Raw genomic sequence first — 139,344 nt, forward strand, 5'->3', positions numbered from 1 at the left:
GTTGAGGAGGGCGAGGTGGATTCTGCTGGCAGAGGATATGGAGGAGCCGAAAGTGTGCCAGTGCCTCCTTGAGAACCTACGAGAACACTTTGTCGGTGTAGGGGGGAGGGGAGGTCAGGCACAGGGCACCCCGCTCAGGTCTGGGGGAGCCTGTTGGAACCGCTGCAGATTTTGGAGCAGACGCTTATCTGAGCAAGGGGCTGGGACCTTGGGGGTTTCCCAGCCTCTTCCTGAGTGGGGTCAGTCTGGGCTCCGGGGGAGGGCAGCTCCTTTGGTGGGGGAGAGGGTGGTGACACAGCCCTGTAGGGAAGCAGGTGGCCTGAGGGGACCTGCCTGCAGAGACAAGGCTGCGGGTTCCCAGGGGGCCCGGTGTGAGGAGGGAGGTGGGGGAGTCACAGCTGAATCTGGCTCAACACCAGCCTTGTCCCCAACTCTGACCTTGACCCTTCTTTGCCCGTAACTTGTCCTCAACTCCGGCCATCTCCCCAGACTGCCGGCTCCCCTATCTTCCCAATGAACCCCCAGGACTGTCTCCACCCCCACTACCTCTCCCAGGGAAAGGCTCCTCAGCCAGGTCATCCACACGCGGGCTCCGCCTGCTGTCCACTCTTCTCAGAACGCCAACACTTCCTGCCCCATCCTATGGGGTACAGTTGGGGCAGGGAGTCACAGGGTACCCCCTCTTTCCCTACAGCCCCTCCTCCCTGGCCTAGCAGCTCCAGTCTGGCCCACTGCTGTCCACTCCACGCTGGCTACTAGATGAATTTCCCAATACCTGAATCTCTCTCGGACTCTAACACCCTCCAAGGCTCCCCACTGCCCTCAGGATGAAGTCCGGGATTTTATCCCAGACTTTGATGTCCCGAGGGTCCCTGTGGTCTGATCAGGACACACATACTTTGCCTCCAAAACTTCCCAACCCCAGTCCCCTTGCTCAGGAGACTTCCCTTTCTGGGAAGCCTTCCGTCCATCAACACGTCTCCATCCATTCCACAATGTCTTTACGCCTCCTCCCGGCAGCCTGGCCGCTCTGGGCCAGAGCTAAACCCCTCCCCCAAACAATAATTGCTGTCCTGACGCTGGGCGCGCCCTACAGGTTAAACACTTTCCTGCAACCTCTCTGCCAACCTCTGCAACTGCCCCCAGAAGACGGATATCGTGGGTCTGACTTACAGACGAGGAAACAGAGGCTCAGAGAGGACCTGCGATTCGCCCGCAGTCTGCAAGGCAAGACTAAAACGGGCCTTCCTTCCCACCTCTCCCCCGTGGCGAACTCCCGCTCTTAAAAGTCTCAGCCTCCCCCGATCCCCAGTGGCGTCAGGTGACCAGTATGGGCTCCCCCAGCTGCCTGTGTGCTCCCCGTCACAGCCGTGTCGCTGCTGCCTGGCCTGTGGCGGAGGCGCCTGGGGTGTGCACGCGTGGTGGGGGGCTCCGCGGAGCGGCCACGCGGTGTCCCCTGAGTTTTACCAACGTCTGAACCTGACGCTGCGACCGCACCCATCTTCCAGATGAAGCCCCCGAGGCCCCGAGGGCTGAAGGTTCCCCCCGCCGGGAATGACGGAGGGGCTCTCGACCCGCAGAGGCAGCGGCGGCTCAGGCCGCCCGCTTCGGGACCGCACGCACCTGCCGGCAGCCGCCGTGGGTCTCCGCACCCGCGCGCCTCCCACGCGCCGGCGGCTGCCACTTGCAGATCTGGCGGCCCAGGCGCTCCTCCGCTCGGCTGCCGGCGAGGGGGCGACGCAGGCAGAGGGCTGGGATTCCTGCGGCAGCCTCCAGCCCCGCCTTCCTTCTGCCTCGGGGGAGCGGGCGCCGTGACCCCGCGCCTAGGCTGAGCCCGAGACCCGGGAGGAAGGCAGCCCCCGCCCCCGCCGCTAAGTGCCCTCGGGAAGGGTCCCAGAGACCCCCAGGCTTGGGCCGCGGTGGGGGAACAGCCCACTCTGTGGGAGGGGGTCTTGCCAGGCTGGGGGCACGGATGGATCGCGGCAGGTGGGGGTAGCCTGGGCTTGGGGCGTGGGGGGCGGGGCTCCTGGTCCCCGGGTCCGGTCTCCCAAGGCACCTGGAGTTGGTGCAGAAGCCGCCAGGGGGGCGAGGAAGGCCTCCAGGAGGTTCCAGGAGCGCGGGCTCCCCCCACTCATCTCCCACGCCCCGCCACCGCGGTCCCATTGCGCAGACGCGAGACCGAGGCCCAGAGAAGCGCTTCGCTTGTTCTGGGTCACACAGCCCAGCGGGGCGTGAGTCCTGGTCTCGGGGTGCAGGTGATTCTGGTTGCGTCTAGGGAGACTTGGACCTGAGGACCCTGCCCCTGCACGCGGATGTCGCGCGCTCCGGCCACCCGTTCCCGGGAAAGGGACGGTTCGGCGGCCCGAACTGCGCGCAGAACACGCCCCCTGGCGGGCAAGGCCGGAATCTGCGCAGCCGAGACCCCGCTCCGGGACCGGCGACCGAGCGCCTCATCCCCGCTGAGCCCCCCTCCCTCCGGAGCCCGCAGCTCCGGGCGGAGCTCCGACACCCGCTGAGCGCCCGCGATCCCGGCTGAGGCCCCAGCCCCGGATGTAGCCCTTTATCCCCGGTGGAGCCTCAATTCCGAGTGGAGTCCCTGACTCCAGATAGAGCCCTTGGTTTAGTCTCTACTGGCACAGCCGCTGCTGGGGAGACCTCAGGGCTGTTGGGGCCACCCAGAGGAGCTGTACATATTACAGAAAGTTCAGACTGCCCCCGGTTCTGATCCCACTTCTGCCACGACCTGGGACAGGTCACTTGCTTCCTCTGAGCCTCAGTTTCATCATCTGTGAAATGGGATTCTTGTATCACCGGCTGGATTTGAGGTTTTGGTGAAGTGATCTATGAAGAGTGCTCAACAGGGGCGCCTGGGTGGCTCAGTCGTTAAGCATCTGCCTTGGGCTCAGGTCATGATCCAAGGGTCCTGGGATCCAGCCCCACATTGGTCTTCTGGCTCAGCGGGGAGCCTGTTTCTCCCCCTCCTACTCCCCCTGCTTGTGTTTCCTCTCTTGCTGTCTCTCTCTCTCTGTGTCAAATAAATAAATAAATAAAATCTTTTTTTTTTTTTTTTCAAGTGATCAGGGCTCCTGGGTGGCTCAGTGGGTTAAGCCTCTGCCTTCAGCTCAGGTCATGATCCCAGGGTCCTGGGACCGAGCCTTGCATCAGGCTCTCTGCTCAGCAGGGAGCCTGCTTCCCCCCCTCTCTCTGCCTGCCTCTCTGCCTTCTAGTGATCTTTCTCTCTGTCAAATAAATAAATAAAATCTTTTTTAAAAAAGTGATCAATAAAACCCAGCTCTAATAATGTTATTACCAGGTGTGCTGTGAGGCACTTGGGGAAAAAAAAAAAAGTTTTAGGGGCCCCTGGCTGGCTCAGCAGGTAGAGTGTGCAACTCTTGATCTCAGGGTTGTGAGTTTGAGTCCCACTTGGGATATAGAGATTACTTAAAAATAAAATCTTTTTAAAAAATTTAAAGGGGCACATGGGTGGCTCAGTTGGTTAAGCATTGGACTCGGTCTCAGCTCAGGTCTTGATCTCAGGGTCCTGAGTTTGCCCACATTGGGCTCTGCACTGGGCATGGAGCCTACTTTTTAAAAAATGAAAAATAAAATAAAATAAACCCAGATTTATGAAAAACACGTGTAATTCATATACCACACAATTCACCCATTTAAAACATACAATTCAGGGCACCTGGGGGGCTCAGTGGGTTAAGCTTCTGCCTTCGGCTCAGGATATGCTCTCAGGATCCTGGGATCGAGTCCCGCATCAGGCTCTCTGCTCAGCAGGGAGCCTGCTTCCCCCCACCTCTCTGTCTGCCTCTTTGCCTACTTGTGATCTCTCTGTCAAATAAATAAAATCTTTAAAAAAAAATAAAACATACAATTTGGCGACTTGGGTATATTACATTATTCATTTTCTCAAACTGTGATAAACATATACCATAATGTTTACCATTATAATAATTTTTTAAAAGATTTTATTTATTTATTTGAGAGAGAAAGTGAGAGAGAGCATGAGAGGGTAGAAGGTCAGAGGGAGAAGCCGACTCCCTGAGGAGCTGGAAGCCGGATGCAGGACTTGATCCTGGGACTCTGGGATCATGACCCCAGCCAAAGACAGTGGCTTAATCAACTGAGCCACTCAGGTGTACCATTATAATCACTTCTGCTGAGTTTACAACTCAGGGGGCGTTAAGCACGCTAACATTGTCGCAAACATCCTCACCACCAACCTCAACACAACTCTGTCTGCATGAAACACTGACTAACGACTCTCCTTTCCCCAGGCCCCTGGTCACCTCTTTTCCACATTCTGTCTACAGAGTCCCCTTTTCTAGGTCCCTCAAGAAAGTGGAATCAGACAGCACTTGTCCTCTTATGACTGGTGACTTAAGCTCATGTTTGCAAGGTTCATCCAGGTGGTTTGAATCAGGACTTCCCTCCTTTGGCGGCTGAATTATATTCAGTGTGTGGATGGACCACGTTTTGTTCATCTGTTTCTCTGTTGATGGACATTCGCATTGTCCCACCCCCCTTCGGCTGCTGTGGGCAATGCTGTTATAGACATTGTGCAAATATCCGTCCAAGTCCCTGCTTTCAACCTCTCCGGGTCGGTACCTAGGAGGGGAATTGCAGGGTCACATGGTAAATTTTCCTTTCGGAGGACCCACCAAACTTCTCCACAGTGGCTGCACCTTCTTATGATCCCACGGACAATGTACAACTGGTCCAATGTCTTCGCATCCCTGTGGGCACTTTTTGTCCTCTCTGCGGACCCGTAGGCCTTCCTGTTCCCATGTCAAAGATTCGGACGACTGATGCTCAGAGAGGTGAACACTGGCGGGGAGATCAGGAAAAAGCTGGTTTTGAACCCAGCTTGGGTCACTGTCCACCCATGCCCACCCTGCACTCACGGAAACAGTCTGCTGTGGTTTGATGAGATGCTAGAAACAGTTCCCCCTGCCTCTTTGGCCTCATTAGCTACCCTGACCCAAAGAAGGGTTCCTCACAGTTTGGGGCGGAGGCATGAAGAGATGGATCTCTAACAGTGGGTCTCAAAGGGCTAATTCTGCCCCCTAGGGGACACTTGGCAATGATTAGAGACTTTTTTTTTTTTTTTTTTTTAAGATTTTATTCATCTATCAGCAGAGGGAGAGGGAGACATTGTTGGGACCAGGAGGGGGGTGGGGGGCTGCTGGCATCCAGTAGGTGGGGGGCCAGATATACTGCTCAACACCCCGCAGGGCCCAGGATGTGCCCCACAGCCAGAATGCAGGATCTGGATGGCAATCGCACAGAGGATAGCAGCCCTGGACTAAGAAGAGGGCAGGACTTGGCTGAAGGCGAGTACTGGGACCAGTACTCCGGGGTTTGAATCCTGGTCCTGCCACCCATGTTTGTGTGTCCTCAGCCAAGTCACTGCCCCTCTCTGGGCCTCAGTTTCCCTCTCCGAAATGAGATAAAGGGACATTTCATTTCTCTTTGCCTCAGGAGCAGAACTCTGTGCTGGGGCTGTGGGTGTCCCAAGTGCACACAGGAGGAATGCCACAAACACTTGTCTGGTCTGCTCTGGCCTCCCTGGGCCCCAGCTAAAACTGGGACCTAGAGCTGGGTTGCAGGGAGGAAACCGAGCAGCAGGGGAGCTGGGAGCCGCTCCTGGGCCCAGTTCCCAGGACTCACAGCTGCATCCTCCTGGGGGGGCCCCAGCTGGCCCAGCCACCTCACCCGCTGGCGGCCAGGAGGCTCCTGCGTGTTCTGCCGGCTCATTCCCACGGAAATCGAGGCTGGATCTGCGCGTCGCCCGGGGGGGGGGGGGAGAGTTGTCCAGGGTCTGTCCACCCAGCGACCGCCCCAAACCTCACCTGAGGATTTACCTGAGCTCAGGGAGATTTATCTTCAACCTGGCGTCAGCTCAGCCCATCGAGGGCTGCAGGACTCTGCATTTTTTAAGGGGCTCTCAGGTGATTCTGATATAAAGGGTTCCTAGGGGCTGTGCTTTAGGAAACGTGCTTCGGCCCCAGTTTCTAACACGCAGGTGGGTAAAGTGAGTCCCCGAGGGAGGAAGGGGCTTGCCGGGGCGAGTTGGTCTGTTTTCCTTTCGGGCTCTCCGTCTTTCTCCCTGCCCCCCTCCCCACCGGGTCTCTCTCTGTTTTTGATTCTGGATCTCCTTCCTCCCCTTTCTTTGGCAAACCACCCCCCTCGCCAGCCGCTCAACTCTGCATCCGGCCCGTTTCACGATTCCGGAGGAATCCCCCGGAGCCGTTCGGCCCCGCCCCAGACACCGCCCCCTTCCTGATAACTTGCTTTCATTGGGCTCTTCGTACACCGCCCGCACTGCCATTGGCTGATTCCACACCCTCGGCCCGCCCCTCCGTCGCGGGCCTTTCCGCGAGGGCGGGGGAGGGGCGGGGCCGCCGTGGTGGGCGGGGCTATTGGAGGGCGTGACCGAGCTTCCCCGCCCGCCCCGTCCAGTCCCTTCTCAGTCCTCCCGCGCGAGTCCCGCGGCAGCCCCAACGGCCCCTCAGAGGCGGCTGTACGGAGCCCCAACGGTCGGACCGACGGACAGGCCCCGGAGAGCAGGTGAGGGAGCGATGCCGGGGCGCCTCCCCATCTCGGCGCACCTCGGGGGCCACCTGGACGCCCCGTCTCTCTCGCCCCCACGCCCTTGCACTCCCTGCCTACCCCCTGCCTATCGGTATCCCTGCCTGAGTTTCCCCCTGTTTCTCCCTTTCGCTCTGGGTCCCGTCACTCTCCTGCTGTATGGGAGAAGGGGAAGACAGATCGGGTCTGAACTGCCCTCCCAAGCGTGGGGCTGTGCTCTGGGACCAGCGTCCCCGCACCCCCATGGGGACTCTGATGGACTCTGCCCCTTTCGCTGTGCAGGGTGCCAGGTGCTAGGGCCGGATTCCCAGATTCCAAAGTCGGGAGGGCATTTCAGGTAGTGGGCAGCCTGGCCAAACAAAGGTGCGGTGATGGGAATGTGTGTGGCTTCTGGCTAGTCCAGGCAGCCGGAAGAGCCATGGCCAGGCCCACCCAGACTGGCCACCTGGGAGCTTCCCAGTGGCCTGAAGCCTTGGCCTCAGTTTTGTCAGCTGTGAACTGGGACTGTAGTAGCTGCCGAGGTAATTGGCAGGTGGCCTGACCTAGATCTGCGAGCATCACCGCCTCCTCTATCCTGGGGGGCTCTCCTGGAGGAGGGACAGCCCCAGCTGTAAATGGGCCTCCAAGGTTGCTTCCGGAGCATATCTGCGGCCAGCTGCCGGAGCTGGATGCCCTGGGGAGGCCCACGGAGAAGTGCGGGCAGTTCAGCCTAGTGGTCGTGGAGTTCAGACCCTGGAATCAGACCGATAGGCTCCTGTTCTGCCACTCACCATGCTACCCAGCACAAGCGATTGGATTCTCTGAGCCTCAGTTTCCCGTCTGTAGAATGGGAAGGGACCAAAATCCCTGGGGAAGAGGGCTGCTTCCAGGGTCAGTGCAGGAATGTGGGCCCTGCATGTCTCCTTCTGGTCCTCTCTCTCTCCCCTTCACTTACTCTGCTCCAACCAGACCAACCTCCACGTTCCTCCAAACTCCAGACGCGGTCCTGCCCCGGGGCCTCTGCGTGGGCTGTTCCTTCAACTGCCCTGCCAGGTCCATGGGCACCGACTTTAAAACATAACAAGTTGCCTAGATGGGCTGGGCCAAGAGACTGCCAGGCGAGGGCTGGGCAGCTGGGAGGAGCAGAGCGGGGCGGCCCTGGGACGCGGTACCTATGGAAACCAGAACAAAGACTTGTCGCCCCAGCCACACAAACACCTGGGCTGTGCTTCTCCCACTTGGCAGGCCTGGTGGCCTGGGATGCTGGTAGTAGGTGAGTGCCCAGACCACTTGGGGGCTGCTAGTGGGGGGCTTGAACCCCTCTCTGATGAGGGTGGGAGGTCCCTAACTGAATAGACGAGTCAGACAGGTGCAGATTGGGAGCCCTATGGGGTCCCCTGCTGCTGCATGGCCTTGGGCAGCTCAGATGCTCTCTGAACCTGTTTCCTCATCTGAGGCCTGGGTAGGACAGGGGCCTTTTGGTTGCTTGGTGATCTGATATGGTGGGTTTAAGAGGCTTCAGTGTCCCTGTCTGTCGAATGGGGCCAGGAGACAGTGCCTGAGGACAAAGCTCCAGCTGTTGTGGCCGAAATGTCCCCGCCCAGAGTCAGAGGTTGAATAATGGCTGAGGCTCATCCAGGTACAGCCCCAGGTGTTAGAGACTTAGGGGAAGGGGTCCACAATCCCAGGTGTTAGAGACGAAGGTGGTTGTCCACGGCCCCCTGTGTTAGAGACAGGGGGTTGTCCATAGCGCCAGGTGTTAGAGATTGGGGGCTGTCCACTACCCCTGGTATTAGAGATGTAGAGGCGGGGGTCCACAGCTCCAGGTGTTAGAGACATAGAGGGGGCCGGGTCCATGGCCCCAGGTGTTAGAGACTGGGGGAGTGGGCTGTCGACGGCCCCCGGTGTAAGAGACTTAGATGTGGGGGTCCACAGCCCCAGGTGTTAGAGATGTAGGGGGGGCAGGATTGGGCCACTTACACAGCATGTGCACCTCCCCTGGGCAGCCCTTACCCCCACCCCTCCCCCACCAGATAACTCTCTGGGATCCCCCACCTGAGCTTTCCCGGAAGTTCCTCTGTCCCAGTCCTTGGGATCATCTAACACTGTTCTCCAGACCTCGACTTCCACTTCTGTCCAATGGGGTAGTGGAAGTTGGGGAGCATTTACCTGGGAGAGCCCCCACTCCACAGGAGGTTACGCAGCACTCCTATGTGACCTTGGGTTATCTCTGTCTCTCTCTGGGCCTCAGTTTCCCTGGCCGGACTGTGGGGCCTTTGGAGGAGCTCTCAGATCCTAGACCCCTCTAGAGCTGGGAGGTCATTTATTCACTCAACAGATTCTGAGCCCCTCTGTGAGCCGAAGCCTGGTACAGGGCACCCACGGACATGGCACTGACCAAGGCCGAGTCGGTGTCGTCCCTCACTTGGCTCACAGATGGGACTTGGGAAACACAGGTGATCATCCAGAAATCTCATTTCGCTTCCCCGTAACTGCATGAACTCAATGGAGAGACAGAGGGATGTGGAAGTTAGTTTAAATGGGGCATCTGAGAGGGACCCCTGAGAAGGGGACATCTGAGCTGAGGCCTGAATCCTAAGAAAAAAACAGCCACGTGGAGACCTGAGAGCCTTCCAGTTAGAGGACGCGGCCCGTGCAAAGGCCCTAGGGCAGGCCTGGACCGGGAGTGTTGGAGGGACAGTGAGGAGACCCATGGGACTGGAACAGAGCGAGTGAGGGGAAGAGAGGGGGGGAAGGGGGTGAGGTCATGGTCCTGTGGACTACGGGAAGAACTGGGGCTTTTACCTCCAAAAGGGGAGCTGTGGAGGGCTGTGGGCAGAGGAAGTGGGTCCCGATTCTGGCGATCACCGGCGCCCTCTGGTGGCCTCTTTGGGGAGGACGGATGGGGAGGCGAGAGAGTTTGAGCCCGAAGGAGGGCCCAGGGTTCAGGGAACTAGGATTCAGGCAGCAGAGAGGGGAGAGGTGGGTGGAGCTGGGACTCCCCTAGGGGCTGCAGACACACTGGTGCCCCATGCGGGCCTCCTCCACTTGCTGTGAAACATCTTTTGCTGGGCCTGAGCCGTGGCCTGGCCTGGTCTTTTCTGTAGGGGGTGGGCTGTGCTCTCCTGTCATTCCTGCTCGGTGCCCAAGCTCTGCTTCCGTGGAAGTCTGACCATCACTGGCAGTGTCCTGGCTCCCCCGGCCACCCGGCAGGTGGCCAGACCCGGCTCATCCTTGGGGGGGCCCTGCCAGGGCTCTAGAGAACCCGTTTGAGAACCACTGAGGCCCCCAAGCCCCTCAGACGAGCAGATTTCTCTCTTCCTTTTGCCATATCCAAATTGGGCATCAACTGTGAGTTCTGAGCGGTGATTGGTAACAGCCCGACACCGCGGGGCCCTGGTGTCTCATGCGGCACAAAGACAGTGGGGGCATTTGCTGCTGTGGATGGAGGCCCTCCCGGGCCACCGCAGCCAGGGCTCGGAGAGGTGAGATGGAGAGGCCGGCCCGGCCCTGCTGAGCTGGTCCATCAATTATTGATGCCCTTTGTGTGGGACATGAAGAATTCATGCGGCAGGGATGGGCTCCCCGTGGCCCCGGGGCCTGCTGTCCTGGCCCAGCCCGGCTCACAAGAGCCCCTGCTGTCTCATCTTGCGGATTTTTTATGGCTGGGTTGTTAAACACAACCATTATTAAAAATGACAGACTATGAGCTTACATTGTATTTAAAATGAGGGTATAGAATAGTATTTGGCAATAAAAAGGAGGGAAGCGTTGACATGCGCAGCCCCGCGGACGGACCCCGAGCCCACAACACGCAGGGAGGGAACCAGACAGGAGGCCACACAGGGAGTGAGTCCACGCGTGTGACATGTCCAGACCAGGCTCCTCCACGGACGGGAAGGGGGTTCGTGGGGGCCAGGGGCTGGGGAGTGACCGCTGATGGGGGCAGGATTGATTTTTGGGGTGGCGGAATGTTCTGGAGCTAGATAATGGCAATAGTTGCACAACTCTGTGTATATATGTAAAAACCACTGAGTTGTACACTTGAAAGGACGTGTTTTATGGTGTGTGAATCATAGGTTGATAAAAGTCATAAAAAAGCAAATGTTATAGTCAAAAATCATAACTTCCTACTTATTCTACCGTATTTTACTACGATCTGTACTCTTGAGGTCGTTTTTGTCTCTCGGATGTGGCTGGTGGAAATGGTGAGCAGCTCTTCCCAGTTCCACCTTTGCTGACATCAAGTTGGAAGCTTGAAATTGGCCCCTGCGGGGGGAGCACGTACACCGTGGAAATTGGCAACTACTACACATCGGGGTTTGCTTTATTGTCCTGTTGATGGTCTAGACCAGGGGCTGGCATACTTTTTCTATGAAGGCCCGAGAATAAATGTTTTCAGCTCTGTTAAGCCACACAGTCTCTGTTCCGTCTACCCAAGGCTGCCCTTATGGTACGGAAACGGCCCTAGATGGTATAGAAGGATTGGCTGCGGCCATGTGCCAATAAAACTTTATTTACAAAAACGAGCAGTGGGCCATGGTTTGCCAGCTCCTGGCAGAACTCAAGAAAGTGATGAAGAGAATGCCAGGGATGAGAATTAAACTCAACAGTGTGTCGGGTCCACAGTGGTTTCCTTGTGAAAAGCACAAGAGACTTGAGGAGACGCTCTCTGGCCCCGGGGTCGCCTGCCATCTGGCTCGGCACGGACTGTTGCTCTCGTTGCTGATGAATGCAGTTTTCATTCCCCTTGTTTCACGTTTGTCTGGATTGTTCCCATAAAGGAGAATGTCAGGTGACACCCCATGCCCAGAACTGCACATGTTTGTCAACCGCATCTGAAAGCCCAACGATCGATCCCAGTTTGGCGAAACTTACGGAGAGCGTTTTGCGAGAATCGATTTGGCTGTGGGACTCAACCCGGGGTTGCAGTGTGCTCAGTCCCAGTAGGATGGGGGAGGGCCAGGAGGAGTCTCCCCACTCCCAACCTCCAGGGCCTCCCAGCAAGCAGGGCCCGGGCAGCTTTCCAACCTCATTTCCCGCCCGTATTACCTGGGCTTCGGTTTGCATTCATTCATCAGTTAGTCATTCAACAATCCTCTGATGACGATCCACTGCCTGCCCAGGGCTCGGTACTGGGGACCCTGCCAGGACTAAGACAGACCCATTACCCACCCTCATGGCCTCGAGCCTAGCATAGGAACCCTGAGTCATGAATCCAGTACAATGAACTGTCACAAATAAGCAGGGTGAGGTAGAGACCGGGGGTGAATGATTCAGGAAAGCCTCTCTGAGCAGCGGGACCCTTATGCTGAGAACGCCCCCCGCTCCCCAGCCCTGGGAGAGGCACAGCGTGTGCACGGAGGGGATGGATGAGGCTGGAGCCCACTGAGCAATGGAGAGACAGAGGGGGTTGTGGCTGTAACGGGATAGACACTGGCCTGGGTTTGGAAACTGAAGGGACTGGAGGGAACAGGGTCCACTGGGAGGACGCCATTCCCCGGTGTGTGCCCCTCACCTCTCGGGAGGCTCAGGGACAGTCCTGCCTCCTGTCTTTGCCTCTGCAGGTAAGCGATGTTAGAGCAGCCCAGAGGTTCAAGATCAGGGTCCATGGCCAGTTTGCAGGGTGTTTGGGAGCTGGAGTGCCCAAACTGGGGAACAGGACAAAGTTCCGAGTCCAGAAGGCCTTTGCCTGGGGTTGGCAGGAGAGGTATGGGCTGGACTCCACAGCTCTGGGGAAGAATGTGGACCAAGGACTCTAAACATGGACACCCATTTCATAGATGGGAAAGCTGCCCCCAAGGCCATGGGGCCTGTCTGGGGTCCCTGTGGGGAGATATCAGGGCTGTGGGAGGACCCAGACAGCGGCCTTCACTATCGTCACCGCTCCTCTAATCCACCAGGCACAGTCCTGCCCCAGGGCCTTTGCAACAGCTGTTTCCTCTGCCGGGCTCACCTTTCCGCCAGACCTTGTCTTTCCATTCCCAGCTTTGGCAGCTCCACCGCAGAGAGGCCTTCCTGACCGTCCTGGCCAAGGTCACCTGCGGTCCCCGGCCACTGCTTCCCTGTCCTCCTCGCCTCTTATCTCTCCCTGAGATGTCCCTGTTTGTATTTGTGTTCACTGGTTACTGGTGTCTCCTCCTTTCAGCAAGGTTCTCCTCTTAGGGGACTATTTTGGAAATTTGGAGGGCTTTCTTTTTGCTTGCGGGGCTAACAGGACATTCTGGCTTTGGGGGGCAGGGAGCCGTGTGCCTTGAGTAGCCCCCTGACGCTCACAGCTTCCTCATGTTCTGCTGGAACCAGACCGGTAAGTGGGCTTTTGCAAGGTTTTAGTCCTCAGTGACTGTCCCCGAATTGCAGCTCCTGGGTAAATTTAGGGTAGGGTGGAGCTCGTTTCGAGAGGAATCTGTAGCTACAAGTTCACTGCCGTGCCCCGTAGGCAGATCTCCGAGAGATATGCTCTATCCTCAAGCGTGGAGGGCCTGAGTTTCAAAGGTGGGGAATTCTTGTTGGGCAGCCCTGCGGTGCTAGCTGCCTACTGTGTGCCCGGCAAGGCAGAGCGACTTACAAACCTTAACTCGTGTGACCCTTTTATTTCTCTTTGTACTACACTATGGGCCAAATACTGATTTTTCTTTTCTTTTTAATTATGGCTTTTTATTTTTAATTTTTTTTTTATTTTTTAAGATTTGATTTATTGATTTGACAGAGAGAGAGAGACAGCGAGAGAGAGAACACAAGCAGATGGATGGGAGAGGGAGAGGCAGGCTTTCCGCAGAGCAGAGAGCCCGATGTGGGATTCGATCCCAGGACCCCAGGATCGTGACCTGAACCGGAGGCAGGTGCCCAATGACTGAACCACCCAGGCACCCCCAAACCCTGATTTGTCAAATGTTCAATTTATTTAACATTTTAAATATGAGGCATAAAACATACATAGTAAGGGGCAGAGAGCTATAAAATATATATACTTGGTTTTTGTGGGTTGTTTTTTTTTTTAAGATTTTATTTATTTATTTGTCAGAGAGACCATAGGCAGAGTGGCAGGCAGAGGCAGAGGGAGATGCAGGCTTCCCACCAAGGAAGGAGCCCAATGTGAGACTCGATCCCAGGATGTTGGGATCATGACCTGAGCCAAAGGCAGCTGCTTAACTGACTGAGCCACCCAGGTGTCCCTAAAATATATATGCTTAATATATATAGTAAGTGTTCAGTTTGATGAGGTATAACCCACATACCATAAAATTCGCCACTTTAAAGTGCTCAACTTCCAGAACATTCCCTCTCCCCAAAAAGAAACCCCATCCCCATCAATAGTCACACATACCCCTGCCCCACTGACCATTGTCTGCCTTCAGCTCCTGTCCCCACAAGCCCCCTTCCGGTCCATGGAGGAGCCTGTTCTGGGCGTGTCACATGCGTGGACTCACACCCCATGTGGCCCTCTATGTCTGGTTGCCTCCCTATGGGTTGTGAGTTTGCGATCCATCCCCGGGGCTGCACATGGGGGCGTCTTGCTCCTTCTCGTGGCTGTGGGACATGCATGTAGGGGGTGCACATGCTGTGTGTGTCCCTTCACCCATTGAGGGACACGTGATTGGCCCCACTGTTTGGCTGTATGAATCATGCTGCTGTGCACGGGCGCGTGCAAGCTTGCGTGTTTCATATGTTCTCATTGCTTTTGGGGAGCTACCTAGGAGCGGAATTGCTGGGTCGCTTGGTAAGGCTGTGTTTGTTTGAGGAGCAGCCAAAACGTGGGTTTTCACAGCAGCCGCCCCATTTCTCACTGCCCCCAGCCTCAGTTTCTCATGACGGCCTGTTGCTGTAGTCACAGCCCCCCCACCGGCGGGGGGGTGGGAGGCGGTGACAATTTTGACAGGCATCTCCCTAGCAGCCAGTGAGGTTGAGCAACTTTCCAGCTGCTGGTTGGCCATTGATGTTTCTTCTTTAGAGTAAGACTAGATTTTTTTTTTTTATTGAGATATAAATTCACATGCCATAACCCATCCCTGGAAAGTGTACACTTAGATGCGTGTTAACAAAATCACAGAGTTTTATGACCATCAAGTTTGATGGCTTTTTAAAGACCATCTGTAAAGACCCAGATGGAGGTCCTAGACCCTTCCCCAATCAGTCTGACTCAGAATACCACCTTTAGGGGCACCCGGGTGGCTCAGTAGGCTAAGCCTCTGCCTTCAGCTCGGGTCATGATCTCAGGGTCCTGGAATGGAGCCCCACATCGGGCTCTCTGCTCAGCAGGGAGCCTGCTGACCCCTGCCCCCTCCTGCCTCTCTGCCTACTTGTGATCTCTGTCTGTCAAATAAATAAATAAATCTTAAAAAAAAAAGAATACCACCTTTATACCATCAGTTTATGTTTTTAAAAAGATTTAATTTTTTAAAGATTTTATTTATTTTTGAGAGAGAGAGAGAGAAAGGGTATGCATGAGTTTCGGGGAGGGGCAGAGGGAGAAGGAGAAGCAGGCTCCCGCTGAGAAAGGAGCCCAATGCAGGGCTTGATCCCAGGACCCTGAACTGAAGGTAGATGCTTAACTGACTGAGCCAGCCAGGCGCCCCCTATTTTGTTTTTAAGCTGGCAGGTACAGGTAGGCAGTGGTGTCTGCAGACTCCATTCCAGGGAAACGGGGGACCTGAATTATTTTGTAATAAGGTGGCCAGCATCTTAAAAGCTGGAGTCCCCCAGAAGGCAGGGACGAGATCTCATTTGGTCGTCCCGATATCCCCAGTGCCTGGCACACAGTTGGTGCTCCCTAAATGCTCGCTGGCGACTGAATGAGTGTTCAGCCGAGCCCTCCATCCTCTAGCAGGCTTATTTAGCTTTAACAAAAATGGAATGCTCGGGCCCTTGGTGGCCAGACCAGGCACACTGACCATCTGGCCCTGGAGCCCCTCGGTAGTTCCTGGGAAGGCATTGCCCCAGAAGGGCCGAAATGGCTCAGCCTGGCTGCCTCCTGGCTTGCCCGCCTGCGGACCTGGGGGAGTGTGCAGGAAGGAAGGAAGGCCGGGGTTTATTTTCGTCCGTGGCCTGCTCCCCTGGGATTGTAGTCATCTCCTTGTCTGCCTGCTTGGATCGTGGGTTTCTAGCAGAACAATAGGTCAGGGAGAAGGGGTCACGCAGCTGGGCTGGCCCAGGTGTGAGCAGGTCTGGGGGCTGGCTGGAGGGGTTAGGAGTGTGGAGGCCCGGATGGAGACTGCAGCTGCCTCCGCCCACCCCCTTTTCCTTCTTAGCTTAGAAGGAAGGTCCTGCTCGGGGCCCAACTCCCTTCCAGAACCAACACGCTCAACCAGCACGTGCAGATTGGACCAGAGAGGGACAGAGCCCCTCCACACAGCAACCGATAGGCAGCAAGGCCTGGGCTCCAGAGCCCTTGGGCTCCAGGTGCCTGGGCCTCCTCCCTGGACTCAGGGAAAGTCCTTTCCCTCTCTGAGCCTGTTTGTCCATCAGTAAGCTGGGGAGACTGAACCCAAGGCCTTAGGGGTCCCTTCTCATTTCTGATGTTTGCGGATGTCCTTTCCTTCATGCATTCAGTAAACACGTATGGGGTACCTGCTGTGTACCAGGCCCTGGGCTGAGCACGGGAGGCACTGTGTGAAAAAGGGAGCGCTGGCCCCTGGCTGCACTGTCAGGCCAGGGAGACGAACTGTGAAATCAAGGTGTGCAAGGCCAAAATGGGAGCATGCCTGGGGTGCTATGGGAGGCTTCCAGGAGGAGGTGACTCTGACACTGAGACTTAGCTGAGCAGTTTATAGGATGAGTAACAGGGAGAGGAGTGGTCCCGGTACAGGGAACAGAATAGAACATTCTAGAGAAACCAGTGGGAGGGCATCTGGGAGGCACAGGTACTCCTTTGGCAGCCTGAAGCTGCTGGGGTCCTTTTCCCAGAGAATGTCACAGATAAGTGGGGCTACGCCTTCAGGGAGCTGAATGGCAGAATTCTAGCCAGTGGCATCCAGCCCCTGGCCCAGGGGAAGCTCACAGCCTGGGGTGGGCATTGGGGTTGGCCACAATCTTCTGCCCTAGGACAGAGTTAGTTCAGTCTTTCCCATTTTACAGATGGGAAACTGAGGCACAAGGCAGTTATGTTGCTTGACTACACAGTCAGATCTGGGAGCAGGTCCTAAATAGTGGGGCTAGATTTGTCAGTAAAACAGCTCCTGGCCCTTGAAAACTCGAGGTGATCTGCAGGCACCAAGTGGGGAAGGTGGAAAAGAGTAGGCCTGCAGAGGCGGTCATTTGCTGTATTGCTGTGTGGCCTCGAGGAAGTGGCTAAGCCTCTCTGAGCCTGTGTAATTTCTTCAGCAAACTGGCAACCAGCCTACTGCCTGGTGGAAATGATGAAACGGGCACATGCTGTGGGCTCAGGGCCCACCACGTGGTGCTGAGTCTGCAGCGCCCCCCCCACCCCCGCTCTGGCCCAGGCCTGCGTAACCCCACATGCTGGGGACGCTGTGGGGGGCAGGGAAGGCAGTCCTGCCATTCCCTGTGCCCACCCTGACCTCTGAGGGCAGGCGAGGGGGCAGCCCAGGGGGTGGGACTTCTCTCGGGGTGTGAGCTCACACAAAGACGGGCTTTGTGGGGGCTCTGGGGGCTGAGCAAGCACCCCCGCAGCCTTCCTGGTCTGGCCGCCTGGGGCCAGGGTGGAAGTGCATTTCTATCAGGGTCTGGGACACTGGGTGAGGGCTGGGGGTGGGTCTCCGGCTCGCCTCATTCATTTTTCTGGAGTCTCCAAAGACACAGCGGGTAAGGAAGCAAGCCCCTCGCCTCCCCTGTTGGTTGGGGTGAGGCTGGCCAGCTGGGGAGTGAAGGCAGGCGGGGTGGGGCAGGGCAGTGTTGGAGGAGTCCCTGGGGCACTGCGTGGCCCAGAGGAGGTGCCTCACCATCAGTGTGGTTGTTCGGGGATGGCTTCCAAGCTGAGCTGAGGGATGAAACTTCAAGAAGGCGGGGGCCTGGGAGCCAGGGCTCCAGGGGCATGAATAGGAGTTCACTGGGGAGGGTACAGCACCTGAGGCGTGGGGCCGGGTCTCGGGAGCCATGGGAGCTGCTGGCTGGTCCTCGGAAGGGAAGGGTCATGCCCAGATATTCAGGTTGGGAAGAACTCTGGCCCCCAGAGCTTCAGAGCTCAGGGCATCTGGAAGTCAGCCATGGGAACAGGTGTGAGGAACAGACAGAGATTGTAGTCAGAGGCCTGGTCACTGTGCCCTAAGCGCTGGCCTGCCATTCTTCTTGGCCATTGTCCCGGCCCTTTCCTGAGTGGAAGTGGTCTCAAGTCAGTGTGTCTAGATCAGAGGTGTCACTAGAACAATGTGTTTCTAGAAACCTCACACATGGCCCTCACCCCTGGTCCCAGAGCCCAGGCTGCTGTCCACCTGACTCATTCCTCGCTGGAGGAGGGCCTCAGGGCTGTCTGCTGTAAACATGCCAGGACAGTAAGGCTGGGGAATTGGTAGTAACTGGGCTCCTCCACCCTAAACAGCCCAGGGCTTGGGACCTGGGGCCCCCATCCTACTGAACTGCAGGATAGGGTGGGGAATGACAAGCTGGACTGGGGGAGAGGGGATGGAATCGGCCTGTGATAACTCACCTTGAGCCTCTCCTCAGCCCACAGGGAGGATATGTTGAGTCTGTGGACTGGAGAACATCCTGTCCAGATTTCACCATTATGCATTCACTCTTTTGACTTTACCCTTCCTTCCTCCTCCTCCCTCCCTCTTGTCCTTCCTTCCTTTATTTTTATTTATTTTTAGATTTTATTTATTTGAGAGAGAGAGCACAAGCAGGGGGAGTGGCAGAGGAAGAAGCAGACTCCCCAAAGAGTAGGGAGCCCTATGTGGGGGCTCGATCCCAGGACTCTGTGATCATGACCCAAGCCAAAGGCAGACACCTAACCAACAGAGCCACCCAGGTGCCCCTCTTTCTCTTTTTAGAAACGAATTCCCTTAGATCCCTTAGTGTCCTCTGGGTCCCCATCTTTTCAGTGTGACTGCTTGTTTTCAAGGGCTTTTCTGTGTAGGTATCCTGCCTGTTCTTGTGCTCTCTGGGCTGCAGAGTGTGAGGTCTGCCGTCCCTCTGCCCACCTTCTCACCTGTCCCTCCCTCCTCCAGGAGGCCTGCCTGCATCCCTGCCTCTCAGGGGAGCCCCCACAATGGCATCTTGTAGCTCCTGAGGGTGGGAAGGGCCACGTGTCCCTGACTTGCCTCCACCCCGCACCCAGCCCTGGCGCCCAGCAGGTGCTTCTGGCTGATGTGCCAAACCGCAGGCTCCCGTGGGTGGGGCTCCCTGGGGCTGGGCCGCCCGCATGCGCCCATTTCACAGACCAGCACACCGTGGCAGCAAACACAAGGGGCCTGCCGGGAAGGTCCTGGAAGGGCTGGGGGCCATGGGGACTGACATCCGTGTGCCTCTTCTCCCAGCAGGGCCGATGGACGCCTTCAGCACCAAGAGCCTGGCCCTGCAGGCCCAGAAGAAGCTCCTGAGCAAGATGGCGTCCAAGGCCACGGTGGCCGTGTTCATCGACGACACGAGCAGCGAGGTGCTGGACGAGCTGTACCGCGCCACCAAGGAGTTCACCCGCAGCCGCAAGGAGGCCCAGAAGGTGCTCAAGAACCTGGTCAAGGTGGCGGTGAAGCTGGGCGTGTTGCTGCGCGGCGGCCGGCTGGGCGGCGAGGAGCTGGCGCTGCTGCAGCGCTTCCGCCAGAGGGCGCGCTGCGCGGCCATGACCGCCGTCAGCTTCCGCCAGGTGGAGTTCACCTTTGACCGGCGCGTGCTGGCCGCCGCCCTGCACGAGTGCCGGGACCTGCTGCACCAGGCCGTGGGCGCGCACCTGACCGCCAAGTCCCACGGCCGCATCAACCACGTCTTCGGCCACTTGGCCGACTGCGACTTCCTGGCGGCGCTCTACGGCCCCGCCGAGCCCTACCGCTCGCACCTGCGCCGCATCTGCGAGGGCCTCACCAGGATGCTGGACGAGGGCAGCATATGACCTATGACCTCAGCGCTGGGTTTCCTGCGGGGCGACGCCAGAACCTCCTTTCTCCCATCCAGTTCTGGCCAAACCGCCCCTTTGGAGAGGATGCTAATCTGTGGGAGGCAGTGGCTTTAAGGACTCTTGTCGCCTCCCCATCCACCCCGTCTCCGTCTCCAGGGGAGAAAAGCTCAGCCGGCCAGCCTGCGGCCTCCCCGGGCACCCCAAGACTGCTGCCTGCCGTAACCCACCTGACCTGACCTGACCGGCACCACCCCTCCAGCAATCAAAGGCCCCAGAAGTTGGCACTTGTCACTTAATGACATGAAGGGTCGTGGGGAACCAGAAGGGAGTGTTACAGGGTGAGTGGCATCTCCCCACATTCTTTGAAGTTGTAGCCCCCAGGACCTTTGAATGGGACCTTCCTGAGGAATAGGGTCATTGCAGATATCATTAGTCAAGATGAGGTCACACTGGTATATGGCTGGGCCCCCGGTCCTTGTAGGAAGGGGAACTTTTGAAACTGGGGGGGGGCCGCCTGGAACGGCCCAGCTGACACCCAGATCACAGGCTTCTGGCCTCCAGAACAAGAGGGAACACCTTTCCGTTGCTGCCACAGCTGGGCCGGGGGGCCCTCAGTTCCAGCAGCCCCAGGAGCCCCAGGAGCCCAGGAGACTGTTGAGGGGGGTCTGCTGTCAGCAAGGATGCCTTGATGGGGCTGGAATCGCAGCCCAGACTCCCACGTGGGAGGGGACAGTGCATGTCCCTGACTCGGGGCTCCAGGGTAAAGCCATCTGTGACGCATGCCCATTTGAAGACGATTATCTCACATGTTTGGCAGACCAGCGGCAGCTGTGACCAGACCTCATAGGCAACGCTCAACGGATTTGGGCTTTGGCGACACCGAGAGGATGCAGTGATGCTCCGCTCAGGGTGCAGATGGACGGGGGGCTGGGGGGTGAGGGGGCGTGGGAGTGTAGCGGCGTCCTAGCGGGCAGCAGGTGCGCCCTGGCAGGCCTGGGGAGGGGGACGAGGCCTGCACACCTGAGAAGACCGGTGTGGTGGGCCCCATCCGTTGTTCGAGACACCAGGCATTAAGGAAAGTGCACGTAACCATCTAGACGTGCGATTTTTCCCCGACACTTGCCTGAGCCCGCATTGGCCGTGGGTGCGCTGCGTCAACCTCGCCCCTCCGCCCGCCAGTCCCCACCACGCCCTTCCACCTCCCCCTGGCCCCCTGCCCGGGCTAACAGAGCACCATTGCTCCAGGTGTGCCACAGCCTTTCTCTGGTTGGGTGTCTGCTTCCCTGAGAAAGCCAAGGTTCTCCCGCCGGGACCCAGCTGTTCCCACCCCTACCCCACCCCCTAAGGCAAACTGGTACTCCCATCTTCCGTTCGAGACCAAACGTGTGTCCTGAGCACCCGAGAAGCCCCAGCAGAAGGCAAGCCTTTGTCCTGGGCTTTGCACCCTGAATGCATCCACGTGCACACCGCTTTGTGACTGGTGCCCCGCGGGGCTGTCCGGCCTGTCCTGACTCTTTGTAAAATTTTGAGGTTTAATTTAGAAAAACCAAAGAGCACTACAGAACTGTTTCAATAAAAGCACGCAACTGTTTGCATTATGTGGGACTAGCGAGTAAATTGCTGTTGCTAACAGCTTGCTTTTGCCCTCCAAGGGCTCCTGCTTTTCAAACCGCGCACGTGTGTAACGTCACACGCGTCACAGGCCGGAGGTCCTTGCTGAGAGGTTCAAGGTCCACTCCCCCGGGGCCTGGGAGGGAGGAAGTGTGGGCCTGCAGAGCTTGGCACGCAAACGAGGGAGGGTTTGGCTTAGCTCAGTGAACAAACACCCCAAGGCCAGGGTGGGTTCCCTTTTGAGTCCAGCGGAAAGATCTAGAAAGATGCCTGCAAATGGCTGGTGGGGGCGAGGATGACTAGTTTGCATCCGGATGTCCTGCCGTGTCCCAGGACCCAGGAGCCACCGCTATGCAACCTCGATGAGTCCCCGGGATTCAGAAGCGGTCAGTGATTCCAGGCTGACCGTGGTGGACATATCCGTCTCTCCTGCCGGGGTCAGGCCCACAGGACTTGCAGGGATCCCAGGGGCCATGTCACTCCTGCCAGTTTCCTGCTGCCTTGTTTCTGCAGGTGGCCCTGGGCAGCCCGCCATCTACGGTGTGCTGTGGTGACATACCCTTCGGTTTTCCGTCCACTGAACCCCAAAACCGGAGTGACAAAGGCTTCAGACCCTCCCTGAGGTCCCCATACCTGCCAGACCTCAAAGTACATCCGTTCTTGAGTGGGGCGAACCCCCTGTGGACGCATGTGTCCTTGAGCTGGACAGTGAGTGATGGGGGGGGTCTTCCTCCCGAGTATCTCCGGGGCTGCGGGGGCCCCTGCCGCTGCCACACGCTGTGATCACCGCTGTCCTTCACGCTCCCGTGCACGTCTACGGGACACAGTTCCACTCTGCTCCCCACAGGTGTGCGAACTGGGGCAGGAACCCTCACACCTGCTTCTCTGGCAAGTGGGGTCATGCCGCGCCCAGGTCCTCGTGCTGGCATGAAGGAGGTGGCCAGGCGAGTGAAAGGGGAGGGGCCCCTCCGTCGATCCCAAGTTGTGATTCCGATGAGCCAGGATTCCGATTCGCAGCCCACGGCTTCTTTTCCGTCCGTTTGCTTGCGAGAAGGCTTGGTCGGAGGGCAGGCGGAGGGGCAAGCTGGGGTCAGGCTCCCAGGCCCCGCTGCTGGGGGGGCAGGACCTTCTGAGCAGCTGGGGCATCTCGGGGTTTTATCTGTTTGCCCGTGGGTGTTTGTGGTTGCTGCTGTTTTAAGTTGCAACCTGCAATCCGACTTCAGAAAGAGAAAACCAAGCAGCCGGGTGCAGGAGAGGTCTGTCCCCCGCACTCCCCGCCCCCCATGGGGGGTGACCTGCGGGGTGGGGCTAGGGCTGCCCCATGAGCTTGGGGAGATCCAGGTTCACAGCCAACCGCCTTGGGACCCCGTGCATTTGCGCCTTCAGAGGCATCGTGCCTGGAGATTCCAGGGGCCTGTGGCCACATCCGTCACCGTCCCCAGCAGGGCACGCGGCTGCGGATGGCCAGACCCTGCTGCTGCCTCCGGGCCCCAGCCCCAAGCACGCAGACAGGCTGGCACCAGTGCCAGTTGCCACGGTGGCTGCTTTTCAACCATCTGATTTATTTAAATACGAAGAACATTTCATTTCTCCCCAGTTAGCCTGGAAGAAGGTCCCCTGGGAAAACTGTAAGAAAACAGCTGGTTTGGGCTCAGGGCAGCAGGATCGCTGTCCCTGGGAGTGATCCAGAGCCCGGCCTGACCCATGGAGAGACCCGCACCGGCTTCAGGAAAGCCACGATTCCCCGGGGGACCCCTTCACGTTCCCCAGTGCCTTTTTTGATAAGAAAGACGGGCAGAGGGTCTCAGACCCCCCGCTCCATGTTCAGAGGACATCACCCAACAGCCCCCCTAGAGAACCAGTAATGCACCAGCTCTCCCAGAGCCCAGCTCCTTCAGCAGAAACGAGGGAAAGCCGCCCCCACGATGGGGCTCCTGGTCACAGCTCACTGCGGGATGCCTTGGCCACAATCACCAGCTTGGACAGCTCGGCCTTGAACGCCCCGGGCCTGTGGGACACTGCAAGAGAAGCACGTGGTTGGGCCCCACCACTCCAGACACTTTGCATCCTGGGCGGGGTAGGAGCACAGCCCCCGTAAGTGAACTCGACACGGAAAGGCCCCCAGCCCTGAAAGTGTTATGGGTAAGGAACCAAAGAAAGGAGAGAGAGGCTGGTGGGCTAGTCCTGAGGGCAGCAGGAGGCCTCAGGAACATTCAGGGTGGGAAGAGCCATGGTCATTTCTGCCACAGCCAGGATGGATGGGGGTCGGGGGTGGGCTGCGTCACCTCCCGCTGGCACTGGTGAACTTGTCTAAGGCCCAATGGTACCTTTCAAGCAGGACCTGGGACTGTGGCCTCCACCGGCTCGTCCCCAGTGGCTCAGCCCTGCCCTTCTGCTGTGTACCCAGAGGTCAACGTTCTGCTGGCCGCCCCGTCTCCTGTCCTGGACCTCTACCTGGAACTGGCCCACACCCTCCAGGACCTGCAGGTGGGGCAGGGCTCCTTCCAGACCCAAGGCCCCTCCTCTGAAAGCCCCACTCTCCACGCCCCCCGCCACTCCCATGCCTGGTGATCCCCACAACCGTAAGGATCCTTCTCCTCACCTCTGGTGTCCCTTGGGACATTCAGGGCTCCCTACGACACGGTTCTACTCCCGCGTCCTTTGTCATCATTGCTCACCCCCGTGTTCTCACACACAGAGCCCCAACTCCGGAGCTTCCCTCCCCTCTTTCTGCTCAGCATCTGCCCCTGAGGGCTGAACACAGCTCAGGACACCCAGGGGCCCCCCTGCCAGACCTTAGGGGTTCCTAACCCCACTGCCCAGGCATCGAAGCTGTTTCTAGTCACAGAACCCAGGACAGGTTGTGGGGATGTCGCAGGGGTCCCCTTCTGCGCAGCAATCTCACTGAACGTCCTCAAAGGCCCCAGTAGATTTTCAGGCCCCAAGTATGGCTCGGCCTGTCCCATGAGCTAAGGCTGGTTTTTACGTTTACGTAGCGTCAGCCGAAATCAAAGGAAAATGGTGTTTTGTGATCTGTAATTCACATTTCCGTGTTCTTAAGTCGAGTTTTATTAGGACGCAGCCGTGCCCGTTCGGTGCCCCTGTGGCTCATGGCTCCGCTCACCCGGGTTGAGTGGTCTCCGCAGAGCCCTTTATAGAAACGGGGTGCAGACACTGGGCCGTCACCTGTTCCTCTGATGGGGGTGCTGCCCCCCCTTCTGTGCCTGAACCCGGGCTCCATCTCCACAAACCACCTTACGTACCTGCCGTCTTGGTCACTTCAAATTCCTCGCTTTTCAGGGGGACGTCGCTTTCTCGCTCAAATGCAGCCTTCGACTGAAAGAGCAAATGGAAGCGTCCCCACCAGGAAGGCAGGCCGCTCCTCCGGCTCCTCCCGCTCCCGAGGGCAGTGCGGGCTAAAGCACTAGCGCCGGGCTCTGACGCTCTGACTGCAGGGCGGCGGGCACCGCTCTCTGAAGCACGTGAGAGAAGCCCCAGGGGCGGCAGTTAATCCGCTTAAGAGATGGTCAAGCGGCTTCAAACTTGTGCCTTTGCTGCCGATCGGAGGAAGGTACTTTCCCCTTTGGTGAACAGAGGCAAACCCGGAAGTGGCACAGCCTCCCGACTGCAACTGCACAAATCAGACTCTTTCTCTCTTTCTCTGGGCTCAGTGAGTTTCCCGGCCCGGCGGGAGCTCGGGGGCGCAGCGAGCAGTGCTCCGCGGTGGGACAGCTGAGAGCGGCCCGCTCCGTGCGCCCCGTGTGCCACCAACCACAAGGCACCAGAGCCGCGGCGCACCAGGCCCTCCCCACACGGGCAAGCAGGCTGCCCCTGCCTCGGGTGCTCCTCACCTTGCTGTCCCCTCAAGGGTCTGGGCCCCTCCCTGCTGGCTTCCCTGGGCCACGCCAGCAGGGGCACTGGCGGGAGATGGCGGGGGAGGGGTGCTAGGAGAGGGAGGCCCGGCGGCCGGTTCCCGCGGAGGGTCTCTAGGGGTCAGCAGGGTCCCACTCTGGGCCCCGCGCCCCGTCCCTGGCACGTCCGGGCCCGGGGGTCTGCGTGGTGTCCCACACCTCATGGCCCGTGCCTGTCCCCGCACTGCCCCGCAGCCCCGGTGGGACGCCCCGGGACGCGGCCCCGCGCGGTACTCACGTAGGCCATGCCGTACTCGATCTCCGCGCCCCGCACCTCTGCCCTGAACTGTGTGAAGTATAAGTAGGACTTGCCCTGGGGCCTGCAAAGGAAGGGCAGGCAAGGGGGTCAGCCCCGGCCTCCTCAACGTCATCTCTTCCTTCCTGTTTACTAGAACATTCTTTTGGCTCATTTACTGACAAGTCTGGTTCTCCTTCTGGGTCCGAGCTGTTTTACGACAGAACGAGCGCTTTTTCATCGAGTGCCAGGAACCAGGGCATGGCGACATCCCGGGCAACAAGCAGCACAGGAGTTAACTGGGCAGAGGAGGGAGCGAGCAGAGGGCAGGGGTCCCGGTGGGTGCAAACGGGGGCATTTCTAGAACGACCAGGTCAGCATGGCCAGAGCAGAGAGGAGCTGCAAGGGGGGATGCGGGCAGCGAGGGGGCCACAGGGTAGAGCCCCGCGTCGCCGCGGACAGGGATGGGGTGAGGGGCAGTGGTGGGGGGGCCAGGAGAGTCCTGCTGGGGGCGCGTCAGCAGGGAGGCGGGGGAGGTCCAGGGAGCCTCCCGCACCCTCCACGCCCCAGCAGCTGCGCCAGGCCTGCTCCGCTGCCGTGTGAAGCTGGAACAACAGCCCGTTCAGCAGGTCCTCTCGCCAAGCGGGCGGCCCCCCAGTCAGGGGGGCCCAGTTAACTCCCAGTTAACTTCTGGGGCCGAGCGTATCCACAGGCCTCTGGCTCGGCGCCGGTACCCACACGCCATCATCAGGATGGCCCCGGGGGGCTCCTCTGCCTGCTGCCAACAGGGGCCGGTCCACAGAGTGGGTGAGACTGTCTCCAGCACTGCCTAGAAGCTCCTGCTTCAGACAGCAGCAGGCAGGGGACTGTGGGGTGCTACCGGCAAGCAGAACTCGAACACAGGTGTTCTGCCACGGCCTTCCATGTGATCTGCGCCCCTCTGCCGACCCCCAGGGGGCAGGACTAGGGCTTGGACGTCTGTGAGTCTCCCGGAATTCATGCACTACACCAGCCCTACAAGCATCGCTGGCAGAACCGGATCCAGGCCACAGAGACCCGGGGAGCAGGGCCAGGATGTTATGCCTCTCCAGCACCCGCCCCCACAGGGCTGAGCACCCCGTTCCCTCTGTCCCTCCTCAGGGCCACCGCTCACTCATGTTGTAGTACAGGGCAGGGAGACAGAGGGGGACGGTGTGGGGAAGCCTGGCCCCAGCCTCCCCACCCCCTCTGGGCCCCGTGTCCACGAGCTTCCCTGGGGGGCCGTCCCCAGCAGTGTCACCACGCCTCTCCTGCCTGCACGTGGATGACCACTGCCCCCAGTCCACGCCCCGCAGGGGTGACAGCTCCTGCACCTAGAGTCACCGCAGGCACCCACCCTCTGCAGCCCCAGAGAGGCGCCTCCTGCAGGGGAGACACACATACACCCCCCACAGGGGCCCGGGCTCACCTCCAGATGGTGCAGGTGAAGTGCTGGTGGTCCTCGCTGGTCCCCAGGCTCATCTGCCACTTCTGGGGAGAGAGGAAAGACACAGGTCAGTCCAGGACGCCCTCCAGTTCTGCAAAGGCAGCCAACCTTCCCTGGGCCTCCCGGCTGCCGCCTGGCTCGGGGGCAGGCAGACACCTCCGGGCGAGACCATAGGGGTGGGCACGTGTCCTCAGGCGCCTGTCCACACCCACAGGAGATGCAGCACTGAGCCTGAGCCGGACTGTCAGCTACCGGCCAGGGTGGGCTCAGCAACAGTCACAAGCGTCCCATTCTCAGTGGCAGCCATCAATGACCGGGGAGGCCATCGGTGGGGGGGAGCCGGAGGCACAAATCTGTGCCTTGGGCTCACTTTTGCTATGAACCTAAAACGGCTCTAAAAAATAAAGCCTATCAAAAAAAAAACCCTAAAGTAAAAGGAGACCCTATATCCATGCTTGCTGGATCGGGACCAAGTCCTCGGAGCAGACACGAGACTGCAGTGCTCACGGGGTGGGACCCGGTGACTTGAGGCACCAGGAAGCTTTCTATGTGATCTTCTTTTGGAAGGGTGTGAAAGTGTTAGCTTTTTTAAAAAAAATCAAGAAAGATTAAGAGTCAGACACTCAGCTGACTGAGCAACCCCAGAGTCCCTGAAAATTCGAATTTTTAAATGACTCTCAAACACACCACTACCAGCTTTTTCTGATTTTCATGGCGCCTGCAAACCTGGCGGGTGGACACGGGCAGTCCCTGTGGGCTCTGGGGTGCCAAAGGCGCCTGTATGTTTTGCTAGTAAAATGGGACTTTGCGGTCCCCTGCCTGGAGTACTAAGATACTGGTACTCCTGGTTCAACATCAGAGTTTCTTCACAAACAAAACAGACCATTTTTAGGTTCATCATGACTGGAATAAACAGTCCCCCAGATGCCGTCTGCCCACAGCAGGGAAACGGGAACCAGGGACTCTGGCTCGGCAAAGGGACGGCTGCCGGCCACACCTACGGACGTGGCGATTTTTCTCCCTCCTATCTAAAAACACCTGTCTGTGGCTCGAAGGCCTGTGAGCACCTGCAAACGGTTTTTAAAGATTTTATTTATTTATTTATTTATTTATTTGAGAGACAGAGATCACAACTAGGCAGAGAGGCAGGCAGAGAGAGAGAGAGAGAGAGAGGAGAAAGCAGGCTCCCCAGGAGCGGAGAGCCCGATGTCGGGCTCGATCCCAGGACCCTGGGATCCTGACCTGAGTCAAAGGCAGAGGCTTTAACCCATTGAGCCACCCAGGTGCCCCTGGAAACGGTTTTATGCAATGAAATAGATCCGAGAGGTTTTCCACGGCTCTGAAAAAGCTCTTGAAGAAGAGACAAATGTTGAAACACTGGTTAAAAAATTACAAATGCAAACAAATTTAAAACCCAGAGTTTCTTAGCAAGAGGGTTGACATCCCTCTGAGCGGCCTCCCGGTTCCATGAGCCTCACCGCCGTCTCGGGGTTGCAGGGCGCGGTGCGCAGATGGTGAGGCTCGGGTTTGGGCGTGGAGTCATTCCTGCGAGTGTGTGTTCCGGGGACAGCCTGAGCCCCTGGGGAAGTCAGCCCAGGAGTGGCCGGGGATGACAGATGACACTTAATTGGCGGTTGTGATTAGTTTTTATTAAGATATAAACGACATATGGAGAAATGCACCCCTTTTGGTGACAGTTCTAGAAGCTCCGACAAATGCTTCCAGCTCTGTATCCACCATTAATGAAGATACAGACCAGATCTGTGTCCCTGGGTCCCCGCTCCTTCCCTCTGCAGTTAACTCACTCCCACAAATCCTTGGTAACTGCTGGCCCCATCTCAGAGTTGTGCCTCTGCAAGACCGTCCCCAGCCGAACTGGGCAGTGCGCAGTCTGACGTGGTTTCACTTAGCGTGGGACAGTGGAGAACCTTCCACACCACCGGCCGTGTCCACAGGTCCTTTATTCAATAGCTCGACTGAGAAATATGGACACGCTACACAATTCACCCTCGTATGGTGAACGATTCTGCGTGTTCTAGCATGTGCAGAGATCTGCAACCATCCCCATGATCTAGAACATTCCATCACCCCAGAAAGAAGCTCTATCCCTTCCCCGCCCACCTGAGTCCCCTTCCCATTCGTGGATGGGCCTGTTCTGGACATGTCACACACGTGGGCTCAGGGTCTGTCCCCAGGGCAGTGTGTGGGTGCCACGCCCCTGTATACAGCAGTGACACTCCCATGCGTGGTAGACAGACGGTGTGCCTCCGTTCACCCACGGACGGACACCACGGTTGTTTCCACCTGTGGGCCACCGTGAACCCTGCTGCTGTGAAGGGTCGTGTACAGGGTTTTGCGTGGGTGAGTTTTCATTCCTGGAGGGCAGAGAGCTCACAGTGGGAGTGTGGGGTTCTATAGTGAGCGCACGTTGAACTCTGTAAGAGATGGCCTGTTTGTGTCCCCACCAAACACAGCCAAGCTCCCTGGCTAGACATCCTGTGCCTGCTGTCACCTGCCAGCACAGCCCTGGCCTCCCAGGTGACCCCCTGCCGAAGTCAACCATCACCGAAGGAGCAGGCGCGGGCTGTGCTCCCTCAGAGGCCCTAGCTCCACGCTCCGTGCACCCGGCGCCCCTGCACACCCCCAGCCCGGCCACGGGTCCTCCCGGGCACCAACCAGACGCTGGGGCTTCCTCTCTCTGATGAGGCCTCTGCAGGAATGCCCCCGGGGCCCTCTGCGGTGTCCCGCGAAAGCTACAGAACATCTAACCATGCCTGCACCTTTGCTGAGAATCTGGCCGCCATTCACTTGGGAGGCGGCCGCAGGACAGCCACCAAAGAGCCACCCCTCCGGCTCATGCAGCACCACCTGCCCAGGCGCTCGGCTCCCTGTGGTCCTGTCACCGCTCTAGATGGCCTGCAGCTGGGACAAGTCTGAGCCACGACACGTCTGCTCTGCGTAGAGCTGATTTCCTGCGGGATGTACCCTGTCTTCTAAAACGAATTCCAGGCGACTGCTGAAGTATAGTTTGTGAGCCAACCGCTACTCCAGGACAGGGCTCCGGTCTGCGGCGGCCCCGGCCAGTGTGTGTGAACTTGGCTCGCTCACCCAACGCGGCAGCGGGCTGTCCACATCTGAGAGTTTAAGTTCAGTCGGAGGAGGCAGGGCAGGGGTCCACGCACTTGATCTCTTCCAAGCTGCTGGTGACCCTGGGTCAGGAGCACAGAGCAGTGGATGGGGTCTGTGCCCCAGGGACCTCGGTCACTTCCCAGCTGGGGGAGCCTGGGTCTCTGTGTCCTCGAGTGTGAAACGGGGTAACGCCAGAGCACTGCGGCCTCCTGGAGCAGTGGAGAGGGAGAAACGGGATGTGCGTGTGGCTTAGCACCGCACAGACGCCACGGGAGAGCCACTGCTTTGGGTCTGATGGGTTTTGGCTCATGATGAGGAGGAACATTCTACCACTTGGCTTCATCCCACAGTGGAGAAGACCATCTGGAGAAGCAGTGAGGCCTGGAGGTGAGGTGGGAAGGGGCGGACGATTGCAGGAAGCCTGGTGGCCGGGGGGTCACCGCTTGTTTGCTGCATTTTGTTAAAATAATGTCACCGGGAATCATTTACTTACAAACAAGACCTATCCGGAGCACCAGAAGTCGCTCTTGCCCAATGGGTTCCAACGAGGGGGAATTCTGTCCTTCACGGAACACTGGGCAATGTCTGGACATGTTTCTGGAAGTCAGGGCTGGGGGCTGGGGTGCTCCTGGCCCTGACTGGGTGGGGCTGGGGAGGCTGCTCGGGGCCCCCGGTGCCTGGGAAAGCTCCCTCAGAGAGCGACCTGGCCCTGAATCCCAGATGTTAGCGGTGCTGTGGGGGGACAGAGCCGCCCCTGCCCATTTCAACGTGCTGTCCCGAGGGGAAGGAGAGAGGGGCTGCGAACCGGCCTGCCGCGAGTGACGCGCACAAGAGCGGCTCCCAAGCAGCCCCCATCTCTCCAACTCTGCGCTGTCAGGTGACCCAGCGCCACACACTGTTCCAGAACGACAGTACTTCCTAAAATCTGGTTGCCGGGGAGGAAAGCACAATTAGGGACAGAACGATGGAGGGGCGCCTGGGTGGCTCAGTCAGTTAAGCATCTGCCTTCAGATCAGGTCCTGATCCCAGGGTCCTGGGACTGAGCCCCGCATAGGGCTCCCTGCTCAAGGGGGAACCTGCTTCTCCCTCTGCCTCTTAACCCCGCTTGTGCTGTCTCTCTAAGAAATGGACAAAATCTCCAAAAAAAAGAGAAGATAGTTTTTACTGATTTTTATAGTGATGCTGAATTCTTCCTTTTCATTTTTCTTTTATTCTTTCCAACGACATTGAGCAGAAAGTCTGTGTCTTCCTGAACACCTGCGGCTCTCCGGCCCGACAAGACCAAGCAGCGGCATGCAGACAGCACTCCAGGCCAACACTTTATTCTCGGGGTGCCTTCTGACAGCACGTCACTGCTAGTCTGTGGCTGCGGCCACTGCTGCACGCCAACCTCACCACCTTACAACCACTACCATTTCTTCTCTGCCGGTTCTGGAGGCCGGAAGTTCAAATCAAGGTGTCCCCAGGCTAGGCTCCCTCTGAGGGCCCTGGGGCAGGAACCTTCCTGTCTCTTCCGGTTTTTGGTGGCTCCAGGTGTCCCCTGGCTTGTGGCTGCACCTCCGTCTTCACACGGCCTTTTCCTGTGTGTCTTCTCTTCTATCAAATCTCCCCTGAGTGTCTCTTGTCAGAGGAGCTGCCGCTGGATCTAGGCCCCCCTGTATAAACCAGGATGATCTCTTCATTGCAAAATCCTGAATTTACTGTGCAAATATTTTTTTCTAATTAAAGTTACATCCATAGGTTCCAGGAATTAGGATGTGAATGTATATTTGGGGTGGGGGGTTATTCAAGTCACTACCCTGGGTGATAAATGACCACAAATTTAACAGCTTGACTGCACTCCCCACTGCTCAGCTCTCCGTCCCTGAGGCAAAGGGTGGCCACGGCGGGCCCTCTGCTCAGAGCCTCCCCGGACTGGACTCACGGTACTAGCAGACTGTACCCCTGACTGAGGCTCAGAGTCCTCTTCAAACTCATGTGCTTATGGTGGAATTGAGTTCCTGCAGAGGTAAAACTGCTGTCATGCCGCCTGCCAGGGGCTGCCCTCAGCTCCTAAGGGCTACCTGTCCTCCCGGTCCTGCGCTCCCCTCACAGCCAGCAATGGTGAGTCACTTTCTTCTTACGCTTCAGATCTCTTATTATTTCTCGGCTGCCAGCTGCTGGAGAAAACAGCCACCAAGAAATGGGGACCTCAGTCCTACATGGCAAGGAACTAAATTCTACCAACAGCTTGAACGAGCCTGTAGATAAGACCCCGCCAGCTGACAACTTGATTTGGGCTTTATGAAGCACCCAGCTGAGCTGACCGTGGCTTCTGACCTCCAGAATTATGAGATAATAAATGGGTGTTGTTTTAAGTTGCTAAGTCTGTCATGATTTGTCACGCAGCACAGAAGGCAAATAAAATACTCCTAAGAGAGGCTCATGGGCACGGCATGTCCATATCTCCCAGGCCTATTTCTACCCTGACACTTGTTCACTCTGGAATTACAGGGGCAATCTGCCATCACTTGTTACCTTGAGCATTATCTTTTATTGGTGAGACAAGCATAGTTCAATGAGTGTAAGTTAATTAAGGTATGACCCAATCCCACTGCTTCTTGGAGAGCATCTCTCCGTGACAGTGGATACTGCCGTTCAAAAGCACGTGGAATTTTGAACAACTCACCTCATTGGTCCCTCCTTGAGAAGCGTAGGTGAACGCACAAGTGTATTTGTCCTGGAAAATGGAAGGTGTAGAAAAGCTTGTTAGGAGGTGATCCTTAGTGCTTATGATGCAGGATGCCCTTCTGAGATCCAAAGTCAAGACAATCCGTCTTTTAAGCATCTGCACTAAGCGAAAGGAGGCAGCGCAAGATTCCTGGCTGATGTCCCAGGAGGCCCGCCCCGCAAGTCCTCCCAGTGTCTACCGACATAGAACTCCCCTACCTGCCCCCCTGTTCGCGCGCTCCTGAGTCAGGACAAACAACTCAGGTGGCTTCTGGGGGATGAAGAACAGGAAAAGGGGTAGGGGGAGGTCCTACACCCTCCAAGCACCCACCCATCTAGACACATGGACTTTGGAAGCAGGTTGTGGACACCAGAAAACCCATCTCTGCCCTGTTGTGGGCCTCAGACAAGGGAAAGCTTTTCTGAGCCTGTTTCCCTCAACCGTGAAATGGTCCTAGCAAATCAAACAATCAAACACTTGGCACAGTATCTGGCTATAAGGAAGTACTCAATGAACAGCATCAGTGGGCATCCCTTACAGACAGGGAACGCGGAGGTGGGAGGGGAAGGACTTCTCCAACAAGCTAGGGGGAGGGCGGGGCTAGACCCAGGCCTGCAGACCTCCAGATGAGGTCTTGCCTCACCCCTCACTGAAAGAGAGGGAGGGCCTCGTGCAATGGAGAAAAAGAGCAACGTCCGTCAACTTCCTCCCTCGTCAGAGCTGCAGCGGGGCTGACCTTCGGCAGAGCCTGGAGGCGAACTACCCCTCGGCCTCCTCTCTCCCCACCTCGGGGAGCGGCTCAGCCCTCCAGTGGCCGGGGGATCGCCTGGTCTGGGAGCGAGGGCTGCCTGGGCACGCTGGGCATGGGAGAGGAAACAGGCACAGAGGCTGGGGACCCACCCCCTCCGAGTCCCCGCACACCAGGACTCCCGGCTCCCCTAAGCTCAGACGCGCCACAGTGGTGACCGCGCCCTCCAGACCCCCTTCTCAAGTCAGTCTCCGCCCCCCGAACGTCCGGGTCCCCTTCTCAGGACCCGCCCCCACGGGCGCCACCGCTCAAGCCCCCGGGGCGGCAGCGCTACGTACCCCCGGGCCGACGTTCTGGGAAAAGGAGTGCACGACGCCGCCGGGCCGCACGTCAAACGCTACCGTCGTGGGCTCGGACACCGCCTCCGCCGGCCTCAACGCAGCGGCCGCCAGCAGCAACGCAGCCCACAAGCTCGCGCCTCCGCCGTTCCTCCTTTCGCTGGGCGCCGCCATCTTGGGATCGGGTCCGCAGGGCTGGGGCGACGACGGGACGCCGCGAGGGACACGTGGGGCATCCGCTCGAGGCCACGTCGGCGGCGTCGCAGCCACGTGACCTGGCGCGCCCCGCCTCCCCCCTCCCCCCGGACCGGGCCTGCCATGTTGGGGCGGGGCTTGGACTTCTGGGAGGAGACCCTGGGGTGAGTGAGCCTGGAGACCAACCGTGCTGCAGACTGAGCCCACAGCTCTTCCACTTAGTAAATGTAGTAAGTTCCATCTGGAATGAGGGAAATGGACGATGACCTCAGTTGTTGCCCCTAAGATCCCTGGGTGGATCTGAAAATTAGAGGAACCCTCGTTTAGGATGGAGTGGAGAGGCCGGCAGGGAAAGCTCTGCACCCTGTGAGTCAGTTACAGATCCAACAGGAAGGCCAGCCCCTTGCAAGTCCATAGTATGTTAACCACTACCTTACGGCCCTTGCAGGAGGAAGGGAATTTTCCCCTGCCCTGGCAACAACCCAGCCAATGAGAGACAGCCACAGCCCAGCCAATTAGAGGCAGCCAATGAGAGAGAATCACAGCACTGCTAATGAAACACAACCAGAGCCCAGCCAATGAAAGACAGCCACAGCCTAGCCAATGAGAGATAGTGACAGTACAGCCAATAAGAGACGGCCACAGCACAGCCAATGATAGGCAGCCACAGCCCAGCCCCGCCCAGCCCAGCCAATGAGAAGTCACCACTCCTGGCACTGAGGGCAGGGGACTTTTTGATTATAATAGCCCCTCCCCACTTGCTCTTTCTTCCGTTTAAGAGTAGTCGTTTCTTTTGTTCTGCAGATTTGTCTCCTGTTTTCGCTGTAGCTCGCTGGTCGTGGGTTGCAATTCCTTACTATTCCTGAATAAACCTATTTTTACTGGTAAACTAACTGGCAGTTTTATTTTTTTAAGGTTAACAGATCTAACAGCTGGTGGGAGAAAGGATGATGAAAAACAGGATTTTTCTATAGGCTCAAAGTATTTCTCCCCAAGGTGCTTATTAGTTATAAATGGAAAAATAAGTCATTTTATAATGAAGACACCATCTTTAACCCAGTGTCACCAATGAGACTTCAACAACTGAAAAGACATTTTCAGCTGCAGCTCTAGACTTCCTGCCCCAAGTGCATGAATGACTTCAATCTAATTATAAGCAAATATCCTACAGGATCCCAAGCTGAGGGACATCCCGCAAGATAACAGGGCAGTACTCTTTGAAAACATCATGAAAGACGCTTGAGGCACCATCACAGAGTGAAGAGACCAAGACAAGAAAACACAGTATGGGATCCTGGATAGGGTCCTTGTCTGAGTTCAGTCTGTTGTAACAAAAGTACAGCAGACCGGGACAAACAAACACAGGTCTAATTTCTCATAGTTCTGGAAGCTGGGAGTTCAAGATCAAGGCGAGTATCTAGCAGGCATGGTGTTTATAGGCATCCCTATGCTCCTCTTCCCACTGTCCTCACGGGGTGGAAGGGATGGGAAGCCCTCTAGGGCCTCTCTCGCGAAGGCACTCATCCCATTCGTGGGGGTCCACCCTCATGAGCTAACCCCTCCCAAAGGCCCCACCTCTCCATGCCATCACATTGGGTGTTAGCTTTCAACATACGTATTTTGGATGGACGTGTTCAGTCCGCAACAATCCTGGACCAGAAAAATGGCCTCTATGTAGTAGAAAATAGGATTGTATTGATGCTAATTTTCTAGCCAGAAAATTAGCATCAATACAATCCTATTATCTATTATCCTTAACCTGATTGCACCATGGTTATGTGGTGATGTGACCATTAGGGGAGGCTGGGTGAAGGGTCTCCAGGAGCTCCGCACTATTTCTGCAGCTTTTCTGTGAGCCTAAAATTGTTTCAAAATAAACTAAAAAGAAAATAATCCGTACATTGGGGGTTGTCAGGAAAATTAGCTGAGGAAATGCAGGTGAAATTTCTAAAAATAAGAATTCTTAATACAAGCTCCCTCCTGCCCAGACACATAACTTTTTTGTCACAAATTGCTTAAATTTTCAAGAATACAAGAATGATGAGGTCTGTAGTGTCTGGAATTAAGCTTGTTTTCTTAGTCCTTCGTTTTTTGTTTTTTGTGTTTTTTTAAGATTTATTTATTTATTTGACACACAGAGAGAGATCACAAGTAGGCAGAGAGGCAGGCAGAGAGAGAGGCAAAAGCAAGCTCCCTGCTGAGCAGAGAGCCCGATGCGGGGCTCAATCCCAGGACCCTGAGATCATGACCTGAGCTGAAGGCAGAGGTTTAACCCACTGGGCCACCCAGGCGCCCCTTTCCTCGTCCTTCTTGACTTGAAAAGATAGAATCCAGAAAGAAATTAGCAGAGGTAACCCCTAAGCATGGCTCTATCAAAAAACCTTTCAGGTTCTCAAATCCCTTTAACTCCCTCAGACACAGAATGAAGGTCAGTTTCAGGGAGGTCTGGAGGGTCTTCCAGCAGGCTAACGGCTCCGCAGCTAACACTAATTCCAATACTGATGTCCTTCTGGTATGGGCAGCCTGTCCTAAATTGGCCTATCTGCTCACATTAAGGAATTTCTTTCTCCTTGCAACTGCCTGCTCTGGACCCATTAGAAAATGGCTCCATAAACTGGATGATGACAGTCTTATTCTGTGTTTCACACAGCATGGTCCTGTTGGATGTCTTTCCCATTACCTCACCTGCTGTGTTTGACCTTCAGTCCATCACTCTGAAGGATTCAGTTAGTGGCCAAGAGCTGTTACTAACAAGATACTTCAGTTGTGAGCTGTTTGAGTCTCCCACTGAAGATAGGGAGGGCTGTGTGTGCATGTTTTCTTTTCAGAAAGACTGAGCCCAAACCTCTTTTGTTTTTCCTTTTTTGCCTCAAAGGGAAAAAAAAATCACAATGGAGAGATTAAAAGTAAAAAAAAATACAACTGCAACAACAAACAAAAACCACAAACCATTATTCCAAAGACCCTGCTTTTTAATCATGACATGAAAACTAGCAGTCCTTAAGGAAACCATTCAGGGACACAAATATCCATGGACATCTCTCTCTGTGTTCAGGGCACCATAAGCGGGATAGGTGTGGATATAACGGGATTGCACGGAGGAACTCCTTTCTTGAGAATAAATGGTTCTATATTATGACTGTGGTGTTGGTTACAGGAATCTATACAGGTGACAAAAAGGAACAGACACACAGTCACCAGTGAGCACATGCAAATGCTGGTAAAATCCATATAAGGTATAGAGTCTAGTTAATTGCACTGCACTCGTGTTGGTTTCCTGATATTGACAACGTACTGTGCTTAGGTAAGATGTAAGATGTAAGATGTAAGCTGCGTGAAGGGTCCGTGGGACTCTTTACTATTCTGCAACCTCCTACATGTCCACAGTTTTTGTTTGTTTGTGCTGAAATACCATAAACATGTTGGCAGACAAAGGCCAAACTGGGAAGTCTCTGCATCCAATATGACACAGGCTTCGATGTCCATCACATATGGGTTCTTGCCAATTATGGAAGAGATGAGCTTTTCCAATAGGAAAGCATATGCACAGGCAGCCTCAAACAGTGCCGGGGACCCCCCCACCACTGACGAATCAGATTCCCCCACCAGTGGAGGAGAAAAGTGGCCCACAAAATAGTCTGGAAGAATCAAATGTCTCTACCTGCCACCTCTGAGACCTTGACCTTCTGCCAAAGGACACTTGTCCTTTTGTAGCTGCCCATTATCCATCCTCCTTCCTGTTTGCGCCCCACTTCCTTTTCCAGACCTCTTGTCAGGTAGGAAGGTGAATGACTGAAGCTATGCCAACAGGTGCTGTTTCATGGCAATCTGAATACCGACTGAGTGAGGCAGAAGTAGAAGGTTCTCAGGAAGAGTTCCTGCTTGGAAACAAATGCAGGTTTCCAGCTGCCAAGGCTCCTGAAGCAAGCCCAGTGCCCTTTGCCACAGGTTTCTGTCCTTCTGTGATTTGTGACCAGTCCCCTCCTCCACTTTGTTGCACAGAGGTTTAAGCGAAAGGCATCTTATTCTCAAGACTGGGATTTTAGGCACGCCTGAGTGGCTCAATTGGTTAAGCAGTTGCCTTTGGCTCAGGTCATGATCCCTGCGTCCTGGGATCGAGTCCCACATCGGGCTCCTTGCTCAGCAGGAAGCCTGCTTCTCCCTCTGCCTCTGCCTGCCACTCTGTCTGCCTGTGCTCACTCTCTCTGACCAAAAAAAAAAAGTTTAAAAGACTGGGATTTTAAACATTTCATTGGCTGAGCTCCCTACCCATAAAACACATTGAGATTGACAACATTGTTGTTTCCAATATGGATGACAAGGGACTGATTTCCTTCATATGTAAAGAGAGTCCACAAATCAATGAATCCAATAGATCAAACGATCTATTGATCTATAGCAATGATTGCTAGTCAACAAGTGTCTTAAAACATGAAAACATCCCCACACATAAAAGAAAGGTGAGTTCAGATTACAGCGAGATACCACGTTTCACTCCTAAGATCAGTGAAGATAAAAATATCTGATAGCAGGTACTACTGGCGAAGGAGTGGGGAAGAGGCACACTTCACCCTTCTTGGAGCGGTTTACATTGAGGTGTTCTCTTTGGAAGGCAGCCTGGCAGTACTCTGTCAAACTAAAGAGTATGCCTTTTGATAATTCTAGGAATTTACCCTATGAACTCAAACATATGCCCAAAATATGTGCAAGACTATCTGTTACAGTATCACCTATACTGGGGGTTGATCAATAACAGCCTGTGGGTTAGATCTGGTCTGCTGCCTGGTTTTGTAAATAGTTTTATTGGCACCAGCCAAACACTCCTTTACAGATCATTGGAGGCTGCTTTTGAACTAGGAGGGCAGAGTTGAGTAGTTGTACCCCAGGCTGTCTGGCCCACAAGGCCTAAAATATTTACTCTCTGGCCTTTTGCAGAGTAAGTCCACTGACCCCTGATTTAAACAGAAAAGCCCAGAATAACTGATTATCCCTTAACATGTGCCTGGTAAAATAAATTCTGGCACATTCAGAGGGAGGAAGAGAATTCGGGTGTTAATAATAGAGACCTGGAGGTGATCGCCTCTCTGGAGGGAAGGCGTCTTTTCTCTGTGTATCCTTTTGTGCTACGGTTTAACTTGTTAAGCCATTAAAAATAAAAGCAGGACTTCTCCAAGTCCGGGGAGGGTGAAGGTGCCAGGAGAGGCCATCCTGCTTTTGGGAACTCAGGTTACCAGTGTGCAGCCGGCCTCAGCTCTCCCTAGGTCTTGGCTGCTGGGACAGACGGGAAGAGGGGAATGGCCTGCCCTCCTGAGCCCAGAACCATGCAGTCGAGCCTCTGGTCAGATACTAGGTAAGTGAAGGCATCCAGGGCTGGGTAACGGGCCAGAAGGCTGTGCACCATGGCTGGAGCTGTTAGGAGGAAGCCTGTGGGCTGGACCGCCGCCCAGGACATCCCGGGCTGGGTCCCTAGGGGGACAGAGTGGGGCTGCATCCCAGAACGGCCCTCCCTGGCACCCTCTGATGAGGGGCAGGCCCTCTCCGGGACCTGGCACCTCCCAGGACCCCGCGGGTGGGAGGAACCCCCAGTCCCAGCCCCAGGCTTGGAAGGAACCTCAGGCAGGCCTCGGCGTGTCCATCTGGAATCGTTTACTGAGTCCACTTCTTACACGCATAATTATAAAAGAATAAGAATCGACAAAAATATTTTCTTTCCATAATATGTAGAGGTGGTTCGTTTCAGGTGGGGTTTTTTTGTTTTTGCTTCTTTTCTGTTTTTCTTTTCGCCCGCCCCGCAGAACGCTTGGCAGGGAGGAAGAGGCAGGAGTAAGGATAACCCTGAGGCGGGGAAGGGTCCACTGCCAAGGCCGAGCCCCGGGATCGGGCGGGACCCGCGCTTCAAAGCCCGCTGAACGCTCAGGGGCAGGCGGGCGGCTCGCGGCCCGCTGCGCACCGCCCCGGCCGCACTTGGAAGAAGGGTCGTCCCCGCTCCCACAGGTGCCGGCGTCTGGCTGGGACTCTGGGCCGGCGGCGGACCCCACGGCAGGTTTAGGCCCCCTTTGCTTTGTCTTTTAAATAATCATCAAAAACGCCCCCCCCCCCCCAACAAAACACACTCGGACGGGGCGGGTCTGGAAGGAAAGGCGAACGCATGCTTCTGTGCGGGCCTCTGTGGGGCCGCTGCCCGCGGGGAGAGGGCCCGGCCCCGCCCAGTGTCCTCGGGGTCCCCGCCCCCCCGGGGTTCGCGGTGGAGTTGAGGCTCCAGCTCCCGGACGACGTGGAGGGGAGGAAGATGGCCTGAGGAAGTGCCTCTTGGATGCGGGGCTCGTCTCTCCGTCCGGGCAGCTGAGAAGCAGCAGGCGAAAAACCCAGGAGCGTTACAAAAAGGAGAAGAGGCGTGGGGGCAGCGAAGGCAGAGGCTGGGTTTGGGGGGCGGTCCAGCGGGGGCGGTGGGAGGGGGCGCCGCGCCGGGGGGCGGGGCTTCGGCGGCCACTGGGGCCCTCCCGCTGGCTCCCGGGTGGCGGCAGCGGCAAAGCCATTGTGCTCTGAATGTGCGGCCGGCGGCGAGGGCTCAGAGGTGTTCCTGTAGAAAGTGCAGCAGTGTGACTTCGTAGTGCTCGCCGGACTCAGGGCAGCGAATGCTGTGTCTCTCGTTGGGGTAGATCTGGGTGGACAGAGAAGGCAGGGCTGGTGACACAGAGGGACCCTGCCCCAGGCGATCGCTGCGGGGCATCCTGCCCCTGCCCCCCACCAGTCCCCAGCTCAGGGCGGCTCCTGGGGGGGCTGTGGAAAGAGCAGGCACCCTGGACTGATGGACCTGGGTTCCATACTCCCTCTGCCCCCGCTTCCCCCAACTCGCTTGCTGTGTACTCTGGGCAAGTGACGACCTCCCCGACCACAGCCACCAGCCTGGAAAACCGGATGAAGACTGTGGACCTCTCCAGGGCTTTTCCAGGGCTGGCCAAGCTAGTCCCCGGAACACAGAGCCCGGGCATATTAGGAATGGCGCATCCGGGAGCCCACCTCTCTGCCCCAGGCTAGGAGCTGTCCCCGGACCTGGGGAGGTACAGTGAACCCATCTCAGCGGGGAGTGTGGGGGGGGCATCAAGTCTTTGAGACCCTTGGTGCTGTTCTTTGGAGCCACCTGCATTGGACCCAAAGGCCGAGGGAGGACCGCACCTGCCGTGCCCCACCTCCCACAGCAGGCCCTCCGCCCCAGGCTCTGCCAAGTGTTTCCTGGGTCCTCCCTCACCTGAGGGGGCACCGTCCCCAGAGGGGAGCCCAGGACTTGATGCCAAGGGCCACCCCCAAGGAATCACCCAGTCCCCGAGACCTGGCTGAGCAAATGTCCAGGCTCAGTGACGGTGGGTGACAGTGACAGGAACTTTTTAGATCTTGCCTCTGACCCTCGTCTCAAGCTGGGTGGGACTAGCTGGTACCAGGGCCAGGGAGCCCGTTCCTCACCTCTCCCTGCCAGCAAGATGGGTTTGTGAACCAAACCATTCCTTCCCCTCCAGGCCCACAGCCACTGTTCCAGTTCGCTACTCTGGAATACAGCCAAGGGCCCAGAGGTCTCTCTTCCTCCTCCCTTGCCTCCTTTAATCCATCCCTAGATGAAGTACAAGTCTGATCATACTGCCCCCAGCTCAGACCTCTGCAAGGACTTGCCAGTCTGGCATCAAGACCCAGTCTCCTGGGTCCTGCTGGGTCCTGGCTGCCCTGCAACCTCCCGAGCTTCACGCCTCCCGAACTCGGGCACCAGCACTGTCTGGGACAGAGACCCTTCACACCACCCTGGGTCTGGCTGCCTGGTTACTTCTTCCTCCTTTTGGCTGTGAGGAAAGGGAGAGGCTCTGTGTGGTTTCCTGCTGTGCTCTCAACCCTCAGGCCAGGGCCTGGTCTACAACAAATGTGATGTGGGAACCAGGAGGACCCGGGACCATCAGCCTCCCAGACGTCTGTTCCAGGGTACCTGGAACCAAAGGGGGTTGGTTTGGGGTCTGCCCCACCTCCCTCACCCGCTGCCCTGTTCCGGCCCCAGCGGAGTGTCTCATGTCACCTCCAGCTCCTCACAGGGAGGCAGAGGCACAGGACTCCTGTTCCACCCTGCGTGCTAAATGCTCTCCCAAGAGAACCCACAGTTTCTCCATCCGTCAAACCGAGATATCGCACTCCCCTGAGGGCAGTGTGGGAGGCTTCTGAGAGGCAGACACACTGGCCCTGGCGCAAGTGATAAAATCTGCCCCTCTCACCTCTCCTGCTTGGCCAGCCCCTTTCCTGCCAGGGCGACTGAATATGGCTCACATCCCAGTGGGTCTCATGGGCCTCTGTCTGGAGAGGGCTACAAGGAAGCTGGGCTCATCACCAAGGTCCCGCGTCTCACGGACCAGCCCCACCTGGCTACTGCAGAAGCCCCGCCCCTCACTCCAACCTCAGCCCTCTCCCAAGGTCCCAGGTCTCATGGACAAGACCGGCCCCTATGGTGGAAGCCCCGCCCCTTGCCCACCCCACCCTCACGCTGTGTCCTGGCCATCCCCTTGCCTTGGCCCCCAACTCCGTTCTGCTTACTCCATCCACCCTGGTCTCCAGCCCCAGGGGAGGCCTCCGACACTTTGCCGTGCCAGGTGTTGAACCCCCGGCCTCCCTTCCCAGGGCTGAGCTGGGTACCCCCTACTCTCCAGCGTCCTTCAAGGTCGCCTCCTTGGGGAGCTCCTCTCTGATCCCAGTGACCCTGAGATGCTCTCAGTGCCCTGTACCGTTCCTTCAGGCAAATTTCTCAGGTTAAGGTAAAATGGTGTCGGCTAATTTCTGTAACACTGACCTTCCTCCACCAGACTGAGCTGGGAGGGGGGCAGGCGCTGGCCTGTCCCCTCAGTGTGCCCGGCGTTGAGGCACCACCAGTGACCAGTACATGATTGCTGACTACATGTGGGGACATGGGGGGGGGACCCTGCCTTGGGGGGCGGCGCAGCGGCAGGTGACACCGCCCCTCCCCACCTGCGGGCTCCTGGAGAGGCGCCACCTACCTGGAGCTGGTAAGGTTTTCCCGCCCGGATCAGCTGGGAGACGAGGAAGTTTGTGTGGAAAAAGTGCACGTTCTCATCCAGGAAGCCGTGCAGGATGAGCAGGCGGTTGGGCCTGGAAGACAAGGCTGGGTGAGGGTCTGAGGCAGGGCCCTTTGCTCGCGCCCAGCCCTAGTGGCAGGCGGGACCGCAGCTCTGCAGCTCGCGGTGGGCAGAACTGAAAGCCTCAAAGCTGGGGGTGTGGCAAGCAGGGCTGAAGACCCCCCCACTTCCTTCCAGGCAAGGAGCAGAGCGGCGTGGGAAGGTTTCTAGAACAGTGCCGCCCCACAGCACTGCAGGGCGATGGAATGTTCTAGACCTGCCCTACCCATTGCATTCACCACCATCATCACCACATGCAGCTACTGAGCACTGAAAATGTGGCAGGTGTGGCCAAGAGCCTGTCATTTAAAAAAATTAGATTTTTTTTTTCCCCCAGCGAGGAGGGGGAGGGGCGGAGGGAGAGGGAGAGCGAGCCCCGAGTGGGCTCTCCGAGACCTCCCGAGCCTGGGGATCATGACCTGAGCTGAAATCAAGAGTCGGACACTTAACCGACTGAGCCAGCCAGGCGCCCGTACAAGTTTGATTTTTAAACATAATTTATTGAGGGGAAATCTACAAAACTTCAAACTCCCTCATGTCCAACTGAATGATTCCGGGGCATTTGGTGGATTCACAATGTTGGGGAGCAGCAGGTCTATTCAGCTCCAGCAGAGACCCCCGACCTTAGCGGTCTCCCCCGACCCCCTGCCAATCAGACAGTCCGCGTCTGTCCCATTGAGAGTTACTCTGTCAGTGGCTGTGAACCCACGTGAACTGACATTCCGGGGGAACATGGGGGCTCCTGGCTCCCGGACTGGATGGCACAGGCTCAGAGCTCTGGGTTTTCGAGCTCAGCTGTCCCCAGGCGTCTCCGGAGAGCCTGGGCCGCACTCCAGCCCACGGAGAGCGGCCTCACTGGGAGAGGGGGAGAGGGGCCCAGGCGGCGCCGGCCTGCACGGAGAGCCCAGCACGGAGGGCAGGGGCCCAGGGAAGTGGTTCACCAGACGGAGCCACACCAGACGGCGGCAATACCATGCTTCCCTTCAGAGAAAGAGGCCGATGGTGAAGCATGACATGGTATATGCCTCAGCCAGTCCCATGGCCCCAGATGACCGTGGGGACCCGTGTCCCGAGCCACTGCATGTCAAAGTCCACAAAACAGGCCGATCTGGTTCAAGACCAGGCAACAGCCCCACAGCTCGCCCCGTGCTTGGGGAGTGAGGGAGGCCTGCGTGTGCAAAGCAGCACGACTCTAGACCCTTCTTTCCATCATTCTGAGGGCAGGCCCGAGCCTCCTCCCTCCCAGGGCACCCTGGGCGCCGGCCTGCTTCCGTGAGCAGCAGTGACACGGGGAAGGCTCACGGGGGTGTGAGGCGGCCGCAGAGAGGGAGGCCTAGGGCCCGCCAGAGAACGGCTCGGATGTGGGAGACGCCGCGGCCGGTCTGCCCCAGCAAGGGCAGGGGCCAGGGAGGGGCGGCAGGAGGAATGGGGGGCCTTGGCGCCCGCCAGGCTGGGGCGGTGGGGGCCTTACTCGTTGGGCAGCTTCTCCACGTGCAGAGCTACAGAACCCGCCTCGTAGCCCAGCTGGTTGTTCTCCGGGACGTCCATGTAGCGCTCGGTGTAGCCTGTGTCGTAGGCCATCCACACCGTGACCGGGGCGCCCGCGATGGCCACCTGAGGGCCACAGTGGACAGAGCGGGGTCAGGGAGCCAGAGACAGAGAGAGAAGCAGAGGGAGAGGACAAGAGAGAGAGAGAGACACACACACACGGGTCAGGTCTCAGGAGCCCTCGCTCGCCTGCCGGCGGTCCCGGGGCCTCCCCCGAAGGACGTGAGGAGTGGGCATGCACACGGGGGGCTGGCGGGGAGGGGCCCTCAGACTGTGCGTCCCCCGCGGATCGTGCGTTGCCGAGGGAGGGCGGGTGAGCTGAACGAGTGCGCTCAGGCCGGGATCGGCCCCTCCCTGGTCCCACTGCCTTCCTGCCTCCTCCTCCTCATCGCCGCCCCGCGGTGCCCGGACAGTGCTGCCGGCCTGGGCCCCTCCCCCGACGCTCTTCACACCGTGCCCCACCTCTGCCCATCCGAGGCCGGGGTCCCGGGCTCAGCCTCCCACAGAGAGCTGCTGGCGGGGTTTTGTGCAGCCGGACGCCATCCTGGGGTCAGCAGTGGCGGGCAATGAGGAGGGGGGCTCGGCCCCATGGGGCTGCTGCGGGGAGAAACAGCCACGTGGCAAGGCCCCTGCCGAGACGCCTCTCCGGGGGGGCGGGCTCCGAGGGGGCACAGGCGGGTGCCCGCAACCAGGAGGGGGACGGGGCGAGACCCACCTTGAACACTTGGGGCTTATGGATCAGCCCCATGAGCGAGAGGAAGCCTCCGTACGACCACCCGTGGATGGCAACTCGGCTCAGGTCGATGAAGCCGTACTTCTCGGCCACAAACTGCAAGCCCTCCACCTGGTCCTCGATCTCCACCTGGCCCTGGGGGACGAGGCCGGGCACCTCTCAGAGGCCTCCTTCCGGGTGTGTGCCCTGCTGTCCCACCTCTGTCCCGTGTGGACCAGCAGCAGCTCCAGAAGCTACTCCTTTCTCCAGACCCTGTTCCAGCCTGCTCTCGGGGGTGGGGCGGGGCGGGGGTCAGAGGGGCCCGGCTTCAGTCCTGCCCTGTCACCTCCTGGCTGACCCGGAGAGGGTCCCATCTCCCCTTCTGGGCCTCAGTTTCCTCATCCCAAAGCTAGGACGTCAACGCGAATAGGACCACTTTGCAGTGGGCACGAGGAGGAAACGAGGTGGTGAGCGTCCTGCGCTCGGAGGCCTTAGACATGCTAAGGCTCGACGGGACAGCGGCTGTCATCACCGTCGTCATCCTCATCACCATGACCGCCATCCTCACCGCTGTCACCACCCTGCACCATTGTCTCCATCCTCACCACCCCCACCACCGTCGTTCCCACCATCACCAGTATTCCCACCCACCAGTATTCCCACCGTGAGCACCGGCGGTTCCACCCTCCTCGCCTCCGCCACCGACACCACCATCGTCTCCATCATCATCACCATCACCACCATTCCCCTCAATGCTACTGTCTCCATTTTCCTCACCACCATCATTCCCATCATGCCCACCGTCTTCTCATCACCCCCACCACCATCTCCATCCTCACCACCACCATCATCATCACCACCATCACCATATCATCATCATCACCACCATCATCACCAGAACCACCATGACCATCACTGCCACCACCATCACCATATCATCACCATCACCATAACCACCATCACCACCATCACCACCGCCATCACCGCCACCACCACCATCACCACCATCACCACCACTTCTATATCCACCAGTCCCCGGCTGGTCCAGCCACTGGGACTTCCTGCTGACGGGGCCTACACTGCTATGTTTGGCTCATCTGGGCCTCGGGCACCGGGACGGGGGCGTCTGTCTCCCCATGGGGTGCGGCTCAAAGCACAGCATCAGAGTGGACATTCTCCTTGGTTCCAAAAGGCTTCCCAACTAATCCTGGCATCCTGGCTGGGACTGCCCCGAGGAGGTGTTCCAGAGCTGCCCCCAGGCCCCAGGGCTCCCCTCACCACACAGGGAAGGCCCCGAGAAACTGTGAAGACATGTTACCATTTGGTTTTTCAGGGCCCCTTCGAACCGAAGCCCTCGCTGACACGAGCCCCTGCCATCGATCACAACCACGGCGTAGCCCAGGGACGCCAGCGTGTTGAGCCGCAAATACTTGATTCCTTTGAAGGAGTTATTCACCAGCTGCACCTGGGAGGGGAGAGCGGGCAGGGGCCATGGAGCTTTAGGGTGAGTGGCAAGGACTCCAGGGTGACAAGCCAGGCAGGAAGGGCTGCATGGGCCAGAGGGCACGGGGCCGGGGCTGGGGTCACACAGCCTCATCAGGGCTGCCACGCTTTGCTGTGAAGGCTGTGGACGGCCCCAGAAAGCTTCTAGCCACGGGGGAGTAGAAGCCCAGGTGGGGGCCCCTCCACCGAGCCTGCGCTCGAGACGGACCCCCTCCCCAGCCCTTCCCTGGGCTCAGTCCCTGATTTTTTCAGCCCCGTTCTGCCTCCCCTCTATCTGCAGTTTTCTCCAAAAACAGACAAACCCCGATGCTGTTCTCAGGCAAACTTGACGTAAAACAGTCTCTCACTTTGGCACTACTGATGTTGGCTGCCTTATCAGCCCCTGGCCTGGGGGGGGCCGCGTCGCCTCCTGCGGGGCATGGACCGTCCCAGGCCCCCACCATAGCTCTGATGACTACACCTGTCCCTGGGGATCCCCAAATGTTCCCTGGGGGACAGAACCCCCCCAGCTGAGGAACCGCCATCTCACACAGACCCAAATGCCAGTCTGCCTGCCTGGACCTGTCTCGTCCCCTTCTCAGAGAACAGGGCCCAGGGTCCATGGTCACCTCTGTCCCCAAGTATGTGACCAGGGGTGACAGTGGGTCACTGCTGGGCAGGTAGGCCAGACAGACACCTGGGGACTGGGGGGGGGGGGGGGGTTCCCAGAGGGACAAGGGAGCACCAGCAGGTGAAAAGGGAAGGGAGCTACGGGAGAAGGTGGGGCGCACAGACGTCCAGAGGCAGGGGAGCGAGGGCCCCCAAGGACCCTGTGTGCTCAGTGGGGCTGCGGCCCCTCACACGAACCCTCCTTCTGGCCTGGCTGGCACCTGAGTCCTGGCACGAAGGAGGGGGGGTGTGGGCGGCAGGGCTGACACCAACCTGGGGGCCTCCGTACACAAAGAGGACCGTGGGGTGCTTCTTCCCAGGCTGCACAGCGTGGGGCTTGTAGATCATGCCGTAGAGCCGCACGTCTGACCGCGTGTGGAAATGGAAGATTTCTGGGGGCACGTAATCCGGGGGGCAGCCTGCGGAGACAGAGCGGCTGTGGCTTCGCGGGCCGGAGGGCACCAGGGAGACACAGGTGGCAGAAACCCACACTCTGCGGCCCCCCGGCCCTTGGCTGTGGTGGGGGATGGGGGGCACCCCGTCTTCTGTGCTTCGTGATGGTTTAAATCAGAATCTGAGGGCCCCAAAGGACTCTGGGCAGGCTGTGGTCCCCCACGACACTTGCTGATCTGATCTCCAATGGGGGTGGCCACGCCTCTGGGGTCTGAGTGACAGCCAGTGCTATTGTCTGCTTCTGACTGTCCACTTCAGTGCTGCTAAGCGACCCTGGTTTTCCGATCACGACAGTGAGGCCATTGTCCTTCATGATTACCTTGACAGTTTATTTCGGTAAACAGAGAAAGTCAACTAAACAGAAATACGTCAACGGTCATGGAGGCTGAAGACAGCAAGTGCTTTCTGTAAAGGCTCAGACGATGAGTACTTCTGTCTCTGTGTCTTAACTACGCGGCTTGGCTGTCACAGCCCTAGCGTGGTTATGGACAGTCCCTAAATGCCCGGGAGTGGATGGGCTTGGGGCGCAGGCCATGTTTGCCCACTTCTCATGGAGGTGAGCTACACGCATGGCAAGACCGGCAATTTCTGGACGTGGGACCTCATTCCCCCTGCCCAGAAGCCCAGGGCTGGGCACCAGGACGCAGGACTTCCCACTGTTGTCCCCCTTGCCGGGCTGGGCGTCCTGGTAATAAGACTCACCCTTCCCTCAGTGTCCTCTCTAACCCCCGGCCCAACACCCGGCCCGGGGTTCCTGTGTGGTCCCATTCTGCGGTAACATGGGGAGAGTCAGACTGAGTGAGCTACTGGCTGGAGCCTTCTCACCGGGTCCCGGAGGGTGACGACCTAACAAGACGCCTCCCAGCCCACAAAACATCCCACAAACGCCAGGGATCCTTACTTCCTATAATGTTCTAGTAATCTAACAAGTGGCCAATCTGGGGTCAGGGAAGGGTGTCCCTTTTAGTGTGTGATCCCCGTGGGCTAGGCGCTGTCCAGAGTGTCTGGTTTTCATCCTACAGACTGCCTGCCGTGGGACCGTTTCAAAGAGAAGGGCCACATTTGAGGGAGACTGACTACAGTTCTGCAGCCAGCAAACAATCTGGGGTCACCTAAACAGAGTCTGGGCCACCCCTTAAGCTCCTGGGCAAATGGGTAAGTTGCCTCCTGTCCCCCAAGGCCGAAGGCTGCGCTCTTGCCCAACCCCCAGCTCCTTGCAAAGGCATCGGGACGTGTGCCCTGCGCAGACACCCTTGGAGACAGCAGCCCGAGGAGATGAGGACGCCCCACACGGGGACCCCCAGGTCTGGCAGCTGGTCGCTCTGTGCCATGTTAACCACAGTGCACAAACTAGAGACTGGCCCAAGTGGCAGGGCGCACAGGACAGGTGGGGTCACTGGTAATGGTCAGTGATGAGCTCTCAGGGCCCCTGGGCCCCTTGCTGCCTCGAAGCTGCCGGAACAGCCCTCCCTCGCCAGGGTCACTTCACAGGGCTGCATCCCATTTTACAGACAGGCAAGCGGAGGCTCCCGGGGATGGCAGGTACAGGGAGACTTGGCCAGGGTCCCCAGGGATGTGGGGGCTACTCACTGGCCGCCTCCATCATGCTGGCCCAGAAGTGGGGCTGCTTGTGCAGAGGGTCGTCGTCGGGGCCGCTGAGCTTATAGACGTGCACGCAGGGCGGGGTGCCCACGCTGCTGTAGTGGCTGATGAACATGTCGAAGTTCTGCAGGCAGGACGGGGCGCTGAGCACCGCAACACGCGCGTCCTTCCCGACCCCCTGGCCGCTTTGGCTCCCCCTGCCCCCATCAGCTGCCAACCTATTTACTGTCTTTGCCCTGTGCGCTCACTCCTTTAAACTTCGAAACTTCTCCTCACATGAGGTGGGCGCTAGTACCATCGCCCCCATTTCACAGATATGCCAACTGAGGAATCTGTCCCCTGGCCGGGGACCCCCAACACCCAGACCCCAGTGGTAACTGACAGACCCAGGCTCATACCCAGACCCTTCTGACGCCAGAGCCTGCTCATGGTGCTGGTTCTACAACACCTGGACCGGAAGCAGCCCTGGGCACGGTCACTGCCTGATAATCTAGAACGTTCTGACAGGCTAAGGATGGGTGCCAGAGTGGTGCCCTCAGGCACATCGAGGGAGGGCCCACCTGGCTCATGGAGCAGCTGTGGGAGAAGCCGGGAGTGGTGAGGCGCACGATCTCGCCCGCGGTCTCGTAGCTGACCACGTAGAGGTGGTGCTCCAGGGGCGTGTCCTTCGTACCTTGGAAGTACACCAGCTTCGTCTGCTCGTTGACCCAGATCTGTGGGGGCACAGGGGCTCCTCGTGAAGCAGCCCCAGTCCGGGCCTCGGACTTCCCGGGCCTCTGCCGCTGCGGGGGCTGAGGCAGGGACGCAGGCCCTTCTCCTGCCCCCACAGAGAGGGCCCCGAGCTCTGTGGCGGGCACATGTGTTCTCTCCCCAGTGGGCTGTAGCGCACCGGCCGGAGAGGAGCTCGCTGGGAGAGAAGCGCCTCTCGGACCTGGAGGGGAAGGGGCGGACTGTGCGTCCCCAGGGAGACTTGAAATTGGAACCGCGACCCCAGGCAGCCCCTTCTGGGCTCGCCCAGAGCTGCAAGGGCGGAGCCGAGGGCACAGCGACTAGGACAGAGGCCGAGGGACGGGCTGGCCTGTGCCCTCGGGCCCATCTGTCCCCGGAGCCCTGGTCCCCAAGGGGTCAGCCCACCCCTCTGACCCAGGCGCTCGGGGCTAAGAAGCGGCACCTGCCTCCTGGGTGAACCCGCCTCAGACCCCGGTGTGATGTGTAGGTGCAGAGGCCTCGGGGAGAGCGGGAAGGAATCCTGCTCTGGGGATCGGAAGAGCCACTTACGGCCTCTCTGGGGCTAACCTGGCAACACGGGGGTCAAACACTTAATGGTGTGTTCTCCGAGGCACAAACTCTGCTCTGGGGACCTGCCCCCGAGGGCTCCGCCTGGGGATGACTTCAAGGGGGAGGACGGACGCGCTGTGTTCTTAACGTTAAAAAAGGAAGATGACTTGAATGTCCAAAATGACAGATGGGTTTCAAAATGATGGCACACTTCTCTGCAGCCACATAAAATCATATTTTCTTAAAGAAAACAAAAACACCCCAACTCCTCCAGATCCTCTAAAACGCTGTCCTGTGGAGGGGCGTGCGGCTGTCGGAGCAATGTGCCACTCGCGATCTTGGGGTTGTGCGTTCGAGTCCATGCCGGGAACAGAGATGGCTTAAGTAAGTCTTTAAAGAACAAAACAGGGACGCCTGGGTGGCTCAGTTGGTTGAGCGGCTGCCTTCAGCTCAGGTCGTGATCCCAGCGTCCTGGGATCGAGTCCCACATCGGGCTCCTCGCTCGGCAGGGAGCCTGCTTCTCCCTCTGCCTCTAGCCTGCCACTCTGTCTGCCTGTGCTTGCACTCTGTATCTTTTTTTTTCTTCTAACAAATAAATAAAAATCTTTAAAAATAAATAAATAAATAAATAAAAAGAACAAAACAAAAAACCCTAGTGTCTCGTGGACATGTGCGCACACACAAACGCTCCGCTGGGGTTTTCGCCCTGGTCGGCCACCTCCGAGGGGACAAAGCTTCAGGAGCCTGGGTGGGGCGGGGAGTGAGAGGATCCCTAATGTTGGGTTATTTAGAACGGTTCAGTTTGTGCAACAGACACTGATGTATGCTTTGTTGCCGTCCCTTTCAAATGAACGCAGGTTTTCTAGAAACAGAGCATGTCTCTGGAAAACCCCCAGCCATGCGCAGTCACTGGCCAGTTTTGTCCCCAGGACGAGGGGAGAAGATGCACATAGGGAAGGGGGCGCTCCCCGGGCGCCTGGATCTCCCCCACCCCTGAGGCCCCCAAATAGTGCAGACGGCTCAGACCCACGCCCTGCCGGTGCGCACAGCCTCTGGAGGGGATGTGAGTGGCCCGTCTTTCCCTCTGTAACCTTGAACATGCTGCTGTGGTGTCAGCGAGATGTCCGTTAACAATAAAAATTAAAAAAAAAAAAGCTGCCATAGCTTTTTTTTTTTTAAACCATCTGGGTAAAAACCCAGGCATGCCAGGCCCGCAAGGCCTACGGGGTGGCAAAAGGGGAAAGTTCCAGCTGGCAGGTCTGCCAGACGCTATGCTGGGGGCTTTGGGTTACTTTAAAGCAGGGTCCTCATCAGAGCGGTCCTGCCCCCTCCTCCCGGGGACATGTAGCAACATCCGGGGACATCTGTGGCTGTCACAGCTGGGATGAATGGGGCCAGGGAGGCTCTTGCCGCCCCACGGTGCCCAGGACGCCTCAATGTGAGCAGTCCCGAGCAGGAGGGACTGGGGGTGCAGGGGCGCCTCTTAGCAAGAATCCACTAGAGCAGAGCGAACGAGGAGGCAACCTTCAACCCTCTGGTACCCTAACCTCCAACTCGCCTCACATACGGGAGGTGAGTGTGAGATCGGACCCCTGCTTCTGGTCTGAGTCAGGCGTGCCACCTGGACCTACCGCTGTCCCTCCTCATGGGCTCACTCAAGTGTGTACTGACCACTACTTCCCCTGCACGAGCAGCTCTGGGACGCACGCATGACTGGACGCATGCTAACGTCTCTCATGTCTGTCTTTGGTCCAGGAGGCATTTATGCTGGGGTGAGGTAGGGATCCGGGAAGTCTGATTAAGAGCTCACGCCATAAAATTTGGAATTTTGTAGAATTGGACCCTGGTGAAGAAGCTCTCATCAGAGGCAAGTCTTGCCGTGTTTTTATGCTCGTTCACTTGGGCGAGTGGAAGGTACACCACTTGTCTCTGCAGCTGTGTCTTTGTCCCCAAACCTCCCAAGGACAGACACTGGGGCAGGGCCCGCTGGATGCCACAGGACAATCCCACGGTAGGCAAAGTGTCTCATCAACTGCTCTCCCAGGGAGAGGTGATTTCATGGAGCAGGAGAAGGCTACAGGAATGCAGCAGGTGCACAGAGGAGCCCCCACGTCCTGGACTGGGCTTGTCTCCAGCTGGCCAGAACCCTGTGGCCCTGGGCGTGCTGGAGCAGTGGACGGAGCTGAGTGGAGCAGAGCAGGAGGCAGGCGCAGCCAGGAGGGAAGAGAGAAGCCACAGGCACACGGGTCTGCAGGGAAGCTGGAGCGAGCGTACGCAAGTGTCTATGCATGTGTGCATACAAGCGTGCGTGCGGGGCAGGTGGGGAGGGTTGCAAAGAGATTCTGGTACCTTGGAGCCGTGCCTTGCCAAAACCTCCCATTCACCGCTAGTCAGCGCGATCTCCTCCTTGATGGGGCATTTAAATTCATCTGGAAGTAAGGAAAGGAAGAGATGAAGGGGGCCCCAGGCAGGCGTGAAGGGGACTCAAAGGCCCTGAGGCTAAATTCCACTTGAGCGAACTTGTCCCAGAGCCCCGTGCAAGCCGGGCCAGGTGGGAGACGAGAGTGAGCTGCCTGAGCCCCAGCCACGGGACAGAGCAGGGACCCGCCACGGAGGCTGTGTGCAGGTTCCGGCCTCTCCCAGAGAAAACCAGACAGCTGTGTTCATATTGGAAGCACAGGTATTAGAACCCTGCAGAGGCCAAACCATCAACTTCAGGGCTTGCGACCTGTGACCTCTCAGCACAAGTCTGAACTGTGGAAAACCAGATCCTGGTTAAAACCACTATGGCTAAGGGGTGCCTGGGTGGCTCAGTGGGTTAAGCGTCTGCCTTCGGCTCAGGTCATGATCTCAGGGTCCTGGGATTGGGTCCCGCATCCGGCTCCCTGCTTCTCCCTCTGCTGCTCCCCGCTTGTGCACACGCACTTTCTCTAACAAATTTTAAAAATCTTTAAAAACAAACAAAAAAAACCCACTTTGGCTAATCAAAGTCTCGGCTGAGTTCTTACAACATACTTTTTGGATTTTTGGGGGTAGATCTGTTTTGAATTTCTACCAGGTAAATAATTACGGGAAGCCTCCTGGCACACATTCCACATTTATTGAGACAGTTTACGAGTGATGGCTGTTTCATTCTGGACAGCTGGGTCTGGGAGGGAGAAAAGGCTCCACCTGTGTCCCTCACTCCCATGGAGGCCGGACACGGCCGACTGGTCACTCGTCCAGATCTTTTGTTTTAACCTGGAAAGCTCCGCCAGTTTGCATGTCACCCTCGCACAGAGGCCACGCTCCTCTTCTCTGTATCCGTCCAGCTCTAGCGCGCGCTGCTGCGGAGGGCGCGCATGCAAATCCTATCGGTGGTGCCTACAGAAGGGGCAGGGGCAGCAGAGCCGCAGGGCACTACCGTTAAGAGCCCTGCTTCTGCTCCGTCCTCCTGCCCTACTGGGAGGACCCGGGGCGCTCCCCGCTTGCGGCCACCGTCCCTCAGTCCTCCGGGTACAAGCCGGCACCTTTCTGTGGAGGGGCTGCCGACCATGCCCACTCGGCACCCCCCACCCCCCCCTTCTCTCTCTCTCAAGGGGCCCTCCGCTGCAAAGGACACCCCGTGTGGCCCGGACACACCACTCCTGCCAGTGCTGTTCCCGCGTCTTGCCGGTCCTCCAGGCTCCTGACCCTCCTCCTCCCCCAGGCCCGCCCATGGCACCTCTAACGAACTCGTGCCTTTTGGTCCAAAGTGACCAAGGTCTCGCCTACTCGGCCGTCCAGTTGGCACCTGGCAGGCCTGAGCCACATGCCAGGAAGTGCAAGCGGGGAGGGCAGGTGGGAAACCTGGGGCGCCCACCACAGAGGCCGGAGGGGCACCTGCCACGAGCCCCAGCCCGCGGCCACAGAGGCTGTGACGAGGCTGTGCCCAGTGAGGTCTCCCGAAGTAAGATCAGGTGGTCCGGCCAAGTCAGACAGACAAATGGGAAAGCACAATACCGGAGAGCCACAGAGAAAGCCGCCTTGGAGATGGCCTAGCCAGCCTGTGCTGACTGCAGTACACCCCAGGTGATGGCAGTGGCAACACCCAGAGAGGGCAGTCGCTCTTCTGTCCCTGTCTTACTCGACCCCGATCAGCTTGTGGCTTTGCCTGTTCCTGCCCCTGGCTCGGCTCCCCTGATACCTCGCGCGCTCCGTGCCCTGGGCGGCACTGCCTCAGGCTTGTCGGCGGGGCTGCCTCTGAACTGGGGGGCTCCCCTGGGGAGATCTGGCCCCAGGGGACACAGGGCGATGTCTGGGGACATCTGGGGCTGTCACGATCCTGGGTGCTCCTGGCACTGAGTGGGTGGGGGTCAGGGAGTACTGCTCAGAGCCCGGGACGCCCCCACTGAGGACAAGCTGGCCCGGGGTCCGTAGCACTCGTGGGGGAGAGCCTGAGGGGCCCTGGGCTGGCTCGCAGCCCACACTGCTTCCCCCCCAGACCTGGCCTTTTGCTGCTCCATCCTGTCCCAAGGCCGAGACGCCGTCTGTGTGAGGATGCCCACATGCCCACTGCACATGCATCTGCTCCCCAGAACTTCAGGCATGTGGACCCGCCCGCGCAGCACAGCCACTTCTGGGCACTGCCACGTGAACATGTCCAAACCCCAACTAGACGTTTCTCTCCGAAAACTGTCCCCCCCAGGTCTCCCTGTCTTACACGGACCCTCCCAAATCCCTCCAGGCACCTGCGTCTTTCCCCCTTCTCTCTCTCCGTCGGATCCACCACCGCACCACAGGGACTCGGAGGTCGAAGTTCATCCAGCATCAAAGCCACCTGCGTCAGTCCAGCCTGCTGCCATGACCCATCCCTGTCACCTCCCCTTGCCCCTCAGCTGTACCCCACACGGCAACCCCAGCGATGGCTTTAAATTGATATAAGATCAATGGTAAAAGCCCAAGTCCTCCCTGAGGACCCGACCCCACACCAGCTGCCCCGTCTCCTCTCTGCCCTCCCCTCCTCCGTCTCTGCCCCTCACTCACTCTGCTCCAGCCACAACAGTCTCCTCTCAGCTCTTCCAACACGTCAGGCAGCTACTGCCCCAGGACCTTTGCACAGGCTGTGCCCTCAACCTGGAATGATCTGTGGGGCTGCCTCTGCCACCTGTTCTAGGTCTCTGCTTCATAACACTATCCACAGATGTCCCCTGACCTCCTATCCTAGAAAGAAGGCCCCTCACTCTCCAGCCTCTTGTCCTGGGGCATCTGCCACCACGCTCATTACTCTCAATTGTTTTTGGATTCTTGCCCATGTCTTCCACTAGAGAGCTCTGTAAGAGCAGGGATTTTCCTTTCTCTCTGAGTAATCACACCCCTGGCACCTAGAGCAGGGGTTGGCCACATTCCCTATAAAGGGCCAGACAGCCAACATTTTCAGCTTTGCAAGCTAGATGTCACACTGCTGTCACACTACTCAACTCTGTCATTGTGGCATGAAATCAGCCACAGACACTCTGTAAAAGAATGAGCGTGACCATGTGCCAATAAAACTTTATTTACAAAAGTAAATGGGGGGCCGGATTTGATCCGTGGCAGTGGTGGGCTAACCCCTGGTGCGTAGCAGGTGCTACACAGATAACACTGACTGAATGAACGGTTGCCTCTAGTAACCTCGCCAGGCAGTGAGGGATGTTCGGGAAAGGCGGGCTTTTTCCTCATCCTGCCCCTCCCTCATGGAACTGGTCACAGGGTGGGGTCAGTGAGTAAGCAGTGCCCTGAGCCCCAGACAGCTGCCTGGGTGATCGGTGGTGTTAGTCAGGCTTTGCTCACCTTCCCCAGGGCTGAGAGGCTCACTCCAGTCGTAGCCACTGGGCTTTAAGATGGCGGTGACCTTGTACAAGTGGCAGAAGCCAGTCTTGCACTCGTTGGCACGAATGAAGCACAGCTCATCCTCTCCCTCGGACTGGGGGAAGGGATAGAAGATGTCATGAACCTGTCCGGGAAGGAGAGAGAAGAGGCATGAGAAGGTGAGGCTCTGAGGGTTGGCTGGTCTCGTGTAGAGGACAAGCCTGGTCCCCCAGAGACCCCCGCCTGCCCCAGCCCTGCCCCACTGGGGATCTGGGGGCCCGGGCGGGGTGCACACCCGGCAGCTCCCCACCCTTACGTTGATCCACACATCGGTGACCTCCTCATACACGACGTGAGGCTGGACGTTCCTGGGCACTGCTCTGGCGAAGGCCAACCGCTCCTCCGCGTTCTCGGTAACGGGGATGAACAGGGCCGGGGGCAGCAGGACGAGCTGAAGCCGCTGCTGGGGCCGGTCCAGGAACATAGCCCAGGCGCTGAGAGAGCAAGAGGGAGAGACGGTGAAGGCCTCAGGGCCCAGCAGGGGGAAGCTGGGTGACAGACGCCTCCCCCCCCCAAACTTATGTGGGCCCAGAGCCGTTCCTCCTTTGCTAACATATTGTGCCCTTGATCTAGTGAGCCCGCAGCACACAAAGGTTTCCTGGCCAGCACATGCCCTCAGGGGAGCCTGGGGGGTGACAGGGCCCTATAACCCGAGTATTCTGGAAACATGCCGTGTCATCAGACCTTAGAGCAGCATTTCAAAAACGTGTGCCCATTTCTGCCACATACATGGTTCTTTACTGCCCGTTTTGCTCCGAACGAACAATGTTCTTTCGTTCTTTCTCTTTGGGAGAAATAAATTGTTTATTCTGTTGAATAACATGAATCTTTAAGGACCTGAGATGGAAGCGAATGGCAACTTAAAAAAAATCCTGTTGGTTGGGGTTCGGGCAGCTGGCTGGCTCGGCCAGTGGAGAGGGCAGCTCTTCATCTCGGGGTCAGGACTTCGAGCCCGTGCTGGTGTAGACTGCTTAAAAAAATCTGGTTTGGGAGCTCCTTTGTCATTATGTTCTATCCTCAGAACAGCTGCTTTGCTGGGGCAGGGCGCCTGGGTGGCCCAGTGGGTTAAGCCTCTGCCTTCGGCTCAGGTCATGGTTTCAGGGTCCTGGGATCGAGCCCCGCAACGGGCTCTCTGCTCAGCGGGGAGCCTGCTTTCCCTCTCTCTCTGCCTGCCTCTCTGCCTACTTGTGATCTCTCTGTCAAATAAATAAATAAAATCTTTAAAAAAGAAAAAAAAAAGCGGCTTTGGAAGAGACTTTGAAAAACCGTTTTCTGTGCTCTTTCCAACTGTAAATGGACAGGTCTGCAACGGCGGCTTGTTAGTCCCACAGGTGGGAAACCTGGACCCCGGTGTGGAAAATCAGCAACAGAGACCACGCCGGCGAAGGACGCCACGGGCACGTGCGTGGCCACGGGCACGTGCACGCCCACGAGAGCCTGCAGCCTGCCACGGGCGCGGAGCCTCCGTCCAGGCTCTGAGCCGCACGTGCGGCCGGAGAAGCGCGCTCTGTCTGGCAAAGGGCCACCGGGCGGACGGCTCCGCTGGGCCACGCGCTTCCTCGGGCACCGGCCAGCCTCGCCGACCGAGCGTGAAAGCCGCAGCAGACAATCCGTACACAAAGGAGTGTGGCCACGTGCCCAGAAAACCTGATTTATGGGCACTGAAACGTGCCGTTCGTATCCCCTTCATGTGCAATGAAATGCTCTCTGCCTTCGGATTTTTTTTTAACCCTGTTCATTCAGAAGCATGAAAGCTGTTCTCGACTCATGCGCCGAAAACCAGGCGCGGGGCAGATGGGGCCGCGGGCAGCGGTCTGCGGCCCTGTTTAGAGAGGCGTGTCCTCGCCATGGCAGGACAGTCACCACGTGGCGGCAGGGAGAGCCCTCTGTGCCCTGCTGGCGACACTCACTACTTGCCGTCCCGGGTCCACCCGGCCCTGGCGATGTACTCCACCCTGGGGAAGAGCGTGCTGAACGGCTGCACCAGCTCCTTCTCCTGCGTGGCCACGATCTAAAGGGCAAGCAGAGTCGGGTCACACTCTGACCTGCCCACACGCTGCCCAGATGGACGCGGGCGCTTCTGGAGCGGACACGGTGTCCCCCGAGCCCCTGTGCTGGAGTCCTGACTCCTGGCACCTCCGAATGGGGCCGGCTTCCAAAAGAGGGTGGTTGCCGCGGTCATCGGTCTAAGTGGTACCGGAATAGGGTGGCCCCAATCCCCAAAAAGGGGTGGTCTTTGTTTTAAGTGGGAGGTATGGGCTCCGGGCCGCACAGGATGGCTCCTGCAGGGAGAAGGCGGCCGTCTACAAGGCAAGGAGGGAGGCTGGGAACAGCCTCTCCCTCATCGCCTCGGGAGGAGCCAGCCCTGCCCACATCACCCTATCAGACTTTCAGCCTCCAGAGCTGGGAGACCATGCACTTTTGTTAAGCCCCCAGGACGCGGTACTCGGTTAACCACAGCCAGTGGGCTGGAACCAAAGGGGCTCTGGTCTGGACTGTGACCGCAGAGCCGGGCAGCCCTGGGTGACAGGGACCTGCAGATGTTGCAGCTTCCTGGGGGCTCGGGGTGGGGGTGGGGGACATGGCCTCCAGACGGCCTAGGGGAGAAAGGCAGGCAGGGCCTCGGCGTGGCCCCTGCCCCTGCATCTTCCCAGCGCCTGGTCCCCAGGGGGCACCAACCACGCCCACCTCAGGACCCAGCTCGCTTGCCGGGCCAGGCACCCCTGCAAGAGCTGGGAGAGGTTCCACCAAGCCAGCTGGTGTCAGGTGTGTGTCCCATCTGCCATAATGTTCAGAGGAAGGGTTGGGTTAGGGCCGCATCATTCCAAAACCAAATCATGAAAATAAGGGTAGCTTCCAGTTTGTTCTGAAACCTCACATGAGAAGTCATTCTGACAGGGCGCCTGGTAGGTTAAGTGGCTGCCTTCAGCTCAGGTCACGATCCCAGGGTCCTGGGATCGAGCCCCGCTTCAGGCTTTCTGCTCAGCCGGGAGCCTGCTTCCTCCTCTCTCTCTGCCTGCCTCTCTGCCTACTTGTGATCTCTGTCAAATAAATAAATAAAATCTTTTAAAAAAACAAACAGAAGTCATTCTGACTAAAGTGTTCAAGAGTGTCCTCAGCTTGTCTACGTGCTCTAAACACCAGCGTGGGGATGTTTCCCTTTCCAGGCCCCTCATCCTTCACAGTCATGGCCTCTCCCGCCCTCCAGACTGTGGGGTCCTGACCAAGTGCTCCCTGGGTGATGCAAACACTTGTCCCGACCCCAGGTGACAGAGAGAAGCACACGGAGCACTGACAGGTCCCATTGAGTTCTACGTGAGGATCTGCCCAAACGCTGGGGGGTGGGTAGGGGAGTGGCCCGGGTCAGAGCTCGAGTCCCCCAGATGACCACCCAACGGAGCTCTCTGTTCTGGAAACCCTCACGGGATCTTCTGCTCAAAGAAGCTCATCAGCACGGCCGCCTCGAGTGGAGACGGGGGAGGCTGGGCTCACCGCTCCTGAAACGGAGGCTCAGTTGGCCAAGGAGAGTACCTGCCCTCGGAAAGGGGGTAGTGGCCTTGCTGATGCCGCCCAACTGTCCACCCATGTCCAACACCTCCCCCGACCCCTCCTCTCCTCAACCCAGAAGCTTCTCCTGGGCACCCTGTCCACTCTCACCTTGCCCCGGCCATCAGTCTGAAACTCGGCCAGCTTCAAGGCGATCTTGGGATTCTTGCTGCCTACAGAAATGAGAGGGAGGTGAGCCCGCCAGGCGTCGCCCGCAAGGGCTCAGAGCAGGTATCTGGCGAGGAGGTGCAGGGCGGTGCCCCAGCAAGGCCACAAAGCCCATGTGGAAGGGAGGGGTAGAGGGGACTGGGTGTCCAAAGGTCCCTATGTGGGTGTGTGTCACCCCTCTCGTCCAGGCACAAAGTCCCTCAGGCAGTCCCCTCTGACTTTGGACCTGGACCTTGTTCCCGACAGCACTGTGACAACTGTCTTTCCCACTTAAGAACCTGAGCCTGTGCAGGGGTGGGGAAGGCGGGTCGTGCGGAGACAGGGCATAAGGAGTGCACCTCCCTGCCTCGGAGAGCTTGACAGTTGGTGGCCGAGACAGGACACAATCGCAACAGAACCATCAATGACGTAGTGATGTGGCCTGTCCCCCACGAGCGGCCGGGAGGCAGGTGACTGACGGGTTGGGATGACCGAACGGCACTTTCCAGAGGTGCGCTGGGGCCAGGCTCCAGCTGTTTCTGCGGCCAGTCCCAAGTCTGGCCTGCATGGCCCCAGCACCTGGCCGGGGGCATCTGAGTGTCTGCTCTCCCGTCGGCCCCGTGGTGGGAGGGGGAGCGGGAAGCTGCTGACTCCCACTTACGGCAGGGGTTGCAGACGCCACTGGAAGGCTCTCTTGGGCACGACATGTAACAAGTGCTTGCCGCATGCTTCCGGGGAGGTCAAAACCAACCTGAACCTGGCCCCATGTATGTGCTGTGTGCAAATCACTCCGTATTTTTAAAGAATTCAAAGAATGTTTAAGGGGTAGGATGTTTGCTGGAGAAATCGGGACTTTTGGCCTCTTGAGAAATGGGGCAGACTCGAATCTGTGTTCTCACGATGTGACAAGGGTCTGACACGACCTTGGACAGGGCCTGCACACCACCCCCCACCACTCCCCAGTCTCCTGAGCACCGAGGCAAAGAACAGGTACCATCTATCGTGGCCCTGGTCCCGCCATCATTCTCGACCCGGCCTGCTTCTCTGGGTCCCGTGGGGCATCCCGGTTGGGGCACGCCTCCCTTGCGAGGCTCAGAGCACTGCCCCACGCCCTCACCTGTCCGGGGGTATCGGTAGGAATCTGTCTTCCTTTCTTCTAGCGCGGGTGAAGGGACGTGGATGATCTCCACCTCGGACTCATCAACCTCCTCGTACAGGATCCGGAGCGTCTTGCCGCCGTCTGAACCTGGGAAGGGGTAGCAGAGGCTGCTGGGGGTGCCCCGCACCGTGGCTGCCGCCCCCCGCCCTACTCCTCCACCTTTGGGCCACTCAGCTCCACCACGGCAGGGCCCAGACCGAGACCATGAGTTTTAGGTCTAGGACCCTGGGTCCCTGGCTTACTAGACCGTAACTCGTCACGTCTCCTCCAGGAGCCCGTTTCCTGACCCTGACAAAGGGGATGACAAGGGAGCCGGTACCAGCACACAGTGGCGTGGCAGGTGGCCCTACAGGGGTCTTAAAGGCTGAACCACGTCTGCACTGAAGTCCTGCACTGGGAGCCCCCAGAACCTCAGAATGGGGCTGGACTGGGGGACAGGGCTTTAGAGAGGCGATCAAGTTAAGATGAGGTCGTCAGGATGGCCCCGAACCAAGAGGACTGGTGACATCGTAACAAGGGATGAGGCCACAGTCACGCACGCAGAGGGACCAGCATGTAGGGACGCAGGGAGAAGACGCCGTGTGCTCGCCAAGCAGGGCGGCCTCGGGAGAAGCCGGCCCTGCCCACGCCCTGACCCCCAGCCCCCGCCTCCAGGACCGGGACAGTAAAGGCTGTTGCTGAGCTGGCCCGGCTGTGGGGCTTTGCTCCGGCAGCCCACGCAGGGCAGCACGTGGGGCACAGCTCCAGAAGGCTTAGGATAAAAACCATGACAAGAAGCGCATGAATCACCGGATGGCGACAGCTCAGACTGGAATGCGGGCCTGGGTGCTGACATCACGGGGAGGGGGCCCGTGGCCATTCCTTCCGTGGCTTTGGCAAATGGGTCCCTGTCTACAGTTTCCGGTAACCTCACCTACGACTCCCAACAGATGGACCAGCGACGCCTCCAGAACCAGTGGCCCGGCCCCACCCAGTGGAGCCCCAGAGGGGTTGCAGGCCTGGCCTGAGACCGCGTGGTTTGGGAACAGCAGCTCAAAGCCAGGGTCCAGGACTTCTTTGTCCGCTCCACAGGGAGGATTCCTGGCCCTCAAACTCAGGCACTCTTGTGCTGCCGTGGCCTAAGAAAAGTCCTGTTCCTCCATGTAAGAGAGAACGGGGGTCACCGTGGCTGTGGGGTCTGGCAGAGGGACACGCCGGGGGTTGCTGATGGCTGTAGCATTTGGGGGGCTCCCTCAAAAACGTTCTTGAGCTCCGCCAGCAGAGCAGTGAGGGGACCTGTGAGACCTTCGAGGCCAGTGGATCTCAGCTAGGAGCCGTCCTGCATGGTTGTCGCAGAACGCTGAACTCGAGTGACATGTCAGGTAGAGGCCAGGGACACTGCTTAACACGCCACAGTGGCCCGGACGGCCCTGGTGACAGGAGCGCGAGGGAGAGAGCCTGCTCTCAGCAAGCGGCCTTGTCTCACTGCCCAGGAGAAAGCAGTACCAGGCTTCCGGCCCGCAGGGAGTCAGGCTGAATGACCAAGCGCAGGGCCCTTGTTCCAGAGGCACGGGCCACAGAGGCGTGTGACAACCGCGGGCCGGGCGGAAGGAGAGGGCATGGCGTTGGCCCCAATAGCGGCGAGCCCGCCCGGCTCCCTGTGGTCTCTGCACACCTCTGGTGCCTCTCTGACGCCAGTGACCCCTCCTTTTCCTGGGAGCCGACTTCAATTTGCATGGTGGCGGCTGCTTTCCAGCATGGGATTCAGTGTCTTGCTTCTACTGACGCTTAGGACTGTGAAGTCTTCCTTTTCAGTCAGCGTAAGGATGAGGTGAGCTGAACCCAGGGCAGCAGAGTGTGGCGGATAGGGCTGTCACGGCCGCGCGCCCCGCTGAACCTCCCTGAGGCTCCAAGGCCACGGAGAAGTCAACCAGCAGCACACCCAGGTCTGACGCTACTGGCACACATCCCAGAAACAGGTCCCCCACCCTCAGAAGACCGGTCTTGCTTGACTGAATACCAGTAGCGAGACAGCCCCACAGTGCGTGGACAGAGAAAGACAGACACTAGGACCTGGGATCTGGCTTCCTCCAGAAGCTGCTGGCAAAACCCATCAAGACTGAGGCCGTGTGCAGCCTGGGCTCAGCTCTCTCACTGCCGGACCTCTCTCACAGGCAGGATCTGGGATTCTCGGCGCAGCTGACATCGGGGGCCAGATCGGTCTCGGTGGGCACGGCTGACCTGGCCACTGTAGGACGCTGAGCAGCAGCCCCGGCCCCTCTCTACTCGAAACCCGCAGCCCCAGGGCAGGACAATGACAAACGTCCCCAGACGCCACCCAGCGTCTCCTGGGAGAACTATGCCTGGTTAAGAACCACTGAGAACCTCCCAGAAGGTCAGGAGAGATATATCAAGATGTTCATTGTGGCGCTGTTTAGAACACAAAGCAAAATAAAAACCAAAACCTCGAAACAACCGAAGGGTCTGTCCATGTAGAACTAATTTAAACCTACGGTGACCCATCCATGCCCCAGGGACAGTTACCATCATGCTCGTCCCCCGTGTGCAGACTGCACTGCCCCCCGAATTCAAATGTCAAATCCTATCCCAAGGTGATGAGCCACTTGGGGCCATGGGATCCAATCGGACCTAGGACGCTAACACTGCTAGGAAAGCAGCTAAGGTTTGTTCTAGGCGACAAGAGCAGAGAACAGACAAGCAGGCAGACAGGGAAGTAGGTACCTACCCTCCCAGGAGGCCGCAGGGCACCACCAGTAGCCAGTGAACCGGTCGAATTCTTCCTGGATGACAAAGGTGGCCACGCCTGCAGACCTGGGGTCATCGAGGACGCTTGGCGAGCCTGCACGGGGAGGGAGGCACATGGGGTAAGAACATAGGGCAGAGCAGGTCTTTGCCCCCAAGCACTGTGGATGTCTGGGGCCGGAACATCCTACAGGTGAGGGCGTCAGGCGCACTGAGGGGTTGACCTACATCCCCAGCCCCCATCCGCTCCATTCCAGAAGCATCCTCAACCAGCTGGGACAGCAAACGTTGTCTCTGGACGTGACCAGTGTCCAAGCTGCCTGGGCTGAGCAGCTTCGGTTTAGAGAGAGGGCGCTGGGGCTGTGGGGGCAGGATGGGGGCCATGTGACTGGAGGCCACAGCCAGTGCAGAGCCCCACACATGTGTGCTGGAGGATGCGGTCACTCCTGGGGAGCAGGAGGTGAGGGGAAAATCCAGGGAGCACATGAGGTCTGAGCCGGACCGGGCGGTGTCAAACGGGAGGGAGGAGGCAGGAGGGCCCACATGAGCAGAGAGGCAGAACAAGCGCCTGGTGGGGGCCACAGGCCACTGGGACTGACTGCTGCAGAGGAAGCCACAAGTCAAGCAGGTGGGCTTCCCGTGGGGCCAGAGCGGGCCGCAGCAGGACCACACAGGAGGGCGAACTGGGCCGGCAGGGTCCATGCTGCTTGGGGCACGGGGATGATGGGTGGGAACGGGGGCCGCTCTAGGAGCTGTGCCAGTGGCCATGACGGCCATCCACACGGGTGCTCTGGGTCCCCGCCACCTCCCCAACCCTGGCCCGGAGCGCGCCCCCTGTCCTGGCCTCACCTCTGTGGCAGAAGGTCAGCCGCCGCTCCTCGCCTGTCTCGATGTTGGCCACCCACAGGTCATTGCTGTTGATGAAGGAGAAGAAGGCGGGGTCGGCAGGGCAGATCTTGGGGTCCATCCGGGGCCCGGTGCATTGGGTCTTGATTTCCAGGGGCTTCATGGGGGACACCTGGGGACACAGAGGCCTGGCTCAGGGGAACAGGAGGTCGCCCAGCCCCCGACCCGCCCACGGCCAGCGGCCAGGGCTCACCATGAACCCGTTCTTGCCCCCGTCCCGGCAGTGGAAGAGGCTGTTGCTGGCCTGGAAGAGGAAGAGGCCGCTCTCGCCGTGGAAGTCGTAGGAAGTGATGCCAAAGACCCCCAGGCGCTTCCGCTCCCGAAGGAGCTCCTCCTCCCGAGAGTAGACCCCGTGGTGGGGCGTGGCCTGGGGACACACAGGGACAGCGCTGCGTCAGCCAGGGACCCCAGCATCCTGGCCGCAGATCCTCCGGCCTGGACATTCCTGGGAGGAGTCTGCCAATCTGCCTGCGGTTCATGCCAGAGAGGGCCCAAGCCCGGAGGCCATGAGGGCACGCAGCAGGCGTGGGGTGACGAGGCAGACTGACTTCTGGGCGCACTGGAGACTTCCTCCTCTCTGGTCCCATCTCTAGGATTCCTCAGCCCATGTCTGTCCCCAGAGCCTCTCCAAGACAGACAGAGCTCTCCCCACCCACTGGCACGGAGGGCCACCCAAGGGGTACTGTTTCCTGGTCTCCAGTGCCAAGCCCGCAGACGCACTCCCTCCTGCCCCCATCACCATCCTGTCCACCAGAACTTGCCCACCAGAACTGAGCCCACCCACCGGCACCCATTCCTGCTCTCTGCATGCGGGGAGCCGGGCAAATCCAGGACTACCGGCCCGCCCATATGCCTAAACCTGGGAGGCCTAGGGAGATAGACTACTGCGGACACCAAGCAGCCTCCCTGAGAATTCTGAACACGATGGGGAGGTGCGAGGAACGCTGACACCCAGAAAGGCGTCTCTGAAAAGCAGAAGCCAGAGCACAACGCAGCCCGTCCTTGGTCGGCCTGGGGCGGACCAGGGACAGCAGGAGTAAGAGCTGCCATATGGGCGCAGGGAAACCCAAACTACGCCTCCGCCCGCTCCCCAGCAAGGAAACCCAGACTGCGCCTCCGCCGCCCCCCACCACGGGCCGCTGCGCTGCTTTCCCAACCAGAAAGAAGTCAACCTCCCCGGACACAAAGCGGGCCGCGGCACTCCCCAGCCATCTCCCCAGCCCCCCAAGCCAGCCGACTGCGGATGATGTTAATTATTAGCCCAGTTAAAGGACCTCAGTCTTTGGTGAGGCCTCAAAAAGGAAGAGATGCTTCTAGTAAGAGCTCTTATGGGAGCACCCACTCTGGGCCTGCGGAGTGCCGGGAGGAGTCTGCCCCGGCCATCGGGCAGCCCCCCTCCCCACTGCCAGGCAGACTGTCCCCCACAAGGCCCGTGGAAATGAACGGGCCACACAAGCACCATTTCCGTCACTGTGCACTGTGGCCTCGGGAACCAGCCTGATGGACACGTGACTCACGCTGCGCCCGGGCTCTCCTCTAGGTCACAAGGACACGAGAGGCCTCTCTTCCTTCTCAGGGACTCCCCGAGCTGTTCCTGAGTCCAGGGCGGCTCACCTGGAAGTGATCCAGCATCTGCTTCCAGGACAGGAGCAGCAGGGCCTCTTTCCGGACCTTCCTGGGTATCTCTGAGTAGAGGAGCGAGTTCTCGCGGCTGCCATAAGGCATCCCTTAGGGAGGGGTGGGGGGAGAAAAACCAGAATGGGGGACCTTGCCCAGGACAAGAAGAGGGTCTTGGGCCAGGGCCCTGGTTCCCCATGGCTGGGCCTGGCTGGTTCTGCTTCGACCTCCTCTGGCGCGTCCCGGAGGCACAGCCCTCCCCGTGGACCTTCCGACCCCGGGTGCGAGTATGTTCGTGACAGTGACGGGTCTTCTGCGCGACAGTGACAGAGACGTCTGCGCGAGGACCCAGTGCAGTTACTGAGGCAGCAGTGTGCAAGAGAACGGAAGCAAGCCCCGGGCACCCCAGCTCTCGAGGGCGAGGCTGTGGTCTTGGGTGTCCTCCTCTGTGAAAGGCTTTTGTGGGGGCCGAGAGCCGGCGCAGGTTAGAGGGACAGCACGTGCGCACTGGGGAGCTGGGAAACCGGCGTCTGACCAGCGCCTCTCTCCACGGCCGCGGGGCAGGGCGCTCTCCGGGGGGCACCGAGCAGCCCCTCCAGCCCCACCCACGCCTCGTCGGGAGCACCTCGGTGGGGAAAACCACAGATGTCCCCAGATAGCACCCACGGAGCTGACCCGACCTCGGACACAAGGACAGGAGCCACCTAGCCAAGACTCTACAGGAATGCAGCGAGCGGGGAACGACGCCGTCACACGGTGCCCGAGGTGCGTCACTCGGGAGAGGCCTGGACCTACGTTGCCAGTAAATGGCCGCGTCTCGAGGTCCTCCCTCTCTCGGGTGTGTCTTGTTGACACAGGTGCTGTCGTATCCCTAGTGGCAAATAAAAGCTGGTAGCGTTGCTGACTCAAGGAGATGACAGAGGACGGAGGGCTGTCGTTCACGGCCAACAGCAGACTGAGGGAGCAGGTCCCGAGCCTCTCCGGGAGGAAGGCCACGTGAGGCCAGCCTCACTTCAGGACCGCCACCTCGCCCACGCTCTCACGCTCCCGACTGGGGGCCAGGGAGGCCCCAGGCTCGGTGCCCCCAGGGCCAGAGCCGGACTGATGACATCGGCTCCCATGACGGTGAGCTCGACGGGCAGCTCCTCCGCGACAAGCCACATGGCGTCCCCACTCCTGACACTACTGGCACGTGAAGTAGAATCGGAGAAAGAACGTATTGAAGGGAAAATACAAGATCAATACAACTTCCTTTGGAAACCGATTCAGGGAAGATGCAGAGGTTACGCAGACCTGTGGGGGGGCGATGCTTACGGTCCCCCATCGAGGGGCCCCGGACACTGGATGGTCCCCTTCCCCCATCCCCAGCTGGAGACGCAGGTGCATGACCCACCCATCCAGGCCACCCACGAGGCGTCCTTCCCTCTCCAGTTCGCACGACTCGTGGGGACGAGAATCACGTGCTGCGTGACCCCGTTTGTGTGCATTGCCCAGAACAGGCAACTCCGGGGAGACAGGACGTGGACTCATGGTTGCAGGAGAGAGGCAGGCAGAAGGGAGCGATGCCTCATGGGTCCTGAATCTCTTTCTGGGGTGATGGAATGTTCTGGAATTAGGCAGTGGTGACGTATGAGAAACCACTGAGTGGTCCACTTTTAAAAGAGTGAGCTTTCGGCTCCATGAATCAGACCTCATGAGAGAGAGTGGTCCCGGAGCGGGGTGCAAGCCAGGAAGGCAGCAGCTGGCAGTCAGCAACCAGCAGCAGGAGCTCTGGACACCCCCTGCCCCGGGGCTCTCAGGGAGAGCCAGAGCTGTCCAAACAGGAAGTCAACAGTGCAGCCTTGCCAAGGACATTGGAGCCGCCGCCTCTGTCCAGCGGCTGAGTAAGTGATGGCACCAAATAGCACATGCGAGCGAATTCCGTGTGTCATATCGGTGACACTGGGTGCACAAAGCTCGGGTCTGACTTCTTCTGGCCCTGCCCGACAGGGTCCCGGCCCCCAACATCCACCGGGGTGGCAGGTGGCCCGGGGCCACACAAGCACCATTTCCGTCACCGTGCACTGTGGCCTCGGGAACCAGCCTGATGGACACATGACTCACGCTGCGCCCGGGCTCTCCTCTAGGTCACAAGGACACGAGAGGCCTCTCTTCCTTCTCAGGGACTCCCCGAGCTGTTCCTGAGTCCTCTGTCCTACACGAGACACCATGTGCAGGGGACTGGCTGACCCACATGGAGCAGGGAGCCGCCACCATCCCATCTTCCTGGCGACAGAAGTCCTCTGTTCACATCCTTAGCGTTGGACTTCATCGCACACATCTGGGAGAGCCTTTCGAGAGCCCGGGCCGGCTGGCTCCCCGCAGAACGGCGAGCTGGTGCCTGCTGAGAAGGCAGGGGCTGCCAGGGGCAGCACAGGGGGCAGGCTGCGTGTCTCAGAGCACCCTGAAGGCACTGAGGGACACGGACGGGTGACCAATGTCACCTAAAAGAGGCAGGATGGCTCCGAGATGTCCTAGGAAGGTTCTGGGGTCTCAGCCAAGCCCACAGCAGTCTCGAGCTGCCCACACCCAGTGTGGCAGGCCTCCCGCAGTCTGCAGGGACCCACTCACCCCAACACCCCCCCCAACCACGGACTGCAGACAGTCTGCTCTACGCTGAACCCATTGGTTCCCCGCCGCCGACGTTCAGGAGCTCATCCATCTCTGCTGGCGGCTGCAGCCCAACAGGAGGCAAGCGGGCAGCAAGGAGCGTGTGTGGAGAGGAGCACGTGCCGAGCAGATGCCCGGGCCCCACGCGGCTCCAAGGTTCTCGGGGCCAGGACACAAGGCCCGGGGTGGGGGCTCTCTGGCACCCGCCGTGTCCTTCCTATGAGGTGCCCCCGGTGGCTCAAACTGGCTCCGGGGGCTGCTGTCCCTTTCAGCGGCGCTGCGGGTGGCTGGACAACGGCCCCCAAGTGCTCTGGTCCTCGTCGCCAGAGCCTGTGATTACGTTACGTCCTGCGGCGAGAGGGACCCCGCAGACGGGATGAAGCAGAGGGTCCGAGCTGGGGAGAGCGGCCTGGACAACCCAGTTGGGCCTGATATGGGGTCACGAGTCCCCAGAACGGAGCTGGGGGGGTTTCAGAGCCCAGCGGCCAAGAACAGCAGTGCAGCCACGGGCCAAGGAGCACGGGAGCCTCCAGAGCTCAGAGGAGGCAAGGAGCCAATTGTCCCCCAGCCCCTGGAGGGAGCACAGTGTGGCCTTCCACACGCCTTGATTTGGGCCTCGACAAACTGATTTGGGGCTCCCGGTCTCCAGCACAGAAGCAGCAGCCACTGCAGCCCACAAGACCTGGCCCCGTGTAACCCCGGGAGCCATGGCCCCTCAGGTAACAACGTGGGAAGCCCGCTCCATCGGCGGCTCCCAGGCCAGAGTGGGCAAGCCCTTTCCTGTAACGCGCGCGTCTTCGACTCTGGGGGCCACACAACGCCCAGAGAGCCACCACACACTGAGCCCTGTTCTAGATCCCTCCTTTCCAAACTCCGTGCCCGCCGGGCCACCGTGTGGCCTCCACATGCCTCCCTACGAAGAGGGGCTGCATCCACTCTGGGAAGGGGAGAGCCGGGCAGCACCCACGGTGGTCACTACTGGCGCCCTCGGCCGGGGTCGGCCCCGGGCGGAGGACAGCCTGCATTCACGACCGCGTGCCACCCCTCACCCAAACCCTGCCGGGAACCAGGCTGGCGCGAGGCCTCCCTGGTGCCCTGAAGCTCTTACCCAGCTGGCAGGGAACACAAACCCACCAATGATCACAGGCGGCGTGCGAAGGGCCGCAGCCGGGGCACACACCCGACAAGGGTGTCAGCGGCCAGGGCACATGCCCAACGAGGATGTCACTAGCAGTCTGTGTGCTTGTGCCAGTATATAGGGCGGGGTGGCAACCGCGTGGCCAGCCCCCCTCTGTTATTAGCTCGCGGCACGCACAGTACACAACCACGGCACCCTTCTTTGAGCCTCAGGGCCCCTCTTAGCACCCTGGCCCATGGCGAGTGCACACTGGACTTACTGGTGACCCCACCGCTAGGAGTCGTTCACTGGCCCGGCCCAGCCGGCTGGAACCGGAGACAACCTCAGGGGCTCAGAGCCACATGCAAGGCCTAACCACAGCGCTGCTGCAACCGGGGGGCCGGCCCTGCTCCGCTCCCCTCACACCTGGCCCTGCGGGCGCGCTGCACCAGATCGTCACCGTAAACGGAGAGCTTACCTAGGTAGTAGAGGCGGTGGGAGTGCGGGCTTGACTCGTCTGTCTTCTGCACAAACTGGAAGTCATGCGGGGCCTTGTTGACAATGAGGCCCGAGTTCTTGCGGCTGCCGTGGATGATGCTCCGGAGCCCGTCCCACGAGTGCTTCTGCACCTGGAAGCGGGATGCCGGGTCGTCCATCTCGACCGTGTCACCCCGCTCGGACACCGGTGCCCCGGTGGCCATCCTCTCTGTCCCCTCGGAGTTCAGCGAGAAGCTAGAAGCAGGAGGGGACAGGGTGGAAAGAGGGTGATGCACAAGTTTCGATTACAAGCTGGCCCCTCGCCAGACACTCCTGGCCGCCGCCCAAGACGAGCCCCCACCCGTGTACCCCTTGCCCAGCCCTCCTAAATAGGTCCCAAATTACTGTCTCTTTCCAGCGACCACAAACGCTTCTAAGATCCAAGCCTTGGTCACCTCTGATTTTAAGAGACCCAAACATTCAATGCAAATCTGATCTCCTCACTTAAAGTTCTTCCTTAGTTTTACCACGACCCCTGGGGTAAAAACCAGTCCTTGTCATAGGCTTCAAGGCTCTCTGCCCTCTGGCCCCTGCCAGCCTCTCAAACCTCAACCCCCTTTATCAGTCCTCCCGCCAAAAACAGCCTTGCCTCTGTGCCGCAAACAGGGCAGATCCCTTCCTACCCCCAGGGCCTTTGCATGTGCCACTTCTGCGCAAAACACTTTTCTCCTCTCTTTGCTTGACTAACTTCTAATCAGATCTCAGGGTAAACATCTCTTGGGTCCTCAGAAACCTTTGAGAACCACCTGTGCCAAAGCTGGTCTCTCCAATCGTCTTTCACACATTGCACCCCTCTGTTACCCCTGCCCTCAGGGCATTTGTCATAATGGTTGGTTGTTGATCTCTTGTCCCATTCGCAGGAGTATCCCCAAAGTCCGCACGAGGGCCTGACTCCCAGCAGGCATTCCACAGAGGGCCGTGGAAGGACTCTCTTGCATTAAGCCTGCTGGGAAACACTCACGTGCAGAGGACTGAGCATAAAGAATTGACCGGTAAAGCTTGTCACCCACGCCATCCCACTGGGGGTCCGGCGCGGCAAACTCTCGTGCCCCGCCGGAGGGGCTCAGGGCAACAGGTGGCTGTGAGCAGGGAATATGCAAACCAGGTGAGGGCGTGAGCGTCCTGGCCTCTCTCGTCCGGCTCCCCGAGCGGCTGCGGCCGAGGCGCGCTCGCTCCCTTCTCCCACCCTTGCTGCTGAGCACATTTCTTGACCGGACTGGCCTGGCCAGGCAAATATTTGTCTTAGGGAAATCTAAACACAGCCGGTGACCCGGTTCTGGAAGAGCTGGGTCTCCAGTGAGGCCAAAGTGAGCAGGGTAGCCTCCCTTTCCTCCACGGCCACAGAATGGTCGAAAGCCTTGCTGGATGCTGGGTCTCCTCGTGTTCCAGGATTAGCAGCTTTGCTTGGCGGGCAGAGTTTGGGGTTCCCTGGCCGGAAGTGGGAGTTGCTACTTCCAGACCCCGGGCAGGGACAGCACAAGTCAAGGGCTTTTAGAGAGGCCCCAGGCAGAGCTGTGTCCCCCTTCACACGGGTGCCCGCCAGTTCCCAGAAGGCCTCGCCCCCTGCCAGGAAGAGTCCGCCACTGCCCCCTACCAACCCCAGACCAAAGTCACCATCACAGGAGAAAGACCCCTGTCTGCTACCACGAGAGGGAGCAGGAGAGAGACACTTCTAAGCATGGCCTCTGTGGGCCAATCTTCAGAGTCCCCTTTCCAGGCCGACCCTGTATCAGAGAAGAGCCAGAAACGCCTCCCTCGCTCCATCCTCCGTGACCCGGGCAGGGCTGGGGTGGGGGCAGCAGAGCAAGCCAGGCCTTCTTGCCCCCCAGCCACGAAAAAGCACATTCAGTCCAGTACTTCCTACGGTGGCTTTGAAGACACAGATGACAGGTCATAGGAGCTTTCAGGGCCCTCGGGTCAAATAAGGAGAGCCAGGGAAGACAGGAGACTCCCCGAGGATCAAATTTGGTGCTAGGGCGGTGCTGGGCACGGGGAGTGCTAGGCAGGGGCCAGGACGGGCTGAGCACTCCAGGACCCACACGGCCCCAAGCGCTATTGGCAGCAAGCCCGGAAAACCGGGCCAGGGGACTCCTTTCACCGGCCCGGCCCCCCACCCCACCCCCGAACCTGCTGCCACAATCCAAGCCTTGCTCACAGCAGAAAAACAGATCACGACCTCCAGGGCTCCCACAGGGGACCCCACAAGCTAAGGGCCTGGCAGGGGCACTCACACAATCATAGGGCTAATCTCCATAGCAAAGAACAATTAAAAAAAAAAAAGATCTTGCCTCCGATCACTGCAGAGAGCCCAGGGAGCAAGAATATGATCCAGGAGATGAGAAATGAAATGAAACATCGGGAGAAACTTCTAGGAATCTTCTAGCTGCGGCCAGGCGGCCTGAGCTCCCAGACAGGCCAAGGCTTGGTGCTACGCCCGGGGCCTCCACTGACCTCCCTCCTCCCCAGAAGCAGAGAGAGACTGCCGAGGAGGCGGGGGACGAGGAAGAGGTTAAGTAACCGCGGCCCTTCCTAGGCCGGCCTGCGCCGGGCTTCTCCACTCAAGAGTTTACACAGCTGGGGAAACGAAAGTGGATTCCAAGCCACTCGGGCCGGTCCACCTCGCTTCCTTCTGTGGGTCAGCGGGACACCAGCATGCAGCCCAGGAGCTCTGGTGCGGGACGGTCAAGGCCCCAGGGGAGTTCAGAGACCTATCAGCCGTAAGTGGGCACTCCAAGAGCCAGGACCACACCGCCCCCCCCACCCCAGCACGGCCCCAGGGCAGCCACCGGAGACCCAGGCGGGGCCTGAGACCAGGGAAGCAGTCGGAAAGCAAGAAGGAACTGCGCACTCTGTGCTGGGAGCATTCAGCTGACCGCAGAGTGATGCGACAGGAAGGAAGGCGGGCGACCTAGCTCGGGAGGAAATGCCCGAGCAGCCCTGGGACACGCGCTGAGCCCCCGCAGGTGGGGGTTCCCCAGAAACAGCAGGCCATCCTCTGCCCTACCAGGGTTGCCCCGGGCACCATGTCGGCCCTCCACAGTCACAACCAGCTGTACAGACTCCGCATGCAGCCTGGCCTGTACCCGCCAGGGACCTGCTGCACTCGACAATGGGGACTCGGGTCTCCAATGCTAACTGACCTCCTGACATGTCTACTACTCACTGGACACTGGGAGCCTGCATCTGGGGAACGAATCGCTGTACTCAGCATCACCCCTGTCTTCCAGAACCTCTCAAATTCCCTTCCTGCCTCATGGCTTGTACTTGCTAAAAGGAAATGAATCCAGGAGGGGCAGAAACCGACGGTGAGGCAGGCCCGCTCCACAGGGACTTGCTATGGTCTTCCTCTCACGCAAGGCCCCAGGCACGGGATTCACCAAGTGCCCGAGCCTCACGGGTCCAACTATAATTACTTCCAACTACAACCTTGATGACTGAGCTCAGGGGTCATGCCGCATTTGGGAGGCCGCAAAGTAGGCTCAGGTCAAATGACCTGCCCAACGTCACCCCCACAAGGAAGCAGAAGGGACCCCACGGCTATTGGACCCAAAACCCACATCCTAACCACCAGGCCACTGGTTCTCAGCTGGGGCTGATCCCGCCCGAGGAGGCACCAGGCAATGTCTGGGGTGCTAACGTCGAGGGGGCCGGGGCCAGGGGTGCTGCTCCACCTCCTACAGAGAATGACTTGGGCCCTGTGACAGCAGTGACCGGCTGAGAAACCCTACAGCAGCCCACATGGCCTCCTCAAGCAAAACAGCCAGAGGCTTGGGGACACGCAGAAAGGAAGGGGCGGCAGGGCATGATGGGTATCCTCCCAGACCTATGACATCGTCAGAAATTTGGGAACCTCTGAAACGTGCTCAAAGATCAGGGCTTCCGAGGCCACACCCCTTACCTTCTCCAACCTTGTGTGTTCTCGTGGTCCAGGCGGAGCTTCTTAACCTTCCGCATCAACCACCCGGCTGACCTCAGGAGGGTGGGGGAGCCTACGGGAAGAGAGCCCCAGGGCGGTAACTCCAGGCAGTCTGGGAACGCACACTCTCGGCCCTCCTCCCCTGCCCATTTCTCTCGGGACACCCAATGCCAAGGGCATCCTGATAAGGCCCTGCCCAGAAATTCTAGAAGGCGCCTGGCATTTGCCAGAAACCAGCATCTTTTCTGCCACGCAGGTGCAGTCCTCCCAAGGCCAGCAGTCCCTGAGAAGAGGCCAGTTTCAAATGACGCCAGGGACGGCATCCTTGGTGCTCACCAGAAACCGACTCATCCCTTGTTCCCCGCTGTGGCCACTCTCTGACGGCCTTCCCGACCTCAGCTCCTTCCTTTGCCCTGGACCACAATCTCCAGCCATGCTGGCCTCGCTCTCCCCTACGTACTCGGACCCTTTCTCACCTTAGAGCCTTTGTTCTTGCCAGTCCTGCTGCCTGCAGTGCCCTCCCCTGCTTTCCCGACCACCTGCCCCTCCTCTCCTCCACGCCTCAGTCTCGCCCCTTCCAAGGTCTTTCCTGGTACCCGATCTAAAGTCGCTAACCCACAGGGTGCCTGGGTGGCTCAGTGGGTTAAGCCTCTGCCTTCGGCTCAGGTCATGATCCCAGAGTCCCAGGATCGAGCCCCACATCGGGCTCTCCCCTCAGCAGAGCCTGCTTCCTCTCTCTCCCCACTTGTAATCTCTATCTGTCAAATAAATAAATAAAATCTTTAAAAAAAAATAAATGAAGTCGCTAACCCAACACACACAACACCTAGTCCTCAGTGTGCCAAGGATGGGGGAAAAGTTGAGTAAGATCCTCAGGCCGTCACTAGGCACTCGCATAAGTCTCTGATGGGTCAGATTTTACGACCGCGGCACCTGTGGGCCACCTCCTCGCTCCCTCCCACTTAGTTCACGGATCTCAATGGTGCAACACCCTAGGACCTCAGTAAGTCAAATGATTACGGAATATAGAGTCTCTCGGGGATCAACTGATTCCCCTAACCTAATTCCCCTATTCCACAAACAGGGCCAGTTCTGCTCCCAGGAGCCATTTCCAGGCGTCATGACCAGGAGGCACGGTACCAGCTCGTTGGCCAGGGAGGGTAAGCGTCACAGGGCATACAGGACACTCGCCTCCACTCCCCACTGCAAAGATGGCTGTGGGTGCTGAGGCTGAACCCCGGCTCCAGCAGAGTGAGCACTCTTCACCAGGATGTCAGCTCCGGGGCTGGGGGGTGTGGGGAGCAGGCCTACGTCGGTCCTGTCTCCTCTACTTCTCTGAGCCCAGCACCATGCCTGGCACACACGAAGCATTTTTGGCCAAATTATCGAGACCCTGTCCTTCCCCGAATGCTGTCTGAAGTCAAAGGGAGCCCTGGTTTGGTCAGCAACCAAGCCCCTTCTCGAGGAGAAGCCAGGCCCCCCGGTAGGCAGGTGCCCTGATGCTTCAAGAAGAAAGCAGCACATGGCCCCGGGACAGAGGCTGGAGGGGACAGATGAAGCCAAATGTCACCTTAAGCAGCACTGGTCTCACTCGCAGTCCTGTGGCGAAAAGAGGGGTCGCTGTTGTCAGAGATTGGGGTTCAAAGCCTGGCTCTATAACTTCTGGTCTCTGTGACCTTGAGATGCTGCTTAACCTTTCAGTTAATTTAGGTTAAGTTTAACCTCTCGGTTAAATTGTGTCTCAATTTCCCCAGCTACTGAAGACATTACCTACGCCAAGGGCTGCTGTCAGAATTAGGTGCTCAAGTAAAATCCTAGATGTGGCAGAATCTAGATGTCAGCTAATCCCGTCAACGAAACAGGTCGCTGAAAATCCCAACACGGGGACAATTGGACCAAAGCTCCTTTTAGAGCCAAGATCCCGGCAGCACGCCCTGGGTTAGGTGTTGGGGGGGACAGAGCCACACCTCCACCCGTTCTGGCTGCCGTCAGCATTCCCCCCGATTCTCCCACAATCTTCCAGGGGGTTCTTCCTGGGTAGCCGCTGGAGATGCTGGATGGAAAGAAAAGTCTCCAGCAAGGGCCCACAAAAACCACAGCCACTGGCCTGGGTCCCAGCCAACCGCCTAGGAGGGCAATGACCTCAGGGTTGTAGAAAACCACTTCCTGCAGCCTTCTGTATCCTGGAGCACGAAAATGAATCCCACCAGCCCACATACCCGCCATCACGGTCACCCCACCCCACCCCAACTGACCTTCTAGAGGGTCCAGAAAGCCTCCATTTCAGCTGCAGGCGTGGGACTCAGACCTGGACGGAACCAACGGGTCATTAATGCAGCAGGTTAATGGAGGGGCAGGCTATCGACTCGCTCTCCCTGCAGGCGGGAGTCCTGACCGGCGGCCCAATCCTCACCTGAACAGGCTCTAGAGATGCCTCGGGACCCGGCAGTGCTGTCTGCGGGCCCGAGCTGCCCTCGGGAGAAAAGACCTCCCACCTGGCCCAATTTTCCCGGGAATCAGCCAGGGACTACACCGCAGTGCACACCTCCAGGGCTTCAGTCCCAGCTCCTGGAAAGCGCGTTGGTTCTTGCCACCGAGACAAGGGACTCCCTCACGGCGGGGCGGGCGGGGGAGCGCCAGCGGGCGGGGGGCCAAGGGAACGGGGCCCTTCTGATGGCTCCGCTGCAGCAAGGATGGGGAAGGGTCAAGGCCGGTCTAAAGCTGCGTGGGAAGACGGTGGGCGGCGGGACCCGGCCGGGGGGGAGGCTGAGAGAAGGGGCTGGCTGGCCCCTGTCGGGTTGTGGGCTGGGGGAGGCCACGCGCTGGGGCGGGGTGCGGCGGGGCGGGCAGGAAGCAGGTCCGGGAGGCGGCCTCCGCTCCCTTACGGGGAACGTGTGTTTGCTTGGGGAGGGGACCTCCAGAGCCCGCGGGCAAGGAGCGCGCGGCGGGTGCGGCCACGCCCGGAAGGGGCCGCGGCGGGTGGCTTGGGCAGCGACCCGACGAGCGCGGAGGCTGGGTCGGGGAGGGACGGAGAGGTGGCCCGGCCGCCGCAGCAGGCGGGAGGGGAAGAAGGGCTGACGAGGGCCCCGCGCTGAGGGGAAACCGAGGCGGGGGCTGTTAGAACGGGGAGTCGGGTCCGCGGCAGGGCCGGGGTGCGGGGAGGCCGGGGCGGAGGGCACCCGAGAGGCGGGTCAATGGCGGGTCCACGGTCAGGGCTGAGGGGGGGCCGGTCGATGGCGGGTTCGGGGTCGCGGCCGAGGCCGGACGGGCGCGCGTGCGCTGCTCACCGGGCTCGGGGCCGGCGCGGAGTGGCGGCCGGGCTGGGCAGGGCGTCCCGGGGCCGGAGGGGCCTCACACTAGAGGCTCCATGCCCGGGACTGCGGCCCCGGAAGTGGCGGGCGCGGGGGACAGCAGCAGCGGCGGACACGGGGGAGCCGGCGGCTCGGGCCCCTTTGACCCGGAAGTTGAGCTGCCCAGGCGGCGGCCTACAATTGGCCCGCGCCCGAGCGGTACCAAGGGGCCCACGGCGCTAGGGGGGGATGCGCCTGTTCGGTTCTTGCGGGCAGAGGCTTGGAATTTCCCTGGGGCGGCATCTTCCGGCGCGGGGAGGGACGCTGAAGAGGGACACCCCTATGCAACTTGGTATCATCCAGCCAGACCCATAATACTTATACTAATAGCGTCTGGAAAAGATAGATCCCGCCGAAGCGTTGGTGGTATAGTGGTTAGCATAGCTGCCTTCCAAGCAGTTGACCCGGGTTCGATTCCCGGCCAACGCAAACAAAAGGGTTGGGTTTTTTTTAACTTTTACCATAACTTATTTAAATTTGGTTACTAAAAGCGCCCAATTGGAGCTTTTCTTTTTTTTTTTTTTTCCCCCCCAATTACCCTGAAGTAACTTTTAAAACGACGGGAGAAATCTAAAAACCACGGGTCAGGAATAATCGGTGCCACTTTACGATGCTACAGCGAGCGAAAACGCAAGTGTGTTCCCGCCCGGGATCGAACCGGGGACCTTTCGCGTGTGAGGCGAACGTGATAACCGCTACACTACGGAAACCGGGAAGGGGGAGGGCCCCGGGGGCTTTCATAGAGCGCGCGGTTTCGAGAATTCCGGCTCTTCCCTAGCTCCGGGCTCTCCCGCTGGGGCGGTGCGCGCTGGGTCTGTCCGAGCTGCCCTCGGAGCTCTGCTTTTGGGTTTTTTTTGTTTGTTTGTTTGTTTGTTTGTTTGTGTTTGTTTTTGTTTTTTGTTGTTTGCTTTTTTTAAGCTAGGAGGAGGACCGAGGATAAAGGCAAGAATTTAGGGTCACATTGCTGAATAATCTGCCCCCAGCCCTCCACCCCAAGACCGGGATTAGAGTGCGGGGAGCGAGGCAGTGGCTTCAGCTTCAGCCAAAAAAAACCTCAAGAATCAAGGTAAATGATGTTTGAATGCACGATACCAAGAGACCCTATGAGTGGCCGCATAATTCCGTAAGGAACAATATATCAAAACTAGAACTCGAGACAGGTTTTGGCACTGCCTTGCCGAGAAGTCCTAATGGGGTCCGAGGCAAGTGCAAGAACGTGTGCCCCTCTGTATCTGTTCTCGTGCATTCTTGAAAGGCAATTCCCCCTTCTCCCCAAAAGCATCTTCTGGGAAATACTGAAACTTAAAAGTAGGTGCTTTATGATTCAAAACATGAAGAACTTTTCGTCATGTCACTTTTCTGCGTTTAATGGAACAAACACATGGATCCCATTTGCAACATTTACTTCTGGGGAAAGATTAACCATTGGAAGTTACCTAAGACAGTTTTTCGGGATGCCTCAGAGCCTGGTAGGGCAAGCACTCTCCTGGCCACAGAGCACAAAGACCCTTCTATATTCTTTTCCTGCTGCTGCTGTGACTTAAGACCACAGACAGTGGTTGCAAAAAACCACAAGCTTATTACATATGGTTCTGGAAAGGGGAGTCTAAACCCTGATCTGGAGTGACTAGAACCCAGATGTGGGCACGGCTGGCGCCGGAGGCTCCAGGGACAATGGCTTAGCCGGACTTTCCCAGCCTCTGGAGCCCTGATGGCCCCAATCCTCTGTTTCTGTTGGTGCCCCGCCTTCTTTAATTTGGAACTTCTTGCCTCTCTCTTGTATGTGACTCCATGAAGTCCCCCCCCCACACACATATGCAAAATAAGCTTCCCATCTTGAGATTCTTACTGCGTTTGCAAAGTCTCTTTTGCCGTGTGGAGGAGCCTAGTCACAGGTTCTGGGGGTTAAGATGTGGCCTTTGCAGAGGATTATTCTTCTCTCCTTATTGGACATCGTTCCCTAACATCCTTTTTGATGGCAGTATAGTAGTTCATTCATTCATTCATTCAACAATGATTTATTGACCACCTACTATGCGAAGGGGGCAGCGCAGCAGTCCCAGCTGTCCTGGGGGTGGTGATGAGGGGGCTAATTTGAGGGAAACTTAGACCCTCCTTATGCTGCCCTGCCCACAGCTTCCAACCCTCCTCTCCAGATGCCTCCTCTGCCTCCCCTTCCCTCCCTGGTTGCCCAGTCTGGGCCTTGGCCCTCTTCCCTCCACACCCGCACCCCTCCCAGGCCACCTTGTCCTCTTTCAGAGTTCAAACCTGGTGGACACCCATAGTCCTGACTCCCTCCAGGGCCTCCCCTGAGCTCCAGACTGGGATCCAGCTGACCCTCAGTGTCTCCATGCAGGGCGTGGGGGGGGGGGGTCCATGGCTGTCCCAAACTTATCATGGTCCAAACTGAACTCCCTGACTTTCTGGAACCTGCTTGCTATGGACTGAACATGGTGCCCCCCGCCAATCCCTATGTTGAAACCGACCCCCAAGGTGATGATATTGGGGAGGTGGGGTCTTGGGGAAGGGGTTAGGCCATGGGGATAGAGTCCCCATGAATGGCATGAGTGCCCTCATGAGAGAGGCTCCAGAGGGCTCCCTGCCCCTTCTGCCCTTTGAGCCCACGGGGAGAGGACAGTGGTCATTGCCCAGGAAGAGACCCTCACCAGACATGGAACCTGCCGGTGCCAATCTAAGACGTTGCTCCTTCCTCCATCCCCCGAATGAGCTGAGGACGGGTGGTCTCCTTCTTTCCAGATGCTCAGCAGAACCTGGGAGCTGCCCCAGCCTCCTTGCTTCCCCACCCATATCCAATCACTCAACAAATCCAGTTAGGGCTGCTTTCAAACCACACCCAAAATCAGATCACGGCTTCCCCTGGACGGCCATCTCCCTGGTCCACCCAACCATCATTGTCCTGTACCCCTCCCTTCTGTCCTGTGCCCTGGCTCATGGCCTCGCCCTCACAGTTCATCCTCCCTGTGGCGGCCACCTGTGAGCGCCCGTAAGCACCTGAGTCAGGTCCTGTCCTCCTCTGCCCACAGCCCGCCAGGGCTCCCACCTTCCTGCGGTAAAAGTGGACATTGTCGCTGAGGCCCACCCAGCCCTTGCAGGAAGACCTGTGCTGGTCCCCTTTCTGCGCTCACTTCTTTCCCCTTCACCCAGCCTGCTCCAGCCACATAGGCCTCCTCACTGGTTCCTCCAACTGCCAGGCAGGGCCCTGCCCCAGGACCTTTGCACAGGCTGTGCCCTCTGGCACAAGCATTTTCAGAACTCACTACCTCTCCTCCTTCAATTCTTGATTTCAATGTTACCCCCTCAGAGGAGACTTCCCTGAGTTCCCCCCAACTCAGCTCCCACAAATTGAGTGTCTGTCACTTCATCGTGTTCTTTCGGTGGCTTATTTGTCTCTGAAAAAAATCACATTTGTGGATTTGTTTGCTTGTCTGTCTTCTGTCTCCTCCACTGGAATATGAACTCCACCAGCTTTTGCGGGCTTTGCTTGCTTGTTGCTTTGTTTGAATCTGTTTTGGTACGTATGTGTCACTGTGGGGTCAGCAAAGGTTTCTCGAAATTATGAGCACATAAGGGTTGGCCAGAGTAGAGAAGACCTGGGAATGGGAATGAAGTAATACAGGTGGGCTTCCTGGTGGAGGGGAAGTAGCTCAGAAAACATGTCATCTCCCCCGTGAACCCCATCAAGGTCTGAGAGCTCATTCATCTGCCAAAACAAAACCAAACAAAACACAAACAAACGAAAACTTTAAAATGATTTCTTGGGTCATTCAAACCCACGTGGGGCAACTGATGTGTTGGGTGACATCCCATCGCCCCTCCTCTCAGCCTGGGTTTGCCAGCAGGGTCAGAGAGGTGCCCAGGCTGAAAAGGACGCTACTTCCTTCTTTCCACCAGGTGTCAGCAGGAACACGACCGCCAGGCATCATCCAGCGTCCTCTGCCTCCCAACACGGCCCCTCCCGCTGCCCTAACCACCCTCCCTTCCAGCCCCGCTCTGAGCCCCAGACCTCAGCATCTCCAAGTCAGACACTCCACTCCCCCAACACACACACCCAACACACATTTGCTGGAGTGTCCCTGTCCCCAAGCAGGTCACCGCGGCAGGCAGGATTGCTGGCCTGTCCTACCAGGCGTCTACCCATTCCGGAGGTTGGAGAGAGGAAGTGGAAGGAGAAAATAGAGAAAAGAAGCAGAGAGGGATTCAGTATTTCCAGTCTGGGAAAAGTCTGTTGCAAAGGCTGGCGTCAGATCCCTTTGGATGTCTGAGAATAACACACACGAAGTAACAGAAATAGATACTAGGAAATGTCACACTTTAAACTCATTTACACTGCCAGCCACCCCATGCTACGGGCACTCTCAGCAGCACCATCGCTCTTTTAATGTTGAGGAAACAGGCACAGAGAGGTTAAGTAACTAGCCCAAGATCACACAGCTTGTAATAATGAGTCGAGATCCAGAGGCCCCATCCTGAGACTAAGCCATCTTCTACAAAGACGAAGTTCAAGGTAATCAGATACCTGAAAAGAAAAGCCTGTCGAATCTGAACCAGCCATTAGAAGATCTGCTCTGAGCCTCGTCAGGGTCGTGCATATATTAAGACAGAGTGGTCTGGTGGGTTTCCAGGCAAAAGAACAGAGACAGCCCAAATGTGCCCCCACAGTTTCATGGGGGAGCCATGAAATGAACGAGGAGGCGCTCTGTCTTCTGAGCTGGGGCAATGTGGGGAGTTGTGTGTCCTAACCTGCCACGTACGGAGATCACTGCCCGAAAAGGATACAGATAGAAACACGTTCGGGCCTATGCACAGAATATCCCCGGATGGAATCTGTAAAATGCTGCCAGAACGGCTGGCTGTGGCCTTTGGGGGAGCACGGGGGTTGGGAGCGGGGCTGTTGAGGGGTGGGGGGCTGCTGGGGACCAACTTTCCACTCACACACTTTTATTCAAGTTGAGTTTCTATTTCAAACATACAGAAAAGCATGTAGGGCAAGAGAATAATGGCTTTCGAACAACATCCTCTTTTTTTTTTTTTTTTTTTTAAACAACACATTTAGATAAAGAATGCTCCCCAGCATACAATTTGGCAGCGCTAGGGAGAGAGCCAGGGGACTGAGCTCGTGGAAAGAGCCCTCCTCTGCAGCATTACAGTTAAAAAGGGTTGATACCACATGCCTCTGGCTGTTCGTGGCTTCGGGCCGTCCCCGGACCAGATCAGCTTGCGCAGAAGTGAAGTTCAAGGGAACCGAGGTAACTGAAAATAAATGCCACCGGACCTTTCCAAATGGGTGGGAGAAAAGCTTCTCCTACACTCTTTGGTCCTGTCAAATTACGATAAACCAAGTGTTAATTTCATAACAAAAACCCAGTAAAAATGCTAAGAATATAGACTACAAGCTTCGAGTTGTTTAAAGATTTTTTTTTAAAGATTTTATTTATTTATTTGACAGAGAGAGATCACAAGTAGGCAGAGAGGCAGGCAGAGAGAGAGGGGGGGGGGGAAGCAGGCTCCCCGCTGAGCAGAGAGCCGATGCGGGGCTCAATCCCAGGACCCCGAGATCATGACCTGAGCTGAAGGCAGCGGCCCAACCCACTGAGCCACCCAGGTGCCCCCTAAAGATTTTTTATTTATTTGACAGACAGATCACAAGTAGGCAGAGAGAGAGAGGAGGAGGCAGGCTCCCCACCAAGCAGAGAGCCCGGTGTGAGGCTCGATCCCAGGACCCTGGGATCATGACCTGAGCCGAAGGCAGAGGCTTCAACCACTGAGCCACCCAAGCACCCCAGCTTTGACTTGTTTAAAAGACATATTGAGCCATTTCTGAGAGAGTCAACTCCCTCTGTGAGCTGGCACTTTTTCAATGAAAGATTAGTAAAGAAACAATGATAGTTAGCAGGTTAATTAAATAATGGTAGTTAAGGGGCCAGGTCCCAAACGCGGTGTTTCAGTCCCTCCTTTATCAGATCTGACCCGATGGGAGTCGAGAGTCCCATGATGCCCATTTCACGGATGGGGAGAGTAAGGCTCAGCCATCCACGTGACTGAAGGAGCAGTTCATAAACAACCTCACTCGCCTCACCCCCACCGCCGCCTCTGCCATTGCACTTTTTCAATAAGAGGAGTTTTTGCTATTGACAAACACTTTAAATTATTTGTTTCTTCAGCGTCGGAACGGCAGTCATCCTGTTTATTCTCCAGATCCCCCTGGTGCTGCTTTGACTACCCCAGGAGCTTTGCAGTAGCTGAGAATTTCCACTCCACTTCACAGTGGCAATCTTCATCGATTTATGAAATGATGCCTTTTGTCTGCAATCCATCACATTTCCTGCCACCTCCGGGGGTCCCTTAAATCCCGCCTCGCGCACCATCCCTGTAGGTAATAACCTGCGGGGCACTGGGCACTCTTCCAATGGCTACCATCGTCCCACAGCACTGTGAGGTGGGACTACCGATCCCATTTGACAGGTAGAGAAACTGAGGCCCAAAGAGATGAGTCATGTGGTTGGCCAGCAGGGAGTGGGGGGGGGGGGATTTTAACCCTGGCATTCTGATTCCAGAACTCACCTTCTGGACTGTGAACCCAGTGCCCGTAAATATAGAAACCAGTCCCAAAATGGCGACAAAGCAGGCTTGTTATTTCTGCGGTGGGGATACAGGGACGGTAGGCAGGGAGGCAGAAGCCCTGAGCGGTGGGCAGGGGCTGCCGAGGGGAGAGACTGGAGGACTCCGGGGGGTGAGGCTTTCCTCCCTGCCTCCTTCCTTCCATCGCCGCCCCTCACCCCCCTGCATCTCGAGGCGACTGCATCGTTCCGGGATGTTCTTAGTTCTGTACGACGAAACCAGCGCAGTCTGAAGGCTAATGTGGGGAGAGGTCGGAGGTCAGCGCGGGAGTGACGGAGACACTTGAGAAAGATCCTCGGTCCCCACGTCTGTCTCTCCGCGTCCCACACCCACGAATCTGCTAGAATTTCCCCAAGACTGGGTTTCTCGTTCATTCTCTCTTGAGGAGCCTGGTAACCTCAACCTCACTGTGTAAGCCTGGGCAGGTGGCTTTCCCTCCCTGAGCCTCAACTTCCTCATCTGTGAAATGGGGTTGATAATAGCGCCATCTCCTGGAGGGTAACGGGAGGGACGACATAAACGAAGGGCAAACCGTTTGGCTTGGCACATCGTAGATGCTCAATCCAGAGTGTCCGTGGCCATTTTTATTTGGCCCCCTGGCTACACTGCACGCTCTCCGTGCACCAGATCTACTCATCGCCCAGCTCACTCCCGGAGGGTCCATAACAAAAAAAGAGCACTGGTGAGCCAACAAGCTCGGCTTGTCTGCAGCCACTTGCGAGATCAGGCAAGACAGGTCTTCCCCTGACCTTGGTTCTCTCCTCTGAGTAACAGGGGTCGCAGCCTGTGGTGCTCAGGAAAGACATTAATTCTATGAATGAATGAACTCCCTTCTAGAAACTTCTCTCCTTTTGAGGAAATAAAGCGGACTTGCCCAAGAGAACCCTGCCTTTGCTCTCTCTGCTCCCTCCGTCCCCCCCGCCGACACCTGTGACAACCCTCGTGCTGGTCCCTTGACAACGGCCCACATGCACAGCTCTGCAAACCAGGGAGCCCCGCGTGTTATCCCCGTCAGGTCCCCCTTGCAGAGCCCCAGCTCTGTCAGCAGGACTCTGAAGCACCTGGAATACATCCCCAAACCCCACCACAAAACTTGACCTTGAATTTGGGGCAGAGTGAGGAGACAGAGTGGGAGAGGAAGGCAGGGTGACCGGAGGGTGGCATGGCACTGGTGGGTATCTCGGGTCACTGGGGAGGGGGGTCAGTTTGAGCAGGGGACACAGGGGGACACCAGATCCTGGTTCTGGGTTACATAACCTCTTCCTCAATGGCAAGACGGGCTCATGGGTCTTTCTGCTCTTTCATGCCCTCTGCTGGCAGGGTGGGGTGGGGGGGACTGGAGCCCTCCAGAGCAGACCAGGGCTCTACAGAGGGGGAGTGAGGAAGCAGGGGTGGAGGAGGCTGAGAGGAAGCAGGGTGAGGGTCTGTTTATTGGCTCTAGTCCCTGTCTCCCGGCTGAATTAGACCAAATGACAGTAGCCCGCCCTTAAGGACAGCAGGCTCCTCGGGGCATTGTCTCCAGAGCGAGCTGGCGGCAGCAGGAAGTGGGCCGAGGGCTGGGGGGGCCCCTCTCAATAAAGGAGCCTCCCCAGCTAGCCAGGCGGGAAGGCAGGGTTGCTGCGGGCCTGGGCTGAACAGAGCTCCAATGAATTCAGCTCCCCGAAAACCAATTAAAGCCAGCGGGGGACCAATGGGAGACCCAGGAGGAAGAGGGGGAGGAGACCCCCACTGGGAGCACATGGAGAGAGACCTGTGTGCAGAGACACACGATGGGGGCATCTGGAACCCCCAAAACACAGAAGGGACAAAGTTCTGTCCTTGTCCACGCCCTGCCCCCAGGGCTCCCACCAGCTCCTGATCAGGAAGACAGGGAAGCCAAGGAGGCCCAGAGGGTGACAGGGCCCCTTAGGGATAAGAAGTGTGAGGGACAGCTGCGAGGCACCCCCTTGCCCTGTGCCGCGTGGCCACCCAGAGTGCTGAACAAGTGGCTGCATCTCCTTGATCAACAAGGGTCAGCTGGCCTGTCCCTCGGTCAGCAACTCCTCTGGGGTCCACTCCTCCAGGCAGCAGGTGGGGAGGGAGAGGGACCCTCCCTGAGGAAAGCAGGCCAGGCCTCCTGGAAGCCTTCCAGGAATGCTACAGGCCCGGGGCTGGGGATGCCCCCATGCCCAAGTGCATTCCCCTCCTGCTCCCTTCTCTGACTCCCCCAGCCCCGTTGGGCGCTCCCTCCCCTCCCTGAGCCCCACCTCTGACACCTCCTTTCCTTGGGCCTCTTCTCTTCTCTGAGCATACTCAGACTCCCCTTTCCCCTGCCTTTCCCCCTCCCCCTTTCACCTGTGGGGGTCCCCTGACCCCCCTCTTGAGACCTCTTGGGCCCCCCCCCATCCCTTGGACTTGGGCCTGGAAGTCCTCAATGGGGCCTGGCTTGAGAGGCTGCATGATTCTTACCCAGCCCGGTTTCTGGGGTTGGGGGGGAGGGGCAGGAAAGATTTCCCATCCAGCTGTCCTTCTCAGCACCCGAGCAGGGGGTTTGTGGGCCCACAGTCAACATTTCCTGGGTGACATAGGATAAGGACCACAATTTGGGACTGGTCTGAGGCTGTCAGCTGTGGGGAGGTACACCTGGGGATCTGGTGCACGGAGGTGGGGAGCATAGCTTGTGTGTGTGTGTGTGTGTGTGTGTGTGTGTGTGTGCCCCCACTCACAGGAGCTGCCATCTGCACACACACACACACACACACACACTTTTGCCCACAGCATTGGTGGCTAGGGAGACCCAGAGACTCAATGATGAGAGCTAGACAGATTTGGGGAAAAGTTGAGAGCTGATGCCTGTGTAACAAGAAGACAGCCCTGTGAACATGCTGCAGGAGGGAGAAGCAGGTGCAAAGGCCCTGAGGCAGAAACAAGCTGGCTGGTGGGACATGAGCCAAGTGATGGCAATGCTGAGTGGAGGAGGCCTGAGACGTGCCTGAGCTGCGGAGTGGCCACAGGGCTTAAGAAAGCGCATTCTGGAGCCATGCTATGTGCCTTCCAAGTCAGCTGGCTGAATTGGGCCTCAAGTGACTTTCATGCTGCATGCCTTATTTTGCCCACCTATAAAATGGGTATAAAAGAGTATCTGTTTCCAAAGGACTGCAGGAGGGAAAAGGAGTCAAACAAACTCCCGGGGCCAGATCCGGGAGCTGGTGTACAGTGAACGCTCACCCCATGTTCGCTGCTGGGGCTGTCGCCACTAGCGTTACAGGTTTGACTTTCTCCACGATGGGACTCATGACAAAATTGTAGGTGAGAGAGGACAGAGGCAGATTTCCCATTGGAAAGACTTCCCTGGAGCTCTCTGGGGAGCCCAGAATGTTCTGTGCAAGCAGCTGGATGGTGTTACACAGTCCACACATACCTATGAAACTCACTGAACTGAACACAGAAGACTGGTCTGCTTCACCATGTGCGAACAATGTCTCAATCAAAAATAAAGAAATGCCAGAAAATTCTCCCCACGGGGAGCGCGGGGTAGAAGCCTGGGGTGAGGGAGGGGGCAGCACAGCAAGGAGGTTTCTTTGAACCCTGATATCAATGCCTTTCCTGGCCATCTCTGTGCCCCCATCCTGAGCTTGGCCGGGGGCCCGAAGTGTCAGAAACCCATAGCACAGAGGCCTGGAAGCCTGAAACCCTGAAGGCTGGCTCTTCCCCTGGCCGTGTCAGCCATGACCGAGGCCAGCTGTGTGTCATCGGGGCCAGGAGACGCAGGCACGGGTACGAGGGGGCCGCCTTCCTGCCTTTGTGAGTCTAAAAAGGGATCCTTATGTCGTGGGTTCAGCGTGTTCAGGGAATCCCCACGTGTGACCTGGGTTGGGACTAGGATCTTTGCCGATGTCATTAGTTAAGATGAGGTCATCCTGTATGTGAGGGAAGAAATTCCTCTGACTTTAACCCCCTGAGTTCGGGGTGCTCTGTTACAGTGGCTACATACCAACTCAGTAAGACAAACCACAGAAAGCACTTGGCACTGAGGACACCGCTGTTCGGCTGGTGAAGCCGCTGGATGTCATTTGACGTTTTTTTAAGATTTTATTTACTTCTTTGTCAGAGAGAGAGCATGAGAGGAAGAACAGGAGAAGCCTCAGGCAGAAGGAGAACCAGATGTCCCCGCCGAGCCGAGAGCTGGAAGCGGGACCTGATCCAGAGGATCCTGGGGTCATGACCTGAACCAAAGGCAGATGCTTAACCGACTGAGCCACCCAGGCCGAGATCATTTGACATCTTAAACATACATTTTAGCTATCATCATTATCATCGATAAATAGAAGAAAACAGCAGCCACTCATCATCTCACTCCCCACTGGTAACTTTTGGGGAATGTCCTTTTAGATTAAAAAAAGAAAAAAGAAAGAAAAGAAACATGTATTTGGGCACCACGTATGGGCTATTTAAACAAACCAGTTGTGAAAAGACCTTGATGAGTTATTAAGGTGGGTTATTAAGTGGTTATTGCTAAGTTTGGGGGGTTTTTTAGAGTAGTTGTGATGTTGGCATTATGCTTTTTAAGAAGAGTCCTTATTTTTGGAGACTATTGAAATATTTCTGACTGAGATGCCATGTCTGGAATGGGCCACAAAACAGGGCCTTGGGGATGGGGGGGATGGGGACTCACTGTTCTGCTTTTCTTCCCTTTGTGTGTGTTTTGAAAACTCCCATAATCCATTGATTATAAAACCTTATGGCCGGGGCACCTGGGTGGCTCAGTGGGTTAAGCCTCTGCCTTTGGCTCAGCTCATGATCCAAGAGTCCTGGGATCGAGCCCTACATCGGGCTCTCTGCTGAGCAGGGAGCCTGCTTCCCCTTCTCTCTCTGCCTGCCTCTCTGCCTACTTGTGATCTCTATCTGTTAAATAAATTTTTAAAAAATTTTAAAAATTTAAAAAAAAAAACAAAAACCTTATGACCCAGCCATTCTACTCCTGCGTACTTGCCTCAGAGAAAAGGGAATGTGTATTCATGTAAAGGCTTATTTTGCATTAATGTTCATAGCAGCTTTGTTTAGCATCAACTGCTACATAATTATGTATGTGGTCTTTATCCCAGGTCCCTGAGGCATAACCTCTAAAACCCGATGTCTCCCCAGTGACAGGAGAGTCTGGTTTTCACCCCAGGGCTGGGCCACACCCAAGGCTGGGGGCTGCTCCTGCAGGAAGCACTGACCATTCAGTAAGATGTCAGCCTGACCTGGGGGGGGACGGTTGGGGCTGCTGCAGACTGAGCAAATGTCACGGCCAATGACTGCATCCGTCAGACAGATGACATGAAACACCAGTAGAAACACTGGATGTCTGGGCACCTGGGTGGCTCAGTGGATTAGACGTCTGCCTTCAGTTCAGGTCATGATCCCAGGGTCCTGGGATCGAGCCCCGTATCGGGGTCCCTGCTCAACAAGGAGTCAGTGTCTCCCTCTCCCTCTGCTCCTCCCCCCGTCTGTTTTCTCTCTCTCTCAAATAAAACCTTAAACAATAACAACAACAACAAACCTCTTGACGCCGGAGAACGCGCCCTTAGCTTTTGGGATTCGCAGTTATCCTGAGTGGTTAGTGTCGTAATACCACACACACACACACACACACACACACACAACTAGAAATGACCCAGATGTTATCCCAGGTGATTGGATCAACTGTGGTATGTCCACGCAATGGAGTACTACTAACCCATAGAAAGGAACCCACTCTCATAGTTACGCTGAGCCTCTAAGACAAAAAAGTGCATACAATAAAATTCCATTCATAGAGAATCCCGCAGGACCCCACTCCCAGGAGGTCCCCAGAGGAGTCCCGTCCACACAGGCAGAGAGGAGAGGGTGGGAGCCAGGACTGGGGCAGGGGTGAGGATTCGGTGCTTCCTAGGGACAGAGTTTCCGTGTGGGGAGATGGAAAGTTCTGGAGACGGCGGGTGGGGGTGGTTGCAGGATGGTGTGAGTGTGCTTCATGCTGCTGAGCTGTGCACTTAAAAATGATCAAAATAGGTCTGGGTGGCTCAGTTGGTTAAGCTGCTGCCTTCAGCTCAGGTCATGATCCCAGGCTCCTGGGATCGAGTCCCGCATTGTGTTCCTTGCTCAGCAGGAAGCCTGCTTCTTCCTTCGACTCTGCCTGCTTGTGTGAGCTCTCTCTCTCTCTCTTTCTCTCTCTGAAAATAAATAAATAAATAAAATCTTAAAAAAAAAAAAAAAAAAGATCAAAATAGGGTTACCTGAATGGCTTAGTCGTTAAGCATCTGCCTTTGGCTGGGGTCATCATCCCAAAGTCCTGGGATTGAGCCCGCATCGGGATTCCTGCTCAGCAGGAAGCCGGCTTCTCCGTCTCCTACTCCCCCTGCTTGTGCTCCCTCTCTCTCTGTGTCTCTCTCTGTCAAATAAATAAATAAAATCTTTTCAAAAAATGATTAAAATAGTTAATTTTATGTATTTTGCCACACTTTTTTATTTTTTAAGATTTTGTTAATTTATTTAAGAGAAGGAGAATGAGAGGGGTAAGGTCAGAGGGAGCCCGATGCGGGACTCGATGCGGGACTCTGGGATCATGACCTGAGCTAAAGGCAATCACTTAACCAACTGAGCCACCCAGGCACCCTTGCCACAAGTTTTTAAAATGGAAACAAAGGGGCACCTGGGTGGCTCAGAGGCTTAAGCCTTTGCCTTCAGCTCAGGTCATAGTCTTAGGGTCCTGGGATTGAGCCCTGCATCAGGCTCTCTGTTCAGCGGGGAGCCTGCTTCTCCTGCTCTCTGCCTACTTGTGATTTCTGTCAAATAAATAAATAAAATCTTTAAAAAATAAAATAAAATGGAAAAGAAAAGCCATGATTTTAAATAGATAGACCAGAAAAACAACCACGGCAAAGACTGGCTTGGCTGTAAGGTGTCACCAGAAATATTGTACCCAAAGCATTGGCCTTTTTCTTCGTGGTTAAGTTTCAGAACCTGGGTGGGACACACATTGGTAGTTGTTGGTCTCATCTTAGCAAAAGGCCTGACTCCCCTAGAGGCCCTTGAGGTCATGACAGTGGCTGGTTTTAAATTCTGCCTGGAAATAGTTAGTTCTTAAAAGATGTTCTCCAGGCCTGACATGCAACCTCCAGTGACTCGATGAGCACTCGAGAAAGACCTTGGAGTGGCCAAAGAGAACTGTGGCAGGGGGATTAGAAAGCCACTGTCCCCAGGACCCAGAGGTCCCCTTCCAGGAACACTGTATTAACCATGCCTTTTAACTTCTGATGCTCCAACATCTGGGGCCTTGCTGACGGTGGAGATCGGCCCCTTCTTGTCCCAGGGCCAGCCTGTTCCCAGAGACAGTAAAGGATCTGCCTTGAGTAGGCTTTTCAAAGACAAATCCTGGTCTCTTGGGGGGCTCAGTCCTTAACGTCTGCCCTCGGCTCAGGTCAAAATCCCAGAGCCCTGGGATCAAATCCCGCTCTGGGCTCCTGCTTTGCAGGAAGTCTGCTTCTCCCTCTCCCACTGCGCCTGCTTGTGTTCCTTCTCTTGCTATGTCTCTCTCTGTCAAATAAATAAATTAAATTAAACAACAACAACAGCCAATCCGGAGCCCATGCCCCCAGCACCTCCCCTGCGGGGCTTTCACACCCCGGGTCACTGTCTCTTGCCCAGACCCCTTGGACCGGTGCCACACAACTAGGAACAGCTGTTCTATCCTAGAGACCACTGAAGTTATCCCAACTCGCCCATCCTAAACATGCTAACCCTGCCTTACCCTTTTCTTACTGTGGAAACCACCATCAAGCCTCTTGCCCGAGTTGATGCCAAATCTCAGACGTGTCTGAATAGAGGACAGCCTAGGACAGGCCCCCACGTCTCCTGACTGTCCTGCTGCTTCCCAGTTGGGTGGCCCTGTGTGGTATGGAGAGCCCCCGCCTTTCGGAAACCCTAACAGACTCTCTCTCCAAGGGCAGTCCTCTCCTAGTCTGTTGGCTGTCATGTGCCTTAGATTTTGTTTTAATATACTATATTTAAAAACCCATTAAAACCCTTTTTTTAAAAAGATTTTATTTATTTGACAGACAGAGATCACAAGTAGGCAGAGAGGCAGGGGAAAGCAGGATCCCCATCGAGCAGAGAGCCCAATGAGGGGCACAATCCCAGGACCCTGAGATCATAACCTAAGCCGAAGGCAGTGGCTTAACCCACTGAGTCACCCAGGCACCCCCATTCACTTTTTATAAAATTTTGGTAAAATACATGTAAAATGTATTTCTCGCCATAGCCCTAAACTTCGCGCCACCAGGTAACCATCCCCAGCACCCATCACCGGATCTTTTCATCTTCCCAAACAGAAACTCTGTCCCCAGGAAACTCGAACTCTCCATTCCCACCCTCCCTCTGGCCAATCAAAACAGTGTGTTTTGAAACATGCGCGCTGCAGAATTCTCCCACGCTCGTGTGCAGCCGTGGTACCTAGGATGTCCTTAGGGCATCATTCAAAAGCCACCAATATGTTTCCTAATAGGAAACTGGCTCAATCAATGATACATCCGTAATCTAGAATGCCAGGGGAAAGAAATGTAGGATCTGTGAAATAGGGCACTGGAGGTTCTCACTGAATGGGTCTGGAAAAAATCTCCAAGATGGAATGCTAAGTAAAAAAAGAAAAAAAGAAAAAAAAAAAAAAAAGCAGGACACTTAGGTGGCTCAGTCGGTTAGGCATCTGCCTTTGGCTCAGGTCATTATCGCAGGGTCATGGGATCGAGCCCGCATCCATCAGGCTCCCTACTCAGCGGGGAGCCTGCTTCTCCCTCTCCCTCTGCCTGCAGCTCCCCCTTGTGCACTCTCTCTGTGTCACAGAAATAAATAAAATGTTTAAACAAATAAACCAAAAAAAGCAGGGTATAGACCTCACAGAGGCATAGAGCAGGCGCACAGCATGTTACCTTTTCTGTAAAAGGGTGGAAATACTGTATCATATTTTGAAACTTGCTAAGAGAGTCGATTTTAAAAGTTCTCATCACAAGGGGGAAACTTTGTAACTATGTGAGGGGAGGCTGTTAGCTACAGTTACTGTGGTTATCATGTTGCAATGTATACAAACATAGAATCTTAGATTGTACACTTTATATCGATACAATATTATTTAAATGTTAATATATTTATAAAATATATTTATGAAATATATATTTATATTAATACAATGTTATAAGTTAATTATATCTCAGTAAAAGTGGGGGGAAGCAAAGGGTATTATACATACACATACCCCCAAAAAGGATACTTATTCTTACTATTCTTACTTACTTATTACTATTTAGTAATTAGTAATTACTAAAATAGTAATTACTATTACTATTACTTACTTACTTATTCTTACTATATTCTTACTCCTCAGTAAGAATATATCTTTCTAGGGGTGCCTGGGTGTCTCTCTCAGCAGAGCATGTGACTCTTGGTCTTGGGGTTGTGAGTTCAGGCCCCATGTTGGGCATAGAGCTTAGCAGAGTCTGCTTCTCTCCCTCTGGCCCTCCCTGTGCTGTCTCTCTCTCTCTTTCTCTCAAATAAACAAGTAAATTTTTAAAAAATGTTTTCTAAGAGAAAAGAAAAAGCGCTAGTCTGTGGACTTGGGCAAACGGGAAAGAACTTTAAGGCTTGTCACACATGGTTCATCTCTGTACATTTTTCTATGTGTAGGTACATTATACATTTTATATAAAATTCTTTGTTACAGGGCACCTGGGTGGCTCAGTTGGTTGAGCGGCTGCCTTCGGCTCGGGTCGTGGTCCTGGAGTCCTGGGATCGAGTCCTGCATCGGGCTTCCTGCTCAGCGGGGAGTCTGCTTCTCCCGCTGACCTCTCTCCTCTCATGCTCTCTCTCTCTCTCTCTCTCTCTCTCTCTCAAATAAATAAATAAAATCCTTAAAAATAATTAAAAAAAATTCTTTGTTACAGATTATGTACATATATGTATATATTATGTTATATATATTATTTGTATATATAATATATACATATATAGTATATAATCTGTAACAAAGAATTTTTAACATATAATATATAACTATATCTTACATATTATGTATTATATATAGTTATATATATTATATAGTATATATATAGTATAATACATAGTAAGTAGCATCCGTATGTATCACATAATACACACACACACACACACGCCAAAGTATAGATTTGCATATGTATATTTGCCCCAATAAGACTAACATCTAGAAAACCAAAGAAACCAGTAGCCGTGGTCCCACTGGGAGAGGCATCTGGGTGACCAGGGAGACACTTTTCAACATAAACTCTTGTGTCTCTGGAATTTGGCTCCAAATGCCCGAATGCCTTCTGCAACAATAGAGCCTATTTTTTTTTTATATTTTATTTATTTATTTGAGAGAGAGACAGTGAGAGAGAGCATGAGCGAGGAGAAGGTCAGAGAGAGAAGCAGACTCCCCGTGGAGCTGGGAGCCTGATGCGGGACTCGATCCCAGGAATCCAGGATCATGACCTGAGCCGAAGGCAGTCGTCCAACCAACTGAGCCACCCAGGCGTCCCTAGAGCCTATTTTTAAAAAGTAAAAGCGGTAGATTTACAGGCTCCGATCTGGAGTGATGTGGGAGATGGGGTCGTTGAAAAATCGGTGAAATGACGTTTAGTACATCTTTGTAAACTTAGTAAAGCAAGTCTGGAGGAGGGGCGGGCAGGGAGGAGGGAGAGACAGAGAGAGGGGTCCAGCCCGAATTCTCAGAAAGTGTCCGCCACACTGTTCGCTGAGGCCGGATGTCTAGAAAGTTCCTGGTATGGGTGGAGAGAGGGGCCCGCGCTCCTTAATGAGCGCTTTAAACAATAAGAGCATACGGTGACCTTATGGCTAATCTCTCCCCTCTGTGTTCCAAATCTTTGCTAATGAACATGCATTGCTTCTGTGAACTGTGTTTACAGGGATCCTAGGGTCCCCGGCAAGTGTCCCCAGGTGACACAGATCAGGCTGCAGTGAACTGTGTGTGCGAGCTTCCGTTCTCCTGAGGAGGTGCCGACCGTTTATTGACGGTCTGTGCCTTTCCTTGGGGATACGTCTATTCCAATCACTGGCTTTTTAAACTCTTTCTTCCTTGAATTATTCTTTTTGTTAGCTCTGGTAGAGCTCCCAGTCCCCCTGCCTGGCAAGGAGCTGTTCTCCCCACTTCCCAGACGAGGAAGCAGTCTCAGCATCTTGGCCAGAGTCACAGAACAAGACAAGTCATAACCAGGTTGGCGTAACCCTGGCGACAGGACGGAGGTGGCAGGGCGCCTGGGTGGGTGGATGGAGGGGCTTGTATCGCAGCTCAGTGCAGAAGGAAGTGCCCTGGGGAATTGGAGAAAAATAGAGAGGGAGATGGGGAATCTCTCTGGGGAGGCAGAGGCTGGTGCAGAGGGCAGACCCCTCCCCAGACCGGCCTTACCCCCACCGGTGGATCCCCTAACATCCACCAAGTGCACACACACAGGCACGCACCCACATGTTAACTCATGGGCCACACTGGACACAGGCAAAGTTTTGCGTGCAAAGGCTGGCACACGCAGGCCCCCACAGGCACACGCAAACACGCCCAGCCACATGCAAGCGTCCACACTCTGCTTCTGAGTCTTCTAAAAATCAAAGCTTTGGTCAGATTCTAGCTCAGGCAACTGTCTCCTTCTGGCTGGGCCCCCAGGGCACTTGTGTGTGTGTGTGTGTGTGTGTGCGTGTGTGTGTGTGTGTGTGTGTATGCACGCACATGAGAGAGAGAGACAGAGACAGAAACGTGGAGATGGTGTAAGACCACAGGACAGAGAAATCCAGGGATAGTGACAGACGGCAGCAGGCGGACAAGGGGGAGATGGAGAGAATAGGGCGCCCTCCCCCTGTTCGCTGGCTGAGCAGGCCTCCTACTGCAGTCCTCAAAATAGGCCCTTGAGATGAGGACTGTTTTGACTGAATTTTCCAGAAGAGAAGGTGGAGGCTTGGAGAAGCCAAGCCCAACTCTTAGTGCCGTGACCGGGATCCCACTGCAAGTCGGAGGCTGGGGTCTAGACCAGTAGCTCCGCTGGGCTGGGCTGCACACCTTTGTCTTGCTTTCACTCACGCGGTCTCACGTAACAAGCCAGGTCGCCAGCTTCTCCGGGGACAATCCAGCGGACAAGGCCGGGCGGGGTTTGCTTTCCTGCCAGGGGCCGGCTATGTGGCCGGGCGCTGCTGTGTGTGTCGTTTGCGATGGTCGCATCCGTTTCTGCACGTGCCTGTGTATTTGTGACTGTGAGTCTGTGTGCGTCCCAGTGACAGGTGGCCCCTGACTGTGGGTGTGAGTGTGTGTGAGGGTGAACTCACAGCCCACACATGTTGGTATGTGGTGGCCCCATCCTGGGGGGCATTTTTGCAGGCTGTGAGGGTGCAGGGGACTGTTTATTCATTTGGGGGGAGCTTGCCCTGGTAGTTCCCCGTGTCCCTGTGTTGTGCAGGGAAAATACAGTTTGTTTGCACCGTGGTGTGGCAGGATCACTTGTGCCCGCGCCGTGTGTGAAGACTCTGTGCCGATCTCCTGGTGCGTGGCCATGTTGGAGAGATTTGTGATGGTGTGTGTGCACGTGACTAGGTGTGCCCAGGTGTGCATGAGCATGGACATGTGGATCTGTGAGCCTGTCCCCAGGCGTGCGCCCCCATGTGCACTTGCGATGTGTCTGAGCACGTGTGTGGACACGTGTGCCAGCGCTGCTGTCTGTGCGTGCGTGTCCTGTGAGCGTGCATGAGGCCGTAAGTACATAAGCCCATGTCTGTGCAAATATGCGTGTTTGTGTGTACATGTGCCTGTGGCTGAGGGAGTGTGTGTGCGGACATACGCCTGCACACGTGTCTCTTGGGCTTGGGTGTGAATATGTGTGCGCATGCGTCTGTAAGTGGGCGTGTGTTGGTGCGTCTGTGGCGGTCTGCGTGTATGCACGTCTGTGTGGACGTGAGTGTGGACTCTGACTGCAGGTGTGTGCTTGGCTGAGCTTGTGCCACTGTGTGTTGCATCGCTGGGCCATCCTGTGCAAAGACCTTTGTCCTGGGCCTTGGGCACTCTTCCTGCTATGACTGTGTCCGTTGTGGCTCTGAGGGCACACCCGTGTCCCAGGGACCTGGGGGGATGTCCCAGGAACCACCTGAGCAGCAGAAGGGTGCCTGTGCCCACGGGCACGTGTAGCTCCGGGGTGACTCTGAGTGGGAATGTGGGGGTGGTGCTCTCTGAGGTGTGCAAGTGTGTGTGCAAGGGGTCCAGTCCAGTCTCCTAGCCCCTCCCGAACAACCCAGTGCATTTTCCCAGGACACTCCAGGCCTGCAAGGGAGGTGGATGCTCCTCCCACTTTACCCGCCCCCCTCCCCCCCTCCTGCTCCTTCCCCTCCTCCCCGCCCCCTTCTCCCATCCCCCTCCACTCCCCTCTCTCCTTCTCCCCCCTCTCTTCCCACTCCCAGCAGTGGGGAGAAGTGGCCGCAGGCTGCCATCAGCTCCAACAGGCTTAAGTGGCCCATTTCCTGGGCTGCCTGGCACCCTCCGAAGACACCATTAGGGTAATGAGCTCTCAGCCCCTCCCAGCCCCAGTGCCTGGCAACCAAGGAGGGGGTGTCCCAAGCCCACTGGGCTGCTTCCCTTCCGCCTGCACTTCAACTTGGGGGGGGGGCAGGGAGCAGGGAGCCAGGAGGGAGAGCTGCAGAGATGCACACAGGGTCAGCTGGGGCAAGAGAGACTGAGAGACACAGAGAGACAGAGACACAGAGAGATAGAGACACAGAAGGACAAAGATGGAGAGACAGAGACAGACCAGAAGTCCAGCGAGGAGGGGAAGGGGAATGAGACAGAAAGGGAAACATGGTAGACGAAGAAGAGACCATAAGTGGGACAGGCACAGAGTCAGGGAGGGCCAAGAGAGATAAAGAGATAAGACAGAGAAAGGGAGAAATGGAGACACATGGAGACAACCGCATGTCCGTGCACACACACACACACACACACACACACCCCAAACAAGGTGGAAGACACTATCTTTCATATGTTTTTCCAAGATTTTATTTTATTTTTTTAAAGATTTTATTCATTTATTTGACAGACAGAGATCACAAGCAGGCAGAGAGACAAGCAGAGAGAGGGGAGGAAGCAGGCTCCCCGCTGAGCAGAGAGCCCGATGTGGGGCTCGATCCCAGGACCCTGAGATCAGGACCTGAGCTGAAGGCAGAGGCTTAACCCACTGAGCCACCTGGGTGCCCCCAAGATCTTCTTTTTAAGTGATCTCTACACCCAACATGGGGCTCAAACCTACACCCCCGAGATCAAGAGTTGTGTGCTCTGCCGACTGAGCCAGCCGGGGCCCCAAGACACTGGCTTTATAACCCAGTCTCGGAAATGACAATCATCACCACTGTGTGACCACATGTACGGGTCACACAGACCGACCCTGAAACAGGGAGGGAGAAGCCTACCCGAGGTGTAAATATCAAGAGGTGGGGGTCATTGCGTCCATGTTGGAGGTCAGCTTCACACCCACTGAACTGGATTTGAGTTCCCTCCTCTGAGGCACAGGCTCACCAGCATCCACAACACAGCAAAGACATGCTCATCGTCCAGGGTCCCCTCATTTAAAAATATATATATATTTTTCTATTTATTTGAGAGAAAGAGAGAACATGTGAGCTGGGAGAGGGCAGAGGAGGAGGCAGAAATAATCAGCAGGCTCCTGGCTGAGCGTGGAGCCCGATGCAGGGCATGGTTTTAGGACCCTGAGATCATGACCTGAGCCGAGGACGCTTAACCGACTGCGCCACCCAGGGCCCCCCCACCCCCCGGGTCTCTTCATTTTGAGCCAGCTCTCCAGGGGTCCACAGATGGATACTTGCATTCTTTAGGGATTTTTTGGTTACAGGGGAAAGGTACTCAATTCAAGCTGCCTTGAAAAAGATATGTAATAAAGGGGCCTTGCTGGTTCGTGGAAGTGTGAAGTACAGGTTTAATCTCACGAGCTTCAGACATGGCTGGATCCAGGGGCTCAAACATGATCATCTCTATCTATTCTAAGATCTGATATGATTTAATTAATTTAATCCTCAAAACAGTGCCATGGGATATGTGACAAAACCAAACACAGAAACTTAGGTATGTATATTTTCCAAGAACCCACAACCCTGAAGCAGCAGAGGGAAAGATTTGATCCTAGGCAATGTGGCTCTAAATTGAGTGCATTTAAACACTATAGTATAATGCCTCAAACCCAGAGAAGCCTCCAGAAAAAAAAAAAAAAAAAAGGACCAAGAAATGTCTATGGTTGTTGGACCATGTTGGAGCCCCTAAGGACTCTCCAAGTGAAAACCACTTCAACGTCAAGGCAAGCACACTTGATAATGTTAAAACAAGCTCTGGGAATACTGAAAACTTTCTGAGCCATGCAGCCACAGGAAAGCTGTAAAAAGATACCTGTGCTCTGAGATGTGGAAGACATTGGTGTAGAGGCCATGGGCCAAGAGAACTTTGAGCACGGGGCTGACTCAGGGGCTCCAGACTGCACTGCCTGGACTCAAACCTTGGCTCATCTGCCTCCTGGCTGTGTGACTCTAGGAGAGCAACCTACCCTTTCTGTGCCTCAGTTTTCTCACCTGTAAAATGGGAAGGATAATAGCACATTGCATTGATTCTGAGTCTCACTTTTTTTTAACATCAGTGAGAGCAAGGTCTGCTCTATAATCAGTAGCACATCAAGGCTTCACTGGAATGCTATTATTTTGGGGGGGGTATCTGGTTTCAGATGGGGGGCCTGTTATTTAAGATGCTCCTCCCTCTCAGGACCACAGGGCTGGACATGTGATCCAGTCTGGCCAATCATAGCATTCCATCCAGTCGGCCACAGGGATGGATTCAGGGATGGGCAGGTGATCCAGGCTGAACCAATCAGATACTTCCCTGGGACTCTCCTGTTGGATCTAATGCCCACTGGCAGTAGATAGAGCTTGCCTTGACTAATGTTCTGGCATTTTGTTTTCATCTGGTGTGAGTTTCATTTCTAGAGAACCTCCCCCTTCCCCCACCCCCTAAGTTAACCACCGAAGATTCCCGTTCTTCTCCTGGCTGACTTACACTTTCCTGCTCCCCATGAAGTCAGACAAGGGCCCTGAGATTTGCTCTGACCAATTAATGTGAGCTGAAGTGACATGTACTCCTGCAGGTGGAAACTTTCACAGCCAAGGGACAACTTGTCACATTGTCTCTTTCCTTAGCTACAGTGACCAGCAAGCAAATTTGAGATCGTGCTGACTCCACCAACCTGTACGTGTAGGAGGGATACACATTTAGTCCTCAGCCAAACCCCATCAGAGGGACGAGCACAAGCAAGAGATGCATCTTGGGGTTTTGAGCCACTGAAATTGGGGAGATGTTTGTTACTCTATGCAACCTTAGCCTCCCCTAACGGATATAGCCCTCAGCTTCTGAGATCTCATTGTTTCCACCAGAGACATAACCAGAGATTTCACACAACCTGGTCCAGTGTGACATAGCCAAACTATTCGTAGGTCCACAACTAGGACAGTAGAGTTAATCTGTGTCCCCCATGACCTTGACAACACCAGCCACTGTGTGCTCTTCATTCAGAAATTCAGAGACCGAGTTGAGGGCTGGAAAAAAGCGTCGTCCATGACACAATCTCCCTGATGTCTGTACATCTCTCCATCCTTTCTCAGAGCTGGCTCTTCCCAGACCAGAGATATTTTAAAGCTCTGCCTCTCAACCATTTTGCCGATGACTCATTTTTATTCCTATTCTAGTAGCAATCCTGCACACAGAGAAATGTTCTCCCTTTCCCTCCTACACCTTTCCCCTCCCCCCCCAGGCACCAGCAGGAAAAGAGCTTCATCTGGCATCCTTGTGTAGGCAAGCGCTCTGTCTCTGATGGACTCAGTTTACCTCACTGTAATTCAAAAGTAGTTTTTTTGTTGTTGTTTTGGTTTGTTTTTTGTTTGTTTGTTTGTTTGTTTTTGAGGCCCATTCCAGCTCATCTGTCCCATTTGGCTCCAGAATTACTGTGTTTTGCTTTGGTCAAGCTGGGAACCTGATGTTATGGGAATCATTTTCTTTAAACTAAACTCTCTGCTTCATTCTGTGTAAAGCAGCCATCTGCGCAGACCTCACCTGCCTTACTCACTGGCTAAGATTCTGCGGGTTGCAAGTGACAGAAAACCCATCTCAAACAGGTTTCACTGGTCAACCACAGTCAATCACAAAAGCAGCAAAAATGATTCCTCTGCCCTTCCTTTTGTTGCCCACAGGAAAATGGTACCTGGGCCCTCACGCCTCTGTTCTTACCGTATCACTATGCTCAGCAAGAAATATATCATGGATGTGGCAGAAACACAGCCTCTGCAGAGAATATTGCATGACTATATTCCATCAACAGAACGGGACTGTGTCCAGAGCTCAGCTGCAAGGGATTCTGGGAACTATAGTTTCTAGCCTTCTGGCCACAGCAGGGCAGCAAGTAGAAGGAGGTTCCGGAGGTTCCAGCCCATCAGCCTCCACACAAGGCCCCCGACAAGTGGGTGTGACCAGCTTAGACCTTCTAGCCCAGCTCAGTTGCCCTTCGAATGCACCCGCATGAATGAGCCCAGGCACAAATCACTCACCCAAACCACAGAATCATGGCAAATAATAAGTTGTTGTTGTTTAAGTCCTTAAGTTTTGGAGGTGGCTTGTTACACAGCAGTAGGTAACTGATACATTACTGGCTTATTGAAAGGAGGCCTTTGAATAAACTAACTGACTGGTCCTTTTAAGCAAGCAGACACAGGCTTCATAGAGGCTGAAGATGCTTAAACTGTTTCTCTCTCTTTCTCTGTCGCTCTTTCTCTTTCCTTCTGTCTCTGTCTCTTTGTCTCTCTCTGTTCTGCCTGGCTCTGTCTCTGGCCCTCCCTGCCTCTTCCCTCTGCACCTCTGTGTCTCTGCCTCCCTACCTCCCTCTGCCCCCTGTAAGCTTGGGACCCTGGGGTTTGGAGAGAACCCCCACTGAGGCAGGTGGTCAGACAACCTGATACCCAGGGGGGATTAGCTGCTCTGCCCCTCACTCCCCCATGCCCCAAAGGGATTTGATGCCTCTGCCTTTTTCACTCCACCTTGATTAAATTTCCTCGTCTTCACCTGTGAAGTCCCACGCATTCACCGTTCACCGCAGCTGGTCCTGGGCTTACTCTGTACACGTCCCCGTCCCCTCCAGGTCCTCCTGGGTCACCAGACAGCCACATGCCTCATAACACCGCTGCACCTGCCTGGCTCTCAGGATCTGAGCTTCTCAGCCCCCCACCCCCCACTCCGGAACACACACACACACACACACACAGCACCTGGATCTCCCTTCTCCACCTGGGAGACTTGGGGCCTCCACCATGTTCTCAGTTAAAATCATACTATTAAAAAAATCATAGGTTGTCTGCTTACATTGTGTCCCTTTTGCTCCTACTTGTTTGGAGGAGACACAAACGTGTGAAATTCGGGTTTCTCATCCCCAGATTTTTTTTACCTTCCACTTTTTAAATAATTATAGGCTCCACAGGAAGTTGCAAAAATAGCACAGCCGTCCCTTGTGCCGCCCCCCCCCACCAGCTTCCCTCCTGGTAGCGTCATTGCATGACTCGAGCACATCCTCAAAATCAGGATCGCTACAATACCGTCAACCACACCACGGGCTTTCATCTTCCCATTTTTACTTCACGCTCCTCTCGTGCACACACACCTAAGTACATGGTATATATGCACATACATGACCCACTCGTGTACCCATGAAGATACACCTGGGTCCAAGCCCATGAGTCACTCACACGCAGCGTTGCGTGCCCGTATATGTATGAGCAGGTTCAAACGCACGCACAAGCGTGCGCAGTCATGTCCTCTGAGGCGGATGAGTGGGTGCACACCGCTAATCACACATGTGTCTGGAAAGTGGCCCTCAAACACACATGGGACTCATCGTGTGTCCACACCCAGCTTTGAATACCTCTATAAAAGTCACACACAGGTGCTGACATCCGTGCATCACACACACACACGCACACACACACACAGACCTACAATCATTTGGACACCCCCATGTATATGCACACACACGGCCATACCATGCACACACGCACCCACGCACGCAGCTTCACACATACACTAACGCAGGCTGGAAAAATCCACACAGTGAGTTATGTTAATATCATCAGTGCCCCCCCCCCCGCATCCTACTGGTCACCATGGTTTCAGGAGGATGTTGCTTTCATTTGCCAGTTGTTCTGTCCCTCCCCTGCCCTCTCTCTCTCTGTCTCTCTCTCAGTGTTTGAAGAAAACTTTTGCTGCCTTGCTATAAGTTGTTCTGGCTTTGAATTGAATAGGTATAGAAATACAGTGTAAGTTCTGGAAGGGAAGAGAAATAAAGCTGTACGGCAGCCCAAAAGGGTCACCCTTACAGGCTCCTCTTCAGGCTCTACCCTTATTCTGGTGTTGGAGAAAGAAATCCAGTGCCTGGGGTGGGGTGGAGGGTTGGACGTGGGACTGCTCTCCCAGGCCCCTAAGCAGGTTGTCAGGGTCCCCTTGCCCCTCTCCCTGCCTGTCGCTCTGCGGTACTTCTGATACTCTCCTGTTTTCCCTTTAGCCCAGTCTCTCAGCCACTTCCCACCTGGTCTCTTGATCCCTCCTCAGCACCCTCTCCACTAAGAGATGGTTCTGTGTATCCAAATCTGACCTCACGCTCCACCCCTATAAACCCAGCCCTTCTGAAAGCTCACCACCATCTGTCTCACCTCATCGGCCAGAATCTTGGGAGTCCCCTTAATGCTTCCTCTGTTTCCATCCCAAGTCCCACTTCCCCACGCCTAGCTGAGTCTCAGCTGTGGTCCAAATCAGGATCCTCCCAGCGACATGTCCAGCCAGGCTCCTTCTCACTCACTTTGCCCCTTCCTTGGTTAGTGCCTATATCTCCCTTTAATAGATCATGAACCCCATGAGGACAGGGATGTTTGTCTATCTTGTTCATTGCTCATTTGGAACAATGTCTGGCACACAGCAGGTGTTCGATAAATGTTTGCTGAATGAGCAAATGAATAAAGATATTTCTAACCATCAGGTCATGCCACCAACAGAAAAATGAGTCAGTGTGGGCCAGGCTTCTGGTGTGATTAGAACAGGAAAAAAGAAGGGATAGAGATGGTCTTACTCATCTTAAAGGGGGGAGATTTATGGTTAAGAACAGAGTGAGCTCATCCTTTGCAGAAGTGAAGTTCATGAACATGGGTCTGCATCCGTACAGAAAAGGCTCTGGCAGGGTGTGCTCCAAACTGTCAAGAGAGATTCCACTGGGTGGTGGGACTAACTGAAATATTTACTTTTCCTCCTCACATCTCTCTTTACCTTTATTCACAAATTGCATTGAGCTTAATAATGAGGTTATTAACTGCCTTGCAGCTGGCGGTGATAGATAAGCTGTCATTTAAGTAATAGTTTAAAATGAGCATATTTGGATGCTTGGGTGGCTCAGTGGGTTAAAGCCTCTGCCTTAGGCTCAGGTCATGATCCCAGGCTCCTGGGATGGAGTCCTACATTGGTGGGGGTGGGGGTGGGGCTCCCCTGCTCAGCAGGGAGCCTGCTGCATCCTCTCTCTTTGCCCCTCCCCCAGCTTGTGCAATCTCTGGCTCATTCTTTTTTTTTTTTTTTAAATTTTTTTTTTTAAAGATTTTATTTATTTATCAGAGAGAGAGCGAGCACAGGCAGACAGAATGGCAGGCAGAGACAGAGGGAGAAGCAAGTTCCCTGCCGCACAAGGAGCCCAATGTGGGACTCAATCCCAGGACGCTGGAATCATGACCTGAGCCGAAGGCAGCTGCTTAACCAAATGAGCCACCCAGGCATCCCATCTCTGGCTCATTCTTTCACTCAAATAAATATTGAATACATTGGACAAAAGATAAAAAATAAAATGAGCAGGACTGCTGATACGGCATTTCTACCTCTGACAACTCACCGTTAAAGAACGCAAAGTGAACTTGTAGAAAGAACTCGGTGACAAAGTTGCTTTGCCCCTGAACTGAACGACCTAGATGTCCAGCATCGGGGACTCGTTGCTCAAACTGTGAGAGAGCTGAACCAAGGAACAGAGCCGAAGAGAGAATCTCAAGTCATGAAAAGATGTTTTCCATCTATGAAGGGCAATAATGTGCTGGATGATTCCATTCTTGTAAACACACGAAGGAAAAGGGACAGATTACGGACAAGATGGGGAGGATGTTAGAAATCGCTGGCAGCAACTCCCTCTCGTGGGGTGGTCGTGGGTGACTTTTATTTTCTTTGTTGTTTTTCCCTAGTTTTTAAATTCTCTGCAGAGAACATGCACTCATTGAATGAGGGAAAGGAAAACCCATAAAATTATTTTTGAAAAGATGAAGAGAATCTTGTGGCCAGTGGCTGTGCGTCCTTGTGCTTGGTTGAAGGCGGGATGTGCGTGCAAACCTGGCTCTGACCCCTTTCCATGGACACAGACCAAGGCTTCCCTCCACCTTCTCCCTATTGGCATTTGGGGCCAGAGTAGTCCTGCTTGTGGGGCGACCCCCCCCCAGGGAATGTAAGATGTTTAGCGGCATCCCTGGCCTTCACCCGTTACATGCCAATAGCACTCCCCCCACCAAAATGTCTCCAGACACAAAGGACACAACCTTACATGACCTCACACCTACACAGACTCTCCCTGTCTCTCGGGTCCCTGAGCCGGCTGTCACAGTTGAGCTGGGACACTCTGCAAGAGACAAGGGCAGCCCAGGATTATCAGGCTCCATCTTCAACAGCAGAACCTCACGACTAAGCCCTTCACCTGCCTGGGGCCTCCTGGCAGCTGCCTGGAGCCGAAACCTGAGCCCCTGTTCTCATGGCGGACCCAGACCCTTAGACATCCAGCAGATGAGCTGGGGGCTGGGCTGGTGCTCTGGGGGCCCAGGCAGGCTGGGCAGCAAGGGAATTGTCTGACAACAGCTTGGGAAATCTTACCCTGGGCAACCAGAGTAAGCTCCAAGATGCTTAGAAAGTGATATTAGACTCATCAGCCCCCCTCAGCCCTTAGCTGTGCAGATGTGGAGGGTTCTATCTACCTGTGCATTGCTCAAATCTTTGGCATTCTTTAAAATCACATATCCTGGGGCACCTGCGTGGCTCAGTGGGTTAAAGCCTCTGCCTTCGGCTCAGGCCATGATCCCAGGATCCTGGGATCGAGCCCCACATCGGGCTCTCTGCTCAGCAGGGAGTCTGCTTCCTCCTCTCTCTCTGCCTGACTCTCTGCCTACTTGTGATCTCTCTCTGTCAAATAAATAAATAAAATCTTAAAAAAAAAATCACATATCGTGCATCAGTGGTCCTCACCCATGGGTGATTCTCCAACCCCCACCCCCACCCCCCACCCAGGGGACACTCAGTGGTCTCCAGACACTTGCAGCTCTCATAACTCAGGAGAAGGAGCTCCTGGGGTCAAGTGGGTGGGGGTTGGAGATGCTTTTCAACCGACCTTGAACGACCTTGTAAGATGTTGAACATCTTACAATGCACAGGGCGACCCCATCCTAGAGAACAATCAGGTCCCGAATATCAGCCATGCCGAGTTGGAGAGACCCTGAACTTGACACACAGAGTAACAAAAATCCCAAGAGTTGACTCTGGTTAGTGCGCACTCAGCATTTACCAGTCCCGGCATGATGCTCGCCCACTGGCTTCTCACAACCCCCATGAGGGATGAAGACAAGCATGGGCCGCACTTCCCATGGGAGGAAACGGAAGCCCAGAGACGGAAAATGTCCAACGCAAGGTCACAGAGCAGGGGAATGTGGGACCAGATGTTTGGGCAGGAAGGTGTCACTACCACTCATCCACTCAATGGTTTTATTACACAGCGAGGAGGTCCTGTGGGCTGCGTGACGTCAGTGCCCAGCATACAGCAGGTATTCAATAAATGCTTACTGAAAGAATTAAAGGAATTGGAGAGACCATTGGACAAATCCGAACCCAAACCATCCACAAAACAACTTCTCTGCTCTTTTCGAATATAATGGAAAGTAAAGAGAGCAGGTCCGGACGGGAACACTGAACACAACGTATGATTCTGCTCAGACCCCACCCAGATTGGGACGTTGTGGAGATGGAGGAAGGACTCGTGGTCGCCGGGGCTCAGGGGGCGGGCAGAGAGGAACTTGACAGAAACGTTCAAGGTCGTACTCCGGACCTGCTGTTACCCTGCGGTTTCGCAGGGTGTTATCTTTGGGGGAACCTGGGTCGTGGGTTATTTCTCACCAGTGCATATGACATCTACAATCAGCTCAAAATTAAAAAATTAAAAAGAAGGATATAATATTAACCAAGATTTTCCCAGACACTTACTGTGTCCCCAGCATTGGTTAAACACTTCACACGTGGGTTTAGGGTTTTGTTTGTTTGTTTGTTTGTTTGTTTTTAATGGAAAGCTGTCAGGGGGTTCCCGTCACTATGCGCAACTTACAGAAGAAGAAATTAAGTATCCGAGGCACAAAGGGGAGTTTTTGACCAGAGGAAGAGCACACCAGAATCTTTGGGAGCACGTAACGGGGTATGTCAAGGCTTACAAAAGCATGCTTAAGATGATAATTGTCGTAAAGATAATTACAGTCAGGGTCACTATCATTTCTTGAGTGCAAACTCTGAGCCGGGCACCGTGTGAGCGCCTTCCCTGCCTTGTTTTATTCCCACTGTGTCCCAAGGAGGCTGATGCTATTAGTCACCCCATTCCCCAAATGAGCAAACTAAGGCATAGACTTTACCCTGAGCGCTAATAGGGAGCCTTAGACAGCAGAGCAGGAAAGAACATGGTCAACTTCGCTGACACCAAGCTGTGGGGTTTTTTCCCTACCCGAAGCAAGTCTCGGACACCAGCTGGTTGTCCTGCAATTTAACTAGATTCGGACAGCATTCACCTGGAGACGGTGTCACATCCCACAAGTAGGGGCTCCATCCCACAAGACTGCCTGCCCCCTTTCAGACTCCCGTCCAAAGGGCAGGTTGGTAATTTGCCAGAGAGACTCACAGAGTTCAGGAAAAACAGTTAATTTACTAGATTACCATTTATTACAAAAGGATACACCCCGGAAGAGTCAGATGGAGGAGACGCACAGAGTGGGATACGGGGAAGGGTCCGGACATTTCATGCCCTCGCAGTGCCTCCCTGTGCTCACTAACACACTTCTCCAAACCCCACGCTTTAGGGCATTTTTATGGAGACTGCATTATGTTGGCACGATTGACTAAATTACCGGCCATTGGATAACCTTTCTTGCTCTTATCACTCAGGAAATTCCAAGGGTTTTAGGAGCTGGGTGCCAGGAACTGGGAGGTAGACCAAATACACCTGTATCTAAATCTTTGTTTTTGTTTTTTTTTTAAAGATTTTATTTATTTATTTGACAGACAGAGATCACAAGTAGGCAGAGAGGCAGGTAGAGAAAGAGGAGGAAGCAGGCTCCCTGCTGAGCAGAGAGCCTGATGCGGGGCTCGATCCCAGGACCCTGAGATCATGACCCATCTTACTAGGAATCACAATATCCTACCACCCCAGCGAGCCCTCCTACTAGCTTTCCTCTCTGAATTTTCACCCCATCATCCTCTTGCTATATCCTTCCCCATGACCCTGAAACTTTGGTGTGAACCTACAATTCCTCATTCCATGACCAGCACTGTCCCTGAGTCTTCAACCGCTCCTTGTCCATCAAGACTTCCAAACTCACCAGGCAAGGCTCAGATACAAAAGCTAGTGTCCCACCTTAAGAAGCAAGGACACCCTGACACCTGCTACGGTATGGATGAACCGGGGGACACTGTGATCAGGGAGCGGAGCCAGACACGCAAGGACAAATTGTAGGATCCCACTTGGGACCTTGCTAGGGTCCCATCTACAGAGGCAGGAAGTAGATGGTGGGAGTCAGATTGGGGTTGGGGGAGTCCATGCTTCATGGGGACAGAGTCTCAGTCTGGGGGGCATGGGGAGTTCTGGAGATCTGTTTCCCAACCATGTGAGTACGGTCAACATTACTGAACTATACACTTAGGATGATTAAGACGGCAAATTTTGTGTTATGTTTCTCCCACCATTAAAAAAAAAAAAAAAAAAAAACGCACTCAACTCTTCTGCACCTGTAACATCTCCTAGAACAGTTAGAAAACGGTCACACTTCTGGATAGATGGGAGCCTCCACCAGCCACGGCCATCACCCAGGGAGCCCCCAGTCTCTCTCCAGCTTGCTTCCTCCTCCCACGTGGCCACATTGGGATTCCTGGGGCCCCAAACACAAGCTCACTCCTACTTTCAGGCGTTTGCTCTCTGCTCCGTGGGGTTACCTTCCACAAATTGTCATCAGATCGCTGGCTCATTCTCATCCTTCATCAGCTGGGCCTAAGTGTCACTCCCTTCTTCAGAAAACTCCTTCCTTGATACTGCGAGACCTAGAGTAACCCCTCACCCCTGAGCCACTATCTTGTGCATTAGGAGTGACTTGTTTCTGGCAAACGGAACAGAGCCAAAGCCTGCCCTTCCTTGCTCACAGAGCTCAGCACACAACGCCCCAAAGGTGGAAACATCCCAAGTGCCCACGAAGGGTAAACAAACCAAAGGCAGGATATACTCCTAATGCGACATCACCAGCCTTAGAAGGAGAGAAGTTCTGACTTACACTGAAACACGGGTGATGGTGACGTCCATCTCGCTCGCACCCCATTGTCCCCCAGCTTGCTCGCTCTAATGAAGCAACCCAGTGTGTTGGGGAGATCCACGTGGCAAAGAGCTGAGGCCAGCCTCCTGCCAACCGCCCTCCAAAACCTGAGTCCTGCTAACAACCGTGGGTGTTTGGAAGCGGTGCCTTCCCCAGTCGTACCTCAGGCCTGGCTAACATCTTCCCCACATCCTGGAGCCGTGAGACAGGGACCCAGCCGAGCCAGACCTCAATTTCTGGGCCCATGCATGAGCTTGGTTTCCTCATCTGTAAAATGGGTTAGTACAGGAGGGTCAAGAGCGGGACATGCCGGTAAAGGGCTCAGCGGAGTCCCTGCTCGCGCGGGTGGTCAGGTGCGAGGGTCTCCTGTGATGAGGATGATGACTGGGAATGGGGTCTGTCTCATTTCTTGTCTGGGGTCAACCCCCTGCGACCCAGGCTGTGAGCCTGGTGGGTTTGCAGTAACTGCTTGTTAAATGCCAGCTCTGGGCGTCTGGGTTCTGTCTGCACACCCCGTCTGCTCGCGGTGGGGTTGGGGCGGGGGGAGGGGGGTCGCTGGCCTGGGTCCTGTCCCTGTTGGCTGAGCGCTCGCCCCCCCCCATCCTCCGTTCCGGCTGGGACCACCCACGTGGATGTCACGTCCGTGGGAGTCTAGGGCGCCTGGGCTGAGGGGAGCGGGGGGAGGGAGGCAGCCAGCCTCGCTCCCCGATCCCCGATCCCCCCTTCCTCGCCTCCCGCCGAGGCTCGAGACCCTCGTCACAGCCACTTCTCCGCGGCACTCGGCGGAGAGGACAAGCGGCCGGCGTTGCCCCGGCAACGCCGGGATGCCCGGCAACAAGTTCGCGCCGCGCGTCACGTGCCCGGAGCGGGCCAATCCGGGAGCCCGAGCGGAAGCAGGTCAGCCCGGGCCAAAGTCCGCCTCCCTCCCGCCTCGCTCCCCGGCTGGCTGCGCGGAGCTAATTACCGTAATTGCGGAGGGAGAGCTCCGCGGTGCGCGGGGGTTGGGGCTGGGGGCTGGGCGGGCCCCGACTTGCCGATCACCGAGGGCGGGGAAGCACGACCCTCTCCCCACCCGGCCTTCTCGCCCGCTGCGTGGGTGACCGCCGTCAAAGCGCTTATTAAGCGCCTAGTGTTTACACGTAGTCCAGGGGAGGAGGGGTGGAGCGCTTGCTGTGGGGGTGGGGAACCCTATCGTCCAATTTGGGTAAATCTGGATTTCGGGACGCGAGTCAGATCAATGGCTTTGACTCCTAAGATTTGGGGTCTCAAAATTGTTGGTCCTATTGAATTACACACAGAGACCCGTTCCTTTGAGTGTCGGTTTCCTCTGGTACAAAAATACGGAAAGTTCAGCTTTTGAAGGGACTGTATAAAGATTTAGCTCTGCGCAGCCAGTTCGAATCCAGTCTCTGCTACTTATCACTGTGGCTCTAGACTGAGTCCCACTACAGCTCTGAGTCTCTGATTTGTCATCAATTTAAAAACAAAGCAAACAAACAAAAAAACCAAATTGGGGAGGGGGTGCTGTAGTATTTACTGAGAGAATGCATGTGGAGCGTATACCAGGCATTCAGGAAACAAGCTAATCCTGATCACAGTCCAGCTCTCAGTTACGAGCTCTGAGAACTTCCAAGTGTCGTTTAATGGCTCTGAATTCACGTTTTATTTTTTTTTTCCCCATAGATAATATAAAGGGATTGGGTAAGAGACCTCACGCTGAATTGGCCGCCACTGGAGTCTGTTTCCTGATGCAATGTTTTTGTTTTGGGAGTCATGTAAAAGGCTTCTGCAGGCATTTGCATTTTTGATTCCTGGATTGGCTGATCCCTTAAATCCCCTCTGGTTCCTTGCTCTGTTCATTTTCCTTTCATCAATAAGCATTAGTTGAGCACCTACTGTGGGTTGAACCTCCTGTGTCCTCATCCTCATTGTGGAGAATGCAGGCTCCAAGGACCAGCTGTATCATTGGCCACAGGAAGTGGCCCAGGATCTCAGTGGAGAGGAGGGTACGTTTGGCCTGCTTTCAGTTTTTCCAGTGCTGCTTTGTACCTCTGGGCCTTTGCACTGCTGTTCCCTTGGCCTGGAAGTCTGTTCATGCTGCTAGGCTCTTTCTCACCTTTCCTGTCTCTGCTCAAATGGCACAGCCTCGGAGGGATTTTCCTGACACAGATGCATCTTGTTCTCTGCCGCACCTATGGATGTGCTCCCCTCCGTCACTGTGGCTGCCCGGAATTCTGTTCCCACTCCCCCACCCCGCTCAGGATGGAGAGTCAGAGGGAGGACGGTTGCGGGGGAGGGCTGTACCGGAGATTTTGTCAATATCAGTTTCTGAAGCACCTCTAAAAGCTGAGAAAGGAGAACCCGCTGTTCTGCTGTTCTTTCCAGATGCTTCCAGGACTTAGTGCTGGAGCAGAAACCAGGGCCGTAGGGAGTTGGCTTTCCTTGTTGACTCTGCAGCTCCAGAGCCACGTTTCAGCGGCTGGGGGCTGGTCCCACCCAGGACACAGATACCAACCACAGAATGTGACTATAAGTGGGGTTCCAGTGTCAAATGGAAGCTCTCCCCACTTCTTTGCTCTCCGTGTCCTGGAGGGATGTGACGGTGAAACGGATCACAACCTGAGAAGGGTTTGGTGAGATTCTGGAAGGCCTGAACTTAACATTCACAGCATCATCCGCAAATATCCATAGGGACCCCCGGGCCATTGTTCTTGGTGGTAAAGCTGCAAGGGAATAAGAGAGGACCAAAGAGGGCGCCGGGGTGGCTCAGTGGGTTAAGCCTCTGCCTTTGGCTCAGGTCGTGATCTCAGGGTCCTGGGATCGAGCCCCATATCGGGCTCTCTGCTCCACAGGGGAGCCTGCTTCCCCCCTCTCTCTCTGCCTGCCTCTCTGCCTACTTGTGATCTCTCCTGGGATCGAGCCCCATATCGGGCTCTCTGCTCCACAGGGGAGCCTGCTTCCCCCCTCTCTCTCTGCCTGCCTCTCTGCCTACTTGTGATCTCTCTGCCAAATAAATAAATAAAATCTTTAAAAAGACAGAGAGAGAGAGGAGCAAAGAGAAACACAGGACAGAGGTTAGGCAAGCTGGATTCTCGTCCTGGCTGGATCCCTGACATGCTTTGTGAGCTGGACAAAGTTGCTTTCCCTCTCTGGGCCTCATCAGCAGGAGGGATGGGGGCTCTGTAACAGGAAGACCTCTTTTCAGACTCCTTCTCTGCCCCTCCTTGCTGGGCGTCCTCGGTGGGAGTTTCTCCCCCTCTCTGAGCCTCAGCTTCCACATCTGAAAAACGGGATTCAGCTAACATACTCCAGGGTGGGCGTGAAGAGCAACTGAGATCACTCACTCAGTCTTTTCGAAAGTCAGGGGCCAACCATTCTACACATTGGGAAGTACAAGGGCATTAAAATGGGCCAGATTCTTGCCCTTACATGATATATAAAACTCTTAACATATAGCGCAAATAAAAGAGCCTCCGCATCATCCTGATTATTACACACAGACAGCTTCGGAATGCACTTACTACATATAAAATGTGCGGGGCTTGGCACAAAATAGATGCTCAGGAAACACCAGTTAATATGTTGTAATAGTGGGGTGCCTGGGTGGCTCAGTGGGTTAAAGCCTCTGCCTTCAGCTCAGGTCATGATCCCAGAGTCCTGGGATCGAGTCCCACATCGGGCTCTCTGCTCAGCAGGGAGCCTGCTTCCTCCTCTCTCTTTGCCTGCCTTTCTGCCTACTTCTGATCTCTGTCAAATAAATAAATAAAATCTTTAAAAAAAAATATGTTGTAATAGTGACAGGACACACACTGCAAGACTCTTTCCTCTCACAGAGTCAGAAGTGCTGAAAGCGCCTGTGGTGCTCATTCAGGGGGTTGGGGTCCGAGACCTTCATTAGGGATTCCCTGGAAGCCCCAGGTGGGGCGGGCGATCCGTGTGTGGTCCTGTTTGTGTGTTCTGCTCCTTCTGGGTAAATGCCTCCATTAATCTCCCCCTGCCTGGGCTTGAGGGTCAGGTTTCGGGGCCCCAGGCAGATGTTGTCCAGAGTAGCCCTGTTTCCTTAATCCTCCGGGCTCCAGAAATTGTCCTTAGAAGAGAGAACAACAGGCCTGCTGAGGCCACCATCTGTGCAGTCTCGATTTGTAAATGCTCATGAGGGTAGTAGGAAAGAGGTCTCTATAGTAACAGCTGAGGAAGGGGCTGTGTGCCTGTGTGTGTGTGTGTGTGTGTGTGTGTGTGTGTGAGGCAGAGGACAGAGAGGAAGAATCATCCCAGACCCTTCTTCTTAAACATGTTTTTCTACCATGATGAGCTATTAATTAGTACCCACTGCCGGCTTATTATGCCAGGAGATAATTAGCTACTGTTCCTAACGGGAATCTCAGGGGGGGGACATTTTCTAAAGAGATTCATTCATTTCTGCCCACCTGCACCTGCCTTTCTCCTAGGACATAGGCAAACGCTGCAGATCCCCGGGGACCCAGAGGGGAGAAAATGGAACAAAGGGGACTCTCTGTGAAGCTGAGATTCCCAGCGAGATGGCGAGGGCAGAGCCCGAATGAGTGCGGACGCAGCAAGTGATTAAAAAAATGGCAGCTATGATTATTCTGGAACGCAGAATGGAGACTCCTTAGGTGCAAGTGTTTACACGGGAAGGTCGCCACCCCTGTTTAAATGGATCAGTTGGGCCCAGGGGCAGGCAGGAGAGGCAGGAAGACAAAGGACTCGGCAACCTTGTGGTCCTGGGTCCAAATGTACTAAGTCCAGAGTCTGCTCCTGGCCTTTGCCATGCTGTTCTTCCTGTCAGGAATACACCTCCTGCAACTCCACCCAGCTCACGCCTCCTCAGCCTTTGGTTTCAGCTTAGACAGCGGCACCTCCTCCAGGGAGCCATCCTTGATTTACCCCCTCCTTCTTCAACCCGGATTGGAGCAGGTGACTTCCCTGGGCTCCCCCAGGGCCCAGAAGCTCCTCCCTTACAACTTGGTTCAATCTGAGTTATAATAGACAGGCACTGTCTCTCCAACTAGACTTTTGTTTTTTAAGATTTTATTTATTTCTTTAACAGAGATCTCAAGTAGGCAGAGAGGCAGGCAAAGAGAGGGAGAAGCAGGCTCCCTGCTGAGCAGAGAGCCCAATGCAGGGCTTGATCCCAGGACCCTGAGATCATGACCTGAGCCGAAGGCAGAGGCTTAACCCACTGAGCCACCCAGGCGCCCCATCCAACTAGACTTTTTGTTGAGGATTATGTCTTGTTCTCCTACATATACTAATAAATGAAGAATAACACATTTTACAAAATGTGTCTAGAATGCCACTTCCTTTATTAAAATGGGGAGAAGACAACACACTTAGTGGGCGGCTGGAACACAAGCTGACAATGCCCAGTGCCGGCGAAGACACGGACCCATCCGAACATCTCATGCACCCCTCCCAGGAATGCAGTCACAAGGAAAATAAGTCCAGCAGCTTCTTCTAAAGTCAAATATATCCTCACTATGGGACCCAGCCAACCCCCTCCTCAGTCTCTACCCCAGAGAAATGAAAACGTACTCTCTGCACAGACACCCATGTGCAAATGTTTATAGCAGCTTTATTCATAATCTCCAAGACCTAAAGATGTTCCTGAACCCAATGTCCCCGCACCGTGAATGGATAAACAAAGTGTGGTCCATTCACATAATGGAATGCTACTCAGTAATAAAAAGGAGCTAATTCCTGATACACACAACAACACAGATGACTGTCTCGAGCATTATGCCGAATGAAAGAAGCCAGACGCAGAAAGCTGCACACCGTGTAATGCCATGTAAATGCCACTCTGGAAAAGGCGAAACTATAATGATGGAGATCAGATCAGCAGTTACCAGGGACTACGGGAGTGGGGAGGGGATAGACGATACAGGGGGCATGAGAGAACTTTTTGGAGTGATGGAACTCTTCTGTATCTTGATTATGGCATCGGATCCATGACTGTGCATTTGTCCAATTGTATAGAACTGTACATCTGAAAATATGACTGTTACTGGGCATCAGTTAACTTCAACATCCTTGGCTTTAAAAAAGGAAAAAAACCTCTTAAAAAGATTTTAGAAAAGGGTGTGTGTGTGGTATGGGAGAATGAGGTACAAACTTGTAAACCCATGAAGGAACTCTGGAAAGGGACAGAGAAGAAAGTGGACAGTTGACAAGAGCTTTGATCTTGGAGCTCATGGGCCAGAGCCCCTATCCCAGCCCCTTCTCCTAGAATTGTCAAGCTATTCATGAAAGTCTTATATACACAATCAACATTGTATCACCTAGAATTGCCAAGCTATTCATGAAAGTCTTATATACACAATCAACATTGTATCACCTAGAATTGCCCAGCCCCTTCTCAGTGCACTTTCTGGGCAGGCCCCTCCCCCTCTCTGAGCCTCTTGCCACGTCTCTAAAACCAGTACCTCTCTCATTCCCTCCGGAGCCTAGTGGAATTGGCAAGAGAATCTTGGAATCCCAGGTGTGAAGGCATTCTCTGCTCTCCTGGAGGTACCCCAGAACCCCAGAAAAGTCAATGATAGGGCGGGGAATGAGCCAAGAGACAGAGCTGTGTTCAAATTCCAGTTCTGCTGTTTGCTTTCCAGGTGGCCTTGGGCTACTTAGTCTCTCTGAACCTCAGTTTCCTCATTTGTAAAATGAGGAAAACAGGGGAGCCTGGGTGGTTCAGTGGGTTAAGCCTCTGACTTTGGCTCAGGTCGTGGTCCCAGGGTCCTGCTCAACAGGGAATCTGCTTCTCCCTCAGCCTCTACCCCTGCTCACGTGCGCTCTCTCTCTCTCTCTCTCTCTCTCTCTCTCTCTCTCATAAAGATATTTTTTAAAAATGGGGACAATTATAGCTACTTTACAGGGTTGCTCCAAGCCTTAGGGATTCGTGGTATGTAGGTGGTTTAAAATGGAGCCTGGCACAAAGTAAAAAGCTCAAGGAGAAAGAGAGAAAGGAAGAAAGGTTTACCTGTGTGGTCTGCTCCCAGCGTGAATGACCAGAACTCCCTCTGGCTGTATCTCCTACCAGTCCCCTCCGCCTCTGATCATCTCCCAATACCCATCAGGACCTGTGCCTCCTCAGTCCCTATACGCCCACCCAGGACTTTTGCAGCCAATCATCCTGCAGCCTGACACTTGCCGGTTTCCTCTCCTCCTGGCCATGTCCTTCTGTCCATTCAGGACTCAGTCCAAGTTGCCCCACCCCAGAGAGACTTTCCCCAACTATATCATGTCCCTTTTACCAGCCACTCACGGGCTACCATGGACCCAGCAAATTACAGCCCTTGATTCAAATAAGCTGCTATTATTTTTATAAATAAAGTTTTATTGACACACATTCACACCCATCCATTTGTGTGTTCTCCCAGGCTGCCTTTGAGCTACAACAGCAGAGAGGAGTGGCCACAAGAGAATGGCTGTCCCGGGAAGCTGAAAATGTTTACTTTCTGGCCCTTGATAGAAATTCCTTCTCTAACTCCCGATCTGTTATCTTCATAGCAGCCATTGCGGTGCAAAGTTATCCTGTTCCTTCATTTGTTTACTTGCTTATTGTCTGTCTTCTGCACTAAATGGAGGACAAAAATCACATCTACTGGGTTCCCTGCTGTATTCTCACATAGCACATAGCATGCATTCAAAAACATTTTTTATGGAGTGAATGAATTCATAAAGTAGGCTCAGGGGTGCATATATCTGTCTATGTCTTTCTAGACTTGGGAGAGAAAGAGACTTAAGAAATCCTCTTTATTTTTTTTTAAGATTTTTAAAAAAGATTTTATTTATTTATTTGACAGAGAGAGATCACAAGCAGGCAGAGAGAGAGGAAGGGAAGCAGGCTCCCTGCTGAGCAGAGAGCCCAATGTGGGACTCGATCCCAGGACCCTGAGATCATGACCCAAGCCGAAGGCAGTGGCTTAACACACTGAGCCACCCAGGCGCCCCTTAAGATTATTTATTTATTTATTTGACAGACAGAAATCACAAGTAGGCAGAGGCAGGCAGAGAGAGAGAGAGGGGGAGGCAGGCTCCCCGCTGAGCAGAGAGCCCAATGTGGGACTCGATCCCAGGACCCTGAGATCATGTCCTGAGCTGAAAGCAGAAGCTTTAACCCACTGAGCCACCCAGGCGCCCAAGAAATCCTCTTTAAAAAAAAAAAAAAAAAAAACTCTTGTTGAGGGGCGCCCGGGTGGCTCAGTGGGTTAAGCCTCTGCCTTCAGCTCAGGTCATGATCTCAGGATCTTGGGATCAAGTCCTGCATCAGGCTCTCTGCTCAGCCGGGAGCCTGCTTCCTCCTCTCTCTGCCTGCCTCTCTGCCTACTTGTGATATCTCTCTGTCAAATAAATAAATAAATAAAATCTTAAAAAAAAAAATCTCGTTGTAAAGAAGGAGGGCCAGACACGATGTATAGTGCACACCCTCATGGAAGACAGTGACTAAGCCAGACCCCTGGACTGAGAGGAATCATCTTGCTACTGCAAAGCCCACCTCTCTGTGATAGAGTTGGGAAACACAGAATGATGAAATGGAATGCACAGTCTTGACTTGGGTCCCAGCTTGGGAAGAAATGCCATGAGGGACAGTAATAAGATGACTGGTGAAGCTGGAGTGTGCACCAGGGATTAGACCGCAGTGTTGTAACGGTTTTAACTTCTTGGCTGATGATTATATGAGGGTTACATAGAAGACTGTCCTTGATCTTGGGGGATGCATGATGAAGTACTTAGGAATAAAGGGGCAGTTTTGTTTGGAACTTACAGGACTGGGACAGATGTACGTAAAGAAATAGACAAAGATAAAGGAAATAAGGCAAAATGTTAACAATGGGTAGGTGAACCTAAATAAAGATGACATGAAGTTCATTGTACGGGGGCACCTGGGTGGCTCCATCCGTTAAGTGTTTGCCTTTGGCTCAGGTCATGATCCCAGAGTCCTGAGATCAAGTCCTGCATTGGGCTCCCTTCTCTGCGGAGGGCCTGCATTCCCCTCTCCCTCTGCCTGCCACTCTACCTACTTGTGCTCTCTCTGTCAAATAAAGAAATAAATAAAATCTTACTTGGAAAAAAAAAGTTCGGACACCTGGGTGGCTCAGTGGTTAAGCGACTCCCCTTGGCTCAGGTCATGATCCTGGAGTTTGGGGATCCAGTCCCGCATGTGGCTCCCATTTCCACGGGGAGTCTGCTTCTCCCTCTGACCTTCTCCCCCTCTCAAGCTCTTTCTCACTCTCTCTCAAATAAATAAATAAAATTGTTTTTAAAAGTTCATCGTGGGGCGCCTGCGTGGCTCAGTTGGTTAAGCAGCTGCCTTCGGCTCAGGCCATGGTTCCAGGGTCCTGGGATCGAGCCCCACATCGGGCTTCCTATTCAGCAGAGAGCCTGCTTCTCTCTCTCCCTCTGCCTGCTGCTCTGCTTACTTGTGCTCTCTATCTCTCTGTCAAATAAATAAATAAAATCTTTAAAAAAAATAAAAAATAAAAGTTCATCGTATGATTCTTGCAAGTTTCCTGTGGGTTAAATTTTTTTTAATAATAAAATGGTTAGGGCCACTTGGGTGGCTTAGTTGGTGAAGTGTCTGACTTTTGATTTCAGCTCAGATCATGATACAGGGTCATGAGATCAAGCCCCGAGTCAGGCTCCACATTCAACAGGGATTCTGCCTGAGATTCCCTCTCTCCCTCTGCCCCTCCTCCCTGTGCTCTTTCTCTCAAATAAATAAATATTTTTTAAAAATAAAAAGCAAATAAAATGGTTTAAAAAAAAGGGGGGGGACAAACAAACAAGGCAGCCATCTGCAGGCTGCATGCCTATTTATTCTTCCCTTTGTAGCAAACTCCCTCTTCCTCCTTTTGGAACTGTGAAGCCATAACTGCTCTCTGAGTGGGATGCAGAATGCAGGAGTTCGAGCGTTTCAGATGAGCTCACTGGAGTCACACACTTGACAGCGGACTTGTTGAGTGCCTACTGTGTGTCAGAATTCCATACAGCTTCTTCACCCACTCCTCATGGGTTTGACTGAAACTTTCCCCAGTGCATTAGTGGAATTAACCCTTGGACTGGACATCTTTGTTGACAAACGCTGGGTGCCTCATCGGATGCTCCTGGTTCCATGGTGATATTCAGACAGCACATTTGTGAGTTCAACTTCCACAAAATGAGCAGCCCCTTTAGAGGAATTCCATACTGGGGAAAGAATAAGTGAGGGCACAAATCTCTCCATTGTCACAATACTGCATCTGAGTATAGTTATACATTCATGTCTTCACCTTCCCTAAAGACAAGCTTGGGGGGCGCCTGGGTGGCTCAGTGTGTTAAGCCACTGCCTTCGGCTCAGGTCATGATCTCAGGGTCCTGGGATCGAGTCCCACATCGGGCTCTCTGCTCAGCAGGGAGCCTGCTTCCCTTCCTCTCTCTCTGCCTGCCTCTCTGCCTACTTGTGATCTCTCTCTGTCAGTAAAAAAATGAAATCTTAAAAAAAAAAAAAAGACAAGCTTGGTTGTTGAATTCACATATGTGTCATCTACGCTGTCCCTATTACAACAAAAGTTGGTTGATTAGGTAAAGGGGCGATATGTCTCAGAAAATAATAGTAGCTTCTACCATGTCTGGACATTATTTCTAGTCCCACACCAAGCTGCACTACAGCCTGAGGCAAAAGGAAAAATCAGTAATGTGGATCCCATCTTTATTTAAAATTTTGATAATTTATTCATGGCAGATTTTTTACATTAATTTTCATTCCATTAAAACATTGCATTGAAACATTATCTGTCTTGATTACTGAGGTGGGGTTTTTGGGGGGGTTTGTTTTGTTTTGTTTTTTGGAGCCGTCTTGAATTTTGCACCTGTGGCAGGTGCACTGCTTATCCTAGTTCTGGCCCACATTATTTATTTCTACCATCCTTCCACACCACATGAATTTCTCATCATAGTGCTTTGAGAAGGTACTACTATTATCACCATTTCACAGGTGAGGAAATTGAAGCACAGAGAGGTTTACCTGTACCCCAAGTCCCACAGCAGGAAGGAGACATATCTGGATTTGAACTCAAGCTTGTATGTTTTTTGACTCAGAGTCTGCTTAGTAAAGCAAAACAATAAACTATGTTATGAGGTGGGTTCTGAGCTGAGGAATCAAAAGCTCTAGTCTTGAAACTGACCTCTGCCCCACGCTCTTCTGAGTCCTCCATTCCTCTGGAACTGACCTTAAATATTCTGGACCTCCCCTGTTCCGTCCCCAACTCAGTTTATTAGTTTTCTCTCTCCTGATTCAGCAACAGCACAAGGTGAAGATTGGAAGAGGTAGGTTCCAGCCACCGCTTCTGTGCCAAGCTGGATATGAGAGACCCAGGAAGAGTTTGGGCCAAGTGGGGAGACCCTGGAGACCACAGCGAGTGTTCCTCCTCACTCCAGGAAACCCCAAGCCAGTTTTTGGGCAGATGCCAGACTTTTATTCTGAAGCCGAGACCACAGCCTATGAGGTAATCTTTGGAGATGCATTCCAGGCTGAGTCCCATTGGCCGTCTGGTGAAGCCCCTCCTCGGGTTCCCGGTGCCCCGCCTTCCCCAAAGCCCATAAAAGCGCACGTCCCTGCTTCGGCAGCCACTAGTCACCTGCATCAGCCCACAAGATTGGGAACAGGTGAGGTGTACAGAGGAAAGGCCACTGCCCCGTGGGGGAGGGGTGGTCTGAAGGACGAGGGACCCCTAGGGAAGAGGCTGGTTTACAGATCAGCCCATGGACATTTTCCAAGAAAGTGACAAAGACGGCAAAGTTGGAGGTCTGCAAAGCGGAGACTTACGGGGTTGACTACCTGGGAGGTAAGTCAGGGGATAGCCACGAGGTGGGGAGCACATATGAGTCCTGGTCGCGGCCTCTCCGTGTCTCCCCCACTGCCATTCTGAAGTGCCCCGGGAACAGAATCGGAAGGTAAAGAAATCTGGGGGAGGGGGCGAGTCAGAGAGACAGAGAATAGAGGGGAGTGGGGTGAGCCAAGGGAGGAGAGGGAAGCAAGTCAAGTTTTCTTCAGCACCGAGGCCGAGCACCGCTCTCCAGCCACCACGGAAGGAAATTGCTATCTGTTTCAGCACCGAGACTCCGGACAGCGCCTCTCGGGGTCCAGGAAAGGAACCGCGATCTGCTTCAGCACCAGAGCTCCGGACAGCTTCCAGCGGGGTTCGCGGGCCGACTTCATCTCAGCTCCGGGAAACCGGACAGCTTCCCCGGTAACCGGGGAGACCTCTCGCCCTGCCTGGGGGAAGAGAGAGGGTGGTTGGAGACGTCTGACGCTTCTGGAGACTTGCCCCTCATTTAATGGATGTTTCAACGAATTATTTTCTAGATCAAGCCGGTGAAAAGAAACCGCACACATAAATCCGTAATTCCCAACAGGTGAGACGGCCAGTCGGTCCGACTGTGGGGGAACGCGCACCTGCTACGATGACGTTGCTGGGCTCCTTCCAGATTTGTGTGGAAGCATTGTGCCAAGGGTTTTATATACATTAAATGCCATCCTCAACCCTAGGACATGGGTGTTATTACGCCCAGATGACACTTGAGGAAACTGAGACCCAGAGAGTGGCAGAGATAGAACTAGCCCAAGGGTGAATGAAGCTGCAAGTCAAGCCCACATCTGTCCAACTCCAAATTCCATGTTTCTGACATGCCTGGGTGGGAGCTGGGCCCTTGGGGATCAGACCCTGCCTCTCTCCAGGGGGACCAGGAATGGAAAAGAGGAGGCAGTGGAGAAGCAGGAAGCCCAAATGTTATGGCTTGGCTCAGGTGAGGGGTAAGAGCTGGAGGGGGTTCTCAAAGGTGGGGAGAGGGTGACGAAGAAGACTGGAGTGGTTGTGGTCTAGTGCTGTGTGGAAGACTAGTGATTTTGTTGTTGTGATGTACTATGACAACAAGTCACAGCTTCCTCATAGCGTAGACTCCCGTCGACCTCCATGTGAGATGGACAAGCAAGTGTGGGGGACAGGGGATCAAAGAAGGATAACTTACATCACGGGGAGGGCTGGCTCATTCCATGGCACAAGGATAAGGGAGGGAATAAAACAGGGGCATGCACCCCATAAACACAGAACAGTGCGCCATATATGGTATTGGCTATGTCACTTGTACACCCCACAAGCCAGGAAATACAAACTATCTGACTCTGAACCTAGAGTCCATAACAATCTTACTACACTTTCCTGGGGAAATCAATGAAGGAACGGCATGTGAAGCCTTCCCTAGACCGGAATTCTTTGGAGACTTCTCAATAATGATTCCAGGAATGTTATTTTTCTCCCCCATCCTTCCATCAGTTCCATGGACCAGTTATAGGACAAGTATAAATCTATGCCCAGCAGGCAAGTTGTGACCTCAACAGGACTCACCCCCAATTCCCTCTCACATCCTAATCAAGTCACAAACACCACAGCAAGCTTATTCTAGCCTTAGAGATTTTGCCATTCCCTCAGCTTGGAAAGCTCTGCCTTCTCCCCATGTCAAGTATATATTAGTCCCATGGACCCAAGTCCCATAGACTTGAGATATCTTCTCCCCAGCACTTCAGTTATTTTTGTGTTATCTGTCTGCAGGACTGTCTGTGTCCCCCATCACACTGTGAGCCCCATGAAAGCAGAGACTGTGTTTGTATTTTCACTGCTGTGTCCCCAGCACCCATTTCAGGACCTGGCACACAGCAGGTGCTCAATAAACATTTGTTGAATCAATAAAGGCATCAGAGACTAAACCAATACATCAATCAATAAGTAAATTGATGGCTTCAGCACACACATAAAGATCTTGCTTCTCCCTGGTCTCACCCACAGAGATACCATAGGGTGATGGTTGCTGCAGGTGTTTATTGGGGGAGTATAATTAAATTTGTGGACACTCAAGGGCCAGCCAGCCAACTAATAGCCCCAGGAGAGAGCCAGGCTCATTTAATTAGCAATTATGAGGCATTGATTCCTCATTAGCTCCGGCAACCCCTGTCTCCCTCTTCAGTCCCAGACAAATGAAATCTTTCTCTCTCCCAGGAGGACTGCCTCAGTGGGTCCATTAACAAGCAGAGAAAATACAATTACAAGACACCTAAATGCCAGAGGCATTTCATGAATGGGGTGGAGAGAGGGTGTTCAATGTCTGGGTTAAAGCTAATTGTGAGAGATTTTCTGGTATATTTAGAACCACCCTCTGGGAATGGGAGAGCTTTTGGATAAGAAAAGACACCCAGATACTGCCTTCTCCCAATTAGAGACCCTAGTGAAAGGAGATTCTGCCCTGGTAGCTCTGTGAATGCCTCCCTGAGTGTCTCACACTTACCCCAAATTAACCATTCCAAATTGAACACCCAGTGCACCCAACCACCAGTTTGCCCCTCCTTCCATGTCCCTGTCATTGTGGCAGCCTTTTTACATCCCAGAGACCCTCCCCTCCTCATATCCACCAATCATATTGCCCGAATTCCCCCAAGATTAAGTCATTCTGGTTAAATCCATCCTCTTCTCTAGCCTCCTGTCTCCACCATGTTGTGGTTCCTTCCCACCTCCCCCAACACATACACAGGCAACTCATTCTCTGTACACATTAAAGAGTCTTGTAGCACACAAATCTAATTGGGTTCCAGCTTTGCCTTCAACCATTCCAAGACTCCCCTTACATGCAGGATAAAATCCAAATATCCCCACACCGCTTGCATGATCTGCACCTCCCTGCTGAGAGTAATTGCCTATCATTGTCCCACCAGCTACACCGAAGAGCTAGCCCACTCAGGGCCACCTCTTACCTGCATTCTCCAAATTTAATATGAGGACTATCCCCCTGGGAAGTTCACAGAGAATACAGATTCTCCGGACCCTCCCAATTTCAACAAGCAGAGGTGAGAGAGATCCAGAAATCTGCATTTGGATCAGTTTCTCCACCAATTCTTAGGGAATTCTTCCTTTGATTAAAAAAGACTCCACCGGGGATCCTGGGTGGCTAAGTCTGTTAAGCAGCTTACTCTTGCTTTCAACTCAGGTCTTGATCTCAGGGTTGTGAGATCAAGCCTTGCATCAGGCTCCTTGCTCAAGATTCTTTCCCTCTGCCCCTCCCGCTGCTTGTGCACTCGTTCTCTCTCTCTCTCTCTCTCTCTGAAATAAATAAATATTTTTTTAAAAACTCCACCAACCTTTTATGACCCCCACCAAAGACCTCTGGGGAGACACCTCAGCTAATCTCATGAGTTTTATCTTCATAGCCCCTCATGCCCAGCTAAGTACCAAGCAAGTATTCAGTTGAGATATGAATGCTGATTTCTGAGCCCCATTACCTTCATGAGACATGAAAGGATGAAGGCCACACACACCTATAAACATGAGCCAGCTCCCACAGCGTTGCTTGTGGACCGAAGGTACAACCCACTGAGCTGTCTTATGGTACTTGATCCATATCCACTTATCTTAATTTGGGAACCCATGAAAACAGAGACTCAGACAGTGTGGTTTATTAGGAAGATGGTCCTAGACAGTAGGAGTCAAGGGACCAGAGAATGAGGCAAAGAAGTGGGGAAAACTGATACACAGGGATGTACTACAGTTACTCTGATAGACTCAAAATAACAGTTCTTGAACACAACGGAAATAAATTTTTCCCCTTTGGCTCAGCAATTTCACGCCTAGGCTTATGTGGAAGAGAAATGAATATGTATTTCCACAGAATGAATTTTACAGAAACAGCCTTAAGAATTTTATTCGTAATAACCAAAAACTAACTGGTGAGTGGATAAACAAATAATGGTACATCCACACTGTGGGTTACTCAGGGGGAAACAAAGAAACAAACTAATGATACAAACAGCAGCATAGAGGACTGGAAAAGTCATGTTAAACAAAAGGGGTCCAGACACACATTCGTGATTCCATTTGCATGATACTGAACACTGGACAAAACTAATCTGTATTGATAGGAATCAGAACATTGGGCTGGGGCACCTGGCTGGCTCATTTGGCAGAGCATGTGACTCTGGATCTTGGGGTGTGAGATCGAACCCCAACATTGGGTGTAGAGATTACGTTTAAAAAGAAAATCGGAAGTTTGGATACGTCTTGGGGGAGTGGGAATCTATCAGAAAGAGGTCCCAGGAACTGTCCGGGGTGCTGAACATGTTACTTTTGTTTATTGACTATGTACAATTGCCAAAAATCATTGATCTATGCACTTAATTAAGATCTGTGCATTTTACTATATGAAAAATCAAACTTAATTTTCTGGTTAAAAAAACCTTTTAATACATTTATTTCATATCACATAACTGTCTGGGTGTCAGGCCCCAGGCTCCTCCTATGTCATTGCTGACTCTCCTGTCACACTTGCTCACATGGTCTACTATGGTGCGTGATTTATTGGAATATTCCTTCTATTTTCTGAGGCCAGATGTGCTCAGCTAAAAACTGAGGGATCTAGTGCTGCAAGAGAGGAGAGAACATTTGCGGAGGAGAGCTAGCAACCCTACACCTATCTCGTATAACAGTTGGGAATCCATCCAGTGCTGTTCACAATTTCCAAGCCAGTTTCTAACTGAGGCCTCCCGTAAGCCTGTATCTCCAGGCTTACATTTCAAAATAGAGTTGTAAGCTCCTGAGGAGGAAAGGCGTATGAATGGGCAACACGACGGATCTGCCTAAAAGAGACACCCATATCCTGGCTGCTGCTTCAAGACCCTGGAGAGACAGACAAGGACAGAACAAATAAAACAGATAAGCCAGCCTACAGTCGATGCAACACAATTCTGAAAGCAAAAAGCACCTGTGGGAAAAAGGAAGAGTTTGCCGTACGGAGTTATCCACTTAGATAATGTTGCCAGAATGAAGTGCCTCAGATACTCATGGCAAGCATGTGAGACCCTGCCTTCGAAGCACTACGTGGGTTGAAAATTAAAATTGGCCAGCTTTTGGCACATGACTGTTTCTTGGCATTATAATAAGTTTGGAGAGCACCAGGCAAAGAAGGTGCAAAAAAAAAAAAAAAAAAAAAAAAAAGACTGTGGTGGGATTAGAGACCTTTTCATGGGTCAGTAAGGCAAGGAGGGAAGAATGATGAACAGGGACATAGGGCAAGACCTTCCCCTCCCACGCAGCCTCCCTATCTGTAAAAGTGGTAAGATTATGGCTTCTCTCTTCAGGCTGTTGTACAGATCAAGGACATTGAGTGTGTTCATGTGTGGCACTATGCCTGGTACCTAGTAATGCTCAATAAATTCCAGTGAGGACGATGGCAGCAGGGACAGAGCAGTAGGTGGATAGATACGCAGAAAATTATGAAGGAGGATAAATAATGGACTGATGGATAGATGGAAAAGGAAGGAGGAAGCATAGGCAAGAGGGACCCATTTCTGAGCCCCAGGCTAGAGGCCCATCAGTTCCTCTTGAGCAGCTTATGAAATGCCTGGACCTCTTCCTTCTCAGTTCTGATATTCAAGGGACACTATGCACCTGCTTTGATTGCCCCAGGGTCTGGAATCAGGTAACTAGGGACACCCCCATTGTCCAAGAGTCCAGGAAATTACACAAATGAGCCAAACCCAAGGAGTCCAGGAAATCTAGCTAACCTCACACAACTTGCCACATTTAAGGTGCCCCCCTAGAGCTCCATCTTACCATCCACCTGCCCCCTCCCCCCGTGCACACCCTTTTCTTATTTGGAACTCCAGGTAGCAAAGCGTTCATTTCTCCAAATGTCACTGTGTTGTGTCCTGCCATCAGAATAAATCTTGTAGGGGCGCTTGGGAGGCTCAGTTGGTTAAATGTCTACCTTTGGCTCCGGTCATGATCCCGGAGTCCTCAGATGGAGTCCCGCATCGGGCTCCCTGCTCAGGGGGGAGTCTGCTTCTCCCTCTCCCTCTGCCACTCCCCCTGCTTGTGCTCTCTCTCTCTCTCTCTGTCTCTCTCTCAAATGAATAAATAAAATCTTTTAAAAAATAAAAAACAAAATAGATCTTGTAAAGCAAATGCGCAGAACATAAAATTTGCCTTTTAGCCCTCTTAAAGTGACAATTTGGTGACATTTAGGACATCCACAATGTTCTGCAACCATCACCACTACCTATATCCAGGACATTCCATCACCCCAAAAGGAACTCCATTTCCTTAAGCAGTTACTTCCTAGGCTCCTTCCCCCCAGCTCCTGACAACCACTTACCTATTTTGTCTCTATACATTTGCCTGTTCTGAATATTTCATATAAATAGTATAACATGCTCTGTGGTCTGTTGTGTTTGGCTTCTCTCCCTGAGCATGTTTCCCTCTTCATCCATATTGTATCAAGAGGGAGTGCTTCTTTCCTTTTTTATGGCAGAATAATATTCCACTGGGTGGCTATATTACATTTCCTTTAACCAGATGCTGCTTGAACAACATTAGGCACACTACCTCCCACGAGGTAGGAACTATTATTACAATCCATCCTATGGGAGGGGAAACCGAGGGCCAGAGCAGAGCAAGTTCTTGACGGCTACACAGCTTGTGGGTGGCAGAGCTGGGATTTGAACTGTGGGCAATTGGCAGCCAGGGTCTGCATGTTAAGCCATCACCTTAAGCCCCTTCCATAGTCTGATACTCAGAGACAATGTGGCCATGTGTCTCCCTCTGTCCTTTCCACTGGTGGGGAGGGGGGCGCATGCTGTGATGCAAACAGAAGCAGACCAGTGGTCACCCAGCAAGTCATCTGCAGTCAGGGCTGGGGAGGAGCGGTGAGGGAGGCTTCAGACGCGGCATTATCCAGGGCCTGTTTTTCCTATTGGCCCTGAGGGTGGTTGAGTCCCACCAGCAAGGGCGGGGGTCCACCCAGGAGAGAGTTGATTACATCCCGTCCCTTAATGGGTCCTTCAAAAGAAAGCGGCTTCAGTTTCCATGACAACTGGTAGGCGGCATCACAAGGAGACGGCTGAGTTTCCTCCCCTGACCCACATCTGGCTCTGGAATCTATTCCCTTCCGTCCCTGCCTTCCTGGATCCCAGGAGCCCAGCCTGTGCCCAACCGAGAGCAGGGAGGGCATCCCTGTGGATGGTCAGCATTCGTGCCTGCTCTTTGCCCTGCCACAACCGGATGCGGGAGGGACGGATAGAAGCAGCACAGGCCGCGCACAGGTGCAAAGCAAGGCAGGAGGGACAGGACACAGGGAGGGCATCCCGGGGCTTCTGTGCCATTCCCAGACCCATGTCTAGCCCACCAAGGAGAGGACAGAGAAAGCTCTGAGATGGAAACTGCTAACGGGGCTGGACAGAGCAAGACCTTTTAACTGACAGTGGCCAGACAGGTCACCATATATGCTCCTTGGGGCAGAGAAGAGAGATTTAACAGACAGCAGGGAAGAAATCGTTGAGGAAAAATTCATCCTGGTTCAGACTCAGCAATAAATCCAATTCTGATCACTGAACTACGGTTCTGTAAGAGAATGTCCTTATTCGTAGGAAATGTCCACCAAAATACTTAAGAGTAAAGCTGGTGAAGACCTGACTCAAGGGGCGCCTGGGTGGCTCAGCTGCCTTCAGCTCAGGTCATGTTCCCAGGGTCCTGGGATCGAGCCCCACATCGGAGAGCCTGCTTCCCCATCTCTCTCTGCCTCTCTGCCTACTTGTGATCTGTCTGTCAAAGAAATAAAATCTTAAAAAAAAAAAAAAAAAAAAAAAGACCTGACTCAAGTTGTTCAGAAAACATGTATGTAGGGGCACCTCCATGGCTCGGTCTTTAAGCATCTGCCTTCAGCTCAGGTCATGATCCCAGGGTCCTTGGATCAAGCCCTGCATTGGGCTCCCTGCTCAGCGGGAAGCCTGCTTCTCCCTCTCCCACCCCCCCCCCCAGCTTGTGTTCCCTCCCTCACTGTCTCTCTCTCTGTCAAAGAGATGAATAAATCTTTTTAAAAAAGTAGACCATACAGGGCGCCTGGGTGGCTCAGTGGGTTAAAGCCTCTGCCTTTGGCTCAGATCATGATCTCAGGGTCCTGGGATGGAGCCCCGCATCAGGCTCTCTGTTCAGCAGGGAGCCTGCTTCCTCCTCTCTCTCTCTGCCTGCTTCTCTGCCTACTTGTGATCTCTGTCAAATAAATAAACAAAATATTTAAAAAAAAAAGGTAGACCATACAATTGTATATAGGTATACTATTAGAGAGAGAAAGATAAAGCGAAAAGTGACAGAAAGCCAACAATTGAGGAATCTGGGTCAAGGAGATGCAAAAATACTTTGCCGCTTCTGGCAACTTATTTAGAAGCTGGAAATCATATCAAAATAAGAAGTTACAGACAATACAAGGGTGGGCTTAACAGGAAAATCAATCCATGTCCTTCACCACGAATGGACTGGCTTCGTGTCAATCTTTCCACATCATTTTTTTATTTTTTTTTAAAGATTTTTATTTGTTTATTTGACAGACAGAGATCACAAGTAGGCAGAGAGACAGGCAGAGAGAGAGAGAGAGGAGGAAGCAGGTTCCCCGCCGAGCAGAGAGCCCGATGTGGGGCTCGATCCCAGGACCCTGGGATCTTAACCTGAGCTGAAGGCAGAGGCTTTAACCCACTCAGCCACCCAGGCGCCCCAATCTTTCCACATCATTAACAACCAAAAGAAAACCACATGATCATCTCAATAAATGGAGAAAGAGCATTTGACAAAATCTAGCATCTCTTCTTAATTTTTTTACAGTCTCCGGACAAGAGCAATAGAGGGGCATTTTCTCGACCCAACAAAGGAGACCTGGGAAAACCCACAGTGAACACTATGCTTCATGGTACGAGACTAGCTGCCTCCCCCCAAGACTGGGAATAAAACAGGCCTGTCACCTCCCATCATTCCTGCCCAGGTGAGCAGGACGTTCCAGCCACGGCAGTGAGGAAAGGAAACAAAGACATCTACTTTGGAAGGAAGTGGAAAAAAAAGTCTTGATCCCTGGATGACATGGTTGTACAGTTTAAATATGCAGAGTTTATTATATATATCAAGTTTAAAGAATTATTATACATACCATATATGTTATACATATAAAACATATGTTATATATATTAATATGCTATATACCAAGTTTAATAAAGCTGTTCTTTTTTATTTTATTTAATTATTTATTTATTTTTAAAAGATTTTTATTTATTTATTTGACAGAGATCACAAGTAGGCAGAGAGGCAGGTAGAGAGAGAGAGGAGGAAGCAAGCTCTCTGCTGAGCAGAGAGCCTGATGCGGGCCTCAATCCCAAGATCCTGGGATCATGACCTGAGCCGAAGGCAGAGGCTTTAACCCACTGAGCCACCCAGGCTCCCTATTTATTTATTTTTAAAGATTTTATTTATTTATTTGAAAGAGAGAGAGAGAGAGATCACAAGCAGGTGGAGAGGCAGGCAGAGAGAGAATGTCAAGCAAGCTCCCTGCCCAGCGCGGATCCCAATGCAGGGCTCCATCTCCCAACCCTGAGGTCATGACCTGAGCTGAAATCAAGAGTCAAAATTATCCTGACTGAGCCACCCAGGTGCCCCTGGAGGGTCATTTCTTAAGGCCTTCCATGAGAAAGAAAAGCGTATATATACCAGCAGATGTCGTTGATGTCAATCACCTCCGCTTGCAGAAGTATTACCTAAAATTTCCCACAACAGAGGTGCCTGGGTGGCTCAGTGGGTTAAGCCTCTGCCTTGGGCTCAGGTCATGATCTCAGGGTCCTGGGATCAAGTCTTGCATTGGGCTCTCTGCTCAGCGGGGAGCCTGCTTTCTCCTCTCTCTCTCTCTGCCTGCCTCTCTGCCTACTTGTGATCTCTTGTCAAATAAATAAGTAAAATATTTTTTACAAAAAAAGAAGAAAATAAAAAACATCTATAAACTTCTGGCTCTCCCTCCCACATTGAATTCCTTTCCCTTGCGAGGGTGGTATCTGGTTCCCTTCCCTCGAAGTAGACCAGATTTGGTGTCTATGTGACTTCCAAGGCTAGGGGTTACCTGCTTCAGGCCATCCCTAGATCTGGCCACACTGGGCTTTGGGGCTTCTACCTTCGAATTCTGGGAGGACACGATGCAGCCCACAGACATCACTGAGCTTGGGGTCGTTTGTGAAGCCAGAAGGTAGCTAGAATGATGGGAAACACAACTTCCTGCGACAAATCTACCTGGACAACCCATGTGCATGAGAGAAGCATCTCCCAGTTTCCTCCTTCCCTCCCCGGCTGGGACAGTCTGTCCATCCCTGGGGCTCCTGCGTCCCTAACCACGCAGGCAGGAGGACTTGAGTGATCGCCCTCTGCCAGAATCCGGGCTCTTGAGAAGGGTGTCTAGCTAGTCCGCTGTTCTGTTCCCTGCTTCCAGCTCCAGACCCTGCTCATAGGTGGCCAGGAGATCAGTCAGCGTGGCGGGACGGAGGAACGGAGCCAAGGTTGTGCTCAGCAACAGAAATCTGTTGACTCCTTCCTGGGACACGTTGACACTGTGTCTCAGGAACTAAATGGTGGCAGATTCCCCGCCCCCCCATGAGCGGACAGTTGGGGCGGGGGGCCAGACATAGTAAACAAACTGTGTGACTTGCGTAGTAATTATAGACATGCAAATTCAAGCCCGGAGCTACATTTAAGGCTGTTCCAGTCCCTGTGGCTGCATCAGCAGCTCCCCCGGAACACACGTGCTGAAAAGAATCAACCTTTTCTCCTATCTCATGGATTCTGCAGGCCAGGGATTCAGGCTGACCTCAGCTGGGTGGGGGGCGGTGCTTCTTCCCTCACGCTTGGGTCGGGGCAGCTAATGGATGGCTGGTCCGGGAGCGGGTAGGAGGGGCGCCTCGGTGGCTCAGACAGTTGGGCATGTGCCTTTGGCTTGGGTCCTGATCGCAGGGTCCTGGGACGGAGCCGTGCATCGTCGTGCTCCCTGCTCTGTGGGGAGCCTGCTTCTCCTTCTCCCTCTGCCTGCAGCTCCCTCTGCTTGTGCTCGCTCGCTCGCTCTCTGTCTCAAATAAATAAATAAAATCTATACATGGAAGTGGGGTGGGAGAAGCCAGGCCTTAGGACACACCAACCCTGCAGAAACCTTGATCTTGACTTCCAGCTTCCAGAACACATTCCCGTTGCAAGCGCCCCTCCCACCCCCACCCCGCCCCTCGCCCCCATCTGTGATATTTTGTTCCGGCAGACTCTCTGGGTAGCTTATAAACTGCAGATATCTATTTCTTACAGTTTGTGAGGCTCGGCAGTCCAAAATCGGCCTGGGGGGTGGACGGCCACTTCTCCCCGTGCGCCCTACCCGGAGGAAGGGGCAGGGAGCTCTGTGCGGCCTCCCCTAAGGGCGCTCACTGCATTGGTGGAGGCTCCGGCCCCTTGACCTAAGCCCCTCCTAATACCTTTGCCTTTACACAAGTTCAGGTTAGGAATTCAGCACCTGAATGGGCGGGGAGGGGAGACGCTCAGCCAGTCACAGAACTAGCAAATGAATACGGTTATTTCTATAACTTCTCACCGGCCTCTCCCACTTACACCAGATTCTGGAGTTAGGAGGGGTTTTTATTATTATTATTATTATTATTATTATTATTATTATTATTATTATTATTATTATTTTCTGCCAGCTCTATCCCAGCTCCTAAAACCAGTGCCTGACACCTGGTCACCTCATGAAGTATTTACGGAATGAATGAATCCGCCTAACCTTTGGCTTTTACGATTTGAGATCTAACACATTTATTTTCGCGATTTTTCTGAACCTTTAAAATACCTTCACATTACAGAGATTTTAAGGCGCTCTCGGATGAAAGCCCCCCCAGCTGGTGTTTGGCGCGCCCTACCGGTCTCCGTGGCCTCTGTGGCCCTTGGTGCGTCTGGAGCGAGGCCTCGCGCGGCCTTGCGCAGGTGGCCCGGTCCCGCGCTTGGCTGCAGCGTGGGGCGCTAACCGAGCGCACCTGGGCCCGCGGAGCGCACCTGGCAGAGCGCCCCAGGTGTGCCGGCGCACGGCGGCCAGACGGGGCGGGCTTGGGGAGGAGGCAGTCGCCCAGTCACCGCCCAATAGCGGCCCCCATCCTGTCTCCGCGTGGCTGCCTCCCCCGAAGCTGAGGGCGGCGGCAGACAAAAACCGGACTGAAAGAGGTGGACCGAGCTAGCTCGAGGGTATCAGCCACCGTTCTCAGGCAGGGTGGTGGCGCGGTTAAGATGAGCTTCCTGGAACGATCCTTTTATCCAGTGGACATGAAGGGTGGACGGCCTGCTGTGTGCCAGGCACTGTTTTAGAAACACACGGCATTGAGCCCCATCGGACAGAAATCGCAGACACTGCAATAGGCAGACATATGTAAATTATGGAGTAGGTTAGGATGCACAGTGGTGGGGTGACTTGGGAGGGAGACAGAGCAAAGTCGGGGGGTCTTGGGGGGAAAGGTTGCTGATTTTTATCATCAGCCTATTTCCAGACCATAGATACTTCCACCACTGATGACCTCCAGTTTGGGGGGTGGGGGGTTGTGGAGCCACAGAGCAGGAAATTGGGGGGGATGTGCAGGGTCACACCATCACCTAGCATTTCCACCGTGTAAAGGCAGGAGGGACAAACCACCTGGAGGTTTGTGGCTAATGGCAATGTCTATTAATGAGGAGGGGGTGCGGGTTCTACATTGATGACCTTTCTTTTGTCAACTTTTAGGTACCTCTAAGTTCTTTTTCAATACTGGCTGAGTTTAACATCTAGTTGCCAAAAACCCTGAAAATGTAACAATCAGCCTGTACACAGGGGTTGGAGCCCAGCCTGCAGGGAAGCCTGAGGTCCTCATCCACCGCTGGGAGCAGGGGCCAGTGAACTGAGAAGTTGCTGTGGACTCTGCTCTAGGGCAGAGCACAGCTCAGGGAGCTCCAGGACCTGGGGTCCCATGCCCAGATTATGTTCTCTGTCTTCTCTCTGGAGGCTAGATGAGTCCAAGGTCGGTCCTCCCACTTCCTGGATCCCCCCCCACACACAAATTCCTTTGCTGTCTTGCCCTGTTGGTTACCCTCAATCTCATTCAGACTTCAGCCCTTCCTTCCCTGGCCTCTGGTTTTCCCCTAAGAGCAGGTGAGTTAGGATGCATCCCCAACGTGGGTCAGAAAATCCAGAATTGTGGTGACTTAAAGAATCTGCAGCCTGGCTGGACCACGAGCTAGGGACCCTCAGTGAAAGAACCAATCACGAGCGGCCACGTGGTGTGTGATTCCATTGTGTGAATGTCCAGAACAGGCACCTCCACAGACAGGAAGTGGGTTACGACGTCCTGAACACCTGCCACAGCGTGAGGGACCCTGAGGACACTGGGCTCAGTGACAGCAGCACAGAAGGGCACGTCCCGTAGGACCCCACTCCCAGGAGGGCCCCAAAGGAGTCCCGTCCACACAGACAGAGAGGAGAGGGTGGAAGTCAAGGCTGGGGTACAGGGTGGGGAGTCTGTGCTTCGTGGGGACAGAGTCTCCCTTTGGGAAGATGGAAAGTTCTAGAAACCGAGGGTGGGGGTGGTCACATGACAGTGTGAGTGTGCTTCAGGTCGCTGAGCTGTGCAGTTAAAAATGGTCAAAAAGGGGGCGCCTGGGTGGCTCAGTGGTTTGGGCTGCTGCCTTCGGCTCGGGTCATGATCTCAGGGTCCTGGGATCGAGCCCCGCATCGGTCTCTCTGCTCCGCAGGAAGCCTGCTTCCCTCTCTCTCTCTCTCTCTCTCTCTCTGCCTGCCTCTCTGCCTACTTGTGATCTCTGTCTGTCAAATAAATAAATAAAATCTTTTAAAAAAAATGGTCAAAAAGTTAATGTTATGGGGCGCCTGGGTGGCTCAGTGGGTTAAGCCGCTGCCTTCCGCTCAGGTCATGATCTCAGGGTCCAGGGATCGAGTCCCGCATCTGGCTCTCTGCTCAGCAGGGAGCCTGCTTCCTCCTCTCTCTCTCTCTCTCTCTAAAAAAAAAAAAAGTTAATGTTATGTTATGTATATTTTGCTCCAATTTTTAAAAATAAAGAAAAGAAAACACAGAGGTATTTGGCTACAAATATGCAGCCAGTGGGTGTTTTGATAACAGGGAAACTTACCTACATAAATCCCAGTGTATTTCCACACTATGGAATACTAGACTAGACTAAAAATACTGCTAGAAAATCTACGTTCTTTGAATATCAGCTGTGTTGAGGCACAGATTTTTGTTTGTCTTGCTCACTGTCATACACCTGGAAAGCAGTGGGCGCCTGACGAATGCCCACCAGCAGGAGGTTGCCTACATAAAAACGCGGGACCTGTTGAATAAATGGTAAAACCTTCAAGCTCTAAGGCTAAGTGCAAAAAAGGTAAGATGACACCGCATTTTCTTGATCTCCCAAAAGACCATTTTTCCATCTTTTATTGTTTCAGGAATCAGAAAAAAAAATCCTAACTGTTTCACTTAAAGCTATGTGTTTGTTTAGCCTGGCAAGGGGCGCTTTTTGGTTTTATGGGTGGTTATTTTTTGTTTTGTTTTTCATTTCTTTTTGTTTTGCTTTGTTTTTTTGTTTTTTTTTTTAAGATTTTATTTATTTATTTGACAGAGAGAGACCACAAGTAGGCAGAGAGGCAGGCAGAGAGAGAGAGAGGAGGAAGCAGGCTCCCTGCCGAGCAGAGAGCCCGATGTGGGACTCGATCCCAGGACCCTGAGATCATGACCTGAGCTGAAGGCAGCGGCGTAACCCACTGAGCCACCCAGGCGCCCCTGTTTTGTTTTTTTAATTTGAGAGCAAGTAAAGGAAAGAGACAGAGCATGAATGGGGGAAGTCAGAGGAAGCAGCAGATTCCCTGCTGAACAGGGAGCCCGGTTTTTTGTTTCTTTTGCCTTTGATTTCAAGGTGTTTTTTTGTTTTTGTTTTGTTTTGTTTTGTTTTTTTGACAGAGAGACACAGCAAGAGGAAGAGTGGGAGAGGGAGAAGCAGGCTTCCCCCTGAGCAGGAAGCCTGATGTGGGGCTGGATCCCAGGACCCTGAGATCATGACCTGAGCCAAAGGCAGATGCTTAAGGACTGAGCCACCCAGGCGCCCCAGGTGTTGTTTTCAACAACTAATGGCAATTAAGAGTAAAGTAAATTCAGACCTGAGCACTGAACAGAGGAAAGAAATATTTATAGGTCTGGGTGTCTCACTTGGTAGAGCATGCAACTCTTGATCTCAAGGTGATGAGTTTGATCCCCATGTTAGGTGTAGATATTATCTAAATAAAACCTTAAAAAGAAAAATATATATATATATATGTTTGTAGATCAATCACAGTTCTGTTTCTGGCTAGGGGGTGCGGTAAAGAAAGGGTTTTCACAGTTTTTCTCTCTCGTCTTTTTCTCATTTCTCATTTCTCTTTCATTTCTCTCTCTTGTCTGCATTTCCTGACTTGCTTTTGCTTTTTGTTTTCTGGGAGGTTTTGTTTTTTGTTTTTTGTTTCTTTTTTTTTTTCTGTAGAGAATATATAGCATTTATGCAACAAGAAAGACTGAAGAAACTAAGTTCAGTCAATGGCATAAAAGATAGCCCAGCTTTCTGGGACCTAGATGCTGTGACTAAGGGCACAGGTTCTGTCTGGAGCTGGAGGAGCTGGGTTCTAATCCCTGTCCCACCACTTGTGAACCCAGGGACATTCATAGCTGCTTTTGCCTCTAGCCCCCATATTTACACTTGTTCCCGTCTCTAGAAGAAACTCACCCTACTGTGCCTGTGCATGGGGTTCTGTCCTCACCTCTCCCTCCTGGGAGCTTTGATATCTTTTCCCTCTTTTTTGTGCAACAACTGAGAAATTCCATTAACAGACCCTGAACCTCAGGATGCCATGCTGGACAGTGCTGTGTGCTGAATGTTTGTGTCTCTTCAATCTGTATGTGAAGCCCTGACAACAGTGGGGTGGCTCCTGGAGGTGGGACCTTTGAGAGGCAGTCAGGGTTAGATGCGGTCACGAGCGTGGGGCCCCCATGGTGGGATTAGTGCCCTTATCAGGGGACAAAGAGACTAGAGCACTCTCTCCTTCATAGGAGCACACAGGGAGAAGGTGGCATCCACAAACGAGGAAAAGAGCTCTCCCTGAACCCGGCCACACTGGCGCCCTGATCGCCAACTTCTAGCCAGCAAAACTGTGGGAAACAAATGTTTGTCGTTCTAGCCACTGGGGTGGTTAATTTTATGTGTCATCTTGGCTGGGCTACAACGAGATGCCAAGATCGCAGGTAATAGACTCTTCTGGGCACGTCTCTGAGGGCATCTCTGGAAGAGATGACATTGGACTCAGCAGACTGAGTGAAGAAGATGCCCTCACCCATGAGGGTGGGCCACATCTAATCTGTTGAGGGTCTGGATAGAATGAAAAGGTGGAGGGAGGGAGAATTGACTTTCCCCGCTGGAGCTGGGACATTTGTATCTCCCGCTCTCAGGAGTCAGAGCTCCTGGTTCTCGGGCCTTTGGCCTCAGATCGAATCACACCACCATCTCTCTGGGGCCTCCAATTTGCAGATGGCCAATCAGAGGGCTTCTTGGCTTCCGTAATTTTGTGACCCCATTCTGTGTGTGTGCGTATATGTGTGTGTGTGTGTGCGTGTGCGCGCACACGTGTGTGGAGG

General features: G+C 54.9%; 3 protein-coding genes, 1 long non-coding RNA gene and 2 other non-coding genes across 16 annotated transcripts; 3 read left to right on the top strand and 3 right to left on the bottom strand.

Annotated features, from left to right (window-relative positions):
* Positions 1-6,444: 6,444 nt before the first annotated feature.
* TNFAIP8L1 (TNF alpha induced protein 8 like 1) lies at positions 6,445-21,183 on the top strand. Of its 4 annotated transcripts, none has more exons than XM_059159544.1 (2): positions 6,445-6,579; positions 19,014-21,183. In XM_059159544.1, exon 2 carries the CDS (start codon positions 19,019-19,021, stop codon positions 19,577-19,579), a length of 561 nt encoding a protein of 186 aa, XP_059015527.1. In that variant the 5' UTR covers positions 6,445-6,579; positions 19,014-19,018; the 3' UTR covers positions 19,580-21,183. The 4 variants fall into 4 exon arrangements, with proteins under 4 accessions (XP_059015527.1, XP_059015526.1, XP_059015524.1 ...); XM_059159543.1 differs by having other exon boundaries at positions 6,449-6,579; positions 19,011-21,183; XM_059159541.1 differs by lacking the exon at positions 6,445-6,579 and adding an exon at positions 7,754-7,852 and having other exon boundaries at positions 19,011-21,183.
* Positions 21,184-22,738: 1,555 nt separating this feature from the next.
* Positions 22,739-33,973, bottom strand: MYDGF (myeloid derived growth factor). 2 transcript variants are annotated; one of them, XM_059159545.1, is made up of 6 exons: positions 33,733-33,946; positions 32,605-32,655; positions 26,790-26,851; positions 25,346-25,427; positions 24,460-24,532; positions 22,739-23,214 (listed from the first exon to the last, which is right to left on the bottom strand). In XM_059159545.1, exons 1-6 carry the CDS (start codon positions 33,904-33,906, stop codon positions 23,135-23,137), a joined length of 522 nt encoding a protein of 173 aa, XP_059015528.1. In that variant the 5' UTR covers positions 33,907-33,946; the 3' UTR covers positions 22,739-23,134. The 2 variants fall into 2 exon arrangements, with proteins under 2 accessions (XP_059015528.1, XP_059015529.1); XM_059159546.1 differs by lacking the exons at positions 22,739-23,214; positions 24,460-24,532; positions 25,346-25,427; positions 26,790-26,851 and adding an exon at positions 27,948-30,145 and having other exon boundaries at positions 33,733-33,973.
* Positions 33,974-39,691: 5,718 nt separating this feature from the next.
* DPP9 (dipeptidyl peptidase 9) lies at positions 39,692-78,499 on the bottom strand. Of its 7 annotated transcripts, XM_059159551.1 has the most exons (23): positions 78,324-78,499; positions 77,292-77,344; positions 76,607-76,635; positions 75,019-75,109; positions 71,062-71,315; positions 66,815-66,927; positions 65,394-65,567; positions 65,144-65,312; positions 64,278-64,391; positions 61,511-61,639; positions 60,358-60,419; positions 58,611-58,711; positions 56,957-57,134; positions 56,623-56,785; positions 53,182-53,261; positions 50,115-50,267; positions 49,543-49,678; positions 47,773-47,918; positions 46,667-46,813; positions 45,352-45,504; positions 44,560-44,702; positions 42,951-43,062; positions 39,692-40,588 (listed from the first exon to the last, which is right to left on the bottom strand). In XM_059159551.1, exons 4-23 carry the CDS (start codon positions 75,072-75,074, stop codon positions 40,496-40,498), a joined length of 2,676 nt encoding a protein of 891 aa, XP_059015534.1. In that variant the 5' UTR covers positions 75,075-75,109; positions 76,607-76,635; positions 77,292-77,344; positions 78,324-78,499; the 3' UTR covers positions 39,692-40,495. The 7 variants fall into 7 exon arrangements, with proteins under 7 accessions (XP_059015534.1, XP_059015532.1, XP_059015533.1 ...); XM_059159549.1 differs by lacking the exon at positions 76,607-76,635; XM_059159550.1 differs by lacking the exons at positions 76,607-76,635; positions 78,324-78,499 and adding an exon at positions 77,582-77,677.
* LOC131823340 (uncharacterized) lies at positions 73,663-75,833 on the top strand. The gene is made up of 2 exons (XR_009350557.1): positions 73,663-73,837; positions 75,293-75,833. It is a non-coding gene; the product is annotated as an uncharacterized LOC131823340 (long non-coding RNA).
* Positions 78,500-78,743: 244 nt separating the features above from the next.
* TRNAG-UCC (transfer RNA glycine (anticodon UCC)) lies at positions 78,744-78,815 on the top strand. Its single transcript has one exon. It is a non-coding gene; the product is annotated as a tRNA-Gly (tRNA).
* Positions 78,816-79,023: 208 nt separating this feature from the next.
* Positions 79,024-79,096, bottom strand: TRNAV-CAC (transfer RNA valine (anticodon CAC)). The gene has a single exon. It is a non-coding gene; the product is annotated as a tRNA-Val (tRNA).
* Between the last annotated feature and the right edge of the window lie 60,248 nt (positions 79,097-139,344).

Source organism: Mustela lutreola, chromosome 2 (assembly GCF_030435805.1).
Source record: "Mustela lutreola isolate mMusLut2 chromosome 2, mMusLut2.pri, whole genome shotgun sequence".
Taxonomy (NCBI): domain Eukaryota; kingdom Metazoa; phylum Chordata; class Mammalia; order Carnivora; family Mustelidae; genus Mustela; species Mustela lutreola.

Excerpts from the sequence above, each read along its gene's own strand:
- MYDGF (XM_059159545.1), bottom strand. The coding sequence starts at position 33,906 with ATGGCGGCGCCCAGCGAAAGGAGGAACGGCGGAGGCGCGAGCTTGTGG. Across the intron at positions 25,428-26,789 it reads TTCACCTGCACCATCTGGAG|GCCCCAGGGCAAGTCCTACT; the intron begins GTGAGCCCGGGC and ends CTTCCTTTGCAG. Across the intron at positions 24,533-25,345 it reads TCGAGTACGGCATGGCCTAC|TCGAAGGCTGCATTTGAGCG; the intron begins GTGAGTACCGCG and ends TTGCTCTTTCAG.
- DPP9 (XM_059159547.1), bottom strand. The coding sequence starts at position 73,476 with ATGTTTCATTTCATTTCTCATCTCCTGGATCATATTCTTGCTCCCTGG. Across the intron at positions 65,568-66,814 it reads AGATGCTGGATCACTTCCAG|GCCACGCCCCACCACGGGGT; the intron begins GTGAGCCGCCCT and ends GTGTGTCCCCAG. Across the intron at positions 61,640-64,277 it reads CCCTGCGGCCTCCTGGGAGG|GTTCAGACGGCGGCAAGACG; the intron begins GTAGGTACCTAC and ends ACCCCTTCCCAG.